This window comes from Ovis aries, chromosome X, assembly GCF_016772045.2.
Source record: "Ovis aries strain OAR_USU_Benz2616 breed Rambouillet chromosome X, ARS-UI_Ramb_v3.0, whole genome shotgun sequence".
Taxonomy (NCBI): domain Eukaryota; kingdom Metazoa; phylum Chordata; class Mammalia; order Artiodactyla; family Bovidae; genus Ovis; species Ovis aries.
In genome coordinates, this window is record NC_056080.1 from 16,205,527 (window position 1) to 16,349,705 (window position 144,179).

General features: G+C 41.1%; 1 pseudogene; it reads left to right on the forward strand.

Annotated features, from left to right (window-relative positions):
* The first annotated feature begins 241 nt into the window (after nt 1-241).
* Nucleotides 242-1,158, forward strand: LOC101103378 (large ribosomal subunit protein uL18-like; annotated as a pseudogene).
* Nucleotides 1,159-144,179: the final 143,021 nt, after the last annotated feature.

The following is a 144,179-nucleotide window of genomic DNA, read 5'->3' on the forward strand; positions in this document are numbered from 1 at the left end:
TGTCTCAGGAGTGCAGCTCAAGAACCGCGTTTTATACACATGCTCCAGGTGACTCTCAGTCTCACTGGTTTGCCCAGCCCTGGCCCAAGGTCTCTGAGGAGCAGCAGCTCTGGCATGGCACTCTGTTCTACAGGGACTGCGGTGCGCTAGGAGACATATCTGGCTACACTAGCTAGCAATCATCTGGCTGCTCCATGGTATCTGCCTGTTTGTTCAAAGTGGCATTGGAGGCTGCAGATCTATGGTGAGCTGCAGACATGGGTCTCTGTTCTGCAGGAAGGGGTTTGTCAAGGTTATAAAGAATAAGACCTACTTCGAAAGGTACCAAATGAAACTTAGAAGAAGACAAGAGAGTAAAACTGACTGCTATGCCAGGAAACGCTTGGTAATCCAGGACAAAAATATGTATAATACATCCCAATACAAGATAAGTTCGTATCACCAACAATCATTTGTCAGATTGCTTATGCCTGTGTATAAGGAGATACGACAGTCTGTGCAGCTAATGCCCATGAACTCCCAAAGTATGGCGAGAAGGCTGACCTGACAAATTATGCTGCAGCATATTGTACTGGTCCACCGATGGTCCAAAGGCTTCTCGATCAGTTTGGCATGGACAAGATCTATGATGGCCATGTGGAGATGTCCAGCGATAAATACAATATGGAAAGCATTGATGGTCAACCTGGTGCCTTCACCTCAAATTTGGATGCAGAATCTTGCCAGATCTAACACTAGAAATAAAATTTGGGGGATCCTGAAGGGTGCTGTGGATGGAGGTTTGTTTATCCCTCATAGTACCTAATGGTTCCCTGGTTATGATTCAGAAAGCAAGGAATTCAATGCAGGAGTACTCCAGAATCACATCCTGGCTCAAACCATTGTAGATGACATGCATTACCTAACTGAAGAAGATGAAGATGCTTATAAGAAACAATTTTTTTAATACATAAAGAAAAATGTACCTCCAGACATGATGGAGGAGAGGTATGAGAAAGCTCATGCTGCTATATGAGAGAATCAGTCTATGATAAGAAGCTTAAGAAAGAGGTTAAAAAGAAGAACCATCCCAAAACGTCACTTGCCCAGAATAGATATTGAGTAGCTTGGAAGGCAAGCTTCCTTAGCAGTCAGGAATGGGCTGCTGAGAGCTGGTAAAGCAAATCACACTTTTCTATGAAGATTTTTTGGATTAAGACAGCAATAAATTTATTGACCAAGCAGCCCCCAAAATAGTGGCTTTGGAAGAAGGAAATGGCAGGGATACTAAAGCCTACACCCCAGCCATGCCATGTATTACCCTACCATCCACCCAGCTACAAGCTAGAAGAGATGCCGAAGTTCAAGTGATAATGTGATTTGCACTTTGAATGAGACACAAAGAAAAAGTTTTTTAAAATCCAGCCTCCTGACATGTGCACCTCAATACCCCAAATGAAAAGAGCAGTGCATTTCCATTGAACTCAGGACTGAAGACTCTCCTGAGGGTGGACCTGGCTGCCCTCCCTGTGATTATAGGCACCCGTAACAGAACTTATTGACATCCCCACATATCCTCCTCCTCCCTCTACACTCCCAAGGCTGCTTGTTGCAAACATCTGTAACTGTCCAGGAGAACACACTTAGCTGGTGCTCAGGGCAAGATGGAAGTGCTGCAGAGTCAGTGCCCCTGAGAGCAGGCCTCAAACAATGACAAATTGCTGGTGGAGAAATACCCCAGCTTCCTCATCCACCAGCAGGAAAACTCTGCAGCATGATCAATATTCTCCTCCAGACGCCCCTGGGATTGATCTCCAGGAGCCCATGACGGGCCCTTGATTATTATCGCACGCAGCTATGGCTCCCTTCCCTTCTCTTCGAACTACTCCACTTTCCCACCAGTGTTTCCTGGGACTGCCTTCCAAATAACCAACTTGCATTTGAATTTTTGTCCCTGGATCTGCTTCTGGGGAGCAGGAGGGATGTAAAAGACACAAAGGTAAGCTAACAGCTCTGAATGGACCCTGGAATTGTAAGAGACAAGCGTGGAGGCCAGCAAACACCTGTAACTGTAGCATTTTGGTGTGATGGTTAAAACCATCTGACTGGTTTCTACTCCCATATTGCTGACCTCTGCACAAAATCTGTGAATGCTGAGTAATCTTGATAGTCTATTTTCTTTGCTCCTCCTAAATTACGTGCTTTTTGCTACCTAGAGTGACAGGAGCAGAACAACGCCAGTCTCGGTTTGCTCTGTGGCAGACTGAACCCTCTGTGTTCTGCATCAGAAGGTCAAGATCCAAGCACAATCTGGGGTCTCGTGAGTTCGCTGATGCACACCATGGGGAATCCTTGGGGGACAGGACATCCCTCATTTGTGCATACCTTTAACAAATGTGGGCTTCCCTTGTGGCTCAGACAGTAAAGTGTTTGCCTGCAATGCAGGAGACCTGGGTTCAATCCCTGGGTTGGGAAGATTCCCTAGAGAAGGAAATGGCAACCCACTCCAGTACTCTTGCCTGGAAATTTCCATGGACTGAGGAGCCTGGTGGGCTACAGTCCAAGGGGTCGCAAAGAGTCAGACACGACTGAGCAACTTCACTTTTAACAAATGTATGTGGAGAACTTACTGCTGGTCAGAGTCTGGGGGATCCAGAAGGGATGTGCATTAAGTCTGCTCAGGCTGTTGCTACATGCAGCTCTACCAGCCCCTCCCCTGGAGGGCCTGGCCACATGGAAGCTCCCTTCCCATCCGGCCTAGATGAAGCTAGAGCCTGCTGAATGCTCTCCCTGCAATTATTTCAGGCCTCTCTGCTTCAACCTCCACCCTGGGAGCAGTGTTATCCTTCTGAAATACAAAACTGCACGCCATTCCCCTGCTCAACAGTCATAAGTAGCTTCCCTTTGCCTGTGAAATACAGGACAAACTTCTGACTGCACGTGCAGCCAAGGGCTCTCCAGTCTGGCTCTACACCATCCTCCGCACCTTTATCTCTTCCAGCAGGTGGTTTGTATTCCCCCGAACACTCCACAATCTTTCAGACCACTATCCTCTCGCATATGCCATTCATTAGGCCTGAATCTCACTTATTCTTTTAGCCAATCCCTAGTCACTGTTGAGCACCCACTTAGAATGTCACCTCTCCTATGAAGACTTGCTCACCCCCTCCTCTAGTTTCAACAGCACCAACAGCCATGTCTTCTATGTCCCTTGCTGTTGTTACCCACTTGGCAAATTCAGTATTGAGTACCCTATGCTATCACTGTTTCTGGGTCTGTGGGGAAAGCAGGGGTGTTGCCATTTTTGTTCATCTTTGTACCCTAGTGGTGGGCTTCAGACAATACCTGGCACACTGTACATTTGTAAGAAATGCTTGCAAACACCTGCCCAGACTTCAGAGAGCCAAAAGGAGATTTAACCCTTTCTCTCCAGTAATTGGTACCATTCCTGGTGTAACATCCATCTTGCACACCTGGATGGTAATGTTCACTTGGGTTGTCCTCTCAGCTGCTTCTGTTTTGGGCCCCTACCACTTCTCTCCCTTGCTTTATAGCTGAGCTCTGGAGGTTGCACCAGGATCTGAGGTCCCCAGGGTGCTCTGAGGTGCCAGGTGCCAGAGCTGAGCAGGTGGACTTTTATTGCCCCAGGGCTGCATTGTGAGGCTCCACCGGCACGAAACTGATGGCACGGCAGCCCCCATAGACACCCACAGGGAGCCCTCAATTCTGAGGGGTGACAAGGAGACTCAAGAGGGGAAGGAATCGGATGGAGGTGCATTATACCTGCAGAAGCTGAAACATCATTCACAGGCGGAGGGGAATGTCTCCAAAGGGACAGCCAAGCAGTTATGTGTCCGTATCTAGGGAGGAGAGGTGAGTATGCAGCAACCTCACAGGTACTCAAGTGAGACCAGCAGCAATGGCAGCGCCGGCCTCGAAAACCTTCAACCATCCTCAAACTAGAAAATAATTAGCCAAACCTCTTCACTCAGCTGAGAGTCCACTTATTTAAGGTACAGGCCAGAATGTTTCATTCTTGAGAGATCTGGATTTTATGAGTGCTTACCACAAACTGAACCAGGTAAGATGCTATGTGCTTTCTGTGCATTGACTCAACGAACTCCCATAATGAACCCTGGCTGGTAAATTTCATAAGTATCCTCCATTTTGCAGATGAGAAATCAGAGGCTCAGTGAAGCAACTTGGCCAAATTCACACCATCACTAAGGAGCAGAACTGGGATCCTTATCAGTTCTGCCAGGCCCCGTGACCCATGTCTGGAACTTCTACACAATGCCACCCTGAGTACAATGCCTTCCCTGACATCCATGGAGAAGAGACTGTATAGAAACAAGGTAGGGGCCTGGCCCCTGGCGCTTGGCCCCTAGCTAGCTGTGTTTCCCTGGATAAGGCACCTGATTTTCTGGATCACAATAATTTCCTCATTAGACAAGACTGTGACTGCAAATCTCCTTTAGATTTAGCATTTTATGAGTCTGTGGTGGAACTGTATTTTCTTTGATGCATGGTTATCAAGGGTGGGTATCTGGGGTCTATGAAAAGATGGACTGATGGAATATGGAATTGAGTTTAAGTAGTTGGCATATTCCTGAATCATGGTATGAGAAGGGCTTTCATTGCATTTTTAGGTTGTTGCATTGATAAACCTTCTTTTTTACTGTTAGAAATTATGCTTTATTACAATGCTCTAATATATAAAACATTGTGGGTTTTGGCACTAAGAAAATCAAAGAGATCAATGAATCAGAATCAAGTATCCAGAACAGGGATGTGAGCACTTGATTTATGAAAAATGATTCATGACAGAACAATGGGAAAAGGATGATGTTTGCAAAGAATGGTGTTGGATTAATGGGGTAGACATATGTAAACCATACTGTGTCTTGGCCACTGATACACCAAATACAAATACCAGTACCAGTGCCAAATGGATCAACTGGATTATAGATCTAAAACTGAAAAGTAAAGTCAGTGGTGATAAACCTTGAAGGGCCAGAGTTTTAGTCCCTTTGACACATTCCAGTTCTCAAGTGTTAAGTTCCTTGAGTGGGTATGCCCATCTCAGGTTGTCAACTTCCTGAGGACACTCTTTAAAATCTGTGCATAAGCGCCAGTGAATATCACAAGTGGGCAAGTGATGAACACCTCTGGTGGTGGTGACCATGGTGGTTTAATTGAATAACTGTGTTTTCATGTTTATTTGGGACTTTAACAATCACTACAAAGCATTCTGTATACTGCTGTTTATCAAATTATCCCAAAACGTAGCAACATAAAGCAACACTCTTATTATGCCCACTGATGGGTTCTGTGAGTCAGTAGTTCAAACAGGGCACAGTGGGGATGCCTTGCCTGTGCTTCATGCTGTTTGGGGCCTAAGTTAGGAAGACTCAGTGGTTAGAGGTGACTGATTGCCTGGGGGCTAGAAGCACCTGGAGGATCTTCACCCACATCTGGCAGTAGGTCCTGGCTGTTGGCTGGTGTATCTGTTTATCAGAACATATACACATGGCCTCTCTGTGTACCTGTTTGGGCTTCCTCACACCATGGTGGGTGGGGTCATGATGGTAGGACTTCTCTTATAGCAGTGTGAATGCTCCAGAAAGCAAGGCAGAAACTTTTATATCACCTTTTATAACTTAACCTTATGTATTACTTCTACTTCATTTTATTGGTTATAAGTGAGTCATTAGAACCAGATAAGATTCAAGGAGAATAGATATGGTCACCCACCTCTAGATGGGAGGAGTGTCAAAACAGGCACCACATTTTTACTTTTTATAGGGTAGGAACTGTGTCATAGTTATCTCTGAATCCCTATCATCTAACTTGGGACATGGCACAGAGTAGATGCCCCATGAGTGATTGGTAGATAAAGCAATGGATAAATGAAAGGAAGGAAAATTCATCCCATTGGAGAGGGTCACTCTGAGGAATATAGACATTCAGTCATTTTTACCTATTTTTGTTTGCATTGTATTTGGTTTTGTGTTTCAATAATAAAGGAAATCCGGAGAAGGCAATGGTACCCCACTCCAGCACTCTTGCCTGGAAGATCCCATGGATGGAAAAGCCTGGTAGGCTGCAGTCCATGGGGTCGCTCAGAGTCAGACACGACTGAGCAACTTCACTTTCACTGTTCACTTTCATGTATTGGAGGAGGAAATGGCAACCCACTCCAGTGTTCTTGCCTGGAGAATCCCAGGGACGGGGGAGCATGGTGGGCTGCTGTCTATGGGGTCCCACAGAGTCGGACACAACTGAGGCAACTTAGCAGCAGCAGCAGCAATAAAGGAAATCACAGTTTGTAAAAGACCTGCAGAATGGAAAATAAGTTCAACGGTATTATGATACTTGTGCGCTTAAGGAGCATTCTATGGTCATTCATTCTTCTTCAGCCCGATACAGTCTCCTATGTTTGAATTTGCTGCATGGTTTCCAATAGACCATTTTAGAAATCAAGTTCTACCAGAACAGATTGAACATTTCATGGTGAGGTCTGAGCTGACTTCCTCAGTCTGCCTGCCCAGCTGCTCTTTCTCTGTATTCTCCTAGATGACTTCTAGTCTTTCTATCTCTTTCCCCTCCCCCCATCTCTCCCCATCCTGCTATCTTTCCTTTCCCCTCCCCTGTTCTTGCTTACTCCATACTCTGCCTCCAATGTTACCTCCTCTAGCTTGGGGGTGGGATGTCTTCAGAATTGTTAGAGGAGTCAAGGAACGGGAAGCCACCTCTCCTCCCCTGGAGAATGTCCAGATTTGGATTAGAGCCATTGGTCCCTGGAATTCTCTTCCTCATTGCTTTGGTATATGGTGTTTCGTTGCTTTTATGGGCACCAACTTATGATGTCATGTGAAAGGCTTAAAGCTCCTGTGGTTGCAAACTAGCACAAAAAGCCCAATTTTACTGAGACACAACAGAAAAGGATTCTTTAAGAAGAAAAACCTTGACAATGGGAATCTGCCATTCCCAAATCAGCATCTGGAAAATTCTAGTCACGTAAACATATGCCAGCAGAGACCTCAGAGACTATCTTGCCCAACTCCTCCTGTAACAAATAGGGAGCTGGGAGCCAAAGACGAAGAGCTATAACAACCAGCATTTACTGGGTGCTGACTCTGCCCCAGGCACTTCATTACTTTATTCCAGTTGTGCAACCACCAGACGAACTGGAATCATTAACCCCATCTCCAAGATGAAGAGACAGAAGCTCAGAGAGGGTCAGTAACTTCTGCAATGTCACACAGCTAGAAAATGGCTGAGTAGAGATCTGAATCCAGTGTCTAGGATGAGTCCCCGAACTGTGCTCTTAACCATTAGACTATACTGTGTTTCTAAGTGACCTTTTATCCTCCCTTCCCCATACAGGGTCACATATATTAAGAGTTAATAGATCAATTTCACAAAGGTAAGTTGAGCAGTGCCTGGAATTCAACAAGTGATGCTGCAGTTCAAGTCAAAGTCAGACTTTGTTAAAGTAAATTCTAATTCAGACTAGAGAGCCTAGGAGACTTTGGGGATGGTCCTTTGTAGAAACCACTATGAGCTTAGAGTAAGGACCATGGCAATGTGGTTCAGTGGTTTTAAGACTCAGACCTGAAGTCAGCATCCCAAGGTTCAACACAAGTTCTGCTTCTTCCTAACTTAATCCCACTGTGCATCAGTTTTCTCATCTATACAATGGGAGATAGTGATAGTTATCTGCCTGGGCAGATGTAAAAGGCAAATAACACTAATAATCACAAAGTTCCTAGAACAGTGAGCTCTTACAAAGAATTTGCTCTGTTATTACTCAATGTAGTCTCCAGGGCCTAACATAGGTTTCAGCACATGGAAGGTGTTCAATAAATGTTTGTTGAATAAATGAAAAGAAATATATTAGTAGTTGTAATGGCATTCATCTGTTCTTCATCCTCTCAAAACAGAAAACAAGAATTAAAAAAAAGTTTCTCCTTGATTTTACCTTATAGTTTTTCCATATGTGGACGCTTGATTCTTCTGTGATTGAAACCACTGTTCCTTGGCAAAGCCTGGAGGAGCCTGAGGACCAGCTGTTTTCCACTTTAATTCTTTTCTGAGGCCCATTTTACCCAGGAAGAGACATCTTAAATATGTGGAAGACCACAGCTTCAGGACGCTCAGTTACAACTGTCAAAAACTCAACCCAATCTGATAGAAGCCAAGAACTAAATTTCTTGACTCAACTATAAACTACAAAGATGACTTCAGGCATGGCTAGATCTAGGGATTCAAATGATGTCATCAGGACTTGGTCTTGTTTGATCTCTAGCTCTGCCTCCTTCAGTAACGGTTCTATTCTCTGGCAAGTTCTCCCCTGTGATGGCAGGATGGCCGTCAGCAGTTTCAGATTTATATCCCCACTCCACAACCAGGGGAAACAAAGTACTTACTTTTATCACTCCAGGCAAAGTCCCAGTTTCACCTCTGAGTGGACCAGCTTGGGTCCTGTGTTCAATCCTGAACCACCACTGCGCCTCCAGGAATGAAACACTTTGATTTTCCAGGCTTCATACATGTGTCCCCCACCTTGATCTCAGTAGAGCCAGCCCCAGACAAACTATCTGGACTAAGACTGAGATGCTATCCCACTGGAAGAGAAAAGAGATGGGCAGGCACAAATAACAATCTTCTACTATAACTAGGCAGAAGAAGGGGTACAGCACCTTCCTTAAAGGGGTGGTAGTAAATAAGCAACCCCCATCTTACCTAAAGCTTATTCTTCTATCAAACCCCACAAACCTCCTTCTAGCTCTAAGGCAGTGATTTTCAAAACTTTTAACTTCTTCCTTCAGCAAAAAATGAAACATATTGAGAAGTAGTACATATATGAGCTGAAATGTTTCTACAAATTTACTTTTTATTAACTGCAGTGCACTCTGATAGTTTCTATTCTATTGTATTCCATTCCATTCTAATTTAGTCCATTATATTCCTTCCTTTCCATTCCATTCCAATTCATTTTGTTATTTTTATTAGTCAGGGCAATGCTTAGGCGCTAAAGCCCTAGATCTCAGTGGCGTAACAAAATAAAAGTTTCTCTCAAGCTCATGTCCTAGCCCAGTACAGATCAGGCAGCTCTACTTCGCGGCCTCCTTCCTACTCCAGGGAGCCAGGGTCTTTCCATATTATGATGCCACCATCTTCAACACAGGATTGTGGTAGATAGGAGCGAGAGGAGGAGAGAAACAGAGACAGGGAGACACACACAGAGTCTTCAGGGGATTTCATGGCTTATCTGGCTTGCCTGCATTCGACGGCCAGAAACTAATAACCAGGCTCCACCCTAACGGTAAGGGCCACCGTGAAACACGGTCTGAGCACCCAAGGAAGAGGAAGTGGGATCGATGAGTGCCCAGGCAGTCTATGCCACACTAGTTATGTCTAGTATATGCCTTTTTGTAGTTTGCTAAGAAAGAGGGAATGCTGGTTCTGACTCACTCCATGGAGTCAGGACTCTTGCAATGGTTGCCAGTGCCTTCGTTGGAAAAACCTGGCCCAAGCAGCCCGCCTTGACTTTTTCTCCCTGTAGACTAACTCTTCTTTGCTTCTGCCTTTCTACGCTTGTCTCATGGCATTTGACTGTGTTGTTCCTGACGAGGAGACCCTGACCACCTTCCCGACCACCTTCCTCTCCACCCCCACCACCAAATCTGTCCCTGACTTTGCCTGAGAACCTTCTGCCTCACATCCCAGACTCCCTGAAGGAGTGGCAGCCACGGCTCCTGTCTCCTGCCTTGAGCTGTCCTCCAGCTCTCTCAACCCGTTTGTCTACCTTCTTACCCTGGGCAGCCCTGGGGCCTGTGGGGAGCAGGCTTTGCTTCCATTTCCTGTCCTAAGACAGAAAACGAGACACAGGTTCTGCAGGACAGCTAATGGTCCCTGGAACTGTGGGACTCTGCCTAGGTCAGGACTGAAGTAATTGAGCCAGCCAGGCATGTAATAAGATAGCTCTCCCTGCTCCCTGCTTCCCCTGCCACCCCCCCCCCCCCACTACTGCGGTGAGTGGACATGGAATCTGATTCTAACAGCATCTTTATCTCCACAATAGGCCTCAGGGTTCATTATCTAAAAAGCATTGGCTGTTAGCAAAGTAGCAATTTTATTACCATAGAGGAGAGCTGTCCCTTTAAAACCAAGCAGCAGAGTGGAGGCCAGGCTCTTGGGTTCCCCAATTAAAAGACTTTCTGGTTCTGGAAGAATTGAGGGCTTACTGATATTCAAGTTGAAAACAGTTTTAGTCAATGTTTAAATGGTGCTTACCATGTGCTCAGTGGCTCAGATGGTAAAGAATCTGCCTGTAATGTAGGGGACCCAGGTTCAATCCCTGGCTTGGGAAGATCCCCTGGAGTAGGAAATGGCAACCCACTCCAGTATTCTTGCCTAGAGAACTCCATGGACAGAGGAGCCTAGCAGGCTACAGTCCATGGAGTTGCAAAGAGTTGGACACGATTGAGTGACTAACACCATGTGCTAGACATGGTTCCAGGTGCCTTACAATATTAACTCAGTTAAGCCTCTCAGAAATTCTACAGATGAGAAAACTGAGGCTCAGAGAGGGCAAGGATCTGCCCAACGTCACACAGCTAAAAAAGAGCAGAGTCAGGATTCAACTTAGGCAGCCTGGCTCCAGAAACTGCCTTCTCAACTACTAGGTTATACCCTTCTCCTGAGAATAATTTTTTTTTGGTATATAATATTTATATGCTGCTTACAGTTCCTGAAAGGCTTTCACATACTTTCCTGATCCTCATAAGAACCCTATGATCTAGACAGCATGATGATAAGGGGGCTCCTAGTTTATCATGAAGAAAATTGATATGCTTTAGAGCCAGCTTGAAGCAGCTTTCAAAAGCCAACTGTTAAATTTTCAGGAATTTTGGAACCCCATTATAAATGATGGTCATTTTGTTAATGAAATTGTAGAAATTTATAATTAAATAAATTATGTTCAAACAAAGGCAAGAAAAACTCAAAACTCATAACTCCTTAACCCATTTACGCCGTTTTACCCTTCTTCTGGCACTTGAGGTTACCTGTGTCTCTGTTGCATGTTTCGGGGGGTGGGAGGGAAGCATGTACAATAGGGTGCCACCCTGCAACTCTCCCCAACTCCGTATCTGGTGACATCACACTGGTAGCTTGAAGTCAGCCACAGCTGGCCCGTATTTATAGTCAGGTAGTATTTATACTAGGGAAATCAGCAGGTTTCTAGAAAGGAGCCCCCTCTCTGTCTCTCTTCCCCGAAGGGAGCTGATTATTAAATATTTCCTAGTGCATCCCTATTCCCATGAGTCTGACCATCTCTGCTCCATGCATGTCTCAAGTGTGTCCTGTCCTTCTCACTACTTAACTAACGTGGTCTCCTTCCTCCCAAATTCCTTATCAAAAGTCCAGCTCAGTCTGCAGCACCTCTGTCCTTTCTCTCTTGGACTCCCACTTCCCGGAAGGACTGTCCCCAGAAGCCCACAGCTGCCTGCACTCAGCCTGAGCCCGCTGACATCCAGCCCCCGCTTGGCTCTTGTTCCTGCCAGGGCCACATTTTGCCTCCATTGCAACTTCCCAGTACAAAGACCCACCCACCCTCCTGTTTTCCCTCTCAGGCGCTGGAGCCAGTGAGGCTGACTGTTCTCTCCCACGGTCGGCCTGAGCCTGGTGGGCAAGGGGATGCTTAGCTTCTTTGTGTGTGTTCCCAGGAGCCCACTGCAGATCAAAGAATGGTCCTTCCCTAGTCTTAATGCAGAACACCCCTAACCATGCCGAAAGCTATTTGGCAGCCTGGGCCTGACTTATGGGCATTCAGGGGAGCAGAGATGTTAGTGAACCAACTGATTCCTAATAAGCACGGAATATGCTTATTCATCTTCATTCTCTATGAAATGCATTTCATTTTTTTAAATTAAGGATTCCTTTTCATTTAGTAGTTCCTTTGCAGCCCCAAGGACTTGTAAGAATTCTAGAACATTACCATAATATATGAATATAGGTAGGGCCCATTACATGCCAGGCACTGTCATAACTGCTTGAATAATATGAAGATGTAGGTACGATTATCACCTTCATTTGAAAGATGAGAAAAATGAGACATAGAGAGGTCAAAGAACTGGCTCAAGGTCACACAGCCTATAAAGGCAAATCCAGGTCTTGAACCCAAGCGGTCTGGCTTGAAAGTATATGTTTTTAATGGCTATGCTGAAGCAATCTTAAATCGACCTGGTGGTTTCCCCTCTAGGCTTTGACAGTACTGTTTATACTAGGGTTAAGAACTTACCGCATTCAATTGCTATTATCTGTCTACAAGTTTGTCTATATCTGCCCTGGTTCTTCACCTTAAACCCCTTGAGGAAAGGAATCCTGCCTTTTATTTTTGTCCAGGATCCAAGGCAGAGTATATGTTAAGTGCTCACCAAATGTTAGTTAAAATGAATGACCCTCCTTGTTTTTGAGGAAACTCATAACTCTCAACAGAGACCCAGAGATCTGATAAAGATGATAACAGAGGTCAGACAAGAACCCGGGTGGCCTGGCCCCCAGTCTGGCACTTGTTCTGCCCTGCCTCCATGTTCTTGTTAACTTGGGGGACTGGAGATAAGGTTATGGGGGATGTAGAGCAGGCTGGCATTGCTCACCCACCACACTGGAACACTGGCCCATGGCTTTTCTCAGACAGAGTGTGCACGTCCCAAACCCCACGCCCCCCTCCAGGACAGAGACAAAAGATAAATGGCCATTGCTGTGCTGATCACTCCTTGCTGGTGCAGGCGGACACAGTTTGGGCTGGAGGCCAGTCTCCAGTCTCATCTGATAAGATGTATAAATGCTCAGAGCACCGAAGATTTAAGAACAAAATCCAGAGTCTCCTCATTTACTTTGTGTGCATCAGGACTATTCTAACCCAGATCCTATCAAGGAGAAGGCGGAGAGATCCCACCCCCACTACTAATACACACACACACACACACACACACACACACACACACACACATTTTGTCAGTCTCCTAACATGGGCAGAGATTACCTGGATTTCAACCACCTTTTTTTGAAGCTTTTGGTTTCAACTAGCTGTTTTCATCTTTATCCTTAGGTATAGAGAAAAAAAAACTTCTGTTTAAGCTAATTGCCAATAGCCAAAAAAAGAAACATGGGGCAGGTTCTGTGTTATTTTACAAAGCATAAACAAATGACAAGTAAAAAAGATAACACCAGGGATTTTAAAAATCCAGGTAACCTCAGGGATATCACAAGGTCTGGGTAATACATAGGAACTATACAATGAAATGTTGATAGTGTCACTAAGGTCCTGGCAAAGCTTGAAGCACCTTTGACAGATCAAAGAAAAAATAAAACATTATTCCATTTAGGTGCAGTGTTATGGATAACTTGGCATTGTAGTTCTTTGGAAATGATTAACTCCATGTGGTATTGATGGTAACAATCCATTTTCTGGCATAATGAATTAGGCATTCCTCCATTGTTCTGTAGCTTGGCTCCATTCTGTGTGTATATATCAATGGCAATTTTTTTTTATATCTTTCAGTTTCACACACACACAAAATAAAAACACACCCCATAGGCTGCCAGAGGAGAGAACACGAGCTCAAAGCTGATTTATTTGTATCACCCTGAGTAACCTATTTCCTACCTGAGACATGAAACCACATCAAGGGAAGAACTGTTTTTTACTTCTATGAACCAGGAGGGAAATTTCTACTCTTCAAGCTGGGATCTCTGAAACCTTGGCTGAAAAGCGTCCATTTTTATCTAACACTTTCTCCTTCTGAAAAGCCCTTGTTTTTAAGGAATAATTCTTCCAACAAAAACTCACACATCAGGCATCTCACTCATGATTAGTTAATCTGTGAAAATGAGAAACAACCTCTAAGTGGCTGATATACTTTAGCAGCAAGAGATAATCACAGCCCCTAATTTCTGAAACTCATGATTGTCTTGTGACTCTGGGATTTTTAAACTGCAGGAACACCAATAGAAACGAGGTAAAGAGATAGAAGAGTCAGCTAGTGTGATATCTTGATTAAATTCCGTTGTAGTGTCCCTGTGTTAGGTTTGTTTTGTTTGTTTGTTTTTTAATGAGGAACTGCCTCTGAGAGTGCTAATCTGTCTTTAACATCATGGCATTTCCTTATAGTATGCTGAACCATCTCCATGGCATTTAAAAGTGAAATATTTGCTTCAGAAATAAAAAAGATAGGCAATAAAATGTAGCTGTAAACAAGCCTTCATGGCTTTATTTTTCATAGATAAATACACAATAAGTTCAAACTAGAATTGAATTCCTGAAGCAATACTCCACTAATCTGTATTCGGGGGTCTCAAGCGTATTATCTGTAATTTACAACCAATTTAAATGGCATTAACAGTCTCTCCCTTCTGGGAATTTAAATTTGCATCCTACCATTGAATTAAACAGTGATTGCATATTTTCTATAGGGGACGGAATGCTCTTTGATGCTTGTTTTGAATAATGAAGCATCTATTCATGCACAGGGTGCAGTGTGCTCCTTTGTCCTCAATGTAATTGAAGCAAAATGTGAGTTTAAAAGATTTTTCTCCTTAGCCAAAGGTTTGTTGATTGGTGTCTATTTTCATCTATACAAAATTAAGAAAACAGTCATCTCTCACTGTCCTGGAAAATCATTTACCCAAAAAGGCCTTGAATGAACGGAGGTCAAATTTTGTCTAATTGGATCTTTTCAAAGATGGAACAAGATGTCAGAGAATATTGCAAACTAACCTTTGGGGGAATTATATTGTGGAATAATTTACAATTCTTCTCTAGGACCAAGAGAATTAGAAGTGGAGGATAAGGGGAAAGGAAGCCTGTTTCTGAAGTAAGAAACTTAAATAACCTTGCTCTCCCATGCTAAACAATACCAAGGCGGGAAGGGAGGTACGTTGCAAATCATCGAATCTGAAGCCTTAGGAATTCAGGGATGGCAAATTCATGTGGGTGCCATTTGTTTCCCATGGCAGATGCCAATAATCAATGACAGCCCTCTCTGCCATTGAGGGAAGATGGAGCCTCGTCATCAAGTGCTCTGGGCAGCCATTTTCAATTAATTTACCTATCTCATTTAATAGATGGTTCTAGAAAGACAGCATGTCCCTCCAAAGGTCTCAGATCAGAACTAAGAACTTGCCACTACTGGTGGCTCAACAGTGTTCTTTCCACCTAACACCACCAGCATGCTCCCTGAGACTGTCATGTGGATCATTATACCCTCAGGGCAGAGCACCTAGTAAGTGTCAGTAACTACTTACTTTAACTGAATGAATGAATATGAGATATATACACCATGAAAACTTTATCATTATGGGAAAGAAGTTCCTTCTTTGGAATAAATAATCCTCTAACCCAGTTGACCATAATTAGATGAGGTCCAAATAATATTTAATATCTGTTTACCAAAGCTTTTATTCAGCAATAGAGAGTATCATATATATCAATAATATCAACAAGAACTAAGCACTTAAGAGAAGAAATTGTTTTCAAAGACCTTAAAGCTCTTTGGATATAACTATTAATATATAACTGATATGCATTGCAAATCATCATTCAACAAAGAGTTAACTGAAGGACTCACTCTGCTGAATTTGAAAGAAATCATATTGAAAAACTGAATAATTCAGGCTTTTCAAAAATTGAGATGGAATTTTCTGTTTATTACTCTGTGTTAGTATTCTAGAGTACTTTCCTTAAAAAAGTAAAAAACTAAGTGTTCCTGACACTTGTCTAGAGGATATCAAAGTTCTGTGATATTTAATGTTGGCTGTTTTGCTTTACAATCTTTACAACTTCAGGATTTGAAATGATGAAAATTATAAAAATTCAACTGTCCCACATTCTTACCCAGTAAGTGTATCCCAGTGGTTCAGGCAGGGATAATTTTGCTCCCAAAGGGCCATTTGGCAATGTCTAGAAACAGTTTTGGCTGTCACAACTGAAATCTATGAGTGGAGGCCAGGGCTGCTGCTGAACATCCTACAATATACAGGACAGCCTCCAACAACAGAGAGTTATCCAGTCCAAACTGTCAATAGTGCCGAGGTGGAGAAACCCTGGTCTATCCCCTCCACCCAGGACTGTTCAGATCCATTCATCCCTACACTGAATTTAGGCTGTACTGATCTGTAGTGAGGAGAACATTTAACTGTAGTTATCAGAATATTTTATTTCTCTCTTTTTTCTTTTGAGATGGCCAAGTTCCTTACACTGATGGAAAGGTAGGTATTGATTGATGTTCCTCTTGTTTGCCTTCTCCTGGAGCCGAACTAAGGGTTAGTTCAGCTAGCTCAATTCTGGGATTTTCAAGAGCACAGAAAAGGATTTCAGGAGCTCCCCCAGGGTCCTAGATATGCTCTGCTGATGTACCAAACATTGATCTAATAAAGGCAGACAGGGGCAGGAACTGCCCACTACTGGGTAAAGCCCAGGATGGCATCCATTTGAAGGTTTCTGACCAAGTTGCATAGAGGACTTTTGTTGTTGTTCTTCCTCTCCTAATTCTAGTTCTGCTGCTAACTGACTTTGTGATCTGGGAGACTGGGAGCACACTGCTGATATTCTCTGCTTCTCAACAATTCTATTTTGTTGGTACTCATACTGTTCTACTGGCAGATAAAGGGGGAGAGTAAAAGCCAAGACATTTCAAGTGCTATTCAGTGGGGGTAGCACTTCTAACTCTGTGGGGTAGCTACTGTGTCCCGTTTACTCTGCAGCTCCATGGTTCCATGCTTGACACAAAATAAGTGCTTAATAATAAGTATTGGCGTGCCTGCTAAGCCGCTTCAGTCATGCCCAACTCTGTGTGACCCTATGGACTGTAGCCTGCCAGGCTCCTTTGTCCATGGTATTCTCCGGGCAAGAATACTGGAGTGGATTGTCAGGCCCTCCTCCAGGGGATTTTCCCGACCCAGGGATCGAACCTGTGTCTGTTATGTCGCCTGCATTGGCACGTGAGTTCTTTACCACTAGTACCACCTGGGAAGCCCAAAAGTATTAGTAATACTTTGAAAACTATTTGGCAGCATCTACTGGGCTGGAAGAAGCACAAGCTGGAATCAAGACTGCTGGGAGAAATATCAATGACCTCAGATATGCAGATGACACCACCCTTATGGCAGAAAGTGAAGAGGAACTAAAAAGCCTCTTGATGAAAGTGAAAGAGGAGAGCGAAAAAGTTGGCTTAAAGCTCAACATTCAGAAAACGAAGATCATGGTATCTGGTCCCATCACTTCGTGGCAAATAGATGGGGAAACAGTGGAAACAGCGTCAGACTGTATTTTAGGGGGCTCCAAAATCACTGCAGATGGTGACTGCAGCCATGAAATTAAAAGACGCTTACTCCTTGGAAGGAAAGTTATGACCAACCTAGATAGCATATTGAAAAGCAGAGACATTACTTTGCCAACAAAGGTCCGTCTAGTCAAGGTTATGGTTTTTCCAGTGGTCATGTATGGATGTGAGAGTTGGACTGTGAAGAAAGCTGAGCACTGAAGAATTGATGCTTTTGAACTGTGGTGTTGGAGAAGACTCCTGAGAGTCCCTTGGACTGCAAGGAGATCCAACCAGTCCATACTGAAGGAGACCAGCCCTGGGATTTCTTTGGAGGGAATGATGCTGAAGCTGAAACTCCAGTACTTTGGCCACCTCATGCGAAGAACTGACTCATTGGAAAAGACTCTGATGCTGGGAGGGATTGGGGCAGGAGGAGAAGGGGCCGACAGAGGATGAGATGGCTGGATGGCATCACCGACTCGATGGACGTGAGTCTGAGTGAACTCCGGGAGTTGGTGATGGACAGGGAGGCCTGGCGTGCTGCAATTCATGGGGTCGCAAAGAGTCAGACACGACTGAGCGACTAAACTGAACTGAACTGAAACTGAATCTAGTAACTATACTCCAAGATGTGTACCCTAAAGAAATGGGTGCATACATCCTGCAAAGGACAAACACAAGATGCTTTATAGCATCATCAATAATAGCCAAAAAAAAAAACCAAAAGATTCCAGTGTTCAATGATAGGAGAATGGTTAGTGTTCATACAGTAGAATGATATAGCTCAAGAAAAAACAGTCAACCATTCTAAAAAGAAATTATACAAATGAACTTATTTACAAAACAGAAACAGACTCTCTAAGTTAGAGAATGAACTTATGGTTACTGGGGAAAGGAGAGGATGGGGGAAGGGATAGTTAGGGAATTTGGAGTGGACATGTACACACTGCTATATTTAAAATAGATAACCAACAAGGACTTACTGTATAGCACAGGGAACTCTGCTCAATGTTATGTGGCAGCATTGCCTGGATGGGAGGGGAGTTTGGGGGAGAATGGATACATGTATAGGTATGGCTGAGTTCCTCTGCTGTTCACTTGAAACTATCATAACATTGTCAATTGGCTATACCTCAATACAAAATAAACAATTTTTTTAATGACAAAAAAAAATCAACTATTACATATACAGGTCTCAGCAGAAGGCCTGGTAGTAGGGGATGCTTAGTAATGATAGTGACAATGGTAGTTACTGAGCATTCACCATGTGCCAGGGGCTTTTGGGGGTTTACACAGACTAATTCATTTCACCATCAGAACAACCCTACGAGGCAGCTTCTATTTCTATTACTATTTTACAGAAGAGAATAGTGAGGCATAGAGAGGTGAAGTAAAATTTGGCTGAACTAACCTGAAATACAGATCCTTTCTGACATTTATTTTTTTAGAAAAGTACCATATATAAAGCAAAATTGGGGAAATTAAAAGCAATGGCCTGCCTTATATTTAGTATGGACATATGTTTTCTCCCCTGTGTTTTAGTGCGCTTTTTTTCTTTTTCCTAGGTCTTTCTGTCTGGTATCTCTTGGTCAATATTATTTTACAAAGTCCAAAGCCCATGCAGATGATGCTCTCGTGATTAAAGGCTATCATTTGAAGTGCTCAGTCAGTGGCAACCTGAGGAGGCATTTTGCCTTTGATCTGCCTCACTGCCCAGCGACAGGGCTGCCTCTGGACCCATGGAGGGCAGGAAGTCAATGGGAACCTGAGGGTGAAGGTTTTTTTATTTTTTTTTTCTTTTAGGCCCCACTATGCACCATGTGGGATATTAGTTTCCTGACTAGGGATCGATCTCACACCCCCTGTAGTGGAAGCCCAGAGCTCTAACCACTGGAATACCAGGGAAGACCCCCTGAGAGTCAAGTTTTGAGGCGGGTCCAGGGAGCTCAGGGCTCTCAGGTTCCCTGTCAGGTCTGGCAGAGAATGAAGGCCATGATGGTCCGGGAGCAGAGTAGCAAAGGGGCATTGGAAAGGGCCGCTTCTCCCACCAGGCACTTTCAAGATTTCCACAGTTAATGTGGCGTCCATGCATTACAGTGGGCTCATAAAAATCTCATTCAGGCTATTGCAGGCTTCACTGTGCCCCCGAGTTTGTCGGTTTGGTGTGGTGGTGCTGAGAAAATTGGAGTGAGGGAGAGTTATCTGAGTGATGAACTCTGAGGTTGTGTCTCAACTGTTCACATGAAACACTTCTGCACATTATTTTGGACTCCCCCAAGTCTTCCCCAGTGGCTCAGTTAGCAAAGAATCTGCCTGCAATGCAGGAGACCTGGGTTCGATCCCTGGGTAGAGAAGATCCCCTGGAGCAGGAAATGGTAACCCACTCCAGTATTCTTGCCTGGAAAATTCCGTGGACAGAGGAGCCTGACAGGCTACAGTCCACAGGAATCTCCAAGAGTTGGACATGACTGAGCGACTGACTTTCACTTTCACTTTTCAAGTCTTCTCCATTCGAAAAGGAAATAAATACAGACGATTAGGGAAAACTCACTGTTTCACGGCCACCCTCCTCCCATCGAGTTGGAAAACGTTGCCATTGCTAAAATGACAAATTCATCTGTGGTGTGTGTGTATGTGTGTGTGAGAGAGAACATGCATGGAGGGTTGCAATCATATCCTAGGCAGAAGCTGGAAGTTTATTTATGATTTGCTCAAGGTTTATTCCCCACCCCCATCCCTGCACCCCCAAGGCAGGGTTCGGAGAGGGCAGGGATGGGACTATTAAATCCCCTCATCTGCAGCTCATCTCAGCTCTCTCGGCAGCTGGTGCCTCCCCTCTACAGAGCTGGTACTCAGGGAGGTCGTTATTGGAGGAGCCGAGAGTTCTACGAGGTGATGGATAGTGTGAGACCTGCTTTCTTGGGGGCTATTCTGGACAATAGTTGACAGTAACTCAAAAATTCAGTAGGTTCAATGCTTTCAACTGGATTTAACTAGCTGTCTTTCGTGGGATCCAAAATTATAAATTGCACCCCCCCAAAATTTTTAAAGAATTAATTTGAGAACAGAAGGCAGTGAGTTAGTCTTGGAATTCTCGGGACATTGAGTAAAAATTTCCTTGCTTTTTTTAAATTTAAATTTATTTATTTTAATTGGACGCTAATTACTTTACAATATTGTATTGGTTTTGCCATACATCAACATGAATCCACCACAGGTGTACACGTGTTCCCCATCCTGAACCCCCCTCCCATGGCTAACAGAAATTTCCTTTCCTAAAGAAAGTTTCTAGGGCTTTTTTAATTAAAAAATATCTTAACATAAGTACAACTATTTATTAATAGACTTAAAATTATGCGAGTAATGGAGGGTCACTGTAAAACTGATAAATTAGAGAAGTAAAAAGAGGAAATTACAACACTCAAAGAACCAAAATTTGACATATAAACTTCATTTCCCCAAATGTATATGTGTATGTTTCTATAATTCTTTTTTTATGGAATATGAACATGCTTAGTATTAGTGATTTGTAACCTGCTTTTTGTTCAAAAAATAATATCACTTGAACATCTTTTCAAGTTAGTAAATAAGCTTCTGCACTATTATTTAATATAGTTGCCTCATGTTCCATTGTGTGATGTACTAGAATTAATTTAATCAATCCCTTTTTATGGACATGTTCTTGAAACTGATTATTTCTTGTTTTCCACCATCATAAATAAAACTGTGATGGGAATTCCCTGGCGCTCCAGTGGTTAGGACTTGGAGCTTTTGTTGGCGAAGGCCCGATTTCAAGACCTGGACAAGTAACTAAGATCCCGCAAGCCACGTGGCATGACCAAAAAACAAAAGCAAAACAGACCTGAAGATTTTTAATTAACTTCCTTCCATTATTAAAACATGACCTCACTCATATTTAATAAATTATAAACAAAACTGTGAAGAACAATCCTGTACACAAATCTTTGTTTACATTCATGCATGTTCTCTTAGAAAAACTTGCTAGAATTGTCACTGATAGGGCAAAGGACATTTTTAAGTCTTTTGATGTGTATTACAAAATTGCCTCCAGAAAGGTGGTACGGTCCCAATCATTCACCACCAGTGTATGAGAGTGCCTACTTCCAAGCACAGTGGGGGTTTGTTTAAACAACATTTTAAAAGCCTGTGATTAACTTCCTTTCTATTGCTTTTCACTTCATCCTATCATGTCCTTGGCACCTCTCTGTTCTTCGCCCACTGCTCTGGTACTCTCAGAAAGCTAAGAAAGAGGGTATACCCTAAGCAGAATCCATTAAAGGAACTGGTTTTGGCAAACTCTCAAGGAATTTCAGCTTCATGCTGGAACAAGACAACACAAAGAGCTACCCATTCATTCTGTGCAGGAGGATATTTACATTACGTTTTATAACAGTCATAAATGAAAATGGCATTAATCTGCCAAGCTGTTGTTTTTAAAAGAGAAAAAGGGAGGAGGTGGTTGACCTACCCCATAGAGAAAGCCCTATGTCTGCCAGAGCTTTGCTGTATGATTTTAAATAGCAGGGCAAAGGTGATGAAACCAGCTCAACATCTCTGTCTCCATGGCAACAGCATCCTTGCTCTGAGGGTCTGACACAGCGGCAGGGACCAAAATACACTCCTTGTGCACAATTACACTGCAAGTTAGGAGTTTCTTTTTATTCCTTGTAAATGCACGATTTAAAAATATGAGCAAGGACAGAAAAGAGCAAATCATGCACAGCTAGAGGAGAGTCTTTAAAATGACTAAGCGAAGAAAATGAATATCCAAAGGGCTTGATAAAGTCTGCAGCCTACACTTACTATGTACAGAAGAGATTGAAAATCTTTCTCATATGAGAATAAAAAAAACTATCTATGCATGCATATAAGTGCGTGCATTAACTTTTTAAAATGTCCTTTCCTTAAATTTTTAATACAGGTCAATCTTGCTTTCAGCATATCCACTTAGCTCAGGTTATGATTAAATCAATTAAAGCAACCACTGAATTTACATAGCTGGAAGCTCCTCATATGCTAAACTGAACAAAACTTCAAAGAAACCGCATTAGCCCTGATTTATGGAGGGCCTAAGTGGCCCCCTTTAAGGTCAGTAAAAATCTATTGGTCACTAATGCATCTTTGAATCCTGCCGAAGTCTACCTCACTGTTTATTTTTTTCTAATTAATTAATTAGTTTTTTGCTGTGCTGGATCTTCATTGCTGTGCACCAGCTTTCTCTAGTTGCTTGGTGAGCAGGGACTACTCTGTAGTTGTGGTGTGTGGGCTTCTCATTGTGGCGGCTTCTCTTGCTGTCGAGCACAGGCTCTAGGCTACACGGGCTTCAGTAGTTGCAGCTTGTGGACTCAGTGGTTGTAATGTACTGACTTAGTTGCCTCGAGACATGTTGGATCTTAGTTCCTGGGCCAGGGATCAAACCTGTGCCCCTACATTGGCAGGCGGATTCTTATCCACTGGACCACCAGGGAAGTCCCTCTATTTCATTTTCAAGAAACTGGAAATTTAAAAAGTACAGGATGGTGGTTATAAACTGTTGGGTTCTTTCTGAGCTGGCAACCTCTGCTGGCAAGTGAGTAATATTCAAGATACCTGGGATGATGACATAACTATTGAAGCTCCTTAATCTTTAGTTCTTAGAGAATGTACCTCAATAAATGTTGGGCAAATAAATGAATGGACAAGAACTATCAAGGGAATATGAAATAGACATGCAATAGGTTTCCTATATGTGTACTTCCATTGAACACGCCAAGACCATCTAAGTTGGGTGGATCTCAACCAGGGACAGTTGTGCCTCTCAGGAGACATCTGGCCATGTCTGGAGACATTTTCATCCCAACTAGGGAAGGTGTCCTACTAGTATCTAGTGGGTGGAGGCCAGGGACGCTGCTTGATACCCTACAGTGCACAGGACAGCCCTTGACAACAAAGAATGATCCAGCACAAAATGTCAATAACGCTGAGGTGGAGAAACTCTAATCTAGTCTCATTGTCCATGTGGCAACTTTTGCTTCAGAGGGTTCTATGGGTAGATTAAATGGTTTTAAAATTCTATATTCAAAATTATTCTCAAATTGGCTATTAGTATTTTCCTCATTGTTTTTATTATCACATCATTTCTCCCTTGTTTTAACCACAATATGTTCTAATTTGTTTTTAGGTAAACACTCCTAAAAGTAAAATAAATAATTAAGAATAAAAGCACAAAATTCATTTTTTCAATGAGAACATCTGCAAAGTGGCTGGCACAGGGGAACATTCAATAAACATCAGCTATGGTTATTTTTCCACACATTTTTAGCATGGAAAAAACATATACACAAAATAACACATTGTGGGTTCACTGTTAACATAATAAATAATGAAAACCACGTAAGTGTACACTGCTCAACCCTTTTGACACTCCTGTATGTCTCCTCCCTGATACTATTCTATCCCTCACCTCTGAAAACCATTAATCTACTCATGTTAATCATGTCCTTGATAGAGATACAGATATATAAGTAATTTGGCTTTTCTTTTCCTTGAATCTTACATAAATGGAATCATACTATACAAATATTTTGTGCATTGTTTATTTCACTCAGCATTTTGCTTTTTAACGTTTCTCCATATTCATGTGTAAAGGCATCATTTATCCATTTTCAATGCTGTGTATTATTCTACTGCATGATCATGTCACAAATTATTCATTTTACCAGTGTTGGACATTGCTTTTCAGTTTTTGCCTATCATAAATGAGGCTGCTATGTACATTGCTATACATCTCTCCTGGGAGACATGCACAAGGGTTTCTTTAGAGTAAAATTAGTAGGCTGAAGGTTTCTGCATGTGAACTTTACTAGGCAATGCCAAATTCTTTTCCAAAATTTTGTTGTACCAATTTACACACTTATCAACAGTATATACAGAATAGTATTGCTCTAAGATACAGAAATAGTCAACATTTGTTATGGTCACTTTTTAATTTTGCTTTATGGCAGGCATGAAATGGTATCTCCTGGTGGTATTAATAATTAATTGGTTAATTATTAATGAAATGAGAAGCTTTTCAATTGTGTATGGGTCATTTGTGTTTCTCTTTTTATAAAATATTTGTTAAAGCCTTTCACATAGTTTTCTCCTGGGTTAATAGGGACTGTAATAGGCAGACTTCTAAGATGACTTCCAATGATCCCCAAATCCTGATACTCATGCTCTTCTGTAATCCTTCCCCTTGACTGTGGACTGGACCTAGTGATGTGCTTCCAACAAATGGAGTATGTCAAAAGTGACGAGGTGTCCCTTCTAAGATTAGGTTATAAAACACTGTGACTGTGTCTTGCTAGCACACTCTCTCTTGCTGGCAGCCTCTGCTGCCCTCTGGCTTGCTCCTCCAATGAGGCCAACTGCCATGTGTGAGAGGCTCTGTAGATTGGCCCACGTGGCAAGGAACTGAGAGAGGCCTCCTGCCAACAGCTCATGAGGAACTGAGGCCCCAGTCCAACAACTCGCGAGGAACCGAGTCCTGCCAACAACCACATGAGTGTGAGCTTGGAAGAGGATCCTGCCCAGTCTGTCTTTGAGATGACTGCCACCTGTGAGAGGGCCTGAAGCAGAGGATCCTACTAACCCTCGTCCAGATTCCTGAGCTACAGAAACTGTGAGGTCATAAATGTGTGTTGCTTTAAACTTATAAGTGTTGGGGTTATTTGTTACACAGCAATAGAAAACACACAAACACACATAAAGATGTGTGAGCTTGTATAAAAATGGATTTCATACATACATACATTCTGGATAAGAATTGTTAGTTTTATGTCTTGCAAATATCTTCATTAAAATTGTGGCTATTTTTTCACTTTATTAATTTTTTTACATAAAGAAGTCCTAAAGGTTAATGTAACCAAATGCATCAATCTTTTTCTTTAAAGTTTAAATTTTTGTGTCTTATTTAAGAAATCATTCCTTACTCCCAGGGTAGTCATATCAATATTTTCTCATTTTCTTCTAAAAGTTTTTAAGGTTTGCCTTTTACATTTAAGTTCTTAATCCATCTGGAATGGATGTAACGGTTCATTACATATGGTGTAAATGACATAGGGATTCATTTTCATTCTTTCCCCTTAGGGATAGCCGATTTTCCCAAACCCATGTATCAAATAGTTCATTTTTTCTTCCCAACTTGCAATTATAACTGTCATATATCAGGTTTTCATATATGTATGTGTCTCTGTCTGGGGTTTCTTTTCTGTTTCATTGTCTAGCCCTTGTCAAGAGTACAGTGACTTTACTATAGTTACATAACAAGTCATGATATTTGGGGAGTCAAATTTCTCCACCTGCTTTCTCTTCTTTATAGAAGCATCTGGGCTATCCTTGGGTATTATTATTCATGTATGCTTTAGAAACAGTATGCCAAGATCAAGCTTGTTGGAATTCCACTGAATTTGTAGATCAATTTGGGGACAGTAGAATCCTATCTATGAACATAATTATGTTCATAAATAACTTATTTAGATTTTCTTTAACACCTTTCAATAAAATTTTACCATTTATTTCATGGAATTCTTAAATATTTTTATTAGCTTTATTCTTAGATACATTATATACTTCTGTTATCAGTATAATTGGTATAGTTTTGAAAATTATTTTCCTGACATGTAAAACTCTTAATGTATAAAAATCAACTTGACTTTTGTATACTGATGGAAGCTCCAAAATCATAATTACATTCAAGAAAAAAATTGATAATTTCCCCCTAACTTTACAGGAAAGCATTTGAGGCATTAAAGGAAATAAAAACTGTAATTAAATTATAATCAGTTTCTAATATAATTTATGTATTTCTATGCTAGAGTGAATTTAGACATTTTTCATTCATTGATATGAAAAATTAACCTGTATAGTTAAACTAGATAGTCTTTTATTTCTTCATATTTGGCTAATGTTTGAACTTTCTGGTTGTTGAGTTTCCAGCCCCAACTGCTCACCAGCACTGTTTGCTCCTTAGTCTTTCTCCTGTACACATATGATTTCTTTACATCTATCCCCTATCCTCTCTTGAGGAATTTCCTATTCCTCATAATAGTTAAGGGAAGCTAAGGTACTATAACAAAGAGAACCCAGGCAGCTCTGCTTCCTAGAGTCATTTAGGGACTCAGGTTCCTTCCATTTTGTAGTTTGCCAAACCCCTAGGGAAAAGGATCCTTAACTTGTGGGCCCATGGATCAAATTCTGGAGGTTCATGAACTTGCATGGGGGAAAATTATTATTTTAACTAATCTTGTATGAGTTTCCCACTGCTGCTGTAACAAATTACTACAAACTTGGTGACTTTAAACAACACAATGTATTCTCTTAAAGTTCTGGAGATCAGGAGGACACTTGTGATTTTGTTTAGGGCTCACCTGAATAATCCAGGATGATTTCCCATCTCGGTATTCTAACCTAAACACATTTTCTGTAAAGTCTCTCTTACCATGTAAGGCAAAAGTCACACGTTCTGAGGATTAGGACATGGATACCTTTGGGGGCCAGAATTGGGTCTACCACAAATCCCTGATTGAAACTCAGCATTTCCTTATATTATGAGTGTAGACAACAACTCATAGTAGTATTGGCAGTACCCGGGACTTTGTTGGGCTTCCCAGGAGGCACTAGTGGTAAAGAATCCATCTGCCAATGCAAGAGACACAAGACACGAGTTTGATCCCTGGGTTGGGAAGATCCCTTGGAGGAGGGAATGGCAACCCACTCCAGTATTCTTACCTGGAGAATTCCATGGACAGAGGAGGCTGGTGAGCTATAGTCCATGGGGTCACAAAGAGTCAGACACAACTGAGTACACACGCACACATGGGACTTTGTCAGCAATAGAAATCACAGATACTCTCCATCTCATATTATAATTATTGCAGATAGCTGGATTTATGGAAGTCATTAGACCCACTATCAGATCTTGTTAGCTAATGCATTACTATAAATGTACATACAGTACAATTTCACAGACTTGATAAATACAAATGGCTTTCTTTTTAATCCCATGTTTTTCACCCTACGCATTTAAAAATGTATCATAAAACATTCCTTAAAGCATTGTCACCACCTGCATGGTTAAAGCTTGTCTGGTTCTAGCCTGAAAGTAGCAAGAAGCATGGAAGAGGCATATTCAATGTCTTTAGATCTAGGCACTGAAGCCATGCTTAGTCGCTCAGTCCTGTCTGACTCTTTGCAACCCCATGGACTATAGTCTGCCAGACTCCTCTGTCCATGGGGATTCTCCAGGAAAGAATACTAGAGTGGGTTGCCATGTGACAGGTTACCCACTCCAGTATTCATGGGCTTCCCTGGTGCCTTTGATGGTAAAGAATCTGCCCGCAATGCGGGAGACCTGGAATCCATCCCTGTTTGGGAAGATCCCCTGGAGTAGGCACTGAAGGGACACACATTATTTCTATTCACATTCCAGTTTCAAGAACATTAGCCTGCATCAGAATCCCTCAGAGGACTTGTTAAAACACACACTGTGGGCCCTAATCTCAGAGTTTCTTGGGTAGGGCCCAAGAACTTGCATTTCTAACCAACTCTCAGATGATGCTGATGCTTTGAGAACCGCTGGTATAGAGCATAGTAAGATGGCCATAAATAGCTGCAAGGAATGCTGGGAAATGTGTAGCCAGGCAGTCATGTTTAAATATAGTGTTAGCCATACAGAAGGGCTAAAATAGAAGAACATGGGAAGGGTACTCAACATGTCTGGCAACAACTCTATTACTATGGTTGATGGGGCAGATGGATTTTAATGACCAGCTGTTAGCCTTCACCTACTAGAGTCTATCTACTGCCCTGACCCGAGTCTCCTATGAGGTATGCAGAAATCCAGGGAGTCCCCTACAGACACAGATGTGCAGGGTAAGTTTGTATAAGTAATGGGGAAGGTGTCCTTGTCCCATTTTGTTAACCTTTTATGGTTGGGAGTATCCAGGAACAGCTCCAATGAGGCCTATTGGAGTGCATATTTATTCTGAGCTATAGTCCCAGGAATAGTGTAGAAACACAGCTTTTGACTCATGACTCAATACTGATGGGTACCATGCTTGTATAGCTCAGGAGGGAAATCAGAATCCCCCACTGCTGTCATGAATATAGGAAACCCCACTAATGAGCTAGTGCAACAAAATAGTAAAGATGAATGGTTGCAGGCCACCAATGAGACAGTATAACATAACCAAGTTAGTAGATGTCATAGTGGGAAGGAATCTACCATCCCTGAGGAAAGCTTTGATCTGAAGTTATTCTTTACACTGAGTACAGCTGGCCCTTAGTATTTTGATTTATGGTTGGTTGAATCCATGGATGGGAAACCTGTGCATAGAGAAGACAGACTATACTGAGTCATTTTATATAAAGGATTTGAGCAGCTGCAGATTTTGGTACAACCCTGCAAGAGTCCTGGGACCAATCCCCCATGAAGACTGTATCAGATGATGGAACCTTTTGAGAGGTTCCATAATCAAGTCAGAGTTTCTCTTAAATAGTCTATACACTGCTCCAGCAACACTTTGATTCAGCCAGATGATCTGTCTTGAGTCTCTGTACTGAATGGCTTGGTACAGTTAACAGATTTCCAGGAACATTGACCTGGCAAGGATTACTCTGGGAGTTTGGGAAAGTTAAAAATCTTCTTAGCCTTAAATACTGCCATCTGCCCAATGGAGACTATATCATCTGTCCTTAGCAAGAGGCATTTTGGCATATCAGAAAGCATGGGCTCTGTGGTCAGACTATCTGCGTGCAAACTGTAGAAATTGGGGGAAATGGCTGAATGTCCTTGAAAGGGAGCCTCAGTTTCTTCATCTCTAAGGTGGGGCTAATTATACTATCCTTACAGCATGTGATGGCGTGCGTGGTCAGTCACTTTAGTCATGTCCAACTCTTTGCTACCCCATGGACTGTAGCCCGCCAGGCTCCTCCATCCATGGGATTCTCCAGGCAAGAATACTGCAGTGGGTTGCCATTTCCTGCTCCAGGGGATCTTCTCTACCCAGGGATCAAACCAGGTCTCTTGTGTTTCCTGCCTTGCAGGTGGATTCTTTACCACTGAGCCACTGGGGAAGCCCACAGCATATGGATGGGGGCTTAAAATTGCATTGGTAAAAATGTCTAGCCCAGTGCCTGATCCATTGTAAACAGCCAACTATCACTGGTGACTTGCCTCTTGCTCCTGTGCATGTTTTTCTTGGGGAGAGTTTGGGTATACCATTGCTGTAACTCAAAGAGTAATGAGAATTTATTGAAATCTGCAGCATAATAATAGATGTATTTAGGGCAGTAAGGGATTAGCTATGACAATAATAGCCCGTATGTAGCAATTAAACTCCAGAACATGGAGACAAAAGAGAACTTGAGTTAAGTTTTAAAAAGACGTGCTTACTAAGGAAGAAAGACACATTTTTTCCACCCCCCAGTGCAAGCTATTTTCCTAAAGACTCAAACAAGGCGGGTAAAGCTGAGGTTCTCTGACATAGAGGCTGAGCACTTCCTGATCCTTTTCTTAAACCAAATCTAATAGCTGGGCTTTGCCCGAGAAACTTCGTGAACTGTAATTGTAATTTCAAGAATCACTATACCAAGAGCCCTTGAAACCACTAATGGAGAGAAATTTGGGTCTTTTTGTACATCCTGCTATTTCCTTTCATATCATCAAAGATCCTTATAGGAATAACAAACAGTTGTTTGGATTTTGGTTGCAATGGCCCGGACCAAAGGCTAGAATGCACTCCTCTGCATGCAGTCTGGCTAGAAATAGTCATACAAGAATGGAATTTTTCCCCAACAAGCTCTTTAAGCCTCCCATGCTGGACCTGATTAATTCAGGAGAGCAGCGTCCAGGAAAATGCCTTTCATTCCAGTTAAGTTCTTTCTGGCTCTGTCTCTTTTCCTTCCTCAATTCAAGGAGTCTGAAGACGTACTTTCTAAAGCTTCCTAGTCTCTCTCTTATAGGAGAGGAATGTTCAGTCCCACAAAAGGAATACAGAAATGATTCCTTCTAGATGGCTTTCGACTCAAGGGATTTCTGTCTTTCAGTGTCTTCAGAAGGGGAAGACAATTCCAATTTTTGTGGGACTGGAAAAAATTGGGGCAGATATCCATTAGTGGTAGAAAATTAGAATAATGATGATGACGACAACAATTACCACAAAGCATGCCTAGGGCAACATCATTTTCAGTCTGTATATTTCTTCTAGACTAATTCCCACCCCACTCCCCCCTAGCTTATGTGCCCAGTTTGAGTAATAATATGTCCTTGGTGCTGAGCAAAGCAGGTTGATTTCATCTAGTCTGCTCTCTGTGTTCCTCTTGTGGGAGGGCAAGATTGTAAAATGATGGTGGGGATAGTAAATTTTTGTTATTTATTGGCAGGACTTTCTATGCCCTTTGCTAAAAGCTCTCGTTGGGAGAAGCCGGCAGCAAGGAGGAAAGTATTTCTTTAGCATAGTTGTCATTTTTCAGTGAACGGAATGTAGTTAAAAAGGTCATAAATGCTGCCTCTATCTATTCATATAGTAGTATCATTACAAGTGCCAATATTTCATATTGAAGTTAAAATCAATTAATTCTTTCAAATTTCCTGTTTTCGAGTAAGTGACTTAACGCTTTCAGCGTTATATTAATTGTAGTCTCTGCAACCTTTAGGGACGTATTTAAACATGAGCACCCTGAGGATCACGAGTGGCAGCACGTGCTTCCTAAATTACTGAAAGCTGGTTTCATATCTGGTTGTAAAAATACAAATCGGCCTCTTTTACTCTGTGTTGGCTCAAAGAGCAGCTGCTTATGATATAAAAAATATGACGACTGGCTGGTTTACGGCATCCACTATAAATACAAGGATATTTTATTCATCTGAAGAAAACCATGAATTGGATCAAGACAAGTTAGAAGAAAAAGCAGGAGTTTAGATTTTAGTGAGTATCACAAAACACATCCCAGGTGGAAGATTTGAGCCCCAGGCTGCTTTTTCTAGCAGAAGCCCCTCTCTCTCACACCAAAACTGCCCCCAACATGTGGGATTCCCCAGAGCCACCACCATCCCTAAAGGTTCATCTTCTCCAATAGATGCTGAGGCTAGTAGGCAAAGGAGGAGCTATTATTCTTGTCTACAGAAGAACTGGAATCATAGACATTTCCTTACAATCAGATTAGTGCAAGGCACCTGAGGGATTATCTAGTACGAATGCCCTTCATGTTGGGAAGCATCATGTCAAAATCCCCCAAAAGTGAACTGCCAATATTAGTATCCAAAAAGCCCCTGTATTGTAAGTAGAGCCATTTCTTTTCAGGACATCAGACTATTTGTATATGAGGCTAAAGTTTGATTCCCTATAACTTTACTGCATTGGCTTTAGTTCTGATTTTTCCAGCCCCACATATTTAATGATTTATTTATATACTGCCTCATTCCATAGAGGATTTGAGGGGACTTACAACTAATAATATGCACAGGGTATCCAAAGAGAAAAATGAAAAGTTGAGACAATCCAGTAAAGAGAACATGAAGGTTAGAAATTCATACACCAGGAGCCACATTCAAACCAGACATATCTTTTACCAGGTCTTTTAGAGTTGTTGGAGGTGACCACCAATGTGCTTCCATATTTCCTAACAACCTGAGGGAAGAGACATGGAAGAAAGACTCCATGAGAGCAGAAATATGTGTCTGTTTTGTTCCCTGCTGAGTCCTCAAACAGAGAACAGAATGTAACACAGTGGATGAGGTCTTGGACAATTTTCCTACAATGGGTCAAAGAATGAATTTCCTCCACTTTTTTTCATAATCACACTCAATATAGGCAGAAAGTACAAAGGCTGAAGTGCTGTTCAGTAAAAAGGAATTCTACAAGAGGACAAAAAGTGAAATATAAGGAAGTCAAAAAAGCTTTAACTCCAAGTTTTTCAGAAGCACATGTGTATACTCCTAGAAGCTTATGTCTCCATCAGAGACAAAAATTAAATACAGATTAAATACCCTAGGTGCTAAATTTACTATAATTTGGAGTTGGGGAAAAAGAAAGCAAGAAAAGAGACTGGTCCATCATTGAAACCCTTGCTACTCAAAGTATGCATAGACCAGCAGCTTTGGCACCACCCGGGGGCTTGTTAGAAATTCAGAATCTCAATCTTTCTTCCATAACTACTCAATTGGAACCCACATGTTCACGATTTCCCCAGGTGATTTGTACACAGAAAAGTTTGAGAAGTCCCTCTTTAATCCATTTTTTTTCAATATTCAGAGACATATGGATCATTTGTGGAGCAAAATATAAAATTTGCATAACTTTTAAAAGATAATATGAGAAACCCACTAATGAGTGGCAGTTGGGGCCACACCTCTGGATGGGTCAGGAGGTTGTAGAGTGCAGGCTGTTCTGTCCTTAAAGATAGAAATGTTGGAGAAGATTGCTCTGATTTGCTGAGAAAGATCTAAACTCTAAGTATTTAAAGACTGCTCTAAAGTCCTCACTCTCTCCTCACTTTGGTTTTTTTTTTTTTTTTTTTAATTGAATGTACAACCTTGTCTGCCTTTAATCATTCTTCAAATCATGGCATTATTGACAGTGACATCCTAGCAGACACACTGTCTGGAAAACAAAAAGTTTTTATAGTATTTGCTGATTGTTCATTGTTGTTCAGTCATGGACTGCAGTATGTCAGGCTTCCCTGTCCTTCACCATCTCCCGAAGCTTGCTCAAACTCATGACCATTGATGCCACTCAAACTCATGAGTCAGTGATGCCATCCAACCACCTCATCCTCTGCTGCCCCCTTCTCCTTCTGCCCTCAATCTTTCTCAGCATCAGGGTCTTTTCCAAGAAGTCAGTTCTTCGCATCAGGTGGCCAAAGTATTGGAGCTTCAGCATCAGTTGTTTCAATGAATATTCAGGGTTGATTTCCTTTTGTGGTTGTTCAGTAACACAGTAGTGTCCCACTCTTTGCGACACCATGGACTGCAGCACGCCAGGATTCCCTGTCCTTCACCATCTCCCAAAGCTTGCTCAAACTCATGTCCATTCAATGTTTCCCAGCATCTGGGTATTTTCCAATGAGTCGACTACTGTCTGTGCCACCAGGGAAGACTGATTTCCTTTAAAATTGACTGATTTGATCTCCTTGCTGTCCAAGGGATTTTCAAGAGTCTTCTCCAGCACCACAATTGGAAAGCATCAATTTTTCAGTGCTCAGCCTTCTTGATGGTCCAACGGTCACATCCATACCTGACTACTGGAAAAACCATAGCTTTGACTACACAGACTTTTGTTGGCAAAATGATGTTTCTGCTTTTTAATAGGCTGTCTAGGTTTGTCAGAGCTTTTCTTCCAAGGAGCAAGTGTCTTTTAATTTTGTAACTGCAGTCACCATCCGCAGTGATTTTGGAGCCCAAGATACAATCTGTGACTGTTTCCACTTTTTCCCCATCTATTTGCCATGAAGTGATGGGACCAGGTGCCATGATTTTAGTTTTTTTAGTGTTGAGTTTCAAGTCAGTTTTTTCACTCTCCCATTTTGCCCTCATCAAGAAGTTCTTTAGCTCCTCTTCGTTTTTCTGCCATTAGAATGGTATCATCTGCATATCTGAGGTTGTTATTTATCTTGGCAATCTTGATTCTAGCTTGAGTTTCATTCAGTCCAGCATATGCATGATGTATTCTGCATATAAGTTAAATAAGCAGGGTGACAATATAAAGCATTGACGTACTCCTTTCCCAATTTGGAACCAGTTGGTTGTTCCACAGTCGGTTCTAACTGTTGCTTCTTTTTTTTATTATAAATTTATTTATTTTAATTGGAAGTTAATTACTTTACAATATTGTATTGGTTTTGCCATACATCAATGTTGCTTCTTGATCCACATACAGGTTTCTAAGGAGACAGGTAAGGTGGTCTGGTATTCCCATCTCTTTAAGAATTTTCCACAGTTTGCATGATCCACACAGTCAAAGGCTTTAGCATAGTCAATAAAGCAGGTGTTGTTTTTTTTAAATTCTCTTGCTTTTTCTATGATCCAGCGGATGTTGGCATTTTGATCTCTGGTTCTTCTGCCATTTCTAAACCCGGCTTGTACATATGGAAGTTCTTAGTTCATGTTTTGCTGAAGCCTAGCTTGGAGGCTTTTGAGCATGACCTTACTTGAGCATGTGAAACGAGTGCAATTATATGGTGGTTTGAACATTCTCTGGCATTGCCTTTCTTCAGGATTGGAATGGAAACTGACCTTTCCCAGTCCTGTGGCCACTGCTGAGTTTTCCAAATTTTTTGGCACATGGAGTGCAACACTTTAACCATATCATCTTTTAGGATTTAAAATAGCTCAGCTGGAATCCCATCACTCCCACTAGCTTTGTTCAATGCTTCCTAAGGCCCACTTGACTTTACACACCTAGATGTTTGGCTGTAGGTGAGTGGCCACACCATCATGGTTATCTGTGTCATTATGACCATTTTTGTACAGTTCTTCTGTGTACTCTTGCCACCTCTTCTGCTTCTATTAGGTCCATACCATTTCTGTCCTTTATTGTACCCATTTTGCATGAAATCTTCCCTTAGTATCTCTAATTTTCTTAAAGAGACCTCTAGTCTTTCCCATTCTATTGTTTTTCTCTATTTCTTTGCATTGTTCTCTTACAAAGGTTTTTTTTGTTTGTTTGTTTGTTTGTTTGTTTTTGTTTTAATCTCTCCTTGCTATTCTCTGGAACTCTGTATTCAGCTGGGTATAAGTTTCCCTTTTTCCTTTGCCTTTTGCTTCTCTTCATTTCTCAGCTATTTGTAAGGCCTCCTCAAACAACCACTTTCCCTGAACAGTATGAAAAGATGAAAAGATATGACACCAGAAGATGAGCCCGCCAGGTCAGTAGGTATCCAATATGCTACTGGGGAAGAGTGGAGATATAGCTCCAGAAAGAATGAAAAGGTGGGCCAAAGTGGAAACAATGCTCAGTTGTGCCTGTGTCTGGTGGCGAAAGTAGAGTCTGATGCTGTAAAGCACAATACTGCATAGGAACCTTGAATGTCAGGTCCACAAATCAAGTTAAATCGGACATGGTCAAGCAGGAGATGGCAAGAGTGCACATCAACATTTTAGGAGTCAATCAACTAAAATGGATAGGAGTGGGCAAATTTAATTCAGATGATCATTATATATATTACTATGGGCGCAAATCACTTAGAAGAAATGGAGTAGCCCTCACAGTCAACAGAAGAGTTTGAAATGCAGTACTTCGGTGAAATCTCAAAAACAACAGAAAGACCTCAGTTCATTTCCAAGGCAAACCATTCAACATCACAGTAATCTAAGTCTATGCCCCAACGACTAATGGCTAAGAAGATGAAGTCAAATGGTTCTATGAAGACTTACATGACCTTCAAGAACTAACAAGAAAAAAATATGTCCTTTTCATCATTGGGGATTGAAATGCAAAAGTAGGAAGTCAAGAGATCCCAGGAGTAAAGTTTGGCCTTGAAGTGCAAAATGAAGCAAGACAAAGGCTAACAGAGTTTTGCCAAGAGAACATACTGGTCATAGCAAACACTCTTTTCCTTGAACACTTCATTTTGTACTCAAAGGCCAAACTTGTGCGACTCTACACATGGACATCACCAGACAGTCAATACCAAAATCAGATTGATTATATTCTTTGTAGTCGAAGATGGAGAAGCTCTATACAGTCAGTAAAAAACAAGACCTAGTCCTGACTGAGGCTCAGATCATAAGCTCCTTATTGTAAAATTCAGGCTTAAATTGAAGAAAGTAGGGAAAACCACTAGGTCATTCAGGTATGACCTAAATCAAATCCTCTGTGATTATATACTGGAGGTGACAAATAGATTCACGGGACTGGATCTGGTAGACAGAGTGCCTGAAAAACTATGGATGGAGGTTTGTAACATTTGCTGATTACCATGGTGTAAATAAATAACCCCACCATAGCCTGTTTCAGGATACCAAGGGATTGACAACCAGTTCACTAAATTCCTGAATACCTAGCAATTTCTAACAAGTGAGTACCAACTGGTTCCAGTGTACCATTAGTTCCAGACCCTTTTCCACCCTGGCTACCTGTCCCAGATCCACTGTAGTTTGTCAGCCTGCCATGATTTGAATACAAAAACCCAGACAGAATTTGGCAGGTACCAAGCGCAATGGAGTTAGCCTTCCCATTATACTATAATTAATGTAATCCAAGATCACATTCGATCCTTGGCAGCCATGCACACGTTGGCTCACATGAGTTTATAATAAAATTTCCTGATAGCTCAGTTGGTAAAGAATCTGCCTGCAATGCAGGAGACCCTGGTTCAATTCCTGGATCAGGAAGATCCGCTGGAGAAGGGATAGGCTACCCTCTCCAGTATTCTTGGGCTGCCCTTGTGGCTCAGCTGGTAAAGAATCTGCCTGCAGTGTGGGAGACCTGGGTTTGATCCCTGGTTTGGGAAGATCCCCTGGAGAAGGGAAAGGCTACCCACTCCAGTATTCTGGCCTAGAGAATTCCATGGACTGTATAGTCCATGGGGTCACAAAGAGTCAGTAACTTTCACTTTAAAGACTCCCCCTTTATCACCACCATACTAATACTGGTCCATGTTTTTTTCATACTGTTTTTGTATAGTTTGATTTTAAACAAAATATATACATTTACATGCATCCTTATTATATGTAATCTTGTTCATTTTAACTCTTCATTCTCCCTTGTGGATAACCCTCTGACTTATGAACATATCATTGGCTATGGAATCTTTTCATCTCTGCTCTGCATTTTCTGCACATTCACTGAGCTTTCCTCATAAGAGTTTATTAGAGTGTTTAATAAGAAGTATAATAGGACAGGATTAAGAGGAAGGCTCTTACAACAGTACTGGAATCTAGCTCAACTTGACATTCAAGACCAGATATGAATTCACATATCTATTCTATCACCTTTTTGCTTCTCATCCACAAAAATATGCTGAGATCCAGATATACTGTATCTAAGTCATTCTTCTTACTGGCAATTTTAGGAACACTATCCAGATGAGGGGAAGAGGGATTAAGTTTGGTTTTAGAAGGATTTTTTAATCACTTTTCATTTTAACTGTTTCCAAATCAACTCTTTAGTAATATACTTGTAATTTTTCCAAGGACCAATGCCTATGATTTGATACTACGGTGTTTCACTTATAACTGGAAGATTTCACCTATGCAGAAAACCAAGCAAACTAGGAGGGGCTGATCCTTGAAATTAGACTTGGTCGCTCGGATGGATAGGGAGTTGGAAGTGATTTGAGTGACAGGAGGAAGTTCTGACCCATGGGTTCAACATGGTGGGTGGAGAGTATAATTTCACACAATGCTTTGGCAAAGCAATAGTTGTCTTGGAGGTCTCTCAAGAGGTAACAGGGAACAGAAACAGCAGGCAAGTAGAGGCAAGGAGAAGGTTCTGCACAGTGACCTGAAGAGATTGGGATATAAGGTCTTCTGTCCACAAGTCGCAAGCTATGGTACAAGAACAGATTCCAGTACTTAAATTAGGGATGCATAATGCAAGGAAGGATCCAGGGCCCCAAACTGAGGCATAATGTCAGGGTGGGGATGGTAGCCAATAGGATATGATGGTGGACTACAAAGGCATTAAGCTAGGACTTCTCTTACTGAAATCATCTGTTGCCTCAGAGCCTAGCTTGGGCTAAACTTTTAAGAGGATATCACATAATTCTCAGCCACAGGGAAAGAGAGAATAAGAGGGCACAGAAGTAGACAGATACTGAAATCTTCAATCTGTGAGCAGCATGGTGCAAAGCCAATTCAAAGAATTAGATTTCAGAGGCAAATCCTGGCTCCACTATCTACTGGCAGTATTTCTTGGACAGATTATTTAAACAGATATTATTTAAACAGATTATTTAACCCCTCTTTGCTCTGTTCTCTCATTTGAAAAATGAAGACAGTATTAGTAGCTACCTCATAAGACTGTTGTGAGGAACTGATGAAGCCACATTTGTAAAGCACTCTGAACCAGTGCCTGGCGCCTAGTGAGTACTATATATGTGTTTGCAATTAGTATCATTTGCCTTTTCCAACTGGAAAAAATCTGGATATATGCCAGTTCTCTAGTGTTTATTCCCTCCTTCATCATTTTCCTTGTAACCAATAGCAGTTCTGTTATCTCATCTCCTTATTCTTTCAATGATCCCAGATATAATTTGCCCAGGCATCAGGATTTTTAAACTCATTTAAAGCAGATAAGAGATTTTAAAATACTGTTTAATATCTCTTCACTTCCTTCTTAAGCCTTGTATGAGATCACTGCTGAAGTCTCACATATGAATCTGTCTGCTTCCTCCATTCCTACTGTAAGATTAGTTTTCTTGATGGAAATTGAAATTTGGAGGGGGATAGTCAATAAGATTTCAGGACAAAAGAGCCTCCTGAAGTCATGGAAAGTGGCCTTGATAGGTAACTAGGAGATCTGATTTTGAGTCTTGCTCTCTGACACAGCAGTCTGAATGTGGCAAGTGCCTTAACTTCTCTTGTTCCTGCATCCTTTTTTGTCAGAGAGATGGTTTTGAATGAGATATACTCCATGTATGCTCAGTCTGCTGTGGTAGTCACTCACCATATGTGGCTACTGAACCCCTGAAATGTAACAAGTCTGAATTGAGATATGCTAGAAATGTGCAATACCACATTTTGAAGATTTAGTGCCAAAAAGAATATAAAGTATCCCATTAATATCTTTTATATTGATCATATTTTGAAATGAGAATACCTTGAATATATTGTGTTGAATTATGTTATTATAATTCAATTCATCTGTTTATTTTCACTGTTTTTATGTGGCTACTGGAAAATTTAAAATTACAGAAGTGGCTCACATTATATTTGCATTAAACAGAGCTGCCTTATGGTTCCTTTTTGCTCCAATCATATATTATTCTACAATATTCTGATTGCTTGTCTTGCATCAGTGGTGTTTTCTGAAGTTTGTATTGACAGCCAATGGGATGAGATACAGTACAATTTCTAGTGGCATTCTTGTCTGATTTTTCTCCCTGTCCCTAGCCTTAGCTGGTAAGAAGGGCCCAGTTCCTGAAGATGAATTACTAAACACAATGAAGTAAAATCACCATTGCCTTTTCCATTGCACAGAAATGTCAGCTGTTTACTACTGTAACTCACTCTGTTCTAACTTTCAAAAGAATGTAGCAAAGGCATTCACAACTTAAATTCCCAGTGAATTTGAATTTGAATAATTAAGATTACTTGAAAATGGTTTGGTGGTGAGTCTTGCAATCCCATGGACAGAGGAGCTTGGCAGGCTGCAATCCATGGGATTCTCCAGGCAAGAATACTGGAGTGGAAAAATATCTTGCAGTTTATATCTCGACTTTCATTCTGGACTACCCACATGAGGATGAAAAAATTGAACTTTGATTTTAGGAGCTTGAAAGCATTACAATGGTTCTAAAAACATATAGAGACAACTTATTTATAGTGACACCTGAGGAACACCTTAGTTTCCCTTCAGTATACTCTTACTGGGCCAAAGTCACTTTATAGCCAAGAAGAGTGATTATATTTTTTTTGAAAAGAAGTTCCTGCCAAAATCAGTGAGGGAATTAGTGGCAGAAATCAGTAACACCAAACTAACACCAAGAGTGAGAGTGAGGACAAGAGCTAGTGAATGAGAGAGAGGAAGGGAAAGAGAAAAACTACACTTCTAAAAGCACTAAAAATAAAAATTTCAAATTAGACTAAAAATATTCAAAATAATACAGGCCAGCACAAACCTGAATTCTCAGGAGGGCTAATCCAATGTTTATGATTTATAGTCCCTAAGAAAGACTACATTAACATGAGACATCCCATATTCAACTTATATGCCTGATGTCACAGGACTTGAGACTTTGGGTTTATCATTGACATGATAGATATGAAACCAAGATGCTTTATTTCCTGACTCTTCAGAGAATAAATGCTTTTCCCTGAATTTTCTTTAACCTATTGACAAAAGTTGTTAGACTCAGCCATGATAAATAAGACTATATTACAAAGAAATAACATTTCCAAGAAAAGAGAAATGAAAAGAACACATGCATACACTCTTAAAAAAAGCCTAGGCATTAAAAATATTCTACTATGAGCCTACAAGTTTTTATAAATCATCATCATGACAATGAAAATTTATGCATCTAAATGTATAACATGATGCTAAAGCTGAAACTCCAGTACTTTGGCCACCTCATGCGAAGAGTTGACTCACTGGAAAAGACTCTGATGCTGGGAGGGATTGGGGGCAGGAGAAGAAGGGGACGACAGAGGATGAGATGGCTGGATGACATCACGGACTCGATGGACGTGAGTCTGAGTGAACTCCGGGAGTTGGTGACGGACAGGGAGGCCTGGCGTGCTGCAATTCATGGGGTGGCAAAGAGTCGGACACGACTGAGCGACTGAACTGAACTGAACTGAAATGTATAACAGACATTACACGCTATTTTGGAATATTTTCACCCCTGTAGCTATGAATGATAAGTATGTAGGGAGAAATAATACAGCAGCCGGTAATATATAAATATAAATATAAATATAAATATATATATATATATATATATATATATATATATATATCAAAACAATTTCTTGGTATCCCCAAATAGAAGGCATTTGGTTTGTGGTTCTGGGTTGGGGGTAAAAGTTAAAATGGAGAAAGGAACAGAAATAGAAAGCAAGGGCCTTGAAGACTGAAAATGGTGGCCTTCACACCTTAAGGTCTTGCATGGAAAATAAAATGGTTACACTCTTTTAATTAACATAGACTTGGCTAAGGCTGTCCTGCTTTCTGAGATTCTGATTCAATAAAGCCTACCTGAGGAGCTGCGACCTTCTGAACATTCACCACACGAAAAATCAAACAGGTCCTTTAACTCACAGAATTCTGTTTGCCACAGGCCAGAGCAGTGGGCACCCTTGGTAAAAAACATTCTAGGTCCTGTTTATCCTCTGAGAACTGTTTGCCTTGAATTATTTGCATGGATGGCTATTGTTGTCATAAAGCTCATTTTGTTTGCTTTTTAGAATCATTTAATCACTGATGACAAATTTTTACACAGCATTTGAAGAGGTAAGATACCATCCAGGGATACGGGTTATAAAGAGAAAGGAGACACGGTTTCAGTATTCAAGGAGCTTATACAGGAGTTGGGGAGAGAATCAATTGAGAGCCAAAAATATATAAATAGTAATAAAAGCATGGTGGGAGGCCAGACTTGTGTCTCAGTGGGATTCAGATGTGCACGGGCATGACTGCCGGATTGGTTTGGTGGGCTCACTTGGAAACCTATTTGCATGGGTATTGAACAGGTGCTTTAAAAAAAAAAAATCCCTCTGCAACAGGACAAAAGGAAAAAAAACACACACACACACAAATAACATTTTACCAGTAACAAAGTATAAGGGAATAGTGTTCTGAGTAAAACTCATAAGTTATATTGTATTTAACTCAGCTCTAAGGAAACATCACTTGGATTCTAGGAAGAAAGAAAGCTGTAAGTAAACATTTACTTTCACTACAACTGTAGAATATTAGAGAAAGAACATGCCTTGAGTCCCTTCTAGCCAAGTATAACACATGCAGACTGTGGTAGTCATTACTGCTGAAAGTGAAAGTGAAGTCGCTTGGTCCTGTCTGACTCTTTGCGACCCCATGGACTGTAGCCCCAGAGGCTCCTCGGTCCATGGGATTTTCCAGGCGTGAATACTGGAGTGGGTTGCTATTTCCTTCTCCAAGGGATCTTCCCAACCCAGGGATCGAACCCGGGTCTCCCACATTGTAGGTAGATGCTTTACCGTCTGAACTTCCAGGGCTATTCTCCAAATATTTCCTGCTCTCCGTTTTCTGAGCAAATGCGTTGGAATACACTTCCAGTTTGGGCGAGCCTGGTGACTAATTTTGGTATATGGATAGACATGTGGAAGTGGGCACAAAGTATGAAGATCCACGATTCTCAGGTTAACACCCACCAGAAAGCATCGACCACGGACGAGGCTAAGCTGGCAAAATGGCCCAGATAGTTGATGCCATCCAGCTTTTGTCATTGACCACCACAGAACTGGCACAATGGAAACAATGGAGCAACAATGGTGTCAGAGATGGAGGTCACATGGGGGCCCAACAGGAAGCTAATATTGCCACCTCAGTTGCCTGACCTGTTGGCATCATAGACCAATGTTGAGCCTCCAATAAGGTACTTTTCCTTAAGGAGATTAATGGGCTATGTGATAGCAATTGACATCATTTGACTCCCTTCCATCCTGGACAATCTAGCTGTTCATTCTCACAGAAATACTTATTTCAGATATGGTCCTGCCTTTTCTGCCTGCAGAGCCTCAACTAACTCCACTATTCAGAGCCTTACAAAATGTCTGGCAGCATAAAACAAAGCATCTGACCAGGAGGCTTCATTTCACATGAAGGAGGTGGGGGAGTGGGCTCATAAGCATAGGAGGCACTGGTTGTATTACACACTGTACCGTTCAGAATACAACTGGCCATCATAGAGTAATAGGATTGCCTACTGAAGTACAGCTGAAATGCCAGCTCAGAGGAAAGACTTGGCAAGGCTGCAGTGCCATTCTCCAGGACTCAGTATACAGATTGAATACAGAGGTGTTGACATGGCACTACATCCCCTACAGGAAAAGTCTGTGGATAGGTGAATCAAGAGACGGAGGCAGGAGTGATTTCACCTGACATTATTGCCAGTGACCCATTGGGGGACTTTGTGCTTTGCATTCCTTCAACTTTGGGCTCTGCCTGATAGTGTGTCCAAAGGGGTCATACTCTTGCCACCAAAGTCCCCCTTCAGAAGACATAGCAAGCTATCTATACCTGTCCCCCTGTGCTCCCTGTGTCCTAAGGCCAGCAAGCAAATAGGGACTCACTGTCTTCCAGGGGTAACTGGCCCTGATCAGCACAAAAAGGCTGGGATAATTTTATCCAGCAAGGACAGGAAGGAACACACGTGGCAGTCCCTGTGGGCACCTTGTGGTACTCCCTTACCTGACTGTGATTGTGTATAGACATGTTCATCAAGCTCAGTCTGAGAAGAGAACAGTCGCCAAGGCTTAGGCTCCTCAGGAGTGAGGGAAAGCCATTGAGACCAGCAGACATGGTAGCTGAGAGTGAAGGGCATTTAGAGAGGATGGTGGATTCTGAAGGCAGCAAATACCATTTGCAGTTCCAAGTCCAACTGCAGCAATGGAGACGAGTTCATCACATTAGTCTCTCTCTTCTGAGTTTCCCCTCAGGAAGACTCACTGGCCCTAGACTAACTGCTAGCTCCCTACACCTGTACAGAGAAGTGAATTTGTGTGTCAGCTACAAAGGGAAAAGCCTTAATTACCTAGAACCATTTATCTGTCATCCCCTCCCATCAAGTGAGATTACGGAGATTTGATTCTGACCTCAGGTCTTCAAGGTCATTCACATCAAGAACCTGTCTTCCATACATCTGCCTCCATAGAGATGAAGTTATGAGACCAAAAGTGCTTCGCCTCCATCTCCTTAATATCACCCTAAGCAGTGTATTGCTCCTTTGTCACCTATTTTAACACTCTTATCTCTCTTCTCTAGTTATTCTCTTCAGCACTGACTCACAGTTGTGCATGTTGTTGTTGAGTAGCTCAGTGGTGTCCGACTCTTTGCTATCCCATTGACTGCTGCAGGCCAGGCCTTCCTGTCCCTCATTGTGCATATTTTATCCTAAATTATTCTTATTGTGGAAAACATGTATGGAGGATCTACCTTCACTTCAGTTTATCTTTAGGATTCAACATAACAGCCATCCAGAGGCACTTGGAATAACCACGCGGCCACTGGCATGTGTACTTTGTCTTGCATAGGTGGCAGTGATATATGGGTTAGCGTTCAGGGTCCCCAAGCACACCCTCTCCATGGCCATTTGTGACACTTGCCACCTGCCTCCAGACAGAAACTATGTGTATATGGGAAGTGTGTCTTTATCTGGGAGGTGGATATTTGGATCACTCTCTGTGGAAATGAAGCAGTTTCTCATGATATTGCTCCATTTCTAGATCTGAGTGTTAAAGTAATTCTCCTCAATGCAGGGTGATTGTCCCTAACTGCCCACTAAGAACTAGAGATAAGGCACTGGTCATCCAAATTCCATGCAAGTCACCCTGTGTGGGGGTGAGGAAGCATTCAGTGGCCTGGGTGTTGGAGACTGGGAAGTGTTCAGCAGGGAGTCCCATTGCAGGAGATGATACTGGTGCCTGAAAAGATGGACCAGTCAAAACTGTAATAAAGTATGGAGAGAGGTTCAAAATAGGGGCAGTCCCCAGTAGTAACAGAACACTTCACCATATACTGGGTCATCAAGTCTCAACAAATTTCAAAGGATGGAAATCATTCAGATTCAGTCGTATATTCTTTGATCACAATGATCTTAATGCTAGAAATCAATAACAAAAAGATTACTAGGCAATTCACAACTGATTGAAAGTTAAGCAATACACTTCTAAATAATCCATAAATCAAAGAAGAAATCACAATGGAAATTAGAAACATTTTGGACTGATGATAAGGAAATACATCCCTATCAATGCATCATAGATACAATGGATCAATGTATCATAGATACAATGGATCATACAATGTATCAATGTATCATACAATGTATCAATGTATCATAGAGGGAAAATTATAGTTTAAAAAGTATGTACTAGGAGATACAGGCTGAAAATCAATGATCTATGCTTCCATTTCAAAAAGTAAAATGGCAACAAATCAAATCCAGAAAAGAGAGAAGGAAGGAAATAATAAAGGAAATCAGAGAATAGAAAATAATAGAGAAGAATCACTGAATCCAAAGGTTGGTTCTTTGTAAAGATTAATACAGTTGATACAATGGAGGATGTCAGAAAGCTTTCCAAGTCCAGGGACCAGACTGGAACATCAAAGTTTGGGTAATGCTAATGTCACAAAAGGGAAGAATGGATACTAAATAGGGCCCAGACTATTCTATCAGCACATATTAGCTGCTCACTTGTGTGGTCAGTTAGGTTGTGGTCCACAGGTGGTCAACCAAGCTCCATGCACAAAGGTGAACAGGAGATCAGTAGCCAGCAGGAAACCAGCTCTTGAGCTGAGAAACCATCTCATATTAGAAGTAGAATATGTGAGAGTGTTTGTAAGAGACTCCACCATCATCTATGCTTGGTAAATGTTTTCCACTCAGCACTGGAATTTATCTTACTAATTTCACAAGTACTAATCATGTTTGTGTTGTCCGTGTACAGTATGAGTAGAACTGTTCACTTTTCTGTGTTCAAATTTGTGCAGGGAAAACCACTAGACCATACAGGTATGACCTAAATCAAATCTCTTATGATTATATAGTGGAAGTGAGAAATAGATTTAAGGGACTAGATCTGATAGAGTGCCTGATGAACTATGGACAGAGGTTTGTAACACTGCACAGGAGACAGGGATCAAGACCATCCCCATGGAAAAGAAATGCAAAAAAGAAAAATGGCTGTCTGGGGAGGCCTTACAAATAGCTGTGAAAAGAAGAGAAGTGAAAAGCAAAGGACAAAAGGAAAGATATAATCATCTGAATGCAGAGTTCCAAAGAATAGCAAGGAGAGATAAGAAAGCCTTCCTCAGCAATCAATGCAAAGAAATAGAAGAAAACAACAGAATGGGAAAGACTAGAGATCTCTTCAAGAAAATTAGAGATACCAAGGGAACATTTCATGCAAAGATGGGTTCGATAAAGGACAGAAATGGTATGGACCTAACAGAGGTAGAAGATATTAAGAAGAGGTGGCAAGAATACACAGAAAAGATCTTCACAACCAAGATAATCACGATGGTGTGATCACTCACCCAGAGCCAGACATCCTGGAATGTGAAGTCAAGTGGGCCTTAGAAAGCATCACTACGAACAAAGCTAGTGGAGGTGATGGAATTCCAGTTGAGCTATTTCAAATCCTGAAAGATGATGCTGTGAAAGTGCTGCCCTCAATATGCAAGCACATTTGGAAAACTCAGCAGTGGCCACAGGACTGGAAAAGGTCAGTTTTCATTCCAATCCCAAAGAAAGGCAATGCCAAAGAATGCTCAAACTGCTGCACAACTGCACTCATCTCACACACTAGTAAAGTAATGCTCAAAATTCTCTAAGCCAGGCTTCAGCAATACGTGAACCGTGAACTTCCTGATGTTCAAGCTGCTCTTAGTAAAGGCAGAGGAACCAGAGATCAAATTGCCAACATCCGCTGGATCATGCAAAAAGCAAGAGAGTTCCAGAAAAACATCTATTTCTGCTTTATTGACTATGCCAAAGCCTTTGACTGTGTGGATCACAATCAACTGTGGAAAATTCTGAAAGAGAGGGGAATACCAGACCACCTGACCTGCTTCTTGAGAAACCTATACGCAGGTCAGGAAGCAACAGTTAGAACTGGACATGGAACAACACACTGGTTCCAAATAGGAAAAGGAATACGTCAAGGCTGTATATTGTCCCCCTGCTTATTTAACTTCTATGCAGAGTACATCATGAGAAACGCTGGGCTGGAAGAAGCACAACCTGGAATAAAGATTGCCAGGAGAAATATCAATAACCTCAGATATGCAGATGACACCACCCTTATGGCAGAAAGTGAAGAGGAACTAAAAAGCCTCTTGATGAAAGTGAAAGAAGAGAATGAAAAAGTTGGCTTAAAGCTCAACATTCAGAAAATGAAGATCATGGCATCTGGTCCCATCACTTCATGGGGAAACAGTGGAAACAGTGCCTGACTTTATTTTTGGGGGCTCCAAAATCACTGCAGATGGTGATTGCAGCCATGAAATTAAAAGACACTTACTCCTTGGAAGAAAAGTTATTACTAACCTTGATAGCATATTCAAAAGCAGAGACATTACTTTGCCAGTAAAGGTCTATCTAGTCAAGGCTATGGTTTTTCCAGTGGTCATGTATGGATGTGAGAGTTGGACTGTGAAGAAAGCTGAGTGCCGAAGAATTGATGCTTTTGAACTGTGGTTTTGGAGAAGACCCTTGAGAGTCCCTTGGACTGCAAGGAGATCCAACCAGTTCATTCTAAAGGAGATCAGTCCTGGGTGTTCATTGGAAGGATTGATGCTAAAGCTGAAACTCCAGTACTTTGGCCACCTCATGCGAAGAGATGACTCATTGGCAAAGACTTTGATGCTGAGAGGGATTAGGGGCTGGAGGAGAAGGGGATGACAGAGGATGAGATGGCTGCATGGCATCACCAACTTGACGGACATGAGTTTGAGTGAACTCCGGGAGTTGGTGATGGACAGGCAGGCCTGGCATGCTGCGATTCATTGGGTCACAAAGCATCGGACATGACTGAGCGACTGAACTGAACTGAACTGAAGGATGCATGGGGTTGCAAGTAATAGAAAGTGGTCTCAAATTGACTTAAACAATGAGAAAATATATTAGCCTAATCACAAGGTGTCCAGAGTCAGGGCAGACTTTAAGCACATTATTGTGTATCTGCAGCTCCACTTCGCTTTGTCCACCTCTGTGGGTTGGCCACAGCAGCTCCAGATAAAACATGCAGGCACAACAAAGTTCAGACACAGAAGACTAGTAAAGGAGTAGTAAGGAGTAGTAAGAACTGACTCCTTGGAAAAGACCCTGATGCTGGGAAAGATTTTCAAAGATGCTGGGAAAGGTTTGAAGGCAGGAGGAGAAGGGGACAACACAGGATGAGATAGTTGGATGTTATCACTAACTCGATGGACATGAGTTTGAGCAAGCTCCAGGAGTTGGTGATGGACAGGGAAGCCTGGCATGCTGCAGTCCATGAGGTCACAAACAGTTGGACACAATTGAGTGACTGAACTGAACTGAAATTAATTACTGAAATGGGATTGCCATGATTGGTTCAGATCGATTTTCAAAAAGACATTTTACTCAAGTATAATGAACCTCAAAATATGCCTATAGATTGATGCACTTTTTTTTATAAACTGGGTCCATCTCTATAACCAGCACTAGAAAGCATTTTAAACTTTGTGCCAGGGAATCCTTTGGCAGTGTGGTGAAGCCTAGGGACCTTTTTAAAGAATTCTTTTAACATAAAAAGTAAAATAAGAAGAATAAAAATAAATCCAGTTATCTACAAATGGCATTATTAGCATTTTAATGCATTCATTCAGGTTAATTAACATTAATTTGGTCATTCAATAAATTCATGATATAATAATATGTATGCTTCTTTATCAACATATTAAACAACAAAATCTGGTAGTAGATATAATTACTATAATAATTCTGAATAGCTGATGAGCATAAAGGATTCCACTAGTGCCAGAGTTATAAAAGCTCCTGCTAATATACTCCTGTGGTTTGCTGCCTACATTTATAATTAAAGGAAAATCTATGTTTCAGTTAAAGATTAGTGAAAATAAAGAGGTATTTTTTCCATGCACAGTTATAGATGGCTCAAACTTTATCCTTGGACCAATTTAGGGTCCATAGGTCCAAGGTTAAGGACATCTGAAACTTGGACTTCATCAGTTGAAGTGGTCTGGATGTTGAGGGGTTGAAAACCATGACCCACCACAGTAAATGAAGGAAACTGGAGTTTTAGGTCCTGTAGATTCATTCATTCATTCAATCAATCAACATTTATTTGTCACACGCCCACTATGTGTTAGGCACCATGTTTTGTATAGGTATTCAATGGTGAATTAAGTGACATAATCTCTTGCCTCATGGAGTTTTTAGGCCACTGGAGAGGAAAAACAATAAAGATGTAAATAGAGGTGATCTGAAGATTCAGAGACAGGGTAAATTGACCATTTGAGCTGGAATTCAGAGGGCTGATTCAAACCAAAGGATGGATAAGATGTTAGCTGAATTCATTACAGGTAATTGCCAAGAATTTCTCCTGAGCAAAGCAGGCTTTCCAGTGGGGCTACTCTGGACCACTGATGAGTGCCTCTCTGAAATAGTCCTGTCTTCAGTAAAGCCTGGTCCTCAGTATGGTGGGTAGTCCTATTTAATTTGACACTATTCAGTAACAATCCCTATGATTCTCCTTGCCATGTTGGTGTTTTCCACCAGAGCTTTCTGCTAAAACCACGAGCTCATCTTATAGTGATTTGCCTTAAGATGCTATCTCCAACAACACATTATGTCTCCAGCCTGCAACTGCTACTATCAGTAAAGGCATTTCAAGAAACACCTTGAATTCCTGAGGAAACAGCTTTGTTACCTCCTTGCCTCCTTTGTTATAAGATATTTATTGAGTACCCAATGGATAATAAGCATGATTCTGGAGCAAGGGCCACATAGATTAATATGACATGGCTCTACCACCAAGCAAACAACACTTTAGTGGAGGGAGACAGGCATATAAAACCAGTAAATGCCAGATGGTGTCCCAGCTGCTCAGGGGGAGAGTCCGTGGGGATTGCAGTTGGGATGCAAAGGCTGGAAGGGACAACACTGCCAGGTCTGGAGTGGGAAGTGGCAGAAAGGGTTTCATAAGAAGTTAATTCTTAAGCTTTACCTGGGAAGAAGGGTGAATGGAATGTTGCTAGGTGGTGAAGGAAGAAGGAATTTTCTCAGCTATGCACTCATCAGCCATCATGGCCTTCCTCTACCCGGAGAAACCATGAATTCTCAGTCAAGACCCCAATGAGGTGGCCCTAAAATTAGAAGTGACCATCATTCAACCTTGTTTTCCTTTCTTTCTTCAATGGTGTTTGAAAACATGTGAACTAAAAAAGACACTCAATGAAAAGAAAAGAAATCAGAACTAGGCAAGTGGGCAAGAATCAGAAATAGCCCGATGAGAGTAAGGAAGGGAAATGAAGAACGTATTTTCATGTTAAGTAAGGGAGTAAATACTCTTTAGGTCCTCAAATCACCATGAATGAATAAAGTGTTACATCTCCTTATATTGGCTTATGTGGTTCTGGACCTTGGCTACAGAGGAGAAGCACCTGGAAATGGCCAATTCCTAGGATACACCCCCAAACAATTAAATCAGCATCTTTAGGGGCAAGACACATGCATTTGTATTTTTTCAAAGCTCCCCAAGATGCAGTCCAAGTAAGGAATTGGTGTCCACATGACACGGGGTCAGCAAGCTTTGTCTGTAAAGCTGCAGAGAGTAAATATTTTGGCCTTGGAAGGCCATATAGTCTGTCGTAACCACTCAATTCTCCCATGACAGATCAAAAGCAGCTACTGACAATAAACGAGTGGCATGGCTGTGTCACCAAGAAAACTTGACTTATGGACACTGAAATTTGAATTTCATGTAGTTCTTAGGTGTCACAAAATATTTGTGTTTTGATTTTTTCCCCCTACCATTGAGAAATGTAAAAACCATTCTTAGCTACCAACCATACAAAAACAGGAGGCAGGCAGATTTGGCCCACCAGCCATTGTTGGCTGTTTCCTGCTATAGGCAACATGAGACACTGGAGCAAGGAGAACAAAATGGAAAGCTTCCATTGCCTCCTTGGTGAAATGTCAACTTGAAAATAAAGCACAGTCCCATGGGGCTGGGCATCCTGAATTTTCTCTCTAAAAATTCAAGCTTAATACTATACAGACATTGCTAAAACTGTATTGTACTGCTCTTTAAAAACAAACAGGTAAGGTGGACAAGATCTACAAAAACCAGTTTTCAAAATATGGTTCTATAACTCTATGCAATATCCATTTTTGAACTGCCAATATTGCAACCTGCTTTGCAATTTCATCAAATTGGCAGAAACAATTGGATAGGGTTGGAAAACGATGACTTGCCAAATGTCGCCTGAGCCAGCAGGGGCTGGAAACAGCCTTGCTGACGAGGCTCCAGCTTGGTGAATGCACACACAGCTATAACCAACCTGTTCTCAACCAAGTAATTACCTTCTCCTGGGAAGAGAGAGTGGTATTAAAAATTTGCAGAAAAACAGCATACTGTAGGGGGAGAGGAAGAATGGAACACAGAAAGAAGAGAGGGCTGCAGGGAAATAAATTCCTGAAAGATAAAAGAGAGGATGGATATGGAGAGACTCACAAAAATTCCATCTGGGAAAATCATCCAGGAGATGGAAAAGGAAACCAAAGGGCTGGCAGGTGAACAAGACTGGCTTTTAATGGCTTAATAATAGGGATGTTTGGTAACCAATGAGGTTAATGCACGAGCAACATAAAGCAGCAGGGGGTCTTGCAGGGACCCAAAGCACACACTAATTGAAGGACATTTAATACAGGATAATAGCAGAAAGATAGGACTGCGGCTGGATCCGCTTCCCTTCATTCACAAAGGATGAGCTGGCAGAATTTCATAGCTTGGCACTGTCATTTGAGAGAAGCAGCGGTCATGATTGAAAAAGTCTTCTTTTTAATGTGGGAACCAAGAGAACGAAGGAAGCAGGAAAGGAAGGAAGGAAGTGAGGAAGGGAGGGGGGAAAGGAAAGAGAGAGGGGAGCTAACAAATGAAGTTAATGAGAGGCCCTGTGCTAGTGATTTCAGGGTTAAGGAGTTATTATCTGCCATTCATTAGAAAATGCCCTTTCAGTGCAGCTGATCACTAGGTTGGCTTCTCAAACTTTGATGTGCAAACAAATCACCCCAGGAGCTCTTTATTTTTATTTTTTTTTTTTTAGTTTTAGTTTTTTATTTTTTAAATTTTAAAATCTTTAATTCTTACATGCATTCCCAAACATGAACCCCCCTCCCACCTCCCTCCCCATAACATCTTTCTGGGTCATCCCCATGCACCAGCCCCAAGCATGCTGCATCCTGCGTCAGACATAGACTGGCGATTCAATTCACATGATAGTATACATGTTAGAATGTCATTCTCCCAAATCATCCCACCCTCTCCCTCTCCCTCTGAGACTTTTGGACCCAGGAGCTCTTTAAAAGGCAGTAAGGCTGGGGTGGGGCCTGAGATTCTATGTTTCTAGCAAACTGCATTTGTGATGCTACTGGTCCAAGGACCACACTTTGAGTAGCCAGGCTCTAGGCCTATGCTGTCCAGCACAGCAGCCAGTAACCATTGGTAGCCACTGAGCACTTGAAATGTGACCAATCCAAGTTAAGGTGTGTTGATAAATTAACATTGGAATTGATAAACTCCAAAGATATAGTTAAAAAAAAAGAATCTACAATGTGTCATTGAAATGATACAGTTTGGATATGTTGGGTTAAATAAAATATATTGTTACAATTATTTTAACTTTTTTATTTTTCAGGTTTTAAAATGGGGCTTCTAAAAAGTTAAAATTACACATGTGGCTTGTGTTCTATTTCTATAGGTCAGCACAGCTCTAGGCTCTTCCTCCTCACTCTCTCCTCTGATTTAAGTTATAAAAACAGTACTGAGCAGTTTGCATGGTTAATCTACAAGTGATGGGCATGCACCCTCTCTCCTTTTCGCCTTTTCTGCTCTCTTCCCTAGCTCCTCGCAGATCCTGCTCTCCCAGTTTTCACCAGGAAAATATAAGGAAATCTTAGGCACTTTAACAAAAGGTGCCCATGAGTTCATTGCCTCACATTAAACTCCCTCCTCACACAAGCATTTACTTCAGCAGAGCCCTGGCTTGTTCATTAAACCAACACTGGCAAAAATAAGACACAGATGCTGTGCTCAAGATCATAGTCCAGAGGAGCAAAAACAGAGGTAAATAAAGACATATACCACAATGTTCTGGGTGCTATAATAGAATACATCCAAGGGTCATGGTGGAGACATGATCTAAGCCAGTTCCACTGGCCAGCACTTTCTCTGTCTGCTGGATTAGCTCTGTGACTTTAGACAGTGACTTCAGATCAATTTGTGTCTAAGCTTCTGCATCTGTTTAATGGGAACAATAACAGTGATTTATCTCAGAGTGGCGGTATGAAAGCTAAATGAGTTTATATTTATAAAGTACTTAGGTCAGTGCTTGACACAAAGAAAGCTCCATATGAAAAGTGAAAGTGTTAGTCGCTTCAGTTGTGTCAGACTCTGTGCGATCCCATGGACTGCAGCCCGCCAGGCTCCTCTGTCCATGGGATTCTCCAGGCAAGAGTACTGGAGTGGGTAGCCATTCCCTTCCCTAAGGGATTTTCCTGACCCAGGGATCAAGCCAGGTCTCCTGCATTTCAGGCAGATTCTTAACTGCCTGAGCCGCCAGGGAAGCCCATAAGCTCCATATACATGTTAGCTAAATAAACAGACTTCACTGGCCATTGTCAACCTGCTGGTGAGTGTTTTTAGGCATAAATGTCTAAATACAAATATGATCTCATCCTGTCTCAATGACCTTATGGAATTCAGTACTAAAGTGCCATAAATAACCCAAATGGATGGATAACTTGTTGACTCACACACTTGATTACTACACAGAATGAAGCAGGGCAAAGGCTAATAGAATTTTGCCAAGAGAACGCACTGGTCATAGCAAACACCCTCTTCCAACAACACAAGAGAAGACTCTACACACGGACATCATCAAATGGTCAACACCAAAATCAGATTGATTATATTCTTTGCAGCCAAAGATGGAGAAGCTCTATACAGTCAGCAAGAACAAGACCAAGAGCTGACTGTGGCTCAGATCGTAAACTCCGTATTACCAAATTCAGACTTAAATTGAAGAAAGCAGGGAAAACTGCGAGATCATTCAGGTATGACCTAAATCAAATCCCTTATGATTATACAGTGGAAGTGAGAAATAGATTTAAGGGCCTAGATCTGATAGATAGAGTGCCGGATGAACTATGGAATGAGGTTCGTGACATTGTACAGGAGACAGGGATCAAAACCATCTGTATGGAAAAGAAATGCAAAAAAGCAAAATGGCTGTCTGGGGAGGCCTTACTAATAGCTGAGAAAAGAACAGAAGCAAAAAGCAAAGGAGAAAAGGAAAGATATAAGAATCTGAATGCAGAGTTCCAAAGAATAGCAAGAAGAGATAAGAAAGCCTTTTTCAGTGATCAATGCAAAGAAATAGAGGAAAACAACAGAATGGGAAAAACTAGAGATCTCTTCAAGAAAATTAGAGATACCAAGGGAACATTTCATGCAAAGATGGGCTCGATAAAGGACAGAAATGGTCTGGACCTAACAGAAGCAGAAGATATTAAGAAGAGGTGGCAAGAATACACAGAAGAACTGTACAAAAAAGATCTTCAAGACCCGGATAATCATGATGGTGTGATCACTCATCTAGAGCCAGACATCCTGGAATGTGAAGTCAAGTGGGCCTTAGAAAGCATCACTACGAACAAAGCTAGTGGAGGTGATGGAATTCCAGTTGAGCTATTTCAAATCCTAAAAGATGATGCTGTGAAAGTGCTGCCCTCAATATGCAAGCACATTTGGAAAACTCAGCAGTGGCCACAGGACTGGAAAAGGTCAGTTTTCATTCCAATCCCAAAGAAAGGCAATGCCAAAGAATGCTCAAACTACCACACAACTGCACTCAGCTCACACACTAGTAAAGTAATGCTCAAAATTCTCCAAGCCAGGCTTCAGCAATACGTGAACCATGAACTTCCTGATGTTCAAGCTGGTTTTAGAAAAGGCAGAGGAACCAGAGATCAAATTGCCAACATCCACTGGATCATGGAAAAAGCAAGAGAGTTCCAGAAAAACATCTATTTCTGCTTTATTGACTGTGCCAAAGCCTTTGACTGTGTGGATCACAATCAACTGTGGAAAATTCTGAAAGAGATGGGAATACCAGACCACCTGACCTGCTTCTTGAGAAACCTATATCCAGGTCAGGAAGCAACAGTTAGAACTGGACATGGAACAACACACTGGTTCCAAACAGGAAAAGGAGTACATCAAGTCTGTATATTGTCACCCTGTTATTTAACTTATATGCAGAGTACATCATGAGAAATGCTGGGCTGGAAGAAGCACAAGCTGGAATCAAGACTGCCAGGAGAAATATCAATAACCTCAGATATACAGATGACACCACCCTATGGCAGAAAGTGAAGAGGAACTAAAAGCCTCTTGATGAAAGTGAAAGAGGAGAGCGAAAAGTTGGCTTAAAGCTCAACATTCAGAAAACGAAGATCATGGCATCTGGTCCCATCACTTCATGGCAAATAGATGGGGAAACAGTGGAAACAGTGTCAGACTTTATTTTGGGGGGCTCCAAAATCACTGCAGATGGTGATTGCAGCCATGAAATTAAAAGACGCTTACTCCTTGGAAGAAAAGTTATGGCCAACCTAGATAGCGTTTTGAAAAGCAGAGACATTACTTTGCCAACAAAGGTCCGTCTAGTCAAGGCTATGGTTTTGTTGGATGTCAAAGCTATGATGCCAGATATGATGCTGGATGGCAACACCAACTCGATGGACGTGAGTTTGAGTGAACTCCTGGAGATGGTGATGGACAGGGAGGCCTGGCATGCTGCAATTCACGGGGTCTCAAAGAGTCGGACACGACTGAGCGACTGAACTGAACAGAACTGAGAGTAGGAGAAATGAGTAAATGAGGTGAAAACAAAATTAGAGAAAAGGAGGAAAATCAGGATGGAGCAGAGTCTCAAGAGCCCTAGGAGCCCCCAGAAGTGTGTGAAGAACAGTCTGAGTATCTTGGAGTAGAGCATCTGGAGAGAAAAACTGACCAAATGTTCTTCTTCAGTTCTTCTTGTGAAGCTGAACTTTGCTCTTCCCTGAGTTATGACCAACCTAGACAGCATATTAAAAAGCAGAGACATTACTTTGCCAACAAAGGTCCATCTAGTCAAGGCTGTGGTTTTTCCAGTGGTCATGTATGAATGTGAGAGTTGGACTGTGAAGAAAGCTGAGCGATGAAGAATTGATGCTTTTGAACTGTGGTGTTGGAGAAGACTCTTGAGAGTCCCTTGGACTGCAAGGAGATCCAACCAGTGCATACTAAAGGAGACCAGTCCTGGGTGTTCATTGGAAGGACTGATGCTGAGGCTGAAACTCCAGTACTTTGGCCACCTCATGCGAAGAACTGACTCATTGGAAAAGACCCTGATGCTGGGAGGGATTGGGGGCAGGAGGAGAAGGGGATGACAGAGGATGAGGTGGCTGGATGGCATCACCAACTCGATGCACATGAGTTTGGGTGAACTCGGGAGTTGGTGATGGACAGGGAGGCCTGATTTACTGCGATTCATGGGGTTGCAAAGAGTTGGACACGACTGAGCGACTGAATTGAACTGAACTGAACTGAGAAGATAAATGAGGTCCAAGAAAATGTTATTCTACTCCAAAATCCTAGAGTATTCCAGTGGAAGGGACTTAGCAGCTTTTTAGATAGAATCCTATTGCATTTGCAGGTGGGGAATCCAAGTTCTATGAAAGTTACTATGACCTGCTCCGTTTCCCAGAGATAACCAGAGGTGTGGCCGACTGATTGTCCTGTTCAGCATCAAATTTTCCCCCACAGTGATGCTTTGGGGCCCCAAAATCCCACCAGCTCGTTTCATGGACTGGCTCTGGTCATAGTTGTTAAATGCTCTGTACTGAAGCCCTTTCTGTGTGGTTGCTAAAGGCAGCCAGGACCAAGGGGCTTCAAACATTTTATTCCTTTCATTGCCATAAGCTTTAGAATGATTATAATTAGCCATATATCTCATGTGTATCAGAGGGTAGAAATGGGAAAATAAACCAAAGATTTTTCTACCAACTCAATTTATCATCTTCATGGGAAGCTGTTTCACCATTTTCATTCTCTTCCTGTCCTTTTATAAATCTTTGAGAACTTCTTTTCGAGTGTTATGTGTGTCCTCAATTATGAGTGCAATAAACACAGAAACAGCAAACACAAATAAATGAAATAGTAGTTACATATAATCTGCATAAACTGAACAGTTTCTAAATACAGATAGCTCTTTCCAGGGTGCAGGTGGTGGCAGCAGGGGTGGGGTGGGAGTGGGCAGGGTTTAGTGAATGATGCTGATGCTAAACACAAGTTAATAGATTGACCCATGAGGGTTAGATTGGGTCTGGTATTAGGTTCTGAAATTAAACAAAGGTTTTTGTGTTCATGTCACTTTGAAGGCAAACTTGAATGTCCTGGCTCACAGCTCTAACTCTTGCCTGCTGCTGGAAGGACTTTTTCGTCTCTACTAGGTTTTTGATTAATGTCCTACCTGAACTGCCAGTAGGTCTGGACCACTTTATTTCTGTAGGAATGAAGGGAGGACAAGATGAAAAGGAAAATAGGCTTGTACAGCTGGGGTCAGGTTATCTGGCCGCTGTTTAAGATTCAAAGGTCACTCAGACTTCTAGTGAAATGTAATACAACAACAACAACAAAAAAAGAAAAAAGTATTTTGCCCAGCTAAGATTGACATGCACATTCTTATTATTGGAGGAAGGTTTCAAATGTGGTTTCTGACTGTATGACATAAAAATAACAGATCTAATTATGGTCTTTATTCCATACTTATTTTTACTTTTTGGTTGTATCATTTTTCTCTCTAAAGCCCCATCCCACCCCTACCCCTTTCTTCCTAAAAGGACAGAACTCACAGCTTTCTTACACAGCCCCAGGCTACCTACCAGTGATGCCCTTGCTTAATAAACCACTGGGCTGGCACAAAGCTGGAGAACTCACCCCAAATGATGAACAGCCCACTCTCGGAGAGGCCCTGACAAATTTCTCTTCATGGCACAGAAAGCAGAGTGGATAACCTTTTAGGCTAAGCCAGGGAAAACACACAACACGACTGAATTGATTGTAAAGTAATTAACCTCCAATTAAAATAAATAAATTTATTTAAAAAAATAGAATAAACACAGACCTCTAAGCCAAAAAAAAAAAAAAAAGAGAGAGAGAGAAAGAAAGTGGGTTGCTATCAAGAGCGCAGGCCAGAGGCTGGGACACTTAGCACAGAGAAATTAACTGTCTTCTCCCAGCTCCCTGGCCCCCTGGGGGAAGACTGATTCTCCCCACTGCCTCTCACCAAGCGCTCCATCCACCTTCCCTCCTTTTCACGTATGGGTTGGGCTAGTCCACTTCCAGGTGAACGTGAAAGTGGCTCAGTCATGTCTGACTCTTTGCGACTCCATGAACTATACAGTCCATGGAATTCTCCAGGCCAGAACACTGCAGTGGATAGCCTTTCCCTTCTCCAGGGGACCTTCCCAACCCAGGGATCAAACCCAGGTCTCCCACATTGCAGGCGGATTCTTTACCAGCTGAGCCACAAGGGAAGCCCAAGAATACTGGAGTGGGTACTCTCCCTTCTCCAGCGGATTTTCCTGACCCAGGAATCAAACCGGGGTCTCCCGCATTAAAAAATAAAATAAAATAAACACAGACCTCTAAGCTAAGAAAGAAAGAAAGAAAGAAAGTGGGTTGCTATCAAGAGTGCAGGCCAGAGGCTGGGACACTTAGAAAATCCACAGAGGTGGATTCTTTACCAACTGAGCTATCAGGGAAGCCCATTTCCAGGGAATTTAGATAAATCAGAAAGAGTGAGAAGAGAAGGGAAGGGAGAGAACAGGGAGGGAATCAGATGAAGAAATGTGTACTTCAATTTTTCTCTAGAAAAAAGAATCATATAAGTTGGAAAGCCCCTAAAGAGCAGTAGAGATGGTTAGATCCAGGCTACTATAATTTCCCCTCTTCTAGGTTGGTCAGGGAGGCTATTTTAGGCTATTTCCACAAAAATATTTGCCTTAATTCATAGACGTTTTTATAGAGGTAAATGATATTAAAGGTGGTCAGAACTCCAAATATGTTAATTAAATTAATTAATCACGGAAACTGATTTTGATTGCAGCCAAGCATGATTCCCAGGGGGTCTACTGACTTCCTCAAAGTGAAGGATGGTTTAGGAGCTGGCACTGCCAGGGACAGAAGAAGCAATTGGTGACTGAGATTCAGGAGTCAAAGAGCATCCGGCAGTCACATCTTCCAGAAAGTCCTAGTGAGCTCTGCTGCTCTTCCCCTCTGGCTGTGCTTGTCTCTTACAGTCTGAACACCCATAGCAGCTTTTAAAAAATACCCAAGTGCGGGAGGAAATCCACTCTCTGAAGCTCGCAGAAGCCTCCTTGCCTCTCCCTTAAATATTGCTCCCATCTGACCACTCTGAGTCCTCAATCCAAAGTCTTCAATCCAAAGACTATTTATTGGGCGCCTCGCCAAAGGGCCATTTTTCTCTCCCAGCCTCTGTTTCCAGACCCCTGAAATGAGGTCTCTGGGATCTCAAGCCTGTTTCCTCTCTGCCTGTCGCCAGCAGACTTGATCTTCCACAGAAGGTTTCCAGAGCCCATTACCGCAGCATCGGGTGGACAGGCAGAAAGTGCAAATGCAAGTTCAGAAGGTCTGGGGCCAGGAGATAAATGCCCCCAACATTAGTGTGGCAAGCGTGTCCTGGCCTCTGTGGAGGACAGCTCCTTCAGGAAGCTTCCCCGAAGGCACAGAACAAAGGATTTCATTCCCCTACCTCTCAGCAATGGTACAGGTTTAAGTAGTGACCATAACGTGACCTCTAATCATGACCACTGCATCCCGCCACCCGACTTCTAGAGCACTAAAAGGCAAAGTGGGAACAAAAGACATTTTTCTTGCTATTTTTAACACAGTGTATATTAGCAATAAATTAACACCCCCCTTCCAGCACCTTTTAAGCACCAGCAGGGGCCAATTCTTTTTGCTATATTGTGTTCCAAAGAGCAGCCAATGGATCATGCTGTCATAGAACGCAACAGAGTAAAATAGCCCTTGCAGCCTGCATTCTTACAGCTGTGCACAGCACATCTTCTGGAAGCTGCTTTACAGTGGGGAAACCAGAAGACGGTGGCCATGATGTCTGGTGTGATCACAGTGTGACAAGGAATGGGTTTCAATGTTCCTCCTTGTTGGGGGAGGAGGTGAGATTAACCAAAAGGAGGGTGAGTTGCCTGGGAAAACTGTTACCTTGTCTCAATTTTTCAGTGTTTAGAAGGAAAGCAGAAGAAGAGATTTGACTGGGACTACTCAGGAAAAACCTGAATTAACTCCTGATTTGCCACATTTTTTCGCAGAGATTGTGCTCCACATCCTACTAAGCAGCAATCATTTTCTGGGTCTCACATCCATTTTGGATGCTGATAATCAAAATAAAAACTTTCCTCTCTTTCTCTCATGGATCCAAGCACCCTGACCATTTCTTACAAAACCATTTATTTACATGTTAGCATCATGCAATGCAGGAGACCCCAGTTCAATCCCTGGGTTGGGAGGATTCCCTGGAGAATGGATAGGCTATCCACTCCAGTATTCTTAGACTTCCCTGGTGGCTCAGACAGTAAAGGATCTGCCTACATTTCGGGAGACCCACATTCGATTTCTAGTGGGGAAGATCCCCTGGAGGAAGGCCTGGCAACCCACTCCAGTATTCTTGCCTGGAGAATCCCCATGGACAGAGGAGCCTGGTGGGCTACAGTCCATGGGGTTACAGAGTTGGACACGACTGAGCAACTAAGCACACAGCACGTCTACTTAGGCTGTTGCTGGTAGTGATAAAGGTGTTCTCCCCAAATATTTTCATTTTAAACCATTAGCATGCATGCTAAGTCACTTCAGTCATGTCTGACTCTTTGCGACCCTATGGACTGTAGCCCGCCAGGCTCCTCTGTCCGTGGGATTCTCCAGGCAATAATACTGGAGTGGGTTGCCATGCCCTTCTCCAGGGTATCTTCCCAACCCAGGGATCGAACTGGCATCTCCTTTCACTCCTGTATTGCAGGCAGATTCTCTACTGCTGAGCCACTTGGGACTAGAGCAGTGGAAAATTCATGAGATTTCAAAATCAGATATTTTGACAATTTCCTGAACAGGCAGAATATTCCATGTTAACAAACAAGAATACCCCAGGGGTTCAAGATCTGTCCAGACCATTTAAATTCCAATTCAGTTAATTATCTGGACAGAGCTTGAACCCCTATAATAGTCTTGATCATTACATGGACTTAATCTGCCTTTTTAGGGAATGCTCAAGTCATCTAATCTCAGAAACTCATCCACTTCACATTATGCTAGTTAAACATATGCATTATGGAGTTAGGCCTCTGGATTTGAATTCCAACCCTGTCGATTACTAAGCTGTGTGACTTTGAGTAAGTGAGCTAACCTCTCTACTCCTCAGTACCCTCATTTGTAAAGTGGGGTTATGAATAGTAACTACCTGATATAGTGTAGTCATGAAGATTAAGCAAATTAATATTTATAAAGTAAGTAAAATAGTGCACACGTGCATGCTCAGTCATTTTACTCATGTCCAACTCTTTGAGACCCATGGACTATAAAATAGTGTTGCCACGAAAAAGTATCCCATTTGAGTTTGCAAGACAAATAAATAGAAATCCAAGTTTGTATGGCATCCCAGAACCTGTTCTTCACCAATTACTCAAATTTCTAAATTTCAAGATGATCAGTACCAAAGAGGCCTCTGCCCCTTCCCCAGGGACTTGGTGTGCCATCTCAGATCACAGCCTCAGGGAGCTGAACCCCACATGAGCAACAGCATACTTGTTTTAGTGGTTCCTGTGCCCTAAGTCTGTGCAAAACATCAGATGCTCTTGGTGAAAATGACCAAGTTGGAGGTTGTACAGAAGCCAACTCTACTCCACAAGGAAATTCCTGACTGTTGAACTTTGGGCTTGTATCCCTTTTGCTGCTAGACTGTGGGACTAACAAGGGCCTTGACCTTTTAAAATAGGGAGTAGTCATCCCAGATGAATTTCTGGTTCCAGGTTAGCTGTTCCAAGGAAAAACCCATGGGAGACTGATGGCTCAGAACAAAGACTCCAGAGCCAGACTATGTGAGTTTGAATCTTTCTGGCTGTGTGATCTTGGGCAAGTTGTTTCACCCTTCTGTAAAGGATTCCAGATAAAATACATGACACTAAGTTAAATTTGAATTTCAGATAAATAACAAACAACTTTTTAGTATAAGTATGTTCCAAATGTTGCATGGGGCATATTTAAGAAACAAGTAAAAATATTTGCTGTTTATCTAAAATTCAAATTTAACTGGGCATCCTGTATTTTCAATTTGCTGAATTTGGCAACCCTACTCTGTTCTTCAGTCTCTTCATCTATACTCACCTCATAGGGTTGTTACAAGAATTAAATGATACAGTATTTGTAATATATACAGAACAGTTCCAGAACATCATACTGCTACATAAGATTTTCTTGAAATACTGAAATGCAGTTTTCATTCAACATGCATGAGAGCTTTATTATTTTCATCTTTTTCCCAAGATGAGGGGGAAATTATTAAATATATGGTAAGTGTTGAGAAGACTGGGTTTAAAAAGGAATTTGATTGAGGGTGCTCTGGAACATGTGGAAGATCTGGAGAAGTTTACTGATTCTTTGGTTCAAGCACAGAGGCCTTGCGGTTCTGTATGAACTAACTGGGACAAGGATGTTAGAATGCTCTGGGGGCGGCAGGCTGAGCTGAGGGTTGGGCAGAGAGCATGGGGTGGGTGCAGAGGGGCCAGCGGTGGATGGGGTTAGGGGAGCAGTTCATTTCACAGGTGCCATCAGACCAGCCAGCACACATGGAGGCAGGGGCCAACCCCTGTCTGGCTGCAGGAGTCACAGATGAGCAACAAGGGCGGGAATGGGGTCTCCCAGAATCACACCCATGGCCACGAGGGAAGGAGAGGGAGAGGAAGGATGTTTGCAGAGAGAGAAGTCAGAGCTATCTTAGGAGAGGTGGACGGGGTATCTGAACTGACAAACTCTCAGGGAGCCTTATGCAGACTTTCTAGGTTCTGCCCTTTTCAGGCAGGGCTCAGAATTTGGCTCCACTTCCTCTGATAGGGAGGGATGATAAGTATGGACAATGTGATCTACATGGGCCACCGAGGAGGACCCGGGTCATAAAGGGTTGAGGAGACCCAGAGGCCCATAGTTCAGGGGTTCTGATCTGAGTCCACAGATCGCCAAAGGGTGTGCGAACTTGGATGGGGAAAAAATGACACCTTAATACTTACTCACCTCCAGATGAAATTGAGCATGCCCTTCATTTAGGAATATAGGCCACATATCTCAGTAGTATTAACCATACCAGTGATTGTCACCAACAGCAATCAGATTTTTTTCACAACACATTACTGTTGTTTCAGATACCCTAAAATAACATTTCTTACACTCATTACCACTTAGACATTACTGTAGTTACTGAACTGAACTTATTTAAAGCATTAACAAATGCGAAAAAAATAACCTTATACCAAAATTTTGTTCTTAATATTTTGGTAACTATATTCAATATAATTGGCTTCCTTTGTAAATCTTTGCATTGTGTTTAATGCATCTAAAAACACTTTCCTAAAAAAAAGAAAAACACACACACACACACACACTTTCCTGAGAAAGAATCTAAAGTCTTCCCCAGGCTTCCAGAGTTCATATCTCAAAATGAGGACAGGAACCGCTTAGGCCAGGGTTTGTCAGTCTTGTGGAGGGTGGTCTAAAATCTCAGGAGGCCTCAAATTGATTTCTAGGAGTGTGGGGAGCCGTTGGTATGACTTTTCTTTACTTTTTTTAGCTTACAATCATAAAATCATTTGCATTTTGAGCACACCTAAGGAGAAAGTATCTGTGTGATGTGTGTGAATGTTATGTCTGTGGTCATTTGAGAGAAATGTCTACATTGTGCCCTGCCCCCCACCAAGAAAATGAATGAGGGCGATCATTTCATTTTGCAGCTTACTTATAAGTAGGTTATACCATTATCTAGGAAGCCCCCTTTCACCTGTAAACCTGGAGAGAAAAGGAACCTCCCTCTCTCTTCCTCTGTTTGCTAAACTCCATCATGTCAACTTGTTTAGCTGGGAGGTAGTTGAAGGGCTCCAGTGTAAAAATTGGAGTCAAGGTCAGAGTAAGAGAAAAAGGATTTTTAGTGCTGCTGACACAGAGGGAGAACCCTGACCAAGAAGACTTCTTCAGTGACCCTCGTAACACTGGGGAGCTCCCACCCTCTCATGTCCACAAGCCTCTTTCCCCAGGAGGGGTGAGCTCTGCAGAAGAGCTCTTAATCCGGCTGCTGATCGGATATCCACGCCACTGCATATCAACTGTATTAGATCACAAATGACATAGTTCAAATGCCATTACAGGTCTAGCTACATCTCTAGGACTTGGGAAATGTGGAGTTAAGATTTCCAAACTACGAGGTTGCCCTAAACACCCTTAATTTGTGACTTAGGGCAAGAATTTCAACAAAGGGAACTTCCCTGGTGGTCCAGTGGCTAAGATTCCGCATCTCCACTGTAGGGGGCATGGGCTCAATGTCTGGATGAAGACTGAACTAAGATCCCGCATGCCACGAAGGGGAGTCAAAAAATTAATACATAAAATGAAAAGATACGTACAATAATAAAATAAATTTTTAAAAAAGAAAAGAATTTCAACAAAGATGCAGTTTGGGAACTGCCATCTAAGCCAGGACTGGCAGGCTGTTTCCTCCCATGCACTCGTTTCCTAGCTGCATCTACACCAAGGCACTGAGCACATGTTGAGAGTGGAGTATGAGTAAAGTGTCATCTTTGGAAAAAAATTACCCTTTCTTCAGTGGCATCATAGGTTTAATTGTTTCCCTCCAAAAGATGTGTTGAAGTCCAAACCCCCAATACCTCGAAATGTGACCTTTGTTAGAAAAAGGGTGGTTGCAGATATAATTACTGACAGTAAGTTGAGGTCACACTGAGGTAGGGCTGTTGTTCATTCGCTAAGTTGTGTTTGACTCTTTGCATCTCTGTGGACTGCAGCATGCCAGGATTCCCTGTCCTTCACTAACTCCTGTAGTTTGCTCAAATTCATGTCCACTGAGTCTATGATGCCATCATCCAACCATCTCATTCTCTGCTGCCTCCTTCTCCTTTTGCTTTCAACCCTTCCCAGCGTCAGGGTCTTTTCCAATGTGTCAGCTCTCATTGGAAAAATCAGGGCATAGACAGAGGGAAGAAAGCCATATAAAGATGGAGGCAGAAGTTGCAGTTATGATGTCACAAGCCAAAGAACACATGGGGCTACCAAGGGCTGAAAAAGGCAAGGAAGAATCTTCTGAGCCATCAGCTTAGCTTGTTATGGCAGCCTCTGCAAATGAGCACCATTGACTTTAACCTTTCCTTTGGCTTTCTTGCCTCCTGCCTCCATTTCCAGGGACACCCCTCCGCCTCCCACCCAGCCAAACCATCAGAAGTGAAGGGCCAAAGGAGAAGAATCCCAGAGGAAGAGCTTGACCTATAATCACCAAGCGGCATGACAGGGGCGAATGAAGTGTCCCCCTTCCTAACATTAATGTCACCAAAACAAGACCATTCTGTCTCCCTGGTAAAAATCCTCAGTGACTGAGGCAATGTCTGTGGCAATTATATCGACTGTACAAACAGAACCAAGGGTCCCACTCAACCCAGCTTCCCCTCTGTCCCCTACAGGCCTGCCTATGCTAGCCCAGCATTTTAAAGGAGGACTAGACCCTGTAGAGCTGAGCAGCCCAGCTCAGTCTGAGGTCTGAAGCCAGAGTCGGGGAAGGGAAGCCAGGAGGCTAGAAGCTGGGGCCCAGGGCTCCTGTTTTCTTTCACACTGGCTACAAGGCCACTGAACTGTAGAGGAGAAATTAAAACAACGATTGCTGCACTTGGGAGATTAAATACTACAGAAATTTTAAACAACCCAAACTGGACCTCATAATCGTGTGGCAAAGGCTGCAAAATGTAAAGTTGGGAGTCTTGGCTCGATTGAAAGGCTCTCTCTGAATAACAATTTATTTTAATTTGAGATTTCTCACACTGTCCATATGGTGGGTCTTCATGGGAAAGCAACTGTCTCACAGTTGATGGGGACATCTGAAGTATGCTTTTTTGGCATTCACGGGATTTCTTTTTTTTTTTTTTTCTTCATTTAAATCAGTGGCTTGCTTGAGAATAGTTTGAAAACATTACCCTAATGTTTCCAGTTTTTTTACTTCTGGAAATTTATCATCTATCCTTGGAAGTTACAAACTGAAACCCATTTCTCAACCAAATTGCCACTCTTTTAGGCAACACCAGTTTGTAATTGTGGAGTTCTGTGGGCATTCGTTTGAAAATGGAAAAACCTATTTACATGCATTTTCTTTCAACAACAACCCAGAAAGCACGCAGAGAATGTTATGACTTGAAGTCGGACTGTCTTGCCAAGTATCCCAGGCTCGTGTTGTGGAGTGACTCCTAGAAAAATCTACAGTCTATCTCTGGGAAAGAGGCAAAATTTCCAGCCAGCTCTGGGTAGACCCTGGTGCCCCCCCAGATAGAGTGATAGTCTTTACTCTTACACAGACGTCCAAGCACATGCTAGACCCAGGGCTGCGATGTGGGAAAGGGAGCTCTTTTCACCCTTCTCCTCCGAGGCATCTCACCAGCTGCTCCTCTGAGGGACAGAAAGATCTGGCAGAAGTTTAATTTTACTCATGTTCACAGCCCTTTAGGGAGAAGGTGAAATAGGTGTAGTATTGTGAGCTGGTAAATATACTGATAAAACAAAAGTCACAACTTTGTACAAAAACCACACTATTCAAATGTCACATCCTCAGAGAGATTTTCTTTAACTGAAACATCGAAAATAGTATCCCTGTTTGTGGAGAAAAGGTAACACTTGTGCACTGTTGGTGGGAATGTAAGTTGATGCAGTCTACTGCATACTGTGGAAAACAGTGCGGAGGTTTCTCTAACAGCTAAAAAGAGAGCTGCCATATGACCCAGCAATTCCACTGCTGGGTATATATCCTAAAGAAACAAAACCACTAATTTGAAAAGATAAATGCACTCCAATGTTCATAGAAGTATTACTTACAGCTGCCAAGATATGGAAGCAACGGATGTGTCTATGAACATATGAATGGATAAAGTAGATATGGCGTATATATATATATATATATATATATATATATATGAGTGAAATAATGCCATTTGCAACAAAGTGGATGTACTTGGAGGGAATCATGCTTAGTGAAGTAAGTGACAGAAAGACAAATAGTATATAATATCACATGTTTGGAATCTGAAAAATTAAAAAAAAACTAGTGAATATAACAAAATAGAAGCATACAGATACCAAGAATGAACTAGTAGCTACCAGTAGGGAAAGGGAAGCAGGGGGTGATAAGACGGGAGGAGATGAAAAGGTATAAACTACTATGTATAAAATAAATAAGATACAATGATATATTGTACAACACAGGGAATATAGCCAGTACTTTATAATAACTACCAGTGGAATATAACCTTTAAAAACTGTTAATCACTATGTTGTACACTTGAAACTTAAACAATATTATACATCAACTATACCTCAATTAATGGAAAGAAAATCCCATCTCTGTCGCCCTCAGTCTCAGCCCTGCGCTGTCTCTCCTTTACAGTACTGTACACATCTCTTCCCAACTCTGTGTTCAGTGACCTCGCATTTGTAGTTTAAAGGCATCAGAGTATTTATACCATTGAAATTGGCAAACACTATAAATCTGGGCTCTCCCTACCTCTAAAGTCAGCAATTATCCCTTATTAGCATAGTGCTGATTATCACAATCTAGATTTATACCATATATGTGGCTTTTACATTGTATAAGCTGTATATATGTGTATGGGCTTCCCAGGCAGCACTAGGGCTAAAGAACCTGCCTGCCAATGCAGGAGACGTAAGAGACATGGGTTCAGTCCCTAGGTCAGGAAGATCCCCTGAAAGAGGAAATGGCAACCCACTCCAGTATTCTTGCCTGGAGAACCCCATGGACAGAGGAGCCTGTAATCCATATGGTCACAAAGAGTCCAGACACGACTGAAGTGACTGAGCATGCACACATGCACATATGCTAGTATGTATACAGATAAGACATTATGTTAGATCGTTAGTTTATTAATGATCTACCCCTCTCTCCAGTATAAGGTATATCAGCCTCTATACACCCTGTTCTGTTCATTGCTATTTACTATGCCTACAACAGTACCCATACCTCAAAGATGTCCCATAAATATTTGTTGAATGGATGAATGGTGGTGAATGAATCTTTAGAGGTTCCCTTTATCTACCTGTTCTATCATTAACTCCTCTGTGGACTTCAAACTCATCTTCCATTTTCCTCCATCTTCTTCCCCATGCCTTCTTGCTTTTTACCACCATCTTCTTCCATACTCTCACACCAACTAGAAAAATATACTGACTTTCTTTACTAGTGATTCCAGATATTTGTTTAAGTAGCTCCTCTGGGCATCTGAGACATTCTTCTGAACTTTCTCCTGTTGCATCTCCCCCAGAAAAGCATTTTATACATGTTTGGCTAAGGTTAGGTGCTTATAAGGCACCCAGAACAAGTACATTCACAAAACACTCTCTCTCTTCTCACGAGACACTTATAACCAAGTTGAACAGCTATGACTAATCTCGGCTTGAAATATTATGCACACGTAAGGTAAACAACTAACTGCTAAACTGGGGCGTAGAAACCATAATATCTCAGAGCAGAAAGTGTTGGTAGAGGCCAGGAAAACATCAAAGAGGAGCAGTGGGCTTTGAGCTGGTCCTGACTAATAGGTAGGGTTTAACTAGATCAGGATTTCTGAGTTCAGCACTGCTGATATTTTGGGCAGACATTTTTCTGTTGTAGGGGGGCTGTCCTGCACACTGTAGGTTGTTTAGCAGCATCCCTGGCCTCTACCTACTAGATGCCAATAATAACCCCTCCCTGGTTATCATAACCAAAAATGTCCCCAGGCAATGCCGTATGTCCCCTGAGGGACAAAATCACCCTCTGGTTGCGAACTGCTGAGTTAAATGGAAGAGAAAGAGGACATTAGAACTTACAGTAATGAAAAAGGACTTGCTTACTTAATTTAGAATCCTGATTTGATCCACGACTGTACCTAGTCACAAACCTGACTTCTTTTGGCATGTTAATTCACTTCGTATGCAAGCTTTAGACATGTTCTATTAAACCTATACCCTGCATTATATTTGAATTGGACTATTGATGCGGTTCCCAAATGCTGTAGTCATGGAACTGTTTCTTCCAATGAAATCTTAGCCAGAAGCACAAACAAATAAGGATGTAAGCAGCATGTTTTCTGTTGAAGCTTCATTACAGAATCATCCCCTCCCCACTTGTACCCCAGTCTTGCCCGATGGCTCAACAGCATACCAATTTCCAGTGCATTTCACAACACTGTAAACATGCTGAAGGCAAGGGCGACATTGAACGCTACGATAATAACTATAATATCATGATACAGGAAAAGGAGCAATGGCTTCCAAGCTGTAAAATCTGCAAGTTTTATCTGGAATTTTTCATTAACTGCTTCTGTGATTGCATGTCATTAGACCTCTATGAACTTGTATTTCTTCATTATAATCTCTAAGGCCCCTTTCAGCTTCAAAATGTTATAAGTCTATAAGTACAACTGTGTCACATAATTTGTAAGCCCTGAATAATGATCCTGGTGACTACAGAGAAGCTGAGTATTTATAATACCCCCAAATTCCCTTTTAAAGGCAAAGGGGAATGAGAAAGTGAATCTGACCTCTAAAATTCTCTATGAATTACACTTTGGCCCTTGCTTGATTTATTTGTGCGTGAAATTCACTAGGCCAGTTTGGCTGGCCTTGATTCAAAAGATCATGCTAAATGAGGTCACAGATGGAAATGCAAATGGATATTTTTAAAAATTAAGAATGAAAGTGAGGGAATTCCTTGATGGTTCAATGGTTAGGACTCCATGCTGTCACTGCCAAGGGCCCGAGTTCAATCCCTGGTCAGAGAACTAAGATCCCACAAGCTACATGACATGGTCAAACATGGTCAAATATATATATATATATATATATATATATGTATATATATATATATATATATATATGCAACACTTGCTTCCAAATCCATAAACTTAGAATAAGACTTTTAAAAATGAAATGCAATAGATTCTGTTATGGGCAATCACATGACCAGAATGAAAATCCAAACATCATAATAACAAAACGCACATAATCTGTGGAGCCTGGAATCATCTTTTTTCTACCTCAGTGGCATCACTAGCTAGCTCGTAGGACAAGAGGGACTCACACAGCAAGAAGCAGAGTAGACAGAACATTCCTGTCTGTCACCTTGGAATGACTTTATGGCCTTCCTTACTGCAGCACATGAGATGGCTGGGAATTTGTGTCTTTACTTTCTGTTTTTACTCTCTTGTAAGAGAAGAATTTAAACCTCCTTGCAACCATCTAATACCACAGAGAAATAGCATAAAACCACAGCTACCAAACAATGACGCTGAAATCCACAGCTATGTGTCTATCAAAATATGATACTGTGTTTACAGATTCCCGATTTGGTGGAGTCATTCCGCTCTTCAATTTCAAACACAAATGAGATGTTATGCTAGTCACAAATAAATGATCATTTTTAATTGGAATGGAAAAATGTTTTTCAAATATCCAGTAACCTGATTCTGAGTGAGAACCTGACAGACACATGAACTGCTTTGGTGGTTAAAAAAAAAAATACCAGTAGAGAGAGAGAGAGAGAGAGAGAGTGTGTGTGAGTGTGTGTGTGCGTGCATGCGTGCACATGCACGCATATGTTGGGAGGACCTCTCTTGTCAGTGAGGACAATTCAAAGTTACCCAAAGCTATTCAGTATTGACAGCTGGGAGGAGAGTGAAGGGCTGGTTTCATGGAACTGCTTTCTTTGTGACTGATTTTCCCTTGTACTAATAACAGCTGAAACAATATTATTGCTCTTTTTTTACATTTTTATTTATTCATTTTGAATAAAATATGGACATGGTGAAAATAATTCAAATAATGCAGTTCACAGTGAAAATTAAGTCAATCTTGCAGTTCATTCTCCTAGTCCCCTAGTTACCAGTTTCTCATATATCTGTCAAAAGATATTTATTCAATGCAGTATACACACATACAAATTCATATACATATATGTGAACATATATGTTGTTTTAGGTATGGTTTATATGTTGTTTGATGTATATGCATGTACATATATATGTATAAAAGCTCCCTTGTTACATAAACAGTAATACATCCACACCTTCTCTACATTTTCCCCTCTACTTAATAATATGTGATGAATTGAAGATGCTTGCAAATTATTTGCCATTTCTCCTATTGTGAGCCGGAATTTTTTTCCTTTCTCTTTGAATCCGGGCCTGCCTGTGACTTGCTTTGACCAATAAAATGCGGCAGACGTGTGTAACTCCCAAAGTGTTAGTCGCTCAGTCATGTTTGACTCTCTATGACCCCATGGACTATAGCCCATCAGGCTTCTCTGTTCATGGGATTTCCCAGGCAAGAATACTAGAGTGGGTTGCCATTTCCTTCTCCAGGGGATCTTCCCCACTCAGGGATTGAACCTGTGTCTCCTGCATTGCAGGTAGATTCCTTACCATCTGAGCCACCAGGGAAGCAGCTCCCAAAGCTGTGTGTCAATTCCAAGGCTGAATCTTACAAGCTTTGCAGCTTCCATCTTCTCACACTTCAGAAACTCTCACAGATGCCGTGCTGAGAATCCCAAGTCGCATGGAGATGATATCCAAGGTGCTCTGGACAAGAACCCCAGCCAGCACCAACAGTCAAACATGAGTGAGTCATTTTGGATGTTCTAGCCTCAGCTGAGCCTTCAGATGATAACAGCTGTTACTCCATAGAGAAGAATAACAGCCCAGTTGAGCTCAGTCAACTCTCAGAATCACCAGAAATAATGAATGGTGGTTGTTATTTTAAGCCACTAAGTTTTGGGGTGAGTATTCCATTTCAATAGAGCATATAAATCTACTTTTTTCTTTTTAACAATATAATAATAGCTAACATATATTTATATGTTTACTATGCACCAGGCATTGTTCTAAGTGCCTTATATATCTTGGCTCATTTAATTCCCACCAACTCCAAACATTTTTTATAGAGGTGTACCATCCCCATTTCACAGATGAGGAACTGAACTACAGAGATATTACATGACTAGCCCTGTACCCCAAATGTGCAATCAACACTATGGAATCTGAATTCGGGTCTTTGACCTAAGGTATTTTCATATTAAGCACTACCCTAAACCACTTCAGTGGCTACTTTAACTAGTCACCTATTGCTGGAGATTTCTGTCATTTCTAGTGTTTGGCTTGTCAAAGTAAGGTGAATATGTTTCTCCTGGAATGTACTTTTATGTATGGGTGCAAGAAGAAACCATTCTTTTTAATCAAATGGAAAGCTGACTAGATTCAGTTTATTTTGCTGCATAAGTAAGTGTCAGAAGAAATATGTCAGGTACAGAATGTTGGGTGTATCTACTCCAGTCAGAATAGAGTTCAGCCCATCTGGCCCCTGGCAGTTAGTGCCACAAATTTCATCATAACCTGGAGACCACAGAGAGAATATTTATCTTATTTTCATTTGGGCTCCAACTGGAGCAAGTAGTGATCTGACTTTGTTCAACAGTATTCTGTATCACAATGTATCTTTCTAGGAATTCTCAGACACCTGAAAAGGATATTTGGAAAGTAACCTATGAACCTTGACCTGTGGTATGCACAATAAATCTACTACCACAATCACTGAGATTTCTGAGGGACCAATAAGGCACATATGTACATTCCACGGCTGTATATCTCCTTGGACCTCTCTCCAATATAAGCACCTTTGAAAAATGGGTGGATGGACATAACCTCTTTTCACAACTGCTTGGATGTCTCTAATACCTTTCAAGTTATACTTCTATCTCCTCAAGGCTGGAGATTGAATGGAGGCCACCTGCCACCACTTCAGCACCCTCCAGGCTCTACTTTCTGAGCTACCAGGAGGGCCACAGAAACAGTCCTTGCTGGCTATGGAGATAGGGCTAGTAAAGCCAGCTTTTGGTATTTGAAAACTAATGAAATCTTCTATTCATTAAAATATGAAAATAAATTAATGCAATATTGCTCAAAAATATAATTAGAGTTGCTTAATTATCATATTTAAAGGATACTCACTTAAGAGTCCCACTTCTATACCTAAACCCAAAGCCTCGGGGGAATATGTGGCAAGATAGCCTGCCTTTGTCTTTAGGACAGCTGAAAGGGGCTTTAGGGTGTCTTGTTCAATGCTTTCATTGCATGGAGAAGTAAACTGAGTTCCAGAGAGAAATGACTTGCTGAGGGTACTCATGGTTGATATGTATGTGCTCAGTTACTCAGTCGTGTCTGACTCTGCGACCTCATGGACTGTAGCCTGCCAGGATCCTCTGTCCATGGAGTTTTCCAGGCAAGAATACTGGGGCAGGTTGCTATTTCCTTCTCCAGGTGATCTTCCTGACCCAGGGATCGAACCTGGGTCTCTTGGATCTCCAGCTTTGGCAGACAGATTCTTAACCACCGTGCCACCTGGGAAGCCCTTATTAGTCAGCAATTACCAAAACAATGAGTGTATCAAACTACCCCAAACTTCAGTCCCTTAAAAAACATTCACTCTTCTCTGACCAGGGATTGGTTGATTTAGACTGGGCTAGGTTCCAACCTGTGAGTTGAATTCAAGTCTTTTCCATGTGTCTCACATCCCTTGGACCAGTGGGCTAGCCAGAGTTTCTTTTTCTAATGGAGAATTTAAGGCAGGCAAGAGAACAAGCTTAGTGATGTAAGCATACTTCAAGCCTCTGCTTGCAACACGTCTGCTAATAGCTCATTCGCCAAAGCAAGGATCATGACCAAGTCAAACACTGACAGGACAGGGATATATTCTCTGCTACTAGTGATAGGAACTACAAAAACACATAGCAAAGAGCATGGATACAATAAAGAGTGGAGAATTAGAGCTATGAAGAAATCTACTACATTTGGTAAGTGACTGAGCAAAAAGTAGAACCGGAACCCTTGACTTCCAGCTCATTTGCACAGCTGTGTCTGTGAATAGTTTTTGTTTCCCTGTCTTAGGAGCTGTTTTTATCAAGCTCATGAAGGGTTTGTAATGGTTCCAAAAGGAAGTGAAGGCAGGCAATGAGGGGAAAAAAAGGGTGTGGTAATGGTAGCAACAAAAGTGGCGATGCCCAGGAGGACCAGCAATGGTGTCCAATTTCTACTCTCTGTGCAGAGCACATTCTCCACTCTACCCTCTATTGTGAAGCCAGTGGAGCTGAAGGTCAGATCCTTCTCCATCTTCTCAGATGTAACGTCTAAGGCAAGCAGTCAACTGTGCCCCCATTTCTGGTGATAGTTCAGCTCTGTGCACAGCAAACTGGTGTCCCTAATACTAGGGTTATGATCTGTGCAGTCGATATGGCCCCCAGAACTAGACAGAGCTAACTGTCAATATGAAAGCCTCTACTGCCTAGTTGTAAGACCTAGGACACGTCTCTCTGAACCTCAGGTTCCTGCCATACAAAATCTTCCATACTCTTTCCTCTTACAGCTTGTTGCAGACAAGCTCAGTGACTCCGAAAGCCATTTTAAGGAGAAATAGAGAAGCTTGCATTCCTGGATCCCTACTGGGAATATCCCATTTACATGTGCAAATATTCTGTTCTATGTGAGCCATGATGCCCATTTGATTTTCCTGGTGATATATATCAGTTAGCATTACCTTAACTAATACAGTCTTATTATTTTCCCCATCATACTGATGAGGAAGCTGTGGCTTAGGGAGGTTAAGTAGCTGGCCCAACACCATACAGCTATTAAGTGGTTGGTCTCAGTTATGCATCCAAATAGTTTGGCTCTAGAGCCCATCATCGTAAATGCCGCATAGCTCTGATGCTCAGTAATAACAGTATCAATCTCATAGCCTGGTTTTGTGGATTAAATGAGCTAATGTTTATCAAGTCCTCACACAATGCCCACTATACAAAGCAGACAGTAAATGTGAGCTGTGGATGTAGTGTGATGTTCCCAGGTAAAAGGGAATATAATATGATGTCCTCTGAGGTCTGGAATAGGGAAGACAAGTAGCCTCAAAAAATCTGCCGATAACCTATTTTGCACTGAGAGTATTCTAGATGAGATCAATAGCCCTGAGCAGTGTGCCAATGGCTTTTTTCTCATACATGATTTTATTTTATCTTCACAGCCAACCCGTGAGGTGTGGATGGTAGGTTATGCTGCCCCAAACTACGGATCTAGATTCTGAGGCACAGGGGAGACTGGCATGGTTAGTGTTAGAGCCTGGTCTAGGGCCAGTGTCTCCCATTTCTCACTCTTAGTTTCTTAGTCCTAAAAGGACTCGATACAGGGAACCAGGGTGAGTCAAGCTTATCATTCCCTAGACCCATTTGTCCAACAGAAATATTATGTAAGCCATAAATGTGGGCTGCATATGTAATCATAAATTTTCCAGTATTCTTATTTTTAAAGGGAGGCATAACTAGGTGGAATTAATTATAACCATATACTTTATTCAACCCCAAATATCTTAATTTCAATATATGTTAATATTAAAATATTAATGATATATTTAACTTTTAAAAAAACCAAGTCCTTGAAGTCTGAGTATGTATGTAACACTGCAATTGTCTTATGGAAAACCCCTAGGAAGCCTCTCAAGGAAAATTGCAAAACATACTCTTCACTCTTTGAAAGTCTAGTTTTATGCTTTTAAATTGAAAGTCAGAGTAGCTTGTTTCAGAAGATTACAAATTTGCTTAAATTTCTAAGATAAAAAACATATTCAGCACTAGGGAACCTTATATATGGGTGGTCTTCCTCTATTAGCCAGACTGCCTACAGAACTTGCACTGGAGAATGATGGCAGGGCTGGATGACCTGCGTAAACATCAGTTTAGATGATTTTAATGAATAACATGGATGAGAGAGAAGCTGAGAAATGTGCTTGCTAGAAGCTGAATCACATAGGGCTTTTACTCTTTAATTACTTAGTGTGTTTCTGCATTCTATTCATCCACTTTTTCTTAGCCACTTCTGTGCTTAGTCACTCAGTTGTGTCTGACTCTTTGCGACCCCATGGACTGCAGCCCATCAGGCTCCTCTGTCCATGGGATTTCCCAGGCAAGAATACTGGAGTGGGTTGCCATGCCCTCCTCCAGGGGATCTTCCCAACCCAGGGATCGAACCCAGGTCTCCTGCATTGCAGGCAGATTCTTTAGCAGCTGAGCCACCAGGAAAGTTCATGGTGGCCACTTTTGGGAAGGCACAATTATATACAACTTTCCAACATGCAATAAATAATGGCAGGTGGTCAACATTGTTTTTTGGATTCAACTTTAAGGTAACCTCAGAAAGGTGCCCATTATGGAGCTCTGCTCTTACACTTTTATTTTAAGTATTTGCTACAATTTGTAGCTAAAACAGTCCTGGTTTCCTTTGTTTACATGGATACCAAGAAAAAAAAAGGCCCAGTTTCAAAGAACTTTTTTTGGCTAAATGATTCACAATGGTTTTAATCAGTGGTAGCACTAAAGTCTTCCAAAGCCTGATTTGGAGATCAGAGATCTTGGAGTATATTTTTACAACCATGCTTTATTTACTCAGCATTATTGAAGATGAAGTTTTCCATAATGTGAATTATCCAGGTAACTAAAATGCACTAAATTCCAATATATACAAGTATTTTTGAGGGAAATCTTTCTAAAATATGGCCTGCATTCTTCCCCTTACTTCCGCTCACCAAGCAACCACTTTCTTAAACAGATTATTCAGAATATATTTAATTCTTACTTCATGACTTAAGGCCATTGTTTACTTAAGGGTCATGTACATTCAGAGATTATCAAGTCATATGGTGTTGTTAACACATGAAATTGTTTCAATGTGATAAGGTTTTATTGTACACAAGTATTTTGAAAGCATTCTAATGCCTCCAGTCACTTCATGAGGTAGGTTTATCCCATTTTACAGATAAGAAAACTGAGACTTAAAGGCATGAAAAGACTTATCCATCATGTCTCTGGCTATCAGATGCAACTCTAGACAAAGATGCATTAACTCTCATAGCTCTTTTCTTTTTTCCTTTTCACAGCTTAGTATGCTAAGTCACTTTGGTCATGTCCAACTCTGTGTTACCCTATGAACTGCCGCTACTTGGCTCCTCTGTCCATGGTATTCTCCAGGCAAGAATACTGGAGTGGGTTGCCATTTCCTCCTCCAGAGGATCTTCCTGACCCAGGGATCAAATCCGCGTCTCTTATGTCTACCTGCTTTGGCAGGTTCTTTACCACTAGCTCCACGTTTTCATAGCTTTGGTTTCTGCTTTTTTTCAATTTGTGTATATGATTGTTCTAAACTCCTAACTTATTTTACAACTAATTATCTGAGAGAAGGCTTGAGGCTCTGTGCCCCTGTTGTAGAAACCTGTGACAGTTTTTTGCCACTTGAAGGACATTTTCACACACTAGGTCTGGTGTTCTGTTTTAGACAATTGAAACTGTGAAATGTCTGATTACTGGTGGCTGACTCTAAACTTTCTCTCCTCCCAGAAGACTCTTTGGGCCAAAGAGTCTACATAAAAAAGCATGGCCAGAAAAGGAAATAACCTGACAAAGTGGCAAATAAATGTGTGGAGAGCTGGTGGGATCTGTACCCCACATCCAGTGACTTGGGCACCCACAGTGCAATGACAAGACAGCAGGAGGCAAGTCCTACTGCCTGTTAGCCACTAAGCTACAGGGTGAACTATGCCAGGAGTAATCATAGGCTGGCGCCAGCATCAAACTCAAATCTATAAGTGCCAAACTTCCCTGGCCAGACACAACTGATCAGAGGAACAAGGAAGAAGGTGGCCCATTGGCACTATGCATTTCAGCAAGTCTGCCAACGATTATAAGATACACCATTATTTTATGTACCACCAAGAAGAAAGAACACTGCCCACATAATACTGACCATCAACAATTTTGATTTTATGAAAAGAGCTGATGACACAGCCTTTCATAGAAGTGGTCTCCACTATTGTCTCTGGGGTTTTCTTCCAAGTCACTAATGCCTGTTCTGCAAGTTTCGGTGTTTGTGTGCTTTCTAGACTTTTACCTGGAGGAAGCACAGAAGGTTTTCAAATAAGTTTGCATGGGGGCAGACAATGACCACTGCATGGCTGACAACAATAAGGCACCATCAACTAGATGCATCTCTATTTCAGAGATGTTAAAATGTGAACATGAAGTCATAAGTTGTTTTGACCTCATCAAAAACATGTGAATGCAAGTTGAGAAATATGTTTTTCTCTTGAGAGGAATGAGAAATGTGGTTAAGACTTAGGGGAAAGTTTTCTCCTAAATCGCTAAGTAATACCCCCACTCTGTGATATATATCACATAGCATTTCAGAGTAATTTTACTCTGGTCAATAAATATTGCTCTCTCATTTTGCCAGGATTCAACAATGCTCTCCACACTTCTAAGAGGTGGTGAAAGAAGAAATTGATATTTTTAAATAGCCTATTTAAAAAAATAGTCTGCATTTTCACACGGTGTTTTCTAAGAACCCAAACTTTGAGATCTCAATGTAAAGCTACAGTAACAAGGAAAAGTTCAGAGAAGAAGGCTCTGGACACATATGAAATTTTTTTTTCAAGTTTATTTTCTCTGGCTGCACCACACAGCATGTGGGATCTTAGTTCTCTGACCAGGGATCAAACCTGCACCCCCTGCATTGAAAGTGCAGAGTCTTAACCACTGGACTGCCAGGGAAGTCCCTGAAAATTTTTTTTCAACTGAAATTCCATTTAAAAAAATTATATCACTCATCCTATCATCATGAATTTGACACCCAACAAAAAAAAATATGTTCAAGTATCAGGAATCAGGCATCCAACAACTCCCAAATTTAGTTTTGACTTGTTATTAAACTTTTAAATTATCAGGTTTCTCTCATTGACATACATGCTTCATCTTCTGAAAAGAAGAAATCAGAAGCCTAAGAGGTGTAAGAGAGGACATGAAGAAACTAAAGGACCAAATGGAAACGGAGTATGTGCCCTCCCTCAACTGAAAAAGGCGCCTGTGTTAGTGGGCTGTCAAATTGAACAGCTGATTTAAAGGGATACAAAACACTTGACGGCAAACTCAGAACAGATTTTCCCAGAGCACACATGGTTAATCTTCACCTAGGGATGGAAACCAGGGCAAGGTAGACTTGAGCAGCCGCCTGCCCTTTGAAGTGCTGCAAAGGCCAGTATATTACAGTCAGAAGCAAGCACCCTTTCTTTCAGGTGCCGATTGGAGTTTATTAGCTGTGATTTTTATTAGATACTGAAAGAGACTGAAATACTGCTGCGCAGCCACAGAAATGTGTAGTGTGGGAGCCAAGAGTCATTACCAGTTGTTGAGAAGTTGACAATGGGAGCTTCCTGAAAGATTCTTGCAGTCTGTGTAGAATGGTAACATAGAAGTCACTCTTTCTCTTTAAACTAAAAAGCTTTGCCCTTCTAAGTCCTGAATTATTGCCTGAGCTATTGTACATTATCCCTCCCTAGCAGGTCCACAGCCTCCAAGATACCTTCAGGACCTCTTGGGGAGAAGATACCATCTAAAGAGGTTAGTTTTCTGGAAAGAACGGAGTGGGAGTTTCATAAGAAAGTTTAATTTTGTCCCATTTGCCTTGGACAGAATTTCTAACAAGGGAGCTAAACCATTTATGGTCTTGGAAGGTTTGGGGCACATGGGTTGATTTTTTATCGATTGCCCTAGCACAGCAAGGGCATTCATGTCATAGGTTGCATGAAAAAGCAGGTCTTTGGATATCTTTCTTAAGCACCATAAAGAATGGTCTGGGTCTGTGCACAATGACTGTATTATGCACATTGTCTCTCTTTCTCAAAATTGAAGTATAGTTTCTTGACAATGTTGAATTGGTTTCTTGTGCACAGCAAAGTGATTCAGGTATATATCACTTCTTCATACTCTTTTCTATGATGGCTTATTACAGGATATTGAACATAGCCACCTGTGCTATACAGTAGGTCCTTGCTCTTTATCTTATATATAGCAGTGTGTTTCTGCTAATCCTAAACTCCTAATTTATCCCTCCCCCACCCCCTTTCCCCTCTGGAAAGCATAAGTTTGTTTTCTATATCTGAGTCTGTTCCTGTTTTGTAAATAAGTTCATTTGTATCATATTTTAGATTCCACACATAAGTGACATTATATGGTATTTGTCTTTCATTTTATATATATATGTGTGTGTGTGTGTGTGTGTGTGTGTGTGTGTGTGCATGTGTGTATGTGCTTAGTCAATCAGTCCTGTCTGACTCTTTGCAGCCCCATGAACTGTAGCCCACCAGGCTCCTCTGTCCATGGGATTCTCCAGGCCAGAATACTGGAGTGGGTTGTCATGCCCTCCTCCAGGGGATCTTCCCAACCCAGGAATTGGACCCAGGTCTCCCACATTGCAGGCAGATTCTTTACTGTCTGAGCCACCAGGGAAGCCCGAGAATACTGGAGTGACTAGTCTATCCCTTCTCTAGGAGGTCTTCTCTACCCGGGAATTGAACCGGGGTCTCATGCATTGCAGGCAAATTCTTTACCAGCTAAGCTACCAGGGAAGCCCCGTGTGTGTGTGTGTGTGAGTGTGAGTGTGAGTGTGTGTGTGTGTGTGTGTGTGTGTGTGTGTACACATACCACATCTTCTTTATCCATTCATCTGTTGATAGACATTTAGGTTGCTTTCATGTCTTGGCTATTGTAAATAGCATTACTATCAAGATTGGAGTGCATATAGTTTTTTGAATTATAGTTTCCATCTTTTCTGGATTTATGTCCAGGAGTGGACTTGCTAGATCATATGGCAACTCAAGTTTTAGGCTTTTAAGGGAGCTTCATACTGTTCTCTACAGTGGCTGCATCAATTTACATTTCCACCAACAGTTTAGTTGGGTTCCCTTTTCTCCACACCCTCTCCAGCATTTATTATTTGTAGACTTTTTAATGATGGCCACTCTGACCAGTGTGAGGTGATACCTTATTGTAGTTTTGACTTCATTTCTCTAATAATTATTGATACTGAGCATCTTTTCATATGCTTATTGTCTATCTGTATGGGGAAATGTCTCCATAGGTCTTCTGCCCATTTTTTTTTTAATCTGCCCATTTTTTGTTTGGTTTTTCTTTTGTTGTCGTTCTTGAGTTGTATGAGCTGTTTATATATTTTGGAAGTTAAGCCCTTGTCAGTCATATGAGTTGTGAGTATTTTCCCATTCCAAGATTGTCTTTTTGTTTTGTTGATGGTTTCCTTTGCCGTGCAAAAGCTTATCATTTGTTTATTTTTGTTTTCATTTCTATTGCCTTGGGAGAGTGATCTAAGAAAGTATTGCTATGTTTATGTCAGAGAATGTTTCGTCTGTGCTCTCTACTAAGAGTTTTATGTTGTCATGTCTTGCATTTAAGTCTTTAAGCCATTTCCAGTTTATTTTTGTATATGGTGTGAGGGAGTGTTCTAACTTCATTGATTTATATGTGGCCATCAAGCTTTCCCAGCACCACTTGCTGAAGAGATTCTTTTCTCATTGTATATTTTTACCTTCTTTGTCAAAGATTAATTAATTGTTGGTGTGTTTGGGGCTCTCTATTCTGTTCCATTGATCAATATGTCTTGTTTTGTTTTGTTTGCCATGGTATCAGTTATTTGGATTACTGTAGCTTTGCAGTGTTCTTGCCTGGAGAATCCCAGGGATGGGGGAGCCTGGTGGGCTGTCGTCTATGGTGTCGCACAGAGTTGGACATGACTGAAGTGACTTAGCAGCAGCAGCAGCAGCAGCAGCTTTGCCTTATTGTGTGAAGTCTGGGAAGGCTATGCCTCCAGTTTTGTTCTTTTCCCTCAGGACTGTTTTGGCAATTCTGGGTCTTTTATGGTTTCTTATAATTTAAGGGTTGTTGGTTCTATTTCTGTGAAAAATGTCATGGGTAATTTGACCAAGATTGCATTAAATTTATAGATTGCTTTGGATAGTATGGCCATTGTCTCTTAACAGAAACCTTGGAATAACTTTCTCAGGAAATGAAGATGTGGTCTTTGGAGTAAAACAGACTCAGATTTGAATGCTGTTTCCAGCTCATAGTGGTTATAACAATACAATAGATTTTCATCTGTTATAGGGCCAAATCAGTCAGCTATTGCTGCATAACAAGCCACCCTAAAACTTAAGGATGTAAAATAATAATCCTTTATTATCACTCAGGCATCTGCAAATTGAATGCAATTCAACTTATCTAGTTGGGTCTGATTCAGGCTGCGATGGCTGAGGAAATCTGCTTCTCACTGCAGGTCTATGAGTCACATGAGGCAGCTCTGCCCCATGCATCCCTCATCCTCCTTTAACCAGCATTCTAACCGGCTCAATGAGAGATGTAAGAAACACGCAGAAACCTGGAAGGCCTCACAAGGCCTAGGCTCGGAACTGACTTACCCCTCCTGCTGACATTCCAATGGCCAAAGTAAATCACATGGCTAAGCTCCTCATTAAGGGGCCTTGAGAAGAACTGCAGAGTCACATGACGGATGATGCAGCTACAAAGGGAAGGTGAGGGCCTGGGGCCAAGAGAGGAGGACAGGAGTCTAACCTAATGCCAACCCTCCACTTACTACTCCTCTTTTTTGAATTATCCTGGCTCTTTTTCCATATAAAATTTAAAGTAATTGAATTAAATTATCAACAATGTCCTGTGGGAATGTTAATGTTATCAATTAATTTGGGTGGAACTAATATTTTTCTAATCTTCCCATCCAAGAACACAGTATGTGTCTATAATTCAGTCAGGTCTTTTTTTTTTAATGTCCCGTATTGACCAAAGTGACCATAAGTTCCATTCTGGCCATAGAGCATTAGTTTCTGGCCATTTAACTTTTTGTATTACCACTACAAAGCATTTAAAATTCATTCTCTCTCATGACCATTCTAGATGACGAACTTTAGGTTTGTTCTCCTTGAAGTATACAGAAACAAATTAGCTTTTCTTCATTCATTTCACAATTACCCACTTAAGAGGAATCAAATATCATACCATATTAAAAATAATAACAATATGAAAACAAAATTTTACTTTAATAGTACCTAACTTATACAGCATTTTATAGTTTACAAAGCTCTTTTCATACAGTATCTAAATTTGGTTCATATTATAACCCCATAAAGGAGGCAGAGTGGCAAATACCATCTCGATTTTTCAAGTAAAGGCAGTAAGACCCTCAGAAATTACATGATCTGCCCAGGGTTTCAAGGACAATGATGAAGAGTTTGCCATTTGGCTTACAGTCTTGTTCTTTTTCTTCCTTTTTTCCACAGTGTTCACTGAATTCCTCCTTGCCCATTTATCTTTGGCAGTGGGTCCTCCCACTTTGAGGACCTCTTAGAATCTAGAATAAAGACCAGCCCTTAAAGCATACCCAAACTTTTAATTTACATGTAGAATTTTGTGGCTCTGGAACAATTCTTCCTAACTGTTTTAAAAGGAGGCAGTAAGTTCTGGAGCAAAGAACAACTTCGAAGCCAAAAAGACCTGTTTTCAAATCCTCAGTCCACCTACCACTGAGCAGATTTGAAGCCTTGGGAAACCTACATAAGCATTTGAATCTTAGTTTCTTCATTTGTAGAACTGGATCAAAATACCCGCATTGGAAAAATATGGTAAGAAATAGTTTATTTCTTATAAATAAAGATCCAACATTCAGGAGGCATTGCTGAAAATGTGTAACAGTAACTGAATCCAAATATATACATGGGTATCATGTAGGAATTTCAGCAGTAGGTTTTTTTCTCTTTAATAAGAGATTTATACCTTATAAATCCTGATAAGAGAAGTCTGGACTTTCACACCATATGGAAAGAAAAATGGATTTGCCATGAAGAATATCAACTAGGACTCTGCCAAAGCTTTGCCACCTTTTCCCAATTCACTGGACTTAGGTTAGTTCTTTTCCTGTAAAAATTCCACAGAAAATATCCATGTGCATATTGCAGCCCTTACATGTAATGAAAAATTCTTCCAAATAGTTGAACATCTTGGGTAATATGATTTGTTGCAAAGAGACTAATAGAACACCTGAGAGGCAGGGCACCGTGAGTGGAGGTCTGGCTAGAAGCAGTCAACTGTGTCCAACCCTGTGTAACCCCATGGACCCACCAGGCTCCTCTGTCCATGACGGGCCATGCAAGAATACTGGAGTGAGTTGCCCTTTCCTTCTCCAAGGCATCTTTCCAACCCAGGGATTGAACCCACAACTCCTGCTTGGCAGGCAGATTCTTTACCACTGAGTCACCTGGGAAGCCCTTACCTAATAAGTACACCATTACAAACCTGTCTTATGATGCACAAGCCCCTTATCACTCCATCTCCACAATACCTTCCTCTCTGCCTGTGTCCCCCGTAGAGAAAACCAGGCCAGCAGTCTGATTGCCAAATGGAGAAAATATTCACAGGAATGGATGACTTTTTCCTCATCACAGTTGACATCTAGGCATCACGCTAGCACTGTCTATATCTAAATCAGCACTGTCCAAAAAATACATAATGTGAGCCACATTAAGTTTATTTATTTTATTTTATTTTTAAATTTTTATTTTTACTTTATTTTACTTACCTTTAAGTTTTCTAATAATCACATTGTAAAAGGTGAAAGGGAACAGGTAAAAATAATCTTAATATCATAACATTTAACCCAATGTATCTAAAATACCATTTCAACATGAAGTCAGTATAAATAACTTATTAGTGATATATTTTACATTCTTTTTCAAGTCTCGAAATTCAGTGTGCATTTTGTTCTTACAGCACATCTCCCCTCAGACTAGCCACATTTTAAGTGCTCAACAGCCCCACGTAGCTGTGGCTAACACACAGAACAGAACATCACTGAATTGCCGGTTCTGGTACAGAGCAAGGTAACACATAGCATTCCTCCAGCATCTTAGCATATACATGCTATACCACAGTAAACCAAAGTTCAGCACTTCAGCTAGCTCTCTGATACAAAGAACTACTACCTTTTCATTTGTTTAAATAGTGGCGAAAACTAGCTTTCTCAAATTGAAAGTATGCTATCTCAGCATGTTTTAGGGTTTTTATCTTCTTGTGATGGATTCTTCCTTCAATAGGAAACATTTGAAGAAAATTTAGGGGACAGAAGGAGTGTAACACACCTACACATTTTCAACCTATTGAGATGCCCTTATATCTGAAAAATCCCAACTATTTCCATAACAACAGACATTATAATGATATGGACTTCTTGACAGGAAGTAAACTTATAAACCCTGGATTTATTATTTATATATCATTTTTGAGAAACACATCAGAATGAGACAAGCATACCACACTTTTATGAAATAATTCACATAGTTGGTTGTCAGTGTAACTGAGAATTTTGTAAAATACCATGCTTTATATTCATACCACTCAGTCAGTCAGCTCAGTCCTCAGTCGTGTCCAACTCCTTGCAACGCCATGACTGCAGCATGCCAGGCCTCCCTGTCCATTGCCAATTCCTGGAGTTTACTCAGACTCATGTCCATTGAGATGGTGATGCCATCCAACCATCTCATCCTCTGTCATCCCCTTCTGCTCCTGCTTTCAATCTTTCCCAGCATCAGGGTCTTTTCAAATGAGTCAGTTCTTCGAATTAGGGGGCCAAAGTATTGGAGTTTCAGCTTCAGCATCAGTTCTTCCAATGAATATTCAGGACTGATTTCCTTTAGGATGGACTGGTTGGATCTTCTTGCAGTCTAAGGGACTCTCAAGAGTCTTATCCAACACCACAGTTCAAAAGCATCAATTCTTCTCCGCTCAGCTTTCTTTACAGTCCAACTCTCACATCCGTACATGACTACTGAAAAAAACCATAGCCTTGACTAGATGGACCTTTGTTGCCAAAGTAATGTCTCTGCTTTTGAATATGCTATCTAGGTTGGTCATAACTTTTCTTCCAAGGAGGAAGCATCTTTTAATTTCATGGCTGCAGTCACCATCTGCAGTGATTTTGGAGCCCCTCAAAATTAAGTCTGTTATTGTTTCCCCATCTATTTGCCATGAAGTGATGGGACCAGATGCCATGATCTTCGTTTTCTGAATGTTGAGCTTTAAGCCAACTTTTTCACTCTCCTCTTTCACTCTCATCAAGAGGCTCTTAAGTTCTTCTTCACTTTCTGCCATAAGGGTGGTGTTATCTGCATATCTGAGGTTATTGATATTTCTCCCGGCAATCTTGATTCCAGCTTGTGCTTCATCCAGCCCAGTGTTTCTCATGATGTACTCTGCATAGAAGTTAAATAAGCAGGGTGACATTATAGAGCCTTGATGTACCCCTTTCCTGATTTAGAACCAGTGTGTTGTTCCATGTCCAGTTCTAACTGTTGCTTCATGACCTGCATACACATTTCTCAAGAGACAGGTCAGGTGGTCTGGAATTCCCATCTCTTGAAGAATTTTCCATAGTTTGTTGTGGTCCACACAGTCAAAGGCTTTGGCATAGTCAATAAAGCAGAAGTAGATTTTTTTTTTTTTGGAACTTCTGCTTTTTTGATGATCCAGCAGATGTTGGCAATATGATCTCTGGTTCCTCTGCCTTTTCTAAATCCAGCTGAACATCTGGAAGTTCACAGTTCATGTACTGTTGAAGCCTGGCTTGGAGAGTTTTGTCCATTACTTTACTAGCGTGTGAGATGAGTGCAATTGTGCGGTAGTTTGAACATTCTTTGGCATTGCCTTTTTTGAGGATTGGAACGAAAACTGATCTTTTCTGGTCCTGTGGCCACTGCTGAGTTTTCCAAATTTGCTGGCATATTGAGGGCAGCACTTTCACATCATCATCTTTCAGAATTTGAAATAACTCAACTGGAATTCCATCAGCTCCACTAGCTTTGTTTGTAGTGATGCTTCCTAAGGCCCACTTGACTTCGCATTCCAGGATGTCTGGCTCTAGGTTGGTGATCACACCATTGTGATTATCTGGGTTGTGAAGATCTTTTTCGTACAGTTCTTCTGTGTATTCTTGCCACCTCTTCTTAATATCTTCTGCTTCTGTTAGGTCCATACCATTTCTGTCCTTTATTGTGCACATCTTTGCATGAAATGTTCCCTTGGTATCTCTAATTTTCTTGAAGAGATCTCTAGTCTTTCCCATTCTGTTGTTTTCCTCTATTTCTTTGCATTGATCCCTGAGGAAGGCTTCCTTATCTCTCCTTGCTATTCTTTGGAACTCTGCATTCAGATGGGTATATCTTTCTTTTTCTCCTTTGCTTTTCACTTCTCTTCTATTCACAGCTATTTGTAAGGCCTCCTCAGACAACCATTTTGCTTTTTTTCATTTCTTTTCCTTGGGGATGGTCTTGATCACTGCTTCCTGTACAATGTCACAAACCTCCGTCCATAGTTCTTCAGGCATTCTGTCTATCAGATCTAATCCCTTGAATCTATTTGTCACTTCCACTGTATAATCATAAGGGATTTGATGCAGGTCATACCTGAATGATCTAGTGGTTTTCCCTACTTTCTTCAATTTCAGTCTGAATTTGGCAATAAGGAATTTATAGTCTGTGCCACAGTCAGCTCCTCGTCTTGTTTTTGCTGACTGTATAGAACTTCTCAATCTTTGGTAGCATATAATATAATCAATCGGATTTTGGTATTGACCATCTGGTGATGTTCATGTGTACAGTCTTATCTTGTGTTGTTGGAAGAGAGTGTTTGCTATGACCAGTGCATTCTCTTGACAAAACTCTATTAGCCTTTTTTCTGCTTCATTCTGTACTCCAAGGCCAAATTTGCCTGTTATTCCAGGTATTTCTTGACTCCCTGCTTTTGCATTCCAGTCCCCTATAATGAAAAAGACATCTTTTTTGGGTGTTAGCTCTAGAAGGTCTTATAGGTCTTCATCAGTTCAGTTCAGTTCACTCGCTCAGTCATGTCTGACTCTTTGCGACCCCATGAATCACAGCATGCCAGGCCTCCCTGTCCATCACCAACTCCCAGAGTTCACTCAGACTCACGTCCATTGAGTCAGTGATGCCATTCAGCCATCTCATCCTCTGTCATCCCCTTCTCCTCCTGCCCCCAATCCCTCCCAGCATCAGAGTTTTTTCAGGTGAGTCAACTCTTCACATGACATGGCCAAAGTACTGGAGTTTCAGCTTCAGCATCAGTCCTTCCAATGAACACCCAGGACTGGTCTCCTTTAGTATGCACTGGTTGGATCTCCTTGCAGTCCAAGGGACTCTCAAGAGTCTTCTCCAACACCACAGTTCAAAAGCATCAATTCTTCAGTGCTCAGCTTTCTTCACAGTCCAACTCTCACATCCATACATGACCACTGGAAAAACCATAGCCTTGACTAGGCAGATCTTTGTTGGCAAAGTAATGTCTCTACTTTTCAATATGCTGTCTAGGTTGGTCATAACTTTTCTTCCAAGGAGTAAGCGTCTTTTAATTTCATGGCTGCAATCACCATCTTCAGTGTTCAATTTTAGCTTTTTCAGTATTACTGGTCAGGGTATAGACTTGGATTACTGTGATATTGAATGGTTTGCCTTGGAAACGAACAGAGATCATTCTGTCATTTTGGGGATTGCACCCAAGTACTACATTTCAGACTCTTTTGTTGACTATGATGGCTATTCCATTTCTTCTAAGGGATTCTTGCCCACAGTAGTAGATATAATGGTCATCTGAGTTAAACTCACCCATTCTGGTCCATTTTAGTTCACTGATGCCTAAAATGTTGATGTTCACTCTTGCTATCTCTTATTTGACCACTTCCAATTTGCCTTGATTCGTGGACCTAACATTCCAGGTTCCTATGCAATATTGCTCTTTACAGCATCAGACTTTACTTCCATCACCAGTCACATCCACAGCTGGGTATTGTTTCTGCTTTGGCTCTGTGTCTTCATTCTTTCTGGAGTTATTTCTCCACTGATCTCCAGTAGCATATTGGGCACCTACCGACCTGGGGAGTTCATCTTTCAGTATCCTATCTTTTTGTTTTTTCCTGCTGTTCATGGGGTTCTCAAGGCAGGAATATTGAAGTGGTTTGCCACTCCCTTCTCCAGTGGATCACATTCTGTCAGACCTCTCCACCATGATCCATCCATCTTGGGTGGCCCTACATGGCATGGCTTGTAGTTTCATTGAGTCAAACAAGGCTGTGGTCCATGTGATCAGATTGGTTAGTTTCCTGTGATTGTGGTTTTCACTCTGTCTGCCCTCTCATGGAGAAGAGTAAGAGGCTTATGGAAGCTTCCTGATGGGAGAGATTGACTGAGGGGGATACTGGGTCTTGTTCTGATGGGCAGGGCTGTGTTCAGTAAATCTTTAATCCAATCTTCTGTTCATGGGTTGGGCTGTGTTCCCTCCTTGTTAATTATCTGCAGCCAGGCAATGGCACCCCACTCCAGTGTTCTTGCCTGGTAAATCCCATGGATGGAAGAGCCTGGTGGGCTGTAGTCCATGGGGTCGCAAAGAGTCGGACATGACTGAGCAACTTCCCTTTCACTTTTCACTTTCATGCATTGGAGAAGGAAATGGCAACCCACTCCAGTGTTCTTGCCTGGAGAATCCCAGGGACGAGGGAGCCTGGTGGGCTGCCGTCTATAGGGTCGCACAGAGTCGGACATGACTGAAGCGACTTAGCAGCAGCAGCAATAAACTATGGTGATCAGAAAAGTTTAGAGAAGTTTCCCATGTTTGTCAGTCAGTAAAGCATCTGCCTGCAATGCGGGAGACCTGGGTTCAGTTCCAGGGTCGGGAAGTTCTTCTGGAGAAGGAATTGGCATCCACTCCAGTATTCTTGCCTGGAGAATCCTACGGGCATAGGAAACTGGCAGCCTACATACAGTTTGTGGGATTGCAATAGCTGGACATGACTTAGGGCATCTTTCTTTCTTTCTTTCTAAACTATGGTGGAGGTCATGAGGATAATGGCCACCTCCTTCAAAATGTCCCATGTATGCACTGCTACACTCAGTGCCCCCAGCGCTGCAGCAGGCCACCGCCGACCCATGCCTCCTCTAGAGACTCCTGGACACTTACGGGCAAGTCTGGGTCAGTCTCCTGTGGGGTCACTGCTCCTTTCTCCTGGGTCCTGGTGTGCACAAGGTTCTGTGTGTGCCATCCAAGAGTCTGTTTCCCAGTCCTGTGTAAGTTCTGGTGGCTCTTTGGTGGGGTTAATGGTGACCTCCTCCAGGAGGGCTTCTGCCATACCCAGGTCTGCTGCACCCAGAGCCCCTGCCCCTGCAGCAGTCCACTGCTGACCTGTACCTCCACAGGAGACACTCAGACACAATTCTGTCTCAGTCTCTGTGGGGTCTCTGGGTCCTGGTCCACACAAGATTTGTTTAAGCCCTCTGAGCATTTCTGGTGGGTATGGGGTTTGATTCTAAATGTGATTTTGCCCTGTGTTCAGGGGCAAGAACATAAGTTGCACAGAATTAAAACAATCAGGAAAGTACCCTGAGGAGATAACCACCTACAGGCCTGCCCCATACTGAAATAGAGTGCTTTACCACACAAGGGTGAGTGCTTGGTTAAGGGGCAAGAGGGGGTCTAAAACCCAACTCTGTGATCTGCACACCAAGCCTTGCACTCTGATACAGGTTGCTTTGTCCAGGGCAAGGCATGCCTTTTAAATTTACACAGATATGGCATATGGGCTGGGAGCAGTCATGGCCTCCTACCCCTTAGTGACCTGTTTGGTAAATATAAGGGGTAAATCATAGAGAAATGAGAAAAATCAAGGTTACTTTCTGCAAAAAGAAACCATAGAAAATGCTTTTCATACAAACATTTTGAGTCATAAATAAGGAATTGAGTCAAATGAGGGCCAAACCAGCATGAAAATAAGAATCCATAAGCTTTAAGATGGACCAGTCCCCCCATAAAGCAGAACTCCTCTCCATGACATCTTTAAATCCCTGTTCATACAGACTGACTTGGACACAGCCCATGTTGGGCAGCTCTGTGGAGAAGGGGACCTCATTTCACGTTTCTGACCATTGCCCCTTCCCCAGAACATCAGCCCCTGGAACCTTGTCTGTATGATTCACTTCAAAATCTATGGCTGGCACAGGGTAGGAGCTCAAGAAACATTCATCAGCCAACCAGGCACTTGCCTCTTTCTGAAACAGCCTGTGCTGTTCCCAAATAGCTCTAAGCATTAGTACTGGTAAGATCTTAAGGTATGAAAATCATATTGTGGTTGCTTTCTTTAAAGAATCCTCATCTCTTAGAGATACATACTGAAATATTTATTATTTGCAGATAATGGTGATTGTTTCAAAATAATTCAGGATAGGATTGGCTGGGGATCTAGATGAAGCAAGATTCGCCATGAGCTGAAAACTGCTGAAGCTTGGGGATGGGGATGTCAGACTTCATTACACTATTTTCTCATGTATATGCTTGATAAAAAGATCCATAAAAGAAACTACTCTTCATTCAGTGGTGAAATGATAGATACGTTTTCTGCCCACATGGAACTTACATATGGATGGAGTCAGAAGATAGATAGGTAGATACAGTAACTACACATTACGACTAATGCTATGACTGATAAATGTGGATACCAGGAGAGAAAATAAGTGACAAGAGGCAGGTATTAATTTTGAGTGAATAGTCAAGGAAAGCCTGCATGTGGAGAAAACACTGAAGCTGAGTTTGGAAGAATGGGAAGGAGCTAACTATATAAGAGGTAAAGAAAGAAACTTCAGGCAAAGAGAACAGAAAGTACAAACACCCTGTGGCAGAAAAGAGCCTGGTATGCTGCTGGCATTCTTAGAAAGGTAAGAATGCCTAAAACCAAGCTTGGTAGGAAAGAATGCCATGAGATTTGATTGGAGTCGCCAACAGGGGCCAGGTCTTGTGAGGCCTTATGTGCCATGATTGGGATGGGGCTTTATTCAAATTTTCAGAAAATCCTTCTTCATATCTAGCTCAAAACTACATCCCTAAAATGTATGGCCATGTGACTTACTTTGATTGATAGAACATGAGTAGGAGGGGTGTATATCGTCTTGGGTGTAAAAGCTTTAAGGGCAAGGGCATGTTTTGCCATATTCTCTTCTCCATCTGCTCCAGTGACTTTCAGGGCTCTACATGGTGATTGCCCCTTCAACCTAGGTCCAGTGATGACAAGAAACAGAGCCTCAATTGATCCCTGAGGGATTCATAGCATAAGTAAGAAATAAAGTTTTGTTATTTTAAACCACTGACACTTGAGGGATGTTTGTTCTTATAGTATAACCTGTCCTATCCTGATTAATACACTGGATTAACTAAAGCTTATCAAGACTTTTTAACCACAGCACTCTTCTGAGCCTTTAACCAACTAAAAAATATTGTAAATCTCCAAGAGAGCATGCAGTATTTTCCAAACGAATATGACCACTAAACTTTTTCAGAGAGAATTTTGTGAGACCCTCAAGGAAACGCTAAGGTTGAGCCTGAGGATATTTTTTCATCCTTGTTGGCTACCTCTGAACTTTTGATTAACAAAAGTTCCTCAGAATTTTAATACAAACTGCTGTTAGGCCAAGTCTCCTGCATTCTCTATTTTTATAAATGATTGTTTTAGAGCTAAAAGCAGACTTTTCCACTCATTCTTGTTAAATATTTTAGTTCAATGTTTCAACGTGTTGGCATCTAAATGCTGCCATTTTTCCTGGACATCTTCTCACTTGAAGGCTCTAATCTGGGGAGGGCTGGTTGCCTCCAAAGGGACTTCCAGAGGGGTCTCCATACAATCAGGCCTCTTGACCTTTTGTTTTATTCAGCAATAATGATTTGATTTTGCCTTGGGATTTTTTTTTAAATCTAGATCAGGCATTCCCTTGATGCTCTTATTCAACTAATCTCCAAATGCCTTCTCCAGCCCAATCTTCCCTGCCAGCTCCTGATTGCTGCCCACAAGCTAATCATCCTCCCTTCTTTGACTGCGATCTTCTCCTGAAATCTACAGTGCTCATATCTGCCCAATCCCACATCCCACTTTCCATGAAAGACACTTTCAGCAAAGCCTTTATCACTCAGGGCTTTTGGTAGACAATTCACTAGTGACAGCCTTTGGCTAACCCTAACCATCATCCTATGCTATAGTTACAGCTTCCCAGCTGGTATCTGTATGTTAAACCTATATCCCTCAGGATCTCTCACAGTCTCAGGTCAGGTACAGAACTGATATGCATGCCTTCTACATTTTAAGCCAAAATATTAAAGCACAGAAAGCCCCAGTGGCCAGTCCCTTGGCCCCACACTAGTGACTTCCTTGGGAGTTACTATTTCTTGGGCTGTCTTTTAACAAGAATTTGTTTTACCTAGTATGGGATTTTTATTCAAGATTTTGATTGAAAAATTCAATTATAGAGCTTTTTAAAATTTTTTCTTTGATAATTTTTATTTATTTAAAAAAATTTTTGTTGGAGTATAGTTGTTTGACAATGTTGTGTTAATTCCAGGTGTCCAGCAAGTAAGTCAGTATGTATATATATATATATATATATATATATATATATATATATACATACTCCTTTTTAGATTCATTTCTCATATAAGTCATTACAGAGTATTGAGCAGAGTTTCCTTGAGCTACATAGTAGGTTTTTGTTGGTTATGTATTTTATATATAGTAGTATGTATATGTCAATCCCAAATCTCCCAATTTGTCTCTCCCCCTCAAGAGATATTTTAAAATATACAAAAACATGAAATCCTAATGTTTCAGTCTTTCAAAAATTTGCTCTAACATTTATTATCCATCCCTATCCTTGAATATATAAATAGCTAAAATATTAGAATCATTTCATTTTTCTTTATAATTTATAACTTTCTCCCTCTGGGGAAAAATCAAAGAAACTTATACAGAAGGATGAGCTAACAAGTCATTCAAAACATACTGACTGAAAAAATGAGTAAAGAACTGTGATCTTCAGGAAAATATTTAAAGTGAGATTTGAGTGAATCCTCATCTTTAAGCACTGAAGGCTTTAAGGAAGTAGGAAAAGGACCATTTTGAGATCTGACAATGCGGGGACTACAGTTAGGACCAAACACAATAGCAGGTATATTATCTTGGAATTCAAAAGGGAAGAAATAAGATGATTATCATATAGGATTGCTGAAAAGCAAGAGTGAATGAAAGGGGAGGCAAATAGTGCTTCCTAAATATTTGATTCCTAAGGAAATGCACTAAGAAGAGAGAGAGAGGCTGACAGACTATTAATACATTCAGTAAATATGGAAAGGCAGCTCTTGATTGCTTTATATTGCCAATCGTGTTTAATGGGGCTTTCTAATATGATCTCAGTGAGGTTATTTTCAGCTGAGTTGGAAAATGCTAATACCTGTCAGAATACTAAAAGATGAACAAAAATTTGCTAGCCTGTTGGGAGAGATTGCTACTGAATTTGATGCTGAAAATCATGTTAAAGTCCACTGGGAAAGTCAGAGAAGACAGAATTTTGCAAGAGAAAGGCATCAAGGGATGCCTTTAATTCCTCTACAGCACTCCAGTGTCCATAATATAGTCCTGCCACTTGTCTCACTTGCCAGGATGACTTTAGGTAGATTGCACAGGAGAAGCTAAAGATTATGGAAATGTCAAATTATTGACTAGGAAGTTACATTCCTATTCAGTTCAGTTCAGTTCAGTCCCTCAGTCGTGTCTAACTCTTTGCAATCCCATGGACTGCAGCACGCCAGGCCTTCCTGTCCATCACCAACTCCCAGAGTTTACCCAAACTCATGTCCATTGAGTCGGTGATGCCATCCAACCATTTCATCCTCTGTCGTCCCTTTCTCCTCCTGCCCTCAATCTTCCCCAGCATCAGGGTCTTTTCAAATGAGTCAGCTCTTCAACTAAGATCATGGCATCTGGTCCCATCACTTCATGGCAAATAGATGAGGAAATAGTGGAAACAGTGGCTGACTTTATTTTGGGGGGCTCCAAAATCACTGCAGATGGTGACTGCAGCCATGAAATTAAAAGACACTTACTCCTTGGAAGGAAAGCTATGAGCAACCTAGACAGCATATTAAAAAGCAGAGACATTACTTTGCCAACAAAGGTCTGTCTAGTGAAGGCTATGCTTTTTCCAGTAGTCATGTATGGATGTGAGAGGTGGACTGTAAAGAAAGCTGAGTGCTGAAGAATGGATGTTTTTGAACTGTGGTGTTCAAGAAGACTCTTGGGAGTCCCTTGGACTACAAGGAGATCCAACTAGTCCATCCTAAAGAAGATCAGTCCTGGGTGTTCATTGGAAGGACTGCTGTTGAAGCTGAAACTCTAATACTTTGGCCACATTCGTATTAGATTACATTAGATTCCAACTAGAAATTCCTCAACGTTTTGGTTCTGATCAGGAGTCAGCAAAATTTTTTCTGTAAAGGGCAAGTATGCTAGGCAGAATAATGGTCCACAAATATGTCTATGTCTTAATCCCCAGAATCTATTAATATGTTACCCTACATGGTAGAAGGGATGCCAGTAATCTGATTAAGTTAAGGATCTTGAGAGAAGGAACTTATTCTGGGACTATCTGAGTAGTCTGGGTTTCCATGGTGGCTCAGTGGTAAAGAATGCATGTGACAATCCAGGAGACGTGGGTCTGATCCCTGGGTCAGGAAGATCCCCTGGAGGAGGAAACAGCAACCTGCTCCAGTATTCTTGCCTGGAGAATCCCATGGGCAGAGGAGCCTGGCAGGCTACTGTTCATGGGGTCTCAAAGAGTTGGACGCAACTGAGCAACTGAGCGTGCACACACACATACACACACACACACACACACACACATATCTAAGTAGTCTAGGACCTTATCTAATCATATGTGTACTTAAAATCAGAAAAGTTTTCCCAGCAGTGGTCAGAGGGCTATATGACTATTGAAGAAAGGCATAGAGAAGTGCAACATCGCTGGCTTTGAAGATGGAAAAGGGGGCCATGACCCAAGGAGTAGCCTAGAGGCAAGTAGCCTCTAGAAGCTGGAAAAGGAAAGGAAACAGATTTTCCCCTAGAGCTGCCAGAGGAGAACATTAGCCTTACCAACACTTTGATTATAGCCCAGTGAGACCCTGTGAGTCTTCTGACTTCCAGAACTGTAAAATAATAAATCAGTGTTGTTTTAAGCCATTATATTGTTAGTAATTTGTCATGGAAACAATAGCCAGATAGGAAATTTTTGGTGAGCTTTCTGGGCCATACATTCTCTGCTACAATCATTCAACTCTGTCATGGTGACACAAAAGAAACCATCGGCAATATGTAAATGATGGGGTGGCTGTGTGCCAATAAAATTTCATTTGTGAAAACAGATTACCAGGCTTTAGTTTGCTAGCACCTGTTCTAGATATCTAGGAGACATCAGCAGTCATCCTTCTGAGTCCTATGGGTCATAGCTCACATACAGAAACTTTGCTTTAAAATTGTGGGATGTACATCTATTAATACCAAGAGCTAAAGACCTAAACAGTGGGCTGGAGGAGGCACAAGCTGGAATCTAGATTGCCGGGAGAAATATCAATAACCTCAGATATGCAGATGACACCACCCTTATGGCAGAAAGTGAAGAAGAACTAAAGAGCCTCTTGATGAAAGTGAAAGAGGAGAGTGAAAAAGTTGGCTTAAAACTCAACATTCAGAAAACTTAGATCATGGTATCTGGTCCAATCACTTCATGGGAAATAGATGGGGAAACAGTGGAAACAGTGGCTGACTTTATTTTACGGGGCTCCAAAATCACTACAGATGGTGACTGCAGCCATGAAATTAAAAGACACTTACTCCTTGGAAGGAAAGCTATGAGCAACCTAGACAGCATATTAAAAAGCAGAGACATTACTTTGCCAACAAAGGTCTGTCTAGTGAAGGCTATGCTTTTTCCAGTAGTCATGTATGGATGTGAGAGGTGGACTGTAAAGAAAGCTGAGTGCTGAAGAATGGATGTTTTTGAACTGTGGTGTTCGAGAAGACTCTTGGGAGTCCCTTGGACTACAAGGAGATCCAACTAGTCCATCCTAAAGAAGATCAGTCCTGGGTGTTCATTGGAAGGACTGCTGTTGAAGCTGAAACTCTAATACTTTGGCCACATTCGTATTAGATTACATTAGATTCCAACTAGAAATTCCTCAACGTTTTGGTTCTGATCAGGAGTCAGCAAAATTTTTTCTGTAAAGGGCAAGTATGCTAGGCAGAATAATGGTCCACAAATATGTCTATGTCTTAATCCCCAGAATCTATTAATATGTTACCCTACATGGTAGAAGGGATGCCAGTAATCTGATTAAGTTAAGGATCTTGAGAGAAGGAACTTATTCTGGGACTATCTGAGTAGTCTGGGTTTCCATGGTGGCTCAGTGGTAAAGAATGCATGTGACAATCCAGGAGACGTGGGTCTGATCCCTGGGTCAGGAAGATCCCCTGGAGGAGGAAACAGCAACCTGCTCCAGTATTCTTGCCTGGAGAATCCCATGGGCAGAGGAGCCTGGCAGGCTACAGTTCATGGGGTCTCAAAGAGTTGGACGCAACTGAGCAACTGAGCGTGCACACACACATACACACACACACACACACACACACACATATCTGAGTAGTCTAGGACCTTATCTAATCATATGTGTACTTAAAATCAGAAAAGTTTTCCCAGCAGTGGTCAGAGGGCTATATGACTATTGAAGAAAGGCATAGAGAAGTGCAACATCGCTGGCTTTGAAGATGGAAAAGGGGGCCATGACCCAAGGAGTAGCCTAGAGGCAAGTAGCCTCTAGAAGCTGGAAAAGGAAAGGAAACAGATTTTCCCCTAGAGCTGCCAGAGGAGAACATTAGCCTTACCAACACTTTGATTATAGCCCAGTGAGACCCTGTGAGTCTTCTGACTTCCAGAACTGTAAAATAATAAATCAGTGTTGTTTTAAGCCATTATATTGTTAGTAATTTGTCATGGAAACAATAGCCAGATAGGAAATTTTTGGTGAGCTTTCTGGGCCATACATTCTCTGCTACAATCATTCAACTCTGTCATGGTGACACAATTGATGCTTTTGAACTGTGGTGTTGGAAAAGACTCTTGAGAGTCCCTTGGACTGCAAGGAGATCGAACCAGTCCATCCTAAAGGAAATCAGTCCTGAATATTCATTGCAAGGACTGATGTTGAAGCTGAAACTCCAATCCTTTGGCCCCCTGATGTGAAGAACTGACTCATTTGAAAAGACTCTGATGCTGGGAAAGACTGAAGGCAGGAGGAGAACGGGATGACAGAGGGTGAGATGGTTGGATGGCATCACCGACTCAATGGACATGAGTTTAAGTAAACTCCAGGAGTTGGTGATGGACAGGGAGGCCTGGCGTGCTGCAGTCCATGGGGTCACAAAAAACTGAAAGACCTAAAAAATGAAATTATCTTTTGAAAGGAGTTTAAAAATAAAATTCAATTTAACTTTCAAATTCAATTTAAATTTTAACAAATTTAAAACTCAATTTAACTTACATAAAATTCTATTTAACTCAGGTTTTCTCATTCTTTTCACTGAAACACATCCAAGTCAACTAAGGCTGAAGGCACACACCCTATGAGTCAGCAATTCCAATCCTAGGTGTATACAAAATAGAAATGTATGCAGTAGAGAAATGTGTCAAAATGTTTACAGCAACACTGTTTATAGTACTGTAGCCCAAACTGCAAATAACTCACAGATCTATCAAGAGTAGAAAAGATAAATTGTAACATGTTCATATAATGGAATAATAGACTCCCAAAACAAATGAACTATAGCTGTAGTCATCAACATTGATACATCTCAACAACAAAATTTAACAGAAACAAGTTAAACACAAAAGAGTAGAGACTATACTAGTCTATTTCTATGAACCATATTATCTGGCAATTCCAATCCTGGGTATATAACCAAAGGATTGAAAGCAGGCCTCAAAAAGATATTTGTATACCCATATTCATAACAGCGTTATTTGCAACTCAAGTGTCCATCAACAGAACACCAACATGTGGTCCATCCATGCAACAGAATATTCTTCAGCTTAAAAAAAAAAAAAAGGAAATCCTGCACTATGGCACAACATGGATGAACCTTGAGGCCATTATACTAAGTGAAATAAGCCAATCACAAAAATGCAAATACTATATAATTCTCCTTATATGAAGTACTTAGAATAGTCAAAATCACAAAGACAGAGGTGAAATGGTGGTTGCCAGGAGCTGGGGGGACAGGAGAATGAAGCATTATAATTTAATGAGTATAGAGTTTCAATTTTACAAGATGAAAAGACTTATGGGGATGTATGGTAGTGACAGCTTCACAACAATGTGAATGTACTTAATATCACTGAACTGGACTGAAGAAAAGCTATGACCAATGTAGTGTATTAGAAAGCAGAGACATTACTTTGCTGACAAAGGTCCATCTAGTCAAGGCTATGGTTTTTCCAGTAGTCATGTATGGATGTGAGAGCTGGACCATAAAGAAAGCTGAGTGTCAAAGAATTGATGCTTTTGAACTGTGGTGTTGGAGAAAACTCTTGAGAGTCCCTTGACTGCAAGTAGATCCAACCAGTCAATCCTAAAGGAAAGTAGTCCTGAATATTCGTTGGAAGGACTGATGCTGAGGCTGAAACTCCAATCCTTTGGCCACCTGATGTGAAGAACTGACTCATTTGAAAAGACCCTGATGCTGGGAAAGATTGAAGGCAGGAGAAGGGGACGACAGAAGATGGGATGGTTGGATGGCATCACCGACTCAATGGACATGAGTTTTGAGCAAGCTCCAGGCGTTGGTGATGGACAGGGAAGCCTGACGTGCTGCAGTCCATGTGGTCGCAAAGAGGTGGACACGACTGAGCGACTGAACTGAACTGGACACTTAAAAATTGTTAATAAGGTACATTTTATGTCATGTGTAGTTTACCAAATGAAAAGAGAGTAAAGGTTGCATTTTTCTATTTATACAAAGTTCAAACCAAAGCACCTAGAATTTTTAAGGTTGCATTTATAGGAAGTCAAAGTATAAAGAACACCAGGAACTGAATATGTACTTAAAAAAAAAATCAGGACAGTGACTTCTTTGTGAGGAGGGAGGGCACACCAAAGCCGTTCTGGAGTGCTGCAAATGCTCTCTTTCTTGACTTGGGTTGTAGTTCACGTGTGGTCATTTCACAATCATTTATTAAGCTATGCATTCTTGTTTTCTGAACTTTTCTATGCTTATGTGTTGTATTTCACCATTTAAATGATTTAAAAGAAAAAGATTAAGTTGCCTTCAGCAGAAAGTTCAGCCACTGACTGCTACTTGGAATTATTCCATTAGAGAAGATGATCAGAGCAAGCAGCTATGCTATACAGATAAGTGTTGAGCACTTTAAGTACCAAGTTAGGCTTCTAAGTATATTCACTTCTCATTGTACTATGGGGTCACAGGCACTTTCTTACACTGCAGCAGGGTAGGGGATGATAAGGGGAGTTCATAATAGTACAACTCTAATGGAAAGCAAATTGACAATATCTATCGAAATTTCAATACCCATTGGTTAAATAATTTCATTCCTGGAATTTAGTCTATGGATACACTTTCAGACATAACATATATACAAGTCACTCATTGCAGTATTATTTATAATAGCAAAAAGATTGGGACAACCCTATGTCAACCAATAGGGAACTAGTTAGATAAACTCTGTGACAGCCATACAAGGAATACTATGAAGATTTAAAATAAAGAATGAGTAAGATCTCCCAGTGCAAATCTGGTACTAACTCCAGACTGTATGCCTAACTGAAAAATAAACTGAGATAGAGAACCGCATATAGGCTATCTTTTGTATAAGAAAGCGGGATATAAAAATATTTTTTCATGTTGATTTGCATTGTATAAGATGATGTGTATAAGAAATTAATTTAAAAAGTTTACCTCTAGGGGATAAAGGAATAGGTAACAGGAGGATAGGGGAAGGAATGGATGTGACACCTCCCAACATGTAACTATTTATGTTCTTTTGACTTTTGAATCATGTGAATGTACTATCCATTCAAAAACAAAAACAAAAAGAAAATTAAATGTTCAGTTCAGTTCTGTTCAGTCGCTCAGTCGTATCCTACTCTTTGCAACCAAATGACAAAAAAAGAAAAATACAGCTTCTACCAAGAAGACCTCAAAATTAGTCTCCAATCAATATCATTTGAAAGATAACTTAAAAGGATGAAAAAATAAAGCTGGTTTAATAGATGATCAAATAAATGCTTGTGTGCTGACTTGGACAACTTAGAATCAAGTTGCCTAGGACAGAAAAGAAAGTGAAAGTGAAGTCATTCAGTAGTGTCCGACTCTTTGTGACCTCATGGACTATAGCCTACCAGGCTTCCCTGTCCATGGCATTTTCCAGGCAAGAGTATTGGAGTGGGTTGCCATTTCCTTCTCTAGGGGATCTTCCTGACCCCGGGATCAAACCCTGGGTCTCCTGCATTGCAGGCAGATACTTTACCCTTTGAGCCACCAGAAGGAGGGGACAAATGATATGTAAAATAGAGTTCTGTGTATCCATATTTGGTGCCAGTTTGTTGATGAAACTATCTAATTGATGTTATTCAAACATGCCCAGCAACTTTAAGAAAAGTTTTTCTTCCTGGGAGATACACTTAGAGTGTTAGTATAAGTGACTCCCTGAGAATTTAGCATCCATAATAATAGGAGTTATCAAAATAGAGAAAGAAAAATAAATACATATATTCACAAAGAATAAATGAATGAATGAATAAAAGCCACCTTTTTGTAGTAGAGCCTGAAGTCAGGCAAGTTGATTCCTCCAGTTCCATTCTTCTTTCTCAAGATTGCTTTGGCTATTCGAGGTTTTTTGTATTTCCATACAAATCTTGAAATTATTTGTTCTAGTTCTGTGAAAAATGTGGCTGGTAGCTTGATAGGGATTGCATTGAATTTGTAAATTGCTTTGGGTAGTATACTCATTTTCACTATATTGATTCTTCCGATCCATGAACATGGTATATTTCTCCATCTATTAGTGTCCTCTTTGATTTCTTTCATCAGTGTTTTATAGTTTTCTATATATAGGTCTTTAGTTTCTTTAGGTAGATATATTCCTAAGTATTTTATTCTTTTCGTTGCAATGGTGAATGGAATTGTTTCCTTAATTTCTTTTTCTACTTTCTCATTATTCGTGTATAGGAATGCAAGGGATTTCTGTGTGTTGATTTTATATCCTGCAACTTTACTATATTCATTGATTAGCTCTAGTAATTTTCTGGTGGAGTCTTTAGGGTTTTCCATGTAGAGGATCATGTCATCTGCAAATAGTGAGAGTTTTACTTCTTCTTTTCCAATTTGGATTCCTTTTATTTCTTTTTCTGTTCTGATTGCTGTGGCCAAAACTTCCAGAACTATGTTGAATAGTTCTGGTGAAAGTGGACACCCTTGTCTTGTTCCTGACTTTAGGGGAAATGCTTTCAATTTTTCACCATTGAGGATAATGTTTGCTGTGGGTTTGTCATATATAGCTTTTATTATGTTGAGGTATGTTCCTTCTATTCCTGCTTTCTGGAGAGTTTCTATCATAAATGGATGTTGAATTTTGTCAAAGGCCTTCTCTGCATCTATTGAGATAATCATATGGTTTTTATTTTTCAATTTGTTAATGTGGTGAATTACATTGATTGATTTGCGGATATTGAAGAATCCTTGCATCCCTGGGATAAAGCCCACTTGGTCATGGTGTATGATCTTTTTAATGTGTTGTTGGATTCTGATTGCTAGAATTTTGTTGAGGATTTTTGCATCTATGTTCATCAGTGATATTGGCCTGTAGTTTTCTTTTTTTGTGACATCTTTGTCAGGTTTTGGTATTAGGGTGATGGTGGCCTCATAGAATGAGTTTGGGAGTTTACCTTCCTCTGCAATTTTCTGGAAGAGTTTGAGGAGGATAGGTGTTAGCTCTTCTCGAAATTTTTGGTAGAATTCAGCTATGAAGCCGTCTGGACCTGGGCTTTTGTTTGCTGGAAGATTTCTGATTACAGTTTCAATTTCCGTGCTTGTGATGGGTCTGTTAAGATTTTCTATTTCTTCCTGGTTCAGTTTTGGAAAATTGTACTTTTCTAAGTATTTGTCCATTTCTTCCACGTTGTCCATTTTATTGGCATACAACTGTTGATAGTAGTCTCTTATGATCCTTTGTATTTCTGTGTTGTCTGTTGTGATCTCTCCATTTTCATTTCTAATTTTATTGATTTGATTTTTCTCTCTTTGCTTCTTGATGAGTCTGGCTAATGGTTTGTCAATTTTATTTATCCTTTCCAAGAACCAGCTTTTGGCTTTGTTGATTTTTGCTATGGTCTCTTTTGTTTCTTTTGCATTTATTTCTGCCCTAATTTTTAAGATTTCTTTCCTTCTACTAACTCTGGGGTTCTCCAACTCTTCCTTTTCTAGTTGCTTTAGTTGCAGAGTTAGGTTATTAATTTGACTTTTTTCTTGTTTCTTGAGGTATGCCTGTATTGCTATGAACTTTCCTCTTAGCACTGCTTTTATAGTGTCCCACAGGTTTTGGGTTGTTGTGTTTTCATTTTCGTTCGTTTCTATGCATATTTTGATTTCTTTTTGATTTCTTCTGTGATTTGTTGGTTATTCAGAACTGTGTTGTTCAACCTCCATATGTTGGAATTTTTAATAGTTTTTCTCCTGTAATTGAGATCTAATCTTACTACAAAGCCACAGTCATCAAGACAGTATGGTACTGGCACAAAGACAGACACATAGATCAATGGAACAAAATAGAAAGCCCAGAGATAAATCCACACACATATGGACACCTTATCTTTGACAAAGGAGGCAAGAATATACAATGGAGTAAAGACAATCTCTTTAACAAGTGGTGCTGGGAAAACTGGTCAACCACTTGTAAAAGAATGAAACTAGATCACTTTCTAACGCCGTACACAAAAATAAACTCAAAATGGATTAAAGATCTAAATGTAAGATCAGAAACTATAAAACTCCTAGAGGAGAATATAGGCAAAACACTCTCAGAAATAAATCACAGCAGGATCCTCTATAATCCACCTCCCAGAATTCTGGAAATAAAAGCAAAAATAAACAAATGGGATCTAATTAAAATTAAAAGCTTCTGCACAACAAAGGAAACTATAAGCAAGGTGAAAAGACAGCCTTCTGAATGGGAGAAAATAATAGCAAATGAAACAACTGACAAACAACTAATCTCAAAAATATACAAGCAACTTATGCAGCTCAATTCCAGAAAAATAAACGACCCAATCAAAAAATGGGCCAAAGAACTAAATAGACATTTCTCCAAAGAAGACATACAGATGGCTAACAAACACATGAAAAGATGCTCAACATCACTCATTATCAGAGAAATGCAAATCAAAACCACAATGAGGTACCACTTCACACCAGTCAGAATGGCTGCGATCCAAAAATCTGCAAGCAATAAATGCTGGAGAGGGTGTGGAGAAAAGGGAACCCTCCTACACTGTTGGTGGGAATGCAAACTAGTACAGCCACTATGGAGAACAGTGTGCAGATTCCTTAAAAAATTGCAAATAGAACTGCCTTATGACCCAGCAATCCCACTTCTGGGCATACACACCGAGGAAACCAGAATTGAAAGAGACACATGTACCCCAATGTTCATCGCAGCACTGTTTATAATAGCCAGGACATGGAAACAACCTAGATGTCCATCAGCAGATGAATGGATAAGAAAGCTGTGGTACATATACACAATGGAGTATTACTCAGCCATTAAAAAGAATTCATTTGACTCAGTTCTGATGAGATGGATGAAACCGGAGCCAATTATACAGAGTGAAGTAAGCCAGAAAGAAAAACACCAATATAGTATACTAACACATATATATGGAATTTAGGAAGATGGCAATGACGACCCTGTATGCAAGACAGGAAAAAAGACACAGATGTGTATAACGGACTTTTGGACTCAGAGGGAGAGGGAGAGGGTGGGATGATTCGGGAGAATGGGAATTCTAACATGTATACTATCATGTAAGAATTGAATCGCCAGTCCATGTCTGACGTAGGGTGCAGCATGCTTGGGGCTGGTGCATGGGGATGACCCAGAGAGATGTTGTGGGGAGGGAGGTGGGGGGGGGGTCATGTTTGGGAACGCATGTAAGAATTAAAGATTTTAAAATTAAAAACAAAAACAAAAACAAACAAACAAACAAAAAAAGCCACCTTTTTCTGCCATGCACAGTAACTGCTGGTTTATACCACACTCCTAAACTGTAAGCATTATTTCAGTCCATTTTCTAATTCAATCTGGATCCATTTTATTAAAATTTGTATAATTTGCTTTAAAATAAAAAGAGTGTCCATCTTTTCCTCTTTCTCTAATGCCCCTTCAAAGAATAGGAAGAAGAAAAAAAGTTTTTCAGTGTCTGCTTGAATCCTGATGCTTGACATCCTTGAATTATATAACAAAAAAAGAGATCTGTTTACTTTGCAAATTGGAATCTTGCCATTCTCTCTACACTCCCCACTTCATTAACTCACAAGTTTCAAGAGTTAAAAAGCACAATGAGATTAAGAACAAGAGGAAACTTAGCTCAAAAGAAGGTTTAGAAGTCTTTGATCACACAATTCTGCTTCCTTTGCTTTTAAATGGTTACCATTGCCTTTTGATATTAGATCCATTAACACTAATTTCATTACTAGAAAATCCACTACTGCACTAAAAGGAGAGTTTCTCTTTAAAATTAAGGAAGGAGGTAACATCTTTAAACCACACAGATTAAATCCCCTCTAAGTGAACAATAAAGAATATTGCTAGTTATATTAATGTATTCATCTGGGGCTTGGGGGCTGATTTTTGGTAGTGTAAGCTATTGGTCATATTAATTTTTATTATAAAGGGGTTTTTTTAAATTGTTGTTGATGGTTTTAGATTTTGTTGTTTTACAGAGAATGAGTCCACCAGGGCTTCTTGACTTGTACGTAGAGGGGTTTCCTATACCTCTCCAGTAGGAATATTTATGCTTGTAGAATGAATTTTCTTCTCTCCTACTGCTGGCAGATAACTTTGACTAGGATGATCAAGACAAAATGACCAGAACACTTGGACTGAATTATACTGATTTTGAGGTCATTGGGATTAAAATAAGCAAAGATTCCTGTTGTCAAAAGTAGGTTGATCTCTCTGTTATATTTTATTTGACTTATTTCAGTGACAGGTACCTCAGGTGGACTCAAGTGGTAGAAAATCACAAGCATTTGTCACAAGGGGAATGTATTCCAGTCTTTATTCTGTAGTGGTCTTCTCAAATTGGTTTAATTCACATAATAATCATGTCTGGACACCTCCCACTTCCCTTGTCTCTAAATTCCTCATCATGTAATGACAAACTCAGTATATTCCTCTATGAAGTGCTTTAAGCTACTTAGAAGACAATCCTTGCTATGGGCTGAATTGTGTCCTCCCAAAATTCATATGCTGAAATCTTAACCCCTAGTGGCTCAGAATGTGAACCTTTATTTGGAGATAGGGGATTTAAAGAGTGACTGTGTTAAAATAAGGCCATTAGGGTAGATTCTCATTCAATATGATTTTGTCCTTATAAGAAGAGAAGATTAGAACACAGAGTGACATGAAGAATGCATGCACACCGAGAAAAGACCATAAAAGGATACAGCAAGAAGGTGGCCCTCTGCAAGCATCAGAAGAAACCAAACCTGCCCACACCTTCATTTTGTTTATCTAGCCTCCAGACCTGTGAGACAATAAATTGTTATTTAAGTCCCCAGTCTCTGGTATTGTTATGGCAGCCCAAGCGCACTAATTCAATCCCTTTGACTCATTCTCCACACAGGGGCTCTCCACCCGTTCCAATTTCAGCTGCTGCTGCCAAGTCGCACTTCAGTCATGTCTGACTCTGTGCGACCCCATAGACGGAAGTCCACCAAGCTCCCCCATCCCTGGGATTCTCCAGGCAAGAACACTGGAGTGGGTTTCCATTTGCTTCTCCAATGCACGAAAGTGAAAAGTGAAAGGGAAGTCGCTCAGTCGTGTCCCACTCTTTGCGACGCCATGGACTGCAGCCTACCAGGCTCCTCCATCCATGGGATTTTCCAGGCAAGAGTACTGGAGTGGGGTGCCATTGTCTTCTCTAACCAGTTTCAGCAGATTGCTCTAATTCTTTGAATCCTTATTCTTCCATGTCCTCATGACCTTTGCCGTCCATGTAGGTTTTGTAGCTCCACTAGAAGTCAAGTACATGTTCCCACTCCATTGATACTGGTCTTGGCCATGCAATTTACTTAACCAGTAGAATATGGGCAAAAGGGATGTTGTAATGTTCTGAGTCTAGGCCCTAAGGGATGTCACGTTTTTCTGCTTGCCCCTTTTGTACATTTGTCATCAAAAATGGAAATGCCTCCAACCCTCCTAGAATTCAGACAATACTACAAAGGCACAGAAATCAAAACAGCTAATGCTGTGGCACAAAAACAGACATATGAATCAATGGGACAAATAGAGAGCCTCAGAATAAACTCACACACTTATAGTCCATTAATCTAAAACAAAAAAGACAAGAATATACAACGGAGAAAAGACAGTCTTTTAGCAAGTGGTATTGGAAAAGCTGGAAAGTCACATATAAATCAATGAAGTTAAAACACTCACTCACACCATACACAGAAATAAACTCAAAATTGCTTACAAGCTTAAATATAAGACATGACACCATAAAACTCCTAGAAGAGAATATAAGAAAAATATTCTTTGACATAAATCATAGCAATGCCTTCTTAGGACAGTATCCCAAGGCAAAAGAAATAAAAGCAAACATAAACAAATGAGACCTAATCAAAATTAAAACCTTTTGCACAGCAATGGAAAACATCAACAAAATGAAAAAACAACCTCAGAACAGGAGAAAATATTCACAACCCATGAGACTGTCAAGGGCTTAATTTCCAAAATATACAAGCAGGTCATACAACTCAGTAACAAAAACCAAACAACCAAATCAAAAAATGGTCAGAAGAGCTAAATAGACATTTCTCCAAAGAAGACAGAGGGTCAATAAGCACATGAAAAGATGTTCAACATCACTAATTATTAGAAAAATGCAAATCAAAACTATGACAAGGTATTACCACACACCACCCAGAACAGCCATCATTAAAAAGTCTATAAGTAATAAATAACTAAATAATAAAATGGAATGTGTGGTGAAAAGGGAATCCTTCTACGCTGTTGATGGGAATGTAATTTGATGTAGGCACTATGGAGAATAGTGTGGAATTTCCTTAAAAAACTAAAAATATGATATTATACATGTTTTAATGCTACCCTCTCAAATCATCCCACCCTCTCCCTCTCCCACAGAGTCCAAAAGACTGTTCTATACATCTGTGTCTCTTTTGCTGTCTTGCATACAGGGTCATCATTACCATCTTTCTAAATTCCATATATATGCATTAGTAGGTTTGATGCAGGATACAGGATGCTTGGGGCTGGTGCACTGGGATGACCCAGAGGGATGGGACAGTGAGGGAGGTGGGAGGGGGTTCAGGATTGGGAACACGTGTGCACCCGTGGCAGATTCATGTTGATGTGTGGCAAAACCAATACAATATTGTAAAGTAATTAGCCTCCAATTAAAACAAATAAATTTAAATTAAAAAAAAAACTAAAAATACAGCTGCCATATAATCCAGCAATGTCACTCCTGGGCATAAATCCAGAAAAGATTAAAATTCTAATTTGAAAAGACAGACACACTCAAATGTTCATAGTAGCACTACTTACAATAGCTAAAATGACAAGTAAGCAAACTAAATTTCCATCAACAAACAAATGGATAAAGAATATTTGATGTGTACACACACCAAATATATGTGTGTGTGTGTATATATACTCATATATGTATATATATACACACACATATATATGTATACACATGGTAGAATATTACTCAGCCATAAAAAAGAATGAAATAATGTTATTTGCAGCAACATGGGTGGACTCAGAGATTATCATACTAAGTGAAGTCAGACAGAGAAAGACAAATATCATATAATATCACCTACTTGTGGAATCTTAAAAAAATGATACAAATGAATTTATTTGAGAAATGGAAGCAGACTCATAGAAAACAAATTTATGGTTATCAAAGGGGCAGGGGGGAGGGATAAATTAGGAGCATGAGATTAACAGATACACACTACTATACAGAAACAATAAGGACCCACTGTATAGCAGAGGGAACTATATTTGATATCTTCTAATAACCTCTAATGGAAAAGAATCTGAAACAGAACAGTTTATATATATACAAACTGAATCACTTTGCTGTGTACCTGAAAAGAACAAATATTGTAAATCAACTACAGTTAAAAAAAAAATAGAAATGTCTCAAGGGACCCACTAGTCCAAACAGGTTGAGAGACATGTGGACCAGTATTGGAGCCAAAATGTATCAAAGAACCAAGTTAGTCTAGCTCTGCATTCTGAAGCAGAATTGTCCAACTGAGCCTAACCCACACTGAACTCATATATCTATGAGAATACAAAAAAACACTCATTGTAAGCAACCGAGTTTTAGAGGAGAACATACAAGAGGATATTATTATGATAACATATAATTGATACAAACTCCAATCTTGACACAACAGGATCCTGCTTTAAGAAGATCCAAGCACACAAAATCCACATGTAAAAATTATACATGCACATATATAGTAAGGAAGGTAATTCATATGCAATAAAGCCCCTTCAACTAGCAAACATTATTTGTCTATTTACAACATTATTTGATTTTTATATTGTATAGAGTTGTTTTTTTGGTGGGATTTTTTTAAAGACTTTTACTGAGATAGATGCTGATGCAATAACAGGATTAGTTATGTTTTGTTTTAGTCTCAGTGAAAGGTTGCCACTAGGAGCCATGAACAACGCCAGGATTCGTGGCCTCCAGAGGAGAGGAATTCAATGTGAGGCCAGTGACAAGGCTAGATCACTCAGAGGTTTTTGTGTAATAAAAGTTTTATTAAAGTATAAAAGAGATAGAGAAAGCTTCTGACACAGACATCAGAAGGGGACAGAAAGAATGCCCCCTTGCTAGTTTTTATCAAGGAGTTATAGACCTATTAACAAGCTGCTAATCAAAGAAAGGAAACACCTTAAAACACAGAGTTGCACCAGGCCCCTCAACATGCATTTTGAGATAGCATTGGCACAAGGAAAGTCATCTCCGGCCATAAAACAATTAACATGAATCTTGAAGAAAGACAGATTTCCAAGCAAATTCATTAACATAACTTAAGAAAGATGTTTCCATGAGAAAAACACATTGCTTAGCTCAAAGTTTGATATAAAGTTAAGTTCAGGTAGAACCAGGTGTCGCCATGACAACACAGGATTAGAAGAGAGAAGAAAAAAAAGTCTGCCACTTTTTTATTTCCTCTAGTTTTATTTCCTTCTGCCTCATGGGGACCTCTGGCCTCCCTACCAAGGCTATTAACACTCTCACCAGGTAAGGGGTAAGGGCGGGCTTCCCTGGTAGCTCAGTTGGTAAACAATCCGCCTGCAATGCAGGAAACCCCAGTTCAATTCCTGGGTCAGGAAGATCCCCTGGAGAAGGGATAGACTACCCACTCCAATATTCTTGGGCTTCTCTGGTGGCTCAGAGAGTAAAGAATCCACCCACAATGTGAGAGACTTGGGTTCGATCCCTGGGTTGGGAAGATCCCCTTCAGGAGGGAATGGCAATCCACTCCAGTGTTCTTGCCTAGAGAATCCCCATGGAGAGAGGAGGCTGGTGGGATACACCCCACAGGCTTGTAGAGTCAGACACGACTAAGCACAGCACAGCAAGGGGTGAGGGATGTTCTGAAATCAAGAGATTTAACAAAAATAAGTGGAGGGAGAAAGTAGGTCAGTAATTGATATTTTAATCGGACTGAGGACAAGTGCAGAAAACAGTCTAAACTAGAACATGTTGAAGTGCATGGTTCACTGTGCACATGGTGGCTTTCATGCTAGCAGCACCTTGGAGGCACTCTGCTGCCTCTGACAGAGGGTGAGACTCCTGCAACCAGCATCAGGAGAGGTTATTTCTTCTCCTGTCCTCTATGCTCTGAGTGGGTTTGGGGTTGAAGCCATGTGATCATCTCCTGATGCTTTCGGGGCTTGTCCAATCAACGGAGAGTCCTGTACAAGCCAAGTGAGAAGCCAGGTTGCATGAGACAGAGGAGCATGCATATTCGTCACCAAGAAAGGACCAGAAACAAATAGTCACAGGCATGAAACAACAAGGCAGTGGATTCTGGTTAAGTGGAAAACAGACCCAGATTTGGTTTTGGAGAGGTGACAGTTTGCTGGATGGGATCAACAGTACCAACATGAGTATTATTGAAATACTGCCACATAAAGGACCAAGGATGGCCACACACCACCCAGCCTTTGAATGGGGGAAATGATGCTCAGAGAACTACACACACACACACACACACACGCATGCATGTATGCACACACACACACACACACACACACAGCTTTACACCTGCCAACTCCTCTGTTCTTTCCAGGGGTCTGATTCACCTTTTCTTCTCCTAAAACTCCATTCAGAATTGAGCCATCCTGATTTCCCAGGGACAAAGGAAAAATTGACAAAGTTACCCTGGAGTACGGAGCAACGACAATTAGAACATTATCCAAAATAATCCCAAAAATTAACTGCTGAAACACTCCAAGTCAGGAGTGTTCATGTAAAAGGGGACAATGAGCAGTGGCCCTTTAACATCTCCAATCACTGAAAACCACAGTCACCGGTGCCTGGCCCTGTGGTCAAGTCAAGAGTCTATCTCTGCAGTTGGCCCTTGGAAGAAGAGCTGCTGAGGGCTTTCTCACCCATCCAATTCATTGGCTTCTGGGACGGATTAGTGATCTCTCCCATAGATACATCCTATCTGACCTAGCTAGCACGCAGCCTATAAACAAACAAGAACACAGACATCAATTTCACAAATGGCGTATGCCACAAAATGCACTGCACTCCTGCAGCTTCAGTGTGTAGGGCCTGTCAGGTGTGTCCGATTCAAGAGTGGCAACTCTCTCCAACACAACTGACAAGGTTTCTGTTGCTATAAGTTCAAGGGTAAAACGACTTGCAAGATCCTTCATTTTTGAACAGGACATCAATGTATAATACAGGAGGGACTCCAGTCATTTCATTTTTCTTCGGTTGGGAGGATTTCTCAAATCACAGAGTTTCATGAATAGAATGATTTTATAGGAGGGAAAGAGAGCAAGAGGAAAATCTCTCTGGCTGGGATGGCTCACAGTTTTCATTGCTGCCCTTTGCATTTGTGGTCTCTCTGCCAGGTCAACATCCAAGAGCTCTCGCAAGATTACTCTCCATCAGTCCCTGCCCACCTTGGTCCCTCCAGGTGACTCTCTGGTACTCTTCACCCTTGGATCATCCCTGCCAAATTTCTGGGCCAGACCACCAGTGTGTGGGTCTAAGCTTGAAAATGGCTTCTCCCACTGTCCCTGAGGCATCGCTCAGCCCCATTTAGCAGCTCGTCCTCTCCGTGACCCTTCCCCATACTGGCCCCAGCCCTAGGATCAGGCTTCAGGGTCTGTGACTCTGCAGAGCTCTCATGCCTTCCATTGGAAATGTAGCCCCACCACCAAACCCCACTCAGCAAAGTGTCCCCATTGGTCTCTGAAGTCAACATTTCTGTCTGCATGGGATTAAAGTTACTTTCTCATTCACTGACATCCTGCCTTAAAGGGACTGCTCCCAAACTTGACAGGAGTATTTGCATAAATTGCAGACTATCATCATCCTGAATTATCTCTTTCACTTTTACTGTGGGTTGGTTCCTTGTTAGAGATTTATAGTGGGAATTGAATGTCCACTTGCTCTGGTACCACATGTTGAATAGTCTATCTTTCTTCCACAGAATTACTTTTATGCCTTTATCAAAAAGCAGTTGTCCACACTTGTGTGAGTCTATATCTAAGTTCTCAGTTCTGTTCCACTGATCTGTGCCTATTCTGTCAGTACCAAATTGTCTTGATTATTACTATAGCTACACAGTAAGTCTTAATATGGATTATGTTGATTCCTCCAGCTTTCTTCTCCATTTTCAAAATGGTTTTCACTATTCTTAGGTCATTTTCTTTTCCATATAAATTTTATATTTAACCTTTCTAGGGCTATCAAATTTGCTGGGATTTTAATAAGAATTACATTAAATCTATAGATCAATTTGGAAAGAACTGATGTCTTCCAGTCCATGAATAAGATATGTCTCTCCGTTTATTTAAATCTTCTTTGATTTATTTCATCAGCGTTTTGTAATTTTCAGCATAAAGATTATATACATGTTTTGTTAGTTTTATATTGAAGTATTTAATATTCTTTGTTGTGATTATAAATAGCACAGTGGTTTTCTTTCCTCCTGTTCATTACTAATATATAGAAAATTGATTTTCACATGCTGATCTTGTATTCTGAAACCCTGTTGAACTCACTTATTAGTTCTAGGATTATTTTTGTAGCTTCTTTGGGATTTTGTAAGTACGCAATCATTTCATCTGTAAATAGGGACAGTTTGTTTCTTCCTTTCAAATCTGTATTTCTTTTATTTCTGTTTCTTTCCTTATTACAGTGGCTAGAACTTCTGGTGATATGTTGAATAAGAATGCTGAGAACAGACATCACTGCCCTGCTCCGGGTCTTAGGGAGAAAGCAGTCAGCCTTTCCCATCAAGTATGAAGTTAGCTGTGGGTTTTTTATACATGCCCTTTATCAGGGTGAGGAAGTTCCCTTCTTGTCTTCTTATCATCTTTCAGAATTCTTCTTTTTTGCCTCTTGTTCTGGGGTCTATAGTTGTAGTTGTCTGGGATGCACAGGGAGAAATGGGTCAACATCATCTTCTCTGGACCAGAAGTGCACTTTATTTTTATGATGATATTTTGTTGTTGTTGTCCAGTCGCTCAGTCGTGTCCACCTCTTTGCAAACCCATGGACTGCTGCACGCCAGTCCTCCCTGTCCATCACCAAATCCTGGAGTTTACTCAAGCTCATGTCCATTGAGTCGGTGATGTCATCCAACCATCTCATCCTCTGTCGTCCCCTTTTCCTCCTGCCTTCAATCTTTCCCAGCATCAGGGTCTTCTCCAATCAGCCAGTTCTTTGCATCAGGTGGCCAAAGTACTGGAGCTCCAGCTTCAGCATCAGTCCTTCTAATGAATATTCAGGACTGATTTCCTTTAGGATTCACTGGTTTGATCTCCTTGCAGTCCAAGGGATTCTCAAGAGTCTTCTCCAACACCACAGTTCAAAAGCATCAATTCTTCAGTGCTCAGCCTTCTTTAAGGTCCAACTCTCACATCCATACATGACTACTGGGAAAACCATAGTCTTGACTAGATGGACCTTTGTCTGCAAAGTAATGTCTTTGCTTTTCAAAATGCTGTCTAGGTTTGTCATTGCTTTTCTTCCAAGGAGCAAGAGTCTTTTTTAATTTCATGGCTGCAGTCACCATCTGCAGTGATTTTGGAGCCCTCCAAAATAAAGTCTCTCACTGTTTCCATTGTTTCCCCATCTATTTGCCATGAAGTGATGGAACTGGATATGATGATCTTTGTTTTTTGAATGTTGAGCTTTAAGCCAGCTTTTTCACTCTCCTCTTTCACCTTCATCAGGAGGCTCTTTAGTTCTTCTTTGCTTTCTGCCATAAGGGTGGTGTCATCTGCATATCTGAGGTTATTGATATTTCTCCTGGCAATCTTGATTCCAGCTTGTGTTTCATCCAGTCCAGCATTTCGCATGATGTACTCTGTGTATAAGTTAAATAAACAGGGTGACAATACACAGCCTTGATGTACTCCTTTCCCAATTTGGAACCAGTCTGTTGTTCCATGTCTGGTTATAACTGTTGCTTCTTGACCTGCATACTGGTTTCTCAGAAGGCAAGTAAGGTGGTCTAGTATTCCCATCTCTTTAAGAATTTTCCACAGTTTGTTGTGATCCACACAAAGGCTTTAGCATAGTCAATGAAGCAGAAGTAGATGTTTTCTGGAGTTTTCTTGCTTTTTCTATGATCCAACAGATGTTGGCAATTTGATCTCTGGTTCCTCTGTCTTTTCTAAATCCAGCTTCAACATCTGGAAGTTCTCGGTTCATGTACTGTGAAGCCTGGCTTGGAGAATCTTGACTGTTACTTTGCTAGCGTGTAAAATGAGTGTCATTATGTGGTAGTCTGAACATTCTTTGGCATTGCCCTTCTTTGGGATTGAAATGAAAGCTGACCTTTTCTAGCCCTGTGGCCACTGCTGAGTTTTCCAAATTTGCTGACATATTGAGTGCAGCACTTTCACAGCATCATCTTTCAGGATTTGAAATAGCTCAACTGGAATTCCATCACCTCCACTAGCTTTGTTCGTAGTGATGCTTCCTAAGGCCCACTTGACTTCACCCTCCAAGATATCTGTCTCTAGATGAGTGATCACACCATCATGGTTATCTTGGTCGTGAAGATCTTTTTTGTACAGTTCTTCCATGTATTCTTGCCACCTCTTCTTAATATCTCCTGCTTCTGTTAGATCCGTACAATTTCTGTCCTATATTGAGCCCATCTTTGCATGAAATATTCCCTTGGTATCTCTAATTTTCTTGAAGAGATCTCTAGTCTTTCCCATTCTTTTGTTTTTCTCTATTTCTTTGCATTATTCACTTGGGAAGGCTTTCTTATCTCTCCTTGCTATATTTTGGAACTCTGCATTCAGATGGGTATATCTTTCATTTTCTCCTTTGCATTTAAATTCTCTTTTCTCAGCTATTTGTAAGGCCTCCTCAGACAGCCATTTTGCCTTTTTGCATTCCTTTTTCTTGGGGATGGTTCTGATCACCGCCTCCTGTACAATGTCACAAACCTCCACCCATAGTTCTTCAGACACTATATCAGATCAATCCAAACACCCACATAGTTTTTCTTATGAAGTATAGTTGATTTACCAAGTGCTAGTTTCAAGTGTACAGCAAAGTGATTCAATTACATAATACATGTGTGTGTGAGTATATATATATATATATATATATATATATATATATATATAGAGAGAGAGAGAGAGAGAGAGAGAGAGAGAGTCTTTTTCAGACTCTTTTCCACTGAGAGGTGAATGGATGAACACACACACAGACACACACAACATACACACACACAGACACACACACACAGACACACACAATGGAATACTACTCAGCCATAAAAAAGAATGAAAACATGCCATTTTCTGCAACAGAGAGACTCTGCATTGTTAAGAAACAGATGAACAATTTTATTTTTCCTTGAATTGTGGAAATTTGTGGTGGTAACCTGCAGGAGGAATAGCTAGCCAAAAACGAGTTGTCACATTGAAGTTAGCAACTTTGTCAGTATATTAAGGCCCCTTGTTAAGCTAATTACAGGATTTTGTTTCTGGACATAGATGATAGAATAGGTGGAAAAAAGAACCCATATGTTGTCAGAAAGGTGTCCCTAATTCAAATGACCGCTTATTATTCCTGAGATTTTGGGCAGTTAAATCAATGAAACAGGAGTTTAAATTCCAGGATAACAATATTTACATTATTTTGTGCTATAAGCCTAGCAGAATATAACATGTCATTTTTCTTTAAGTGGCTCAAAGAATATTCTCTAGAAAGTGGGCTAAAATGGAATCTGAGAAGCAGTTGTTTTTCTTTTAAGAAGGTCTCTACATTTTCCAACAAGCTTTGAAATACACTCTATTTAGAAACAACTGTGTTTATAAGGTACGTGCCACGTTTTATTTTTCTTTCTTTCCTTGCTATTAAACAGTAAGGAAATAATGTGGAGCACATTAATCTTCATGTTTATAACATGCTAGATAACATTTCTGTATGGAGTACACTGTAGCCAACTCCCATCCCATGAGCATCACAGCACACAAAGGTGTGGTGGGCATGGACAGGCTCTGCCCAGATATCCTTTCAAGAGGACCTACTTGCTGTGACTGTTTGACTGACAGCTTCAAACTGCTGCACCTTCAAGTTCACTACAGCATTCATGCCAAGGCCCCACTTCCTCTGGGCTGCACCCAGTCAAGACTGATTATGCTGGGATACTAGTAAAGCACTAGTTCTGCCCAGTACAGTATTCCTCTACTGAAAAACACTTGCCAAGGCTTCCCCATCAACCTAGATGAGATCTCAGGATCATGCTACGGGCTGAAAGTCTTCCTACATCAACCCTCTATCCTCGCCATACCTTACAAAGGTGTCAAATTTGCATTTTAGCCTAAAGGCTCTCCACAGTTTCCTTCCCTTTTATCCCTCAAAGGGATTTCTTCTGATAAATCTCTTGCACATCTAAGTCCATCTTAGTATTGATATATGCTTCTCAGAACACTTGAACTGACATATTAGGGTTATTCTGACCAGCACATGAAGTTGAAGAATTGGCAGTTCAAGAAAAGATAAAATTTTCCTGGGTACAGCAATTAGAAATAAACTCTGAAGTTAGATATCTAGAGTTTGCTACTCTTGAAAGAAATTGCTGTTTATAGGTGAAAGCTTTATAACTTTTTATTGAAATACACATATAGAAAAATACATAAATCATGAGTATACAGTTTAATGGATACTCACAAACTAAACACATCCACGTAATTAGCATCCAAATCAAGAAACAGAACATCACTGGCAACCCTGAAAAGTCTCTTGTGTCTCTCCCAATCACCACACACCAAAGATAACTAGGATACCTGACTTTCAACACATAGATTAGTTTTATCTCTTTTGGACCTTTACATGAACAAAATCATACAGTATGCATCTTTGTGTCTAGCTTACTTTACTTAACATTATACTTAATGAGACTTATCTATGTTTTCCATGCAGCAATAGCTTGTTCATTCTTGGGCTATAGTTCAAAATCTTTCTTAAATCTAAGTCTTGGCAAATTCATCTTCAAGAATTAGATTGGAGATGCCCAGCTGGAGTGTTTTATCATGTTCAATTTTCACTTGACTTTCCATGTTTCAGTGAAGACAGTTTCTGCCTCTTCTTTTGGAACACAATTTCACAAGTCCTGACATGTAGAAAATGTTCCTGAGAGTCTGAATTTTCCTTCCCAAGAATCCTTTTTATATTATCTAATTACTCTCCCTGGGACCATTATATTTTTCCAATGATAGAAGACTATTATTGTTTCCTCTTAGTCATCTTTTTGGCAGTAGTGCCTTTCTTCTTGCTTTTGTAGAACGACATCTAAATGTCTTTCTACCTTCTGCCATCATTTTGAAGTTTAGGGTCCAAACCCATCAGCAAAATTCCAAGGACCATGTCCAGCCAATGGACACACACTGGGTTGTACACAATCTTCATCTAAGGGAAGAATTTGTTCTTCCCTGAGGTCTCTTTCCTGATGCCCCCAGATTAGAACCAGCATTGTCATGTCTAAAAGCACAAGGCTGCCTTTGAGAAGAGGAGGCTATAGGGGAGAAAATCAACTAGTCCCTTATAACCATCTTGATAGTTGAAAGAATTTACATCTACTCTTCAGGTCTTTACCAAACCCCCACTTTTCCTATAACTCTTCATGTGGGACAGAGAACAACTGTGTTTTGGATTACTTTTTTTTTTGTCTTTTTTCTTACATCTAAAGATTCTATGTCTCCCAGGCGGTTTTCTAAAAGAATTTTGTTCTGAACTTTTTCTAGTCACTTTGAATTATATCTTCAGTCAGATTATTTCTGATAACCACTTTCAGTTTGGGGTGAGGACATCAGTCCTTTGAGAATTATTGCCCTTTTTTCTTTGCAATATAATAACATGTAATAATAACTACCATAACTTGGATCTACTCCACGCAAAGCCCTTATCTATAATCTACAAACCTGCAACACAAGTATTATTATTTTTGTTTATTGACAGGGAAACCAAGGCTCTAAGAGGTTAAATGCACTGCATAAAGTCATACAGTTAGCAAATGGCGGAGCTGGGATTCACACTTGAGTCTTTGGCTCCAGAATCCATTCTTGTTTCACTATTCCATTGTACTCTTCTTCCCTCAGGCTTAGCCATCTATCAGTTTCTTCAGTTCTCCATCTGCTCCCCACATTGCTAACACTCATGTAGTAAGCACGCACAGGCTTACACACTGTGCTTCATTCTTTTTTTATATACTTACTTCTCTCCTCCACTCCCTCATCCTAGGGCCAAAATTATCTAAGAGAATAAATACTCAGTGTCCCAAAGCATTATGACCTAGTAAGAACCTGGGACTCATAAATCAGACATTTGTGTATGGATCCTAGTTCTTCCACTTATTAACTGTAAAATCTTAGGCAAGTTACTTTAATATCTCTAAACTTCAGTTTCCTTCCTCATCTTTAAGATGGAAATAATAGTACTTTTCCTATGGGGCTATTATAAGGACTAAATAAGACTATGTGCATAAAGCTCTAAGCACTGTACATATAGCAAATGCTTGATAAACATTAAGTTATTATTACTTATACACAGTACCCCATATAGTCAGGGATAGTGATTGGTTCTTAGTAGTTAGGAACAGCAGTCTTCCCTGGCAGTTCAGCTGGTAAATAATCTGCCTGTAATGCAGGAAACCCGGGTTCAATTCCTAGGTCAGGAAGATCCCCTGGAGAAGGGATAGACTAGCCACTCCAGTATTCTTGGGCTTCTCTGGTGGCTCAGATGGTAAAGAATCTGCCTGCAACGCGGGAGACCTGGGTTCGATCCCTGGGTTGGGAAGACTCCCCTGGAGAAAGACATGGTAACCCACTCCAGTATTCTGGCCTGGAGAATCACCATGAACCGAGGAGCCTGGCGGGCTACAGCCCATGGGGTCGCAAAGAGTCAGCCACAACTGAGCGACTAAGCACAGTCAGGAGCAGTGGTTACCAGACCTGGACCTTGGTCTGAGCTACCTGCTGGGCTTTTGGAAAAGACTTTTTCCTTGGCCCTCCCCCTAGAAGTTCTGATCCAATAAAATTAGGGTGGAGCCCTGGGATCTGTACTTTTGAAGCTTCTCCAGGTAACTTAGATGTTCAGTCAGACTTGGAAATGTCTGACCTAGAGCAAATCTTCAAAGGCAGTTTGGGAAGTTATAATTGGTTCATCCAGGGGTATGCCTGGTATCCCTCAATCTCTCCTCTCAGGCTCTGTCCTCTTTCGTGCCAAATAATGCTTTGCCCTACTCGTACATAAATACAGGACACACACACCCTACTCACACACCACAACCTGCATCACACACCACAGCCAGGGTTTGATTCCCAAAAGGTGGGATTACACTCTTACTGATGTGCATTTTAGAGTGGCCCCAGGGGAGCCCCATGTGGTGGTTTTGGAGCCCCATGAGATGACTGGCCAGAAGGCTGATCATGACTAGCAGCTATCACATTACTTCTGAACCTCCTTTGTGGCAAAAGTCATGTCTATCAAGCCTGTTTCTCCATCTGTAAGACAAAACAAGTTTGACAAAAAGGTCTCAAAACCAGCACCACCTCTGTAGTCAACAGGTCATTAGCAAGGTAAAAATTGGAGAAAGTATCGAAATCATAGGTTTCCAGGGAATTGTCATTTCCATAAATGCTCAATCAAATGCTTTATCCTTTCCCTATGAGAAGAACGTGTTCTCCTGGGCTTTTGGTGGTGGCTTTCCAACTTGCAGTGTATATACACTCAGTCTCCATCTTAACACACAGGTGGTTCCAAGCCCACAAACTGCAGTTTCAGAAACCTAGAGCAAGTCTGAGTTCTGAGGTGGTAGAATGAGAAAAGGGCTCCCAGGCCTCCATGTTTTCTCAAGAGCGACCTCAAATACTCACTCATATGAGACTAAATATAGTACTTGGAAATGTGGGAGTTAAATTTTATTCAAAACTGAAGCAGTTCTTTTCAGTCAATCTGAAGAGCAACCAAGGCTGGAAAAATACCTGTTCGATCCCAGCTGATCCACAGCCCCAGGTGCTTTGATTCAGACTGCAGCTGGGATTTGTTTTCCTATGAAGAGGCTGTAACAACGGCTTTTATCATCTACTGTAAGTATAATAACAGCAGGAAATCAGGCAGTGCAGGCGAAATTAAGCTCTGTGACAAATGATTTGGTTTCTTTCCATTAACAATCATGATTTGACCTGAACTGCCTCAATTAAGGGGTTGGGGGGGAGCCCTTGGTTTGCTCATTATACATGCAAGAGAGAGAGAACTGAAGGGAGACAGAGAAACAGATGAGAGAGAGAGAGAGAGGCGAAACAGAAAACATGACAGAATGTTAATTTGCTGTGGCATATGTAAGTATGTTTTAGACTAAGTAGATGGGTCACTGTGTGATTTCACTCCACCCTCATTCCTCACTCTAATAATTCCAGAAAGATCACAAACACTGTATTTATGAGAGCTTGTTATGCCAATGTGTCCATTTGATGAATGGTGTCACTGATTAATGAAGACTTGAAACAATTGGATTTTGACTCCAAAGAAGTACACAGCTTTTAAGGAAAAAAAAAAATCAAATAATTGGCAGTCCTCCTGCCTTACAGTCCCTCTTCCACGTTTTAGCCTTTAAAACTATATCTTTTTACATCATTGGTATTTCCCTGTTCACAGACATGTTTCTCACAAGTAATAAAGCTTGTGAAACCAAGCTAGAGAGGCTCTTCTCAATTTTACCCTTTTAGTCTTGAAACATGAAATATCATTTTCCTAGACTACCCACGGGACTGAGAGGCCGCACAAGTTACAACTTGTAGAAATTAAACACAGAATGTGAAGGAAGGTAATTATGCACCCCCATCTGGTTCACTGAGGCACTGAGGCACTTCAGAGGGCAACATTATGCTGCTTGGTGGGTCTTTTTTCCCCAGGAAACTTCTTTTTTAACTTTTTATTTTGAGATAAGTTTAGACTTACAGAAATGTTGGGAAAATTGTACAGAGAATTCATATATGTATGCCCTTTGATGTTAGCATCTTCCATAATCATAGAACAACCATCAGAATCAGAAAATTAACATTAGCACAGTACTATTACATAAACTATAGGCCTTATTCAGATTTCACCAGTCTTTTCACTAAAGTCCTTTTCCTGTTCCAGAATCTACTCCTCCTTAGGCATCTTCAGTCCGTGACACCTCCTCAGTTTTCCTTTTTTTTTTTTTTTTTGACACTTGTGAAGACTGCTAGCCAGTTATCTTATAGAATTTCCCTCTAGAAGATTTGAGTTTGTCTGATGCTTTCTCATAATTAAGTTAAAACTATACATTTTGGGTAAGAAATACAGAGAAGTGATAATGTACCCTTTTCAGGACATCATATCAGAGGGTATGTGTTGTTGACACCTCTGATTTTTGGTGACGTTAACTTTGATCACTTGCTTGTGGTGTGACTGTTATGCTGGCTGCACGTTGTTACTGTTCTTCCCTTATGTAATTAATAAATACCTTGAAAGACAGAGAGTGTTTCTCCACAAATATCAACCCACTAATTTTAGCACCCCAAATGAGAAATAAAATATCCAGTTGAGTTTCACCTATGATATTGACCTCAGCCACACCCCAAATGACTTACCAATTGACTTATGTCCTTTGCTTTGCAGCTATCAACCCCCCTCATTTCCATTACCACCACTATCTTCATGTGAGAAAACTTGAATATTCTTTTCTTTTATCCTTCTAGGACTTTGAGCAATTCCAAGGTGCATTTCTTCATTTCTAAAGAAATTGCCAATGTAAGTGTTGAACTCACTATCACCCATCTCATGAGCAATTCATAACCAGCTGCTTTGAATGGCTCTTGGCTTTTTATGGGCATACTACAGCTACCTTAAACCCAGAGATGTTCCTGAAAATTGTTGCTTAAATGGGAAACTCCTCCATTAAAATAACCCTACAGAATTAAATTAGTGCCAGAATGGAAAGGAAATTCTGATAAGCCCTAACCTTGATGGAAAAACTTCCTCCAACTGGAAAGAACACAGTTTTAATGTGTTCAAGGAGTGAAATAAAGAAGAATCAAAAATAAAGAATAATTAGACTTAAGTCTTAGGCTTTCTTTCTTGAACCTGCTGTTAAATGTGTCAATGACCTTGGAGTATCTTCTACTGGGTGGTGGTAATATCTTTACAGCATATAACCACACCTATGAGTTGCTCCCTCAATATCTCCTTTCCAGATGACCCAAGTCACAAGTTTGACTCTTCCAACCCAGAGGCAAAGGCAGTTTAGTGAGAAGAGACTATTCCAGAAGAGCTGAGAGCCTCCAATGCTGTCCATCTGCCCTCAGAGTTAGGACTACCTAAGAACATCAGCAAAGTCTTCAAAACAGATTCTCACCAAAGGGTACTTCCTATCCCATGGACAGGCCTTGCAAAGCAAAGGTAAGGATGCTGGCCAGTAAGATGTGCCCCAAGTTGTCATTTTAGTAATAGTGATAGGGGAAGACCCTCACCCAGTCTCTCATCTAGCTCCACATATAACTGCCAATACTTATTTGTTATGTGACTGGCTGAACTAGCCTGAGTAAGACTTACTGTCAAAGAACATCCCTTCTATGGGCCCATTTGGAAATCAAGGGTTTGACTGCCTAACTCCAGCCAACTGAGTTTATTGGCCCAAACCGTCTGTAAAACACCAACATCAGCACTTAATAAAGGACACTTTGTTGATTTGATCAGGGAATAGCTGAAAGGGAGGATTATGAATTACTAGTTCCCCAGTGAGTTGTTTTTGAAAAAAACCCAACCCCCTAGAAGATGTTAACCACCTTGGTCTATTTGTTTTGTGTATCTGCCATTAAAGGCCATGTGTGCTCTAGAGAGGGGAGAATGCAGACTTTCTACAAGAAAAAAGGGAAGGGGTGATGAGAGTAAATCTATGCTAGTTAATTTCACTTAGTGAACCATTTAATCTTCATGGCAACTCTGCAAGTTAAATAGTACTGGCCCATTTTATGAATGAGAAATGAAACTCAGAGAGATTGAGAAATCTGGAATAGTTAAGTGAGATTCAAACCCATACTGGTTAGACTCCAAAGCCTATTCCTTTTAGTTTACCACAGACTGCCTTTATGGAGCCCTTCTGCATTTCCCCATGACTTAAACAATGGTGGACCAAGAGTTGGTTCAGAAAACATCTTTTTTGTACGTGTTGACTCAGTTGGGGACATCCTTGTGAACCATTGCTCTGGCTGGAAGACTCAATGCTGAAAACTGCCTCTGGTCCCAGTGGGCTCCTCTCTCCCTCTGCTTCAGGTGGAAGTATGAATGGACCTCCTGGCTGTATTCGCACATTCTCTGAATAGTAAAATGACTTGTCCAGCAGCCCTTTTGGCCTTCTGTGTGTCTCCTGACAGCTTCAGGCAGAGCCAAACACTTCATGAATTTTTCTGAGAGCTGATACATAAAATCAACACCGAGAGAATTTTCCAGCAATGACTGGGAACTCAGCAGACTCTAACCACTTAAAACCCCATTGAAAAACTGAGAATTTGTGTTTTTCCTTCTCTGCTTTTGACTCCTAATTTTCCTCCTCTCAAGTGGATAAACAAAATCTTTTATTTTCTCATCAAAACACACATCATTAACTGCTAATCAACTCAAGGCTCAGAAATCCCTGAGCAACCTCTCAGTTTTCAGAAATTCCAGCAAGAAATAAAGTACCGTTGATAGAGCCTTGGCTAATGGGACTAGGTCAGTCTCAGGAGGTTCCAGGTGCCAGGGACAGCGCCATAAAGTTAGGTTAACAAGTAGGCCCTCTGTCTGTGGGCCATGAAAGACAGACGAGGCTCCCTGGATCTTAGGTGTTAATGCCTCCTGTTTGCCAGGGTCATGAGGCTATTGCCAAGAAAACAGGATGAGGAGACAAGAGACCCCCAACCAAGGTCAGTGGGAGGCCAGTGAGTCTGGGAAAGGAGATGCAGGTGGTCTGGGAAGAACAAATGAAGTCCCTGCAATCAGCTAGAGGAGGCTGACTGACTGCCTGACCACAGACATAAATAGCTTCAGGTCTAGTTCTGGCCTAGATGGGGTTGGCTCCCCAAAACAGAACACTGTGCCTCCTCTCCCATTGGAGGATGTAGCAGCCTTGGAGGCTATTATGTAGCAATGATAGACCCTTACTATGGCTCTTTAGGCTAGGGCATGTGTGGTGGGTTTATGGAGGAAGTTGCCATGTGATGCATAGGAGAGAAATGGGGCCATGCCAACGCTATCCAATAGGTCTGGAATTAAGTGGATGGCAAGACAGGAGGACTTGCCCAAACTCACTAGAGTGGCAATTCCATTTAATTCAATTTAACAAGTGTGGATTGGATCATGCTATGTAAAAGTGTAGGAAACACAAAAGTGGGGTACACAGGGGACACTTAGCAGTTCTAGATTTGTCATTCATGGTTTTGATCCCAATGAGGGCCCTGATAATCCATAATATGTGGGAAGGTGCCATCTTGCTATGGCTGAAATTGAATTATAACAATTTGAGGTTGGCGTGGAGAGTGAAACATTTGACTAATGATTGAGTCCAGCTGTTCTTCAGGCATGGCAGCATCTCTGCTGCCTCCTAGCAACTCCCAAGAGGTAGTGGGGCATAGTGGCTAAGAGCACAAATATAGGGATTACACTGCCAGCGTTTATAATCCCAGTTTTGTCCCTTAGTAGCTATTTAACACTGCACAAAGTAATTTCCCAGTGCTTCTGTTTTCCCATCCATGAAGTGGGGTAAGCAATGCTACCAACATGTTAAAGTTGTCATGAAAATTAAATGAGTTAATACAGGATGAGTGCCATTTTAAGCTTTAATAATTTCAGAAGTATAAATGCTACAAATTCATAAAAATTATTCAAAATTTAACTTATATAACTTAACTTTACACATTAGTTTCATGAATTCATTTTGCACATGTGGAGAGCACATGAACAGTGCTGGAAACATAGGAAATGTCTATTGTTATCCTCATGTGCATTAACACCTGGGAAGCTACACTTTACTTTCATGGGAAAACAAAAGGCCTGGGAATGCCTCCTCAGCAAATGTTAAGGATCTGCTGTATTTCTCCTGAAGTCAGGACTCCATTTGCGGAGAATGAATCAGTCCAAGGAACATTGCTACAGCTCTATGAGGCGGCATCTATGGTTGAAGGTCACAGAGGAGTTCAAAGAAGGGGCAGATGGATGTGACCCAGACAAAACTTTCCTGGGACTGCTGCTGCTGCTGCTGCTAAGTCGCTTCAGTCGTGTCTGACTCTGTGCGACCCCATAGACGGCAGCCCACCAGGCTTCCCCGTCCCTGGGATTCTCCAGGCAAGAACACTGGAGTGGGTTGCCATTTCCTTCTCCAATGCATGAAAGTGAAAAGTGAAAGGGAAGTCGCTCAGTCGTGTCTGACTCTTCGCGACCCCATGGACTGCAGCCTACCAGGCTCCTCCATCCATGGGATTTTCCAGGCAAGAGTGCTGGAGTTCCTGGGACTAGGAGACCACTAAGACCTCTTCCTGACTATCTGAAGCCCTGGAAGAAAGGCCTTAGGCAAAATGTCATTTTATGAGATCCTTTTCTATCAGCTCCTTTAGCATCTACAAGTCGCATGACTTGAGTGGCATCAAAACACACCAAAAATTATACTCCACCAGCCTGTACTACAGCCTGAAATTCCACCATTATAGGCTCACAGTCTCAGCTACAGACACCCTAGGGAGCACTAAGTGCTTTTATTCATCAACACTGGAGTGTGACTTTGTTTAATCAGCTGCTTTCCCCTAACAGCTAGCTGAGTGGCTTGGAGGGAAAGAATAGCAGTTGTGAAGGCAGCAGAGGAAAAGAGAATTTGCAAACTTGGGGCACTGTACTGGAGAATGATTCCTGTCTAAGCAGGCACTCCAAGGATGGCTCTGGGACTACAGGGCCCCTGTAAGAGGAGAGAAAACTCTTCAGGGAAGAAGACAGGCCTAGAAGCGGGGTGGGCAGCAGCCTTGAAGCTGCATAAGCTTTCTGCCGTTGTATGCACTGCCCTCGAATCACAGCGAAAATGCTTCATGAATGATTAAGTTGTTGATTACAATATCCTTGTAAAAAGGCTTTTTAAAAGAGTTACAACCAGAGAGAATTTTACACTTTACTATTGAATGTTGCTGAATTCTAATTTGCTTGTTTGCTTCCCAAAAAGCTTACTAGTCCTTCACCATAAACTTGCAAAGTAATTTATATTCTTCACAATTAGGTTCCTTTAAGACGAATCACTCAGTAATGTAATTAAAAATGAAAACCTTAACTCCTCATCTTTAAAATGCAATAGTAACAACATTTCCTAGATAGGACATAACATTTCAAGCATCTTTTTAATTCTGTCTTATGCGTAAGATGGTGCTTTAGTGGTAGATGTTAATTGCACTAAAATGGTAATGCAAAACCACCAGTAACTTGCAGCCATATATCTTATACTTGCCCAGATCAATGCTGTGATTATAATTAAGAATGCATGCTTGCGTCTGGGATAAATCTCTATATTGTGACATGCAAAATAAGATTTAAGATAATAATTGTCTCTCCAGTCACCCCCTAAATCAAAGGAGAATGTGTGGAGAGAGATTTTGTAGAAACTAAGGATATAGTGACCTGCCCTTAACTGGAAGTCACTTATCTGGCTCACATAAACTTGGGCAGAACCGTGAAGAATGTAGATCTGGCATAGCTCAAACATACCCATCAAATCATGTGTGTAAGAAAGAGGCTAGAAAAGTGACTCTAGGAATTGCAGGGGGGGTGTTCATGAGCGCCCCCGAATGAGTGTGCAATTAGGTGGGCGGTTCCAGGGCACACTGTGAAGGTGCAGCAGTGATGGTGGTAGGTAGTCGAGGCCAGGATGCAAGGCCCTGGCGCTGCTTACATATGTTCCCCTGAGGCTAGGATTAGTGTGGGCACAACAGAGAAGCCTAGATGGTGGCAAGCTTGCATTTAACTGAGAAGTCCCCACGAGAGCTGGGCTATGTCTTTTCCCCACTGCATCTCCAAGGGCCTAGCACCTGGTGGGCACTGCACGGAAATTTGTCAACTGACTGAATGACTCACTCCTTTCACTTGGGTCTAAGGCTGGAAGATTTGGGAGATGGAGCAGATGCTATGCTACTAAAGAACCCTCAAGGATCTGGAAATGTGAGTAGGGAGTGGAATGGGGAATTGCATATATGGTCACTCACCGTGTCCAACTCTGAGAGACCCCATAGACTATGGCTTGTCCTCTGTCCATGGGATGTTTTAGGCAAGAATACTGGAGTGGGTTGCCATTTCCTTCTCCAGGGGTTATTCCCAAACCAGGGATTGAACCTGCATCTCCTGGGTCTCTTGCACTGGCAAGTGGACACTTCACCACAGAGCCACCTGGGAAGCCCAGGGAATGCATGACTCCTTCATAAATATCCTCTGAGACATTCGAGTCACCAAAAGGAAAGAGGAAAATGGAGTGTTTTCTACCCTCAGAAATTGAGTGGAAGAGGGAAAAACTGTAGGGATCCAAGTGGACTGGGATGAGAGAGGATAGTGCTAGGAGGGACAGGGTGGGGTGTTTTTAAAGAGTATATCACTTTAGGATCAGTTCCCTGATCCTTAAAGCAGAAAGGGAATTCCATTAGAGGGTGAGGCTGTACAAGGCAATTGTATTGATTGCAAAAAGCTAAGGGCGACATGTTTTGGTGCAGCCCCAAGATGGCGAGAGACAAAATGCGGAAATGGGCAAAGCTCATTTGGAACTTGGAGCCTGTGTAGTGAGGTCTGACCACCATGTTGAGTATTTTGGTGAAGGCTCTACTTTGCTTCTTCCCTGTATTGTTCAAATTATGAAGGGTTGGATCCTTCTTTCCGGCTTTCCTTTCAGAGGGTGAATTCACCCTCTAAATAAGCAAAGGAAGATGTGTACATGGGTAAAACCTCCCCTAGGCTGGTCAGTGAACACAGACAGGGCATCTGACACTAGTTTTTACAAGAAGGCAAGAGCAAGATGGCATCCATGCCAGTCCCCTGCTTTCCACCAAGGCTAGGACTAAATTGTACGCCATCTGAAACCCAGCAGGCACAGTTTTTAAAATCTTCCACTCACTCAAAGACTTGGAGTTTAAAAACCAACCTCTTTCCTCTACTTTTAACCCTTATTTCCATAGAAGTTTCCAGAAAAATTCAGTAAGGGAACCAAAAACTGTGAATGTCCACAAGATTTCCAAATAACAGCAACAATAAAATACAATAACAACAACAACAACATAAACCTCACCCAAACATTTAAAAGCTAAAAATGCCAGTGTTTTCCTTAGCTTGAGGCAAAAATGACTTTTTTATTACATGGGGAAAAGGAGCATGAAATCTCAGAGGCCTTTGCCAAAGCTGAAACTCTCTGGGTACGCTTTGAGAAGGCAGCAGGACGTTGAGCGGGCTGTGGAAGGCATGCTCTTTAATTAGAAGTGCATGGGTCTCTTTGGCTCCATCTTTCCGATATTCACTAAGATCTTCCCGCCTGGTCTTCTTTCATTCCCTGGCATAGGGGTGTAGGGTGTGGGGTGGATTCTGGCATCAGCAAGGTTCTTTTGTGGGGAACTCACAGTGAAGAGGGAAGGCTCAGAACAGCTGACCAGAAAGGTTCTGAAAAAGCAGGCCTTCTGTTTCTTGCTTCAAAGTTCCTTCATAACAACTTCCTATGGATGTTTAGATTATAGGAATTCCTTATTTAGGAAACAGATGTGTTCTGAGCAGAGAGGTCGCTGGGTATGGACTGTGAGGCCAAGACTGTCTTGCTTCAAAGCGTGGATCTGCCATTTGTTAGCTGTGCATATTGGGCCAGTTAATTAGGCCTGCTTAGCATAGCTTCTTCCTCTGTAAGATGGAGCTAAGACCTACCCTGCCAAGTGGTTGGGGAATTAGGGGAAATGTATGTGAAGTATTGGGCTTCCCTGGTGGCTCAGTTGGTAAAGAATCCGCCTGCAATGTGGGAGACATGGGTTCAATTCCTGGGTTGGGAAGATCCTCTGGAGGAGGGCATGGCAATCCACTCCAGTATCCTTGCCTGGAGAATCCCCATGGACAGAGGAGCCTGGGGAGCTACAGTCCATGGGATCACAAAGAGTCGGACATGACTGAGCAACTTTCACTTTTTCACATGAGGTATTGGCTGACCCAGTACTGCTTTCCTTTTGACTTCAATGATGAATTGAGTGATATTGTCCCATGGGAAGCATTTCCTTACTCATGAGTTAAAACTTTTGATGATAATGAAGATGTCAAGATGAGATTTAATCTGTCTGAATTTTTGAGAGATTTAATATCTTGAAATTTCAAGAGTTCAACTCAGAGCTACTTTACTCTGGACTTTATATACTTCATAAGGACAGATTGTCACATACTGCCTTTCCTTTATAACACAGGACATTTGCTTGACAACAGAATTCTTCAGCTTCTGTAGGAGGTAGGGAACAAACTTGGAATAAATATAGAATGATCCTATGGGATACTGGTTCAGCACAGACAGACATGCAATCTGGAATGTTCAGTGCCCATCAGATGTCAAATGAAATAACCCAATGATTTTGCCCCTTGTCAAGCAATTACAACCGGTAGAGTAGGAAACATCGGGGGCACCCCTTTAATGCACTGCACTGACCAGCACACTGGGATGGATTTAGGTTCCCATCCCAACACAGAACCCTTTGCAGGCAGTCAGCCCTATGCAAGTAGGAAGACCACTAACCCTGCGCTTTCTCTCAGATGCTGAACGGTGATGCCACAATGTTGTTGTATAATTGCCACCAGAGAATTCTTTCTTCACATTAAAAAAATGCATGAATATAGCTTGCAGGCAAATTAAGGTACAATCACTATGATAAATAACAAATTTTGAAGAAATGTCATTATTTCAGAAATATTAAAGTCCATTGACATATTCAAAGGAGTTATTGTTGCTGGCTCCTTTCACAGAGTAAAATCCTTTTCTCCTAAAAGGTTTTGTTTTTTCAGCAATGAGTCTCTTACAAGGGAATGGGCAATGGTGGGCTGTGAAGCAGAGTTAACCATTGGATACATAGAGGTTAAGAGTATATGCTGTTCAGAGACACAAGTTTGAATCTGTCTACATGAGTTATTTTTGAGTGAAATTCTTAACCTCTGTGAGGGTAACCTCAGCTTTATCATCTGCAAAATGAGAGAGAATCTCCTTCTTTGGGTGGTTGTGAAGATGACCTGGAGTAATGCATCCAGTAACAGTATATCAGGAGCACTCAATATTATGTCTGCTATTATAATGAGACCTTTAGGAATCCAAGAAAGCCTTGGGAAATTTACAGTTCTGATGCCAGTGATTGGGCCTAGATGATCATAGGAATTCGTTGGTTAGAAGTGCAAGTTCCAGGATGTCACCTAGGCAGTAGGAGATATTCAGTGCTGACTGAGTCTGACATGCCAGAGGGAGTCGACATAGTCTGAGTGCTCCTTAATGGTGCTTTCTCTCATTGAGCAGTATGTTCCAGAGTCCCAGCTATACATTTACCAGGAAATGTTACTTGGTTAGGGAAGGAACAGAGGTGTGTGTGTGTGTGTGTGTGTGTGTGTGTGTGTGTGTGTGTGTGTGCGTGTGTGCGTGTGCGTGTGTGTGTGCACGCACATGCATGCTCAGTTGTGTCTGGCCCCATGGACTGTAGCCCAGCAGGCCCCTCTGTTTATAGAATTTTCCAGGCAAGAATAGTGAAGTAGGTTGCCATTTCCTTCTCTGGGGAATCTTCCCAACCCAGGATCAAACCCACATCTCTTGCGTCTCCTGCATTGGCAGTGGATTCTTTACCACTGTGCCACCTGGGAAGCCCCAGGAATACAGGTACTTGAATAGAAAACATATCAGCTACCTACAGGGACAAGATCCAATAGTAATAGCAACACTTACATTTGTATTGTAAAGTCATCTACAAAGTATCTTTGCAAATATTACCTCATTTAATCCTTTCATCTGTAAAATGGGACCAAGAATGCCTATCTTATTCCCCATTGACAGAGGAGGTTATGGAGACTCTGAAAGGCTAGGTGACTTGCCCAAGGGTAAACAGAACATGAAGACAAGTCAAAGGTATTGATGAGACAGTATCTGTTAAATAACAGATACCAAAATCTCAGGGACTTATTATATAGGCATGTATTTCTTGGTTCTAGGACAATCCAAGGTGGGAATCCCTGTTCACTGGGGATAGCAGGGGTCTATATGGTGATTCAGGGATCCAGGTGCCTGGCACCTTTTGGTTCCACCGCCAACATGTGGCTTCTCTGCAAGAAGGGCATGCTCTGTAAGAGCCTGGCAGAACACATGTTTCTATGAGTCAGGCCTAGCAGCAGTACACATAGATACCAATGCTGCTCACATTCTGCTGGACACAACTCAGTGATGTGGCCACACCTAACTGCAAGAGAGTCTAGAAAATAAAGACTAGCTCTGTGCCCAAAAAGAGGAGAACACAGCTGTGATGAACAACAGTGACCCATCCCCGCCACAGCCAAGAAACCATATTACTTGAATCCAAATCCAATTTTACCTCTGTTATACTGGGTTCATGACATAATGGGTTTTTAATGAGTTAATACATCTACATGGCATAGTCCAAGGCATAGAGGACACCTCTGCAGACCTTAACAAGAGAGGCACTGAGAGCCACTGAAATTTGGTAGCATGCAGGCTAAAAAGGTCAGTGGCAGGTTGAAGACAGGGTCATGGCATGTGACAACCCTGAAAGTGGGCTTCTTAGCTCTTGGGGAGGTACAAGGACATGCCAATATGTGATGGCAGCAACGTTGAGCCAATAAGACGAAGCAAGAGTCATGAAATTACCACGGGGAAACTCTCTGCCTTATTACCATTTAAATTAGGACAAAATGTGAACTGATGCCATTAAGCAAGAGGATAACTTAGGCTCTGACTTCTGAGTCCAAATATCAAATTCTAATAAGAGCTCCCTGAGGCCAGGAACTAGGTCTTTAATCCCTAAAAGCCTAAGTAGCTTCTAAGGGAAGCTACTCAGCTTCTAAGGGAAGCTCACTAAGTAGCTTCTCAGTCCACATTTTGTTGAGTGAATGAAAGAAGGAAGAAATAATACAGATTTAGGTTTATATTGTTTCCGCATCCCATCTTAGAAGAGTCAGAACTCCACATCTGAATCACTGAAAGCTTTGGAATTCTTACTAGTGTCAGTGCGTGAATACTACCCATGTCCATTTAACAAATAATGGAGAATTCAAAACTAACCCAAGTCAAGGTGCTGTATCATAAAATGAACTTTTCATGTTTTGATAAGTACAGTTTAATGTGAATTATTTATTATATTTTTGATGTGTTTTGTAAAAGTAATGAAGATTTAAAAATGTGAGTCACTGCCAGTTTTTTGTTGGTACATGCTGTTCCATGTCTGCACACTCCCTCCATTACTGACCTTTGGATGCTTTACTGAGGGACAGCAGTGCGGCGCACCAAGACTCCATGAACTGACGGGCAATGTTGAAAGGAAATGACCCACCAGAATAGCTGTCTGCTGTGTCAACTTCTACTCCACATCAGCAACCTGGGAAGTGATTTTCAGAAATCTATGTTAGTAAAGGTATAATAATTCCACTAAAATGAGTCTCCTTGGAAACTACCCATGACATTTTGTGGCAGAAGAATTTTTTGATAATGACTGCACTGTTTGAAAATCACATTCTTAATTAATTAAAGTGAAAAAAAGATCCAAGTTTCTTGTCCAAAATGCATAACCTGAATCCATTCATGAGGAAGCATCAGATAAACCTAAATCAAGGAACATTTTATGAAACATTGGGACTGTATACTTCAAAATAAATTAGAGTCAGGAAACTTCACAAAGATAGATAAAAGAAATGTTCTAGATTAACATGGACTAAAGACATGACTACTGAATGCTATTCTTGAGCCTGGACTGGAACATGGACTGTTTTTAAAAATTGCTCTATGGAGAAAACCACAATTCAAAAAGATATATGCACCTCAGTGTTCATTGTAGCACTATTTACAACAACCAGGACATGAAAGCAACCTAAATATCCATCAACAAAGAAATGGATAAAGAAGATAAGTTATATATACACAATGGAATACTACTCAACCATAAAAGGAGAAAAATGCCATTTGCAGCAAAATGGACGGACCTAGAGATTATCATACTGAGTGAAGTCAGACAAAGACAGACAAACATCATATGATATCACATGTGAAATCGAAAAAATGTTATAAGTGAACTGATTTACAAAACAGAAAGAGACTCACAGGCCTAGAAAACAAACTTATGGTTACCATGGGTTAAGGAGCGGGTAAGGATAAATTGGAAGACTGGGGTTGGCATATACACGATACTATATATATAACAGATACCTAATAAGCACCTACCGTATAGCACAGGGAACTCTACTCAATACTGGGTAATGGCCTATATGGGGAAAGTATCTAAAAAAGAGTGGATATATGTATGTGTGTGTGCTAAGTCACTTTAGTCATGTCCATCTCTTTGAGACCCTATGGACCATAGCCCACCAGGCTCCTTTGTCCATGGGATTCTCCAGGCATGAATACTGGAGTGGGTTGGCATGCCCTCCTCCAGGGGATCTTCCCGACACAGGGATTGAACCTGAGTCTCTTATGTCTCCTGCACTGGCAGGTGAGTTCTTTACCACTAGCGCCACCTGGGAAGACCCAGATATATGTATATTTGCAACTAAATCACTCTCCTGTTCACTTGAAACTAACACAACATTGTAAGTCACCATACTCCAATAAAATGTTTTTGAATTGCTCTAAAGGACATTATTGAAACAATCAGCAAAGTTTTAATATGGACTCTCTACCAGCTAATGGTGGAATATCAATGCTCAATTTCCTGAATTGGATAATTACACTGTGGTTTTGTAAGAGAATTCCATTTACATACTGCAATATTTAGAGGTAAAGGGTCATGCTGTCTTGCAAGCTAGTCTCAAATGATTCGGTAAATAATAACTATACAAACATACATAGAGATTTGGAGGTCTATTAGAGTAGCTAGAGTTACCTTAACTAACATTCTGTCTCACCAATTAGTCTTATTGTCTCACCTTCTGAAAAACGTGAATAAGTAAATCTAAGTGAAAGTTTGTGCAAGTTCATTACTCTATTTCCATCATTTTTCTGTAGGTTTAGTTTTTTTTCATAAATAAAGTTAAAAAAGACACCTACACACACCACATCCCTGTTCCATATCAGCAAGTGTTAGAAGCAGAATAGGTCTTTAACATTCTTAAGGTATTAGTCATAAGACTTTCCATGAATTCTTGACTTGGTTAATATCCAGAAAACACAGCATCCCTCATCAAATGCAGCGAAACAAAACTTCTTGAGCAAAAATGCACATGTGACAAGCAGAGAGAACAAAGCCACCTTGAGATGTGGCTAGCAATTGCCTGGACTTCCCTAGTAAGAGGCTTGTTGCAATGCTCAAAATCCATGCCCCACCAAAAATAGAAATGACTGTCAGGGTCACTGATGAAGAGTTGGAATGGCAGTTGTTGAATCTTCAAATGCCAAGAATCCACCTTATTTGGAAATCACCAGGGGTTCCTTTCTGAGCTCCAGATATTTGGGATTAGAGTATTTTATTTGGGAAGTTGGGTGGGTGGTTTGGGAGTCTGAATGAGCTTTTCTGGATGAAGGGGTTGGAATGTTTATGGTGGAGATGGTAAAGGAAGGTCAAGGAATAGTTGGGGATTGATAACTGAAGAGAAAAACTAAATGGAGTTCAGCTACAGTTCAACTCAGCCTCCTCTTCCCGTGTGCAGTCCAGAAACAGTTGCTCTCCCTACAGAAAAGGAACTGTTATGTGTGTCAGGAACAGAGATGGAATTTATTGCACCAGGTTATCCATTTAATATAAGTTATTGTGACTAAATAAAAAGAAAATGGTGTTTCTAAGCCATATGCCTAGAGAGAGAAATAGTATAGCAGGCAGTCTTTATAACAGGTTTGTTTTTTTTTTTTTTGTATTGGGATTTTTTTTATTTTGATGGTCAGAGGTCAGGTGATCTATTAGGTTTCTGATTAAGTTTTGGATTCCTCCTTCCGTAAGTCATTTTTCTAAAGATATTGTACAACTACTAGTTGACATGTTCCCAACAGGTTGAAAAACATTTTTAATTTGGGAAAACAGTCATGCCACTGCTTTCAGAACCCATTCTGTTTTCTTTTTGCCTATAGTGTTTAGCTTAAATTCCTTAAAATCCCAAGCAGTCTTTTGAAATCTCACTCTGAAGAATATTTTCAGTCCATACGCTCTCAACTCTGAGACCATCCAATCCTATTACCACACTATAGTCACTAGGATATTTAAAGTTCTCCAAACACATCACAATCACATGGCTAGGTCCAGGCTGTTGTCTATTTTGTCATCTGGAAATGCTCCCCCTACCATCTCTACCTCCTGAACTCTTATCCATCCTTCAAAGCTCAGCTCAAATATAACCTCTTCTGAAAAACAAGACTCTTCAGTTCAGTTCAGTTCAGTGGCTCAGTCGTGTCTGACTCTTTGTGACCCCATGAATTGCAGCACGCCAGGCCTCCCTGTCCATCACCAACTCCCGGAGTTCACTCAGATTCACATCCATCGAGTCAGTGATGCCATCCAGCCATCTCATCCTCTGTTGTCCCCTTCTCCTCCTGCCCCCAATCCCTCCCAGCATCAGAGTCTTTTCTAATGAGTCAATTCTTCCCATGAGGTGGCCAAAGTACTGGAGTTTCAGCTTTAGCATCATTCCTTCCAAAGAAAACCCAGGGCTGATCTCCTTAAGAATGGACTGGTTGGATCTCCTTGCAGTCCAAGGGATTCTCAAGAGTCTTCTCCAACACCACACTTCAAAAGCATCAATTCTTCAGCGCTCAGCTTCCTTCACAGTCCAACTTTCACATCCACATATGACCACTGGAGAAAACATAGCCTTGACTAGATGGACCTTTGTTGGCAAAGTAATGTCTCTGCTTTTCAATACGCTATCTAGGTTGGTCATAACTTTCCTTCCAAGGAGTAAGCATCTTTTGATTCCATGGCTGCAGTCACCTCTGCAGTGATTTTGGAGCCCAAAAACATGAAGTCTGATACTGTTTCCCCACCTATTTGCCATGAAGTGATGGGACCAGATGCCATGATCTTCGTTTTCTGAATGTTGAGCTTTAGGCCAACTTTTTCACTCTCCTCTTTCACTTTCATCAAGAGGCTTTTGAGTTCCTCTTCACTTTCTGCCATAAGGGCAGTGTCATCTGCATATCTGAGGTTATTGATATTTCTCCTGACAATCTTGATTCCAGCTTGTGCTTCTTCCAGCCCAGCATTTCTCATGATGTACTCTGCATAGAAGTTAAATAAGCAGGGTGACAATATATAGCCTTGATGTACTTCTTTTCCTATTTGGAACCAGTCTGTTGTGACATGTCCAGTTCTAACTGTTGCTTCCTGACTTGCATACAGGTTTCTCAAGAGGCAGGTCAGGTGGTCTGGAATTCCCATCTCTTTCAGAATTTTCCACAGTTTCTTGTGATCCACACAGTCAAAGGCTTTGGCATAGTCAATAAAGCAGAAATAGATGTTTTTCTGGAACGTTCTTACTTTTTCGATGATCCAGTGGATGTTGGCAATTTGATCTCTGGTTCCTCTGCCTTTTCTAAAACCAGTTTGAACATCAGGAAGTTCATGGTTCACGTATTGCTGAAGCCTGGCATGGAGAATTTTGAGCATTACTTTATTAGCGTGCGAGATGAGTGCAATTGTGCGGTAGTTTGAGCATTCTTTGGCATTGCCTTTCTTCGGGATTGGAATGAAAACTGACTCCCACCTTAATCCCAGGCACAGAGAATCACTTCCTTTCTGTCCTTCAATGGTACCTTGTCAATCCTCTGTCACAGTCATTCACACAGTCTTCTAGAATTAATTTTCCAACTGGATTTTTAACAATTTGGGGATAGAGACTCTGTTTTATATCTCTGCATACTCTATATCCAGAACAATCAACGCTACATAGTAGGTATTCAAAAATGTGTGTTGACGAATGACTCAATTATGACACAATCAATGGTTGGAAAAATTGCAACTATGTGCACTGTCTTGCCTACAAGCTAACCACTCAAAATGTATGAACACAGCATAGTAACAGCTTCTGGTCACTGAGTGCCTATTTTCTGCTGCCACAATGCAGATTATCTCACATCAGTTCTGCTGCTGCTGCTGCTGCTAAGTTGCTTCAGTCGTGTCCGACTCTGTGCGATCCCATCAGTTCTACTACATGATTATTGTTATGTTCATTTTACCAATAATAAACTAAGTCATGTAGGAATCTTTTGTAATTGGGGCCCTCTGCTTTGTGTCCCTTTAAAAGAAGGATGTTCAAGCTGGTTTTAGAAAAGGCAGAGGAACCAGAGATCAAATTGCCAACATCCACTGGATCATGGAAAAAGCAAGAGAGTTCCAGAAAAATCTATTTCTGCTTTACTGACTATGCCAAAGCCTTTGACTGTGTGGATCACAAGAAACTGTGGAAAATTCTTCAAGAGATGGGAATACCAGAGCACCTGACCTGCCTCTTGAGAAACCTATATGCAGGTCAGGAAGCAACAGTTAGAACTGGACATGTCACAACAGACTGGTTCCAAATAGGAAAAGGAGTATGTCAAGGCTGTATATTGTCACACTGCTTATTTAACATATGTAGAGTACATCATGAGAAATGCTGGGCTGGAAGAAGCACAAGCTGGAATCAAGATTGCCAGGAGAAGTATCAATAACCTCAGATATGCAGATGACACTACCCTTATGGCAGAAAGTGAAGAGGAACTAAAAAGCCTCTTGATGAAAGTGAAAGAGGAGAGTGAACAAGTTGGCCTAAAGCTCAACATTCAGAAAACGAAGATCATGGCATCCGGTCCCATCACTTCACGGGAAATAGATGGGGAAACAATGGAAACAGTGTCAGACTTTATTTTGGGGGGGGCTCCAAAATCACTGCAGATGGTGACTGCAGCCATGAAATTAAAAGATGCTTACTCCTTGGAAGGAAAGTTATGACCAACCTAGATAGCATATTAAAAAGCAGAGACATTACTTCGCCAACAAACGCCCATCTAGTCAAGGCTATGGTTTTTCCAGTGGTCATGTATGGATGTGAGATTTGGACTGTGAAGAAAGCTGAGAGCCAAAGAATTGATGCTTTTGAACTGTGGTGTTGGAGAAGACTCTTGAGAGTCCCTTGGACTGCAAGGAGATCCAACCAGTCCATCCTAAAGGAGATCAGTCCTGGGTGTTCTTTGGAAGGACTGATGCTGAAGCTGAAACTCCAGTACTTTGGCCACCTCATGGGAAGAATTGACTCATTGGAAAAGACTCTGATGCTGGGAGGGATTGGGGGCAGGAGAAGGGGACAACAGAGGATGAGATGGCTGGATGGCATCACCGACTCGATGGACATGAGCTTGAGTGAACTCCAGGAGTTGGTAATGGACAGGGAGGCCTGGTGTGCTGCGATTCATGGGGTCTCAAAGAGTCGGACACAACTGAGCAACTGAACTGAACTGAAAGGAAGGATATCCATTCCTCAACATCTTGGAGGCAAGATGGATGGAGTAAGGAAGAAATCTGGAATCCAGACCCTCTCAGCCTATTCCAGTAGCTCTCCCTAGCATCTTCCTTCTGACCAGTGGCCACCATTGGACACTAAACATAGCTTTGACATCAAGTAATAATGGCACTCTGCATTCTCCTGATAATGTTAGTTCTTGGAATCACACCTTTTTCACATTCTGAGGCCCTGAGTTGTCCTGATTTAGCAGCAACATAACTAGAACATGCTATAGGCCATTCTGAAAACTCAGGTGTAAACTCTGTGGTCTACAAGTGCCAGGGAATGGTTTGGCCTTTCCAATAATGCAGCTTTCCTGCTGAGCTTATTGGGACCACAATACAAATTTCTAGGAAACATTTTGGCTCCCATTCATCACTCCTTCTCCATTATCCTTGATGCCATTAGCTTTACATGCCATCCCACTAATGGTGCACTGCTATTTGGTAGTTAGAAATTTATTCTTACTAACTGTATGCCGTCTGTATTCTTTGTCCAAGAAAGCAGCAGGGCCCTTTTTAGTGGCATCATTTGTTAATCAGTTTCACACAAATGAAAATTGCTTGGAATTTGTCAATTTACTTTGCAATGTGGGTATTCAGAATGAAAAAAAAAGGCATAAACAGAAAACAACTGAACTCCCCATCTTTTAAAATATGTACATATCTGAATAACAGCTAAATAATCTAACCTTAGCTTGGTGATTTTTTTTTCCCACAGAAGGTTAACTTGCTTAAAAAAAAAAAAAGGAAAAGCGTAAATCACAGAAAACAAACCAAGCATTTACGTTAACCAACTCCCTTTCTTTTAGTTCAGCAGTTCACAGATTTGCTCCCTAATCCTGCAATGGAAAGGTTCTTCCAAAAGTATTTATTTCTTTGGCTGCACTGGGTCTTAGTTGCAGAATACAGGATCTGTCATCTTCATTGTGGGATACAAGATCTTTAGTTGTGGCATGCAAACTTGTAGTTGCAGCATGAGGGATCTAGTTCTCTGACCAGGGATTGAACCTGGGTCCCTTGCGATGGGGATACAGAGTCTTAGCGACTGGACCACCAGAGGAGTCTCCAATTAAAAGGTTTTAAGTGACATATACAAGAGCTAATCTCCTGGAAACCCCAGCCTATCACTAGCCTGAGGGACTTGGACTCATTTTGGAAAGAGTCCTCCTCTCTGGGTGCCAAGAGGCAGAAAGAGGTGGTATCCACCTTATTATCTACTTTTAAACACAAAAATTCTATAGATTTGTATAGACATTTTGGCAAAGAAGATAAATGAATAGCCAGTAAGCACATGAAAAGATTCTCAACAGCATTAGTCATCAGAGAAATATAAATAATCACCATAATGAAATGCCATTTCACATCCACTTAAATGATAATTAGAAAGAAAAAAAAACAGACAATAGCAAGTACTGGTAAGGATATAGAGAAACTGGAGCTCTCATTACAATGCTGGTGAGAATGTAAAATGGTACAGCCAAATTTGGAAAATAGTTTGGCAACTCTTTAAACTTGAAACCTAAATTTACCCTATGACCCAGCAATTCCACTCCCAGGTATCTATCTACTCAACAGGAAAAAAAAACAAACAAACATCTATCCACACAAAGATTCACAAAAGGCCACTCCATTTATAGACAATGTCCAGAAAAGTCAACCCTACAGGGACAGAAAGTAGACTAGTGGCTGCCTGAGGCTAGAAATGGGAAGACAGATCAACTATAAATTAGCAATGAAGGATCTTACGGGGTTGCTAGGAATGTCTGAAACTGGACCATGCTTGTAAATCAACAATACTTAAATACAAATAAAATTTATAAGAAGGAAAAAACTGGACTACAGTGATACTTGCATGACTCAGTAAATTTTGAAAATGTTCTTGATTATTATTATTACTTTTTTGGTTGTGCTCAGTCTTCATTGCTGTGTGCAGGCTTTCTCCATTGTAATGGGTGGGGTCACTACTCTTGGTTGTGGTGCAGGGGCATCTCATTGTGGTGGCTTCTCCCGTTGCAGAGCACAGGCTCTAGGCTCATGGGCGTCAGCAGTTGGAACACTTGGGCTCAGTAGTTGTGGCTCACAGGCCCTAGAGTGTGTGGGCTCCAGTAGTTGTGGTGCACAGGCTTTAATTGCTCTGCAGCAAGTGGAATCCTCCCTAACAAGGGATTGAATCCGCATCCCCTGTGTTGGCAGGCAGACTCCCATCCACTGCACCACCAGGAAAGTCCAGTAAATGCACTAAAAAGTCATTAAATTGTCAACAAAACGGGTGGAACAGTGTGGGGAATGTAGGGCTTCCCTAGAGGCTCAGAGGGTAAAGTGTCTGCCTGCAATGCAGGGTTCAATCCCCGGGATGGGAAGATCCCCTGAAGAAGGAAATGGCAACCCACTCCAGTATTCTTGCCTGGAAAAGTCCAAGGACAGAGGGGCCTGGTAGGATACAGTCCATGGGTTCACAAAGAGTCACACATGACTGAGCAACTTCACTTTGTATACTGATATATCATAACTAGACTTATGATCAGTCTGAAATGTATAGAAATATCGAATGACTATGTTGTGGAATAGGAACTAACATAGTGTAGATCAATTACACTTCAAAAGCAAACAAACTCATAGAAAAAGAGATCAGATTTGTGGTTACCAGAGGAGAGGGATGGGGTGAGGAGAAATGGATGGAGGCAGTCAAAAGGTACAAACTTCCAGTTATAAGTAAGTACTAGGGATGTAATGTATTAATACAACTTGAAAAACAGAATTAACACTCCTATATGTCATATATGAAAGTTGTTAAGAGAGTAAATCCTAAGCGTTCTCACCACAAGGAAAAAATTTTTTCTTTCTTTAATGTCACATCTGTATGAGATGATGGATATTCACTAAACTTGCAATAATCATTCCATGACATATGTATATTAAATCATTACATTTTACACCTTAAACTTATACAGTGTTGTATATCAATTTTATATAAGTAAAACTGGAAGAAAATAATCTAATGTTAAAAATGGGTGTATCTTATGGTATGTAAAGTATACCTCAATACCATTGTTTAAAAAAATAAAATAAAAATTGTTAAGCAGTTACATTTTATACACCAGCCCCTCCTTTCTCTAGCTCAGCTGATTGGGGTGCCTTTGTGGTCTTAAGCCCTATGAGGCCGCTATAGGTCAATCAGTTCACTGGAGGGATGACAAGAGTACCTTCAACTGCACTGGCCGGGTTTCTATTAATACTACTCTTAAACCTGAATGGACATTGTGCAGAGATGCTGGGCCATCCAGGGGACAATTCCAACCAAATGCCTGCTGAATCCGACCACAGCAGATGGATCTTACACACTTCTGGGTTGTGCCAGAACAGTCACCCTGGGGGTAGGGATGGGGTTCAAGTGGGAAGAAGGGTTCTTTTGGTCTCAAGCAGTTGGCATTCTGTTTTGATTTCAGGAGTACTGATTCCCTGAGAGGGGCTTCCCTTGTAGCTCAGTCAGTAAAGAATCTGCCTGCAGTGCAGGAGACCCAGGTTCATTCCAATCTCCTTTCCCCCATAATCCCAGTTTGCTTTGTTTTCTTTCTTAAACCAAAAATATTTTCGGAGTAGTCACAGTGTATACCAAGCCCTGAATTTATTATTATTATTTATGACATTATTATTAGTAAACAAACATATGGCACTTATTCAATGCCAGAAACTCTTCTAAGGGCTTTACAAATGTTAACTCATGTAATCCTTATAAACATATGAGATTGGTATACTATTACTATCCCCATTTTAACAGATGAGGAAGGAGTAACTTGTCTAAGCTAACAATTGCAGAGCAGAGATGTGAAGCCAGGCTGTGCTCTAGAGTCTGTGCTCTTAACTGGTACACAGCAAAAGCATCATTATGTTTAATTCTGCAAATTACTTAGTGAAGTTAGTGCTTCCATCTCCACTTAAGAACAAAGAAACAGCTAGGATTGAACCTATATTTCTTCAGTTGAAGGCTTTTATTCCATTATACTATAACTGCCCCTTCTCAGGTTCTTCTTCTATACCAGTGTTTCTCACTCTTAAATGTGCATCAGATTCCCCAGAGAAATCCCCAGAATTCTGGGCCCTGCCCTTAGAGTCTCTGATTCAGCAGCTCTCGGTCAGGGCCTGAGAATCCTCAGTGCTAACAACTTCCCAGGTGACACTGATGCTTC